At 33.9% G+C, this 144,179-nt stretch overlaps 3 protein-coding genes and 2 long non-coding RNA genes across 7 annotated transcripts; all 5 read right to left on the bottom strand.

Annotated features, from left to right (window-relative positions):
- Positions 1 to 39,683: 39,683 nt before the first annotated feature.
- Positions 39,684 to 48,578, bottom strand: LOC128239229 (uncharacterized). Of its 3 annotated transcripts, none has more exons than XR_008261853.1 (6): positions 48,536 to 48,578; positions 44,579 to 44,665; positions 43,332 to 43,442; positions 42,649 to 42,726; positions 40,624 to 40,730; positions 39,684 to 39,780 (listed from the first exon to the last, which is right to left on the bottom strand). It is a non-coding gene; the product is annotated as an uncharacterized LOC128239229 (long non-coding RNA). The 3 variants fall into 3 exon arrangements; XR_008261851.1 differs by lacking the exon at positions 48,536 to 48,578 and adding an exon at positions 48,301 to 48,421; XR_008261852.1 differs by lacking the exons at positions 44,579 to 44,665; positions 48,536 to 48,578 and adding an exon at positions 43,689 to 43,719.
- Positions 48,579 to 50,080: 1,502 nt separating this feature from the next.
- LOC128239055 (uncharacterized) lies at positions 50,081 to 51,840 on the bottom strand. Its single transcript, XR_008261812.1, has 4 exons — positions 51,722 to 51,840; positions 51,086 to 51,246; positions 50,683 to 50,826; positions 50,081 to 50,236 (listed from the first exon to the last, which is right to left on the bottom strand). It is a non-coding gene; the product is annotated as an uncharacterized LOC128239055 (long non-coding RNA).
- A 3,490-nt stretch (positions 51,841 to 55,330) lies between these two features.
- Positions 55,331 to 120,522, bottom strand: LOC128237666 (copine-3-like). The gene is made up of 15 exons (XM_052953258.1): positions 120,321 to 120,522; positions 119,577 to 119,658; positions 117,792 to 117,904; positions 117,331 to 117,455; positions 116,837 to 116,931; positions 116,319 to 116,402; positions 103,697 to 103,765; positions 101,664 to 101,768; positions 101,326 to 101,404; positions 100,832 to 100,888; positions 99,552 to 99,701; positions 99,011 to 99,121; positions 98,252 to 98,393; positions 55,781 to 55,948; positions 55,331 to 55,473 (listed from the first exon to the last, which is right to left on the bottom strand). The coding sequence occupies exons 1-15, from the start codon at positions 120,520 to 120,522 to the stop codon at positions 55,331 to 55,333; spliced, it is 1,725 nt and encodes a 574-aa protein (XP_052809218.1).
- A 3,146-nt stretch (positions 120,523 to 123,668) lies between these two features.
- Positions 123,669 to 124,196, bottom strand: LOC128237665 (uncharacterized). Its single transcript, XM_052953256.1, has one exon. The coding sequence runs from the start codon at positions 124,194 to 124,196 to the stop codon at positions 123,669 to 123,671; it is 528 nt and encodes a 175-aa protein (XP_052809216.1).
- On the bottom strand, positions 123,960 to 138,507 carry LOC128237664 (uncharacterized). The gene is made up of 4 exons (XM_052953255.1): positions 138,463 to 138,507; positions 124,821 to 125,013; positions 124,557 to 124,688; positions 123,960 to 124,327 (listed from the first exon to the last, which is right to left on the bottom strand). Exons 1-4 carry the CDS (start codon positions 138,505 to 138,507, stop codon positions 124,239 to 124,241), a joined length of 459 nt encoding a protein of 152 aa, XP_052809215.1. The 3' UTR covers positions 123,960 to 124,238.
- Positions 138,508 to 144,179: the final 5,672 nt, after the last annotated feature.

Raw genomic sequence — 144,179 nt, 5'->3', positions numbered from 1 at the left:
AGGTTAAACACGCTATGATTGTTTGTAAAAAAATTATACATATTTCTGGTACTTCATACTAATTTAAGGGAATTATCAAGCAAACAAACACAAAAATGATACTGAAAATTACTGGGACAAGTCAAGTAATAAAACATTCATATATAAACCCTATTTAAAGGCACAAGGTAATGACCCATACATCAGTGAATAACAGACACAAGCGTACAAACACCACATACGCACCAGAATAGCTCTATCAATAATTGATTGGATCAACGCCTTTGAACGTCGCATAAAACAGGCGTTCGCTGGAACACGTGTTAAACAACAGCATAATAGTCGGTGGTTGGAAGTGGGCACTGATCTTTAGCATCCGTGTGTCTGCCTATATGTTAATATGCAAGAGTGCAAAGAGTACATATAATTCAAACATTGCATAAAACAGGAGTTCGCTAGAACACGTGTTAAACAACAGCATAATAGTCGGTGGTTGGAAGTGGGCACTGATCTTTATCATCCGTGTGTCTGCCTATATGTTAATATGCAAGAGTGCAAAGAGTACATATAATTTAAATATTGCACACGGCATACACTCTACAATGCCCCTTTAATATGCAATTTAACATATCAATTGTACATATTGTAAAGCAGGAGATCACTTTTAAATCTAAATATACACGAACACATCATAAAAACGATGTCCGATTAATAAAGTTACTAAGCAGTAATACAATAACAATTAAAAATAACATAGAAATTTATATAGAATAATACAATTTGGAATGAGTATGTATTGCACAACTCACAAACCATAGCCTAAGCAGGTTATGAAAACAAAAAATGATAATTGTACGTTTGGTAACTAACTTTCTTGTTAGTCTCATTAAAGGGGCTGTCTCACAGATGATAAAATAGCGAGAAAAAAATGTCGAAAAATGACATAAACTTGGCATCGATGTGTACAATGCATTGAAACTTACTTACTAAAGTACCACATAGTTTACAATTTATTTAAGTTTAGCAGTTAATTCGTATTTTTCCATTAAAAAAGATTACTGGGTATGTATACCAGGTAGAATTTATTCCTTATGCGTGATTGGCTAGTCGGTGTTATCACGTGATATTACCGAGGTAGGTGTATAGATTAATTATGTCACCCGATTAGAATAAGCCGTAATAGCTCAGTCAGTCAGACGCTGGACTTCAATTTTGGCGACGCGGGTTCGAACCCGGTCTCCGACACATTTTTTTTTTACATTTTCGTACTTTTTATACAATTATGATATCAAAGCGTAACACATTCTATTAGATAATTGTCCAGAGATTCGTTACAGAAAAAAATATTTTTGGTGCCAATCTGTGACACAGTCCCTTTAGTGCATTTATTAGATATGCATGACATTTTCAAATAAGTGCACGTGTGTTGCATTTATCATATTATTTAATTTAAATAATTATATTAATAAGTTTAAATATATGCACTGACATAAATAAAAATGCGTACATAATTGATAAATGCATCACACGTACACTAATTTGATAATATCGTGCATATCTAATAAATGCATTAATGAGACTGACAAGAAAGCTAGTAAATAAACGTTTTTTAAAAACAAAGAGATGCACCTATGATGTATGATAAGTAGAGTTATAAACATCCCAGTTCATCGAAAGTATGCGTTGAAACAAATGCTCAATAACTTGTTCGTATGGACATATTGAAATATCATATGGCCTCAGTGGGATCCATATCAGGTGGCTATAACTAAAACTATTAGACACGGCTCCAACCTATAATTTTATAGGTTAATGATGTAAGGTGATGACACTTGTTTGAAAATAATGTAATTACATGTCTTTGAATGGCCTTTCTTGGTCAGTAGGGTGTAAGTCTCTTTCGATGTTACACTAGTAAAAACATGGTTTTTGCTTTTATATTTAGGTGAAATTATGGTATGGTGATGACCTTGATAGTTATGTAGCTTTATGTTAAGACATTATTTTTGAGTTGTGAGTTTTGGAGTAGCATTTGCTTCAAATCGGGAATATATATTACTCAATAGATTTAGTTAGATTGGATGGGTAGTGATTTACAAAAGCTTACATAAAGACATATATTGCGATTGAATTGTGCTCAGTAAGATAAAAGTCAAGGACGCTGTAACCAAAACTAAAACAATGCTTTCTGTTTGCAGTAAATAATAGAAATTAAATGTTGTATACCACAATTTTATATGAAGTTGTTCTATGGTTTGCGTTTTGAATTATTGGGGTTAAGGTCAATATCCTTTCTTATAAAAACGATTAAAAGGATATATTCAACTTCATATACGGAAGGTCGACGCAATACATCAGGAAATGGATTTAGGTCAATTTAGAGAAAGTTGGACGTGAACTAATGCGAAGAAAAATGTGCAGGGATTATACTTGAAACAAATAAAGCTAAATATATAGTATTTGCGGCTCGCACAAACATCTTGAAAGTCGCCGCTTGCATGTAGATTCTTGCCAATTTTCCTGCTTGCCAAGTTAAAATTTGGATTTGTCGCATCTCGGGGTGTCTTTTATAATTTATAATCGATATGTTTTGATAATAATTGCGACCACATATAAGTGTATTGTAGTATAGTAAGTTTTGATAGGTATGTGAAATGAAAGCAATAATATATATTTCGTATGTAAACATGACTCCCTAATACCATCTACTGATAATGGAATACATTATTGAATGTCCATGGATATTGAATTTTATTTTAATACAATAAGGTTAACATAATTCATTTGTGTAAATAGCTGAATCATGAGTATATAAATGTGCAATATATACATGTAATTATTTAATATTTATGTTAACCGGATAAGTACTAGACTAATAAGAGTTCATTTTATAAAGACGGTTTAGGTTAAACATTGACCTATGTATTAGAAGTTATCATTTTAATAAATAGTCTTATTAGGTGGATCTATTAGGCAATTACAAAAGTTAATATCCAACTGCTGTTTCATAATAAGTAGTACTTATTGCGAATCTATGTCGGTACTTAAAAGCTTTTATATAAAAATCATCTTAGAAAAGACCTCTTCACTTCTTTTATTTTTACCAGGCTCATTTATGTCGTGTTCATATGTACATTGTTCAAATCAGAAAATATTATGTAGTTTAATATACATGTACCTTCCGTATTAAATAACATTTACCTAAATTATAAACGTAACTTTTTCGAATTGAATTATAGCTACTGCCGATCATTTAAACTATATTATCCCTCGCATCAATTAGCATTTGTAAGGTACAAGGCTGGAGAATTTATTTTATTTATTTATTTATTGCCAAACTAGAACGATTATATTTTTATATAGATTTTAACCCGGTACTGTATTCGTATTGCCACGCATGTACATCGCAATAACTTTTATAATCGAACTTTTTGTTATTGAGACATTTCCAGGTGGTGAATAAGTGAATAACCTATTCCAACAGTAATTATTGTGATACGATGGATTGACTGGAAAGATAGGTATCAATTTTTAAAAGCATATGTATTCTTTGTATCGTGAAAATGTAATAAGTTTATTATTAAGTTGTTATTTTTAAACATTTAAAATTTTAAACAATCTGTCGTACTCATTATACTATATCATTGTTTGTATGGCTTCATTAACATTTTATTGTGTTTGCTTTATTTATTCTTTTTACGCAAATATTTGTGGTTAATAAAGGCAATATGCTTTAAACTTGGTAAAAGTATTCACGTTCAGCTTTAGACTTCCATGGTCGGTTTTTATAATAGATATAATGTCATTTCCTACCTTAATTCATTGTCCTAAGTATGGTTATATTATAGAACAGCTTAAACTTTCCAAATATACTGTATTGTCATTAATTGTATGTCATAAACACACTTAAATCATGTGTACTGTTTTTGAAATATGACAATGAACTTTTAGAAAATCGACTTAAATAAGAAAATGAATGACTTAAGATAATTCATATAAGACGGTCCATGTATACGTTTCAATAAAGAAACAGTCGTAAATTAAAATGATGTTAATGTCACAAATTTTATAATCTCTCTTCTTAAAATTTATTTTAGAAACATTACTTTTTTTTCTCACGTAACGGATTTTTTCGAAAATGACCATGTTCTGTGAAAACTGTTATCCAACTCGGGAATAAATGAAACATATGTTTTGGAATTTACTGTCACAATAGACAGGTCTTGCAATCGGTGAATACGTAACAGTCCTACAGTATTTATTTGTGACACAAGTTAGATTAACTGGAAGGATAGGTATCAATTATTAAAGGTGTGTTTATTAATTATCATCAAGGCATATTCAGTAATGTTATTTTTCAGTCTTAAGAACATACAAACTGTCGCGATCGCTACATGCCATCATCATTGTAGTGGCTTCGTCAACATTTTATCAACGTGTTATCGCTATTATTTTCATTTCACGTAGATCTTTTTTTTCATTTAATTTGTTGCTTTTTTATGAAATGTAATATGCTAGTGACTTAAGTGCGAAATAATATTCAGTTTCAGACTTCCGTGGTCGGTATTCAAAAAAACATCTGAAGTCATTTCCTTACTAAGCGAACGCATCTCACTGGTTTTATTATATAATACCTTTAACTGTCTAACATATTTTTCATTAAATAACTAAATGTTATGTCATAAACACATTTAATTTAACAGTGTTACTTTCTAAGCAAACAACACAAGTCAGGAAATAACTTATTTTATTATATGAATACCGGCCAAGGGACACGTTTTAATAAAAACAAGAGGCACATCAGTGCCTGTGCTCCACTGGCCAAAAGGTTCAAGCAAAGACCACCTAACGAACATTTTCGTCAAGTTTCATAGAAATACAATCATCAATTTTTGAGGAGAAGTTATTTAAAAAATTTTTTTACTTTAATAGCTCTGGCTGCCATGTTGTGCAGTGGACCGAAATGATTTGGGCAATTTGAGTAAAGGAGCACCAAACAAACATTTCTGTCAAGTTTTATCGAAAAAAGGTCATCGGTTTCGACGACAAGTCGTATAAAGTTTTTTTTATTTTTTAGCTCTGGCAGCCATGGTGTGCAGTGGACTGGAACCATTTAACAAATTTTGGTTAATGACCACCCAAGGAACATTTCTGTCAAGTTTCATCAAAATCTGATCATCGGTTTCTGAGAAGATGTTCTTTAAAGGTTTTTCTATTTTTTTGCCCTGGCAGCCATGTTGTGCAGCGGACCGGAACCATTTGAGCAATTTTGGTTAAGGACCACCCAAGGAACAATTCTGTCAAGTTTCATCAAAATCTGCCTATCCGTTTCAGAGGAGATGTCGTTTAAAGATTTTGCTATTTTTAGCTGTGGCGGCCATATTGTGCAATGGACCAGAACCATTTGAGCAATTTTAATAAAGGACCACCCAAGGAACATTACTGTCAAGTTTCATTGCAATACGATCATCGGTTTCTGAGGAGAAGTCGTTTAAAGGTTTTTCTATTTTTACCTCTGGGGGCCATCTTGTGCAGTGGACCGAAACCATTGAAGCAAATTTGATAAAGGACCATCCAAGGAACATTTCTATTAAGTTTCATCAAAATCTGATCATCGGTTTCTGAGAAGATGTTCTTTAAAGGTTTTTCTATTTTTTTGCCCTGGCAGCCATGTTGTGCAGCGGACCGGAACCATTTGAGCAATTTTGGTTAAGGACCACCCAAGAAACAATTCTGTCAAGTTTCATCAAAATCTGCCTATCCGTTTCAGAGGAGATGTCGTTTAAAGATTTTGCTATTTTTAGCTGTGGCGGCCATATTGTGTAATGGACCAGAACCATTTGAGCAATTTTAATAAAGGACCACCCAAGGAACATTACTGTCAAGTTTCATCAAATCTGCCGAACCGTTTCAGAGGAGATGTCGTTTAAAGATTTTGCTATTTTTAGCTCTGGCGGCCATATTGTGCATGGACCGGAACCATTTGAGCAATTTTGGTAAAGGACCACCAAAGGAACATTCCTGTGAAGTTTTGTCAAAATCCGCTTATCAGTTTCAGAGGAGATGTCGTTTAAAGTAAAAGTTTACGCACGCACGCACGCACGCACTCACGACGGACAATCTGTGACGACATAAGCTCCATGGCCTTCGGCCAGTGGAGCTAAAAACAGTCATACATTCAAAATATCAAAACTCAACAAGAAGTATACGCACTTAACGACAAGGTGTTGTCAATGGCAGCGGAGGCAACGTACACACATGACACCCTTTCATAAGCCCATTGGAAAAGAGACCTTTCATTTTCAAGTTTGTCCTAGACTGTCAGGTCGAAAGAAATACATAAATGCAAAATAACTAGTAAACCCTCTGTGTTTGTATGTTCAAATAAAGTCCAATTCAAAATTCACGTTAATCGAGCTAATGATGAAAATAAAATCAAGGCTATATGATTTGAAAACAGCAACAATAGTAACAACATAGTTTTAAGAATAACAGGACACGATACATTTGCTTTAAAGAGACTAAAGGTTACAGTCTAGTGTAGTACGTACCTTAAAATTACGGTTATAAACACAACGATTATTAAGCGGGTGTGGAATCAGATTATGTTTGTTGGTGAAATTTGCATGTGAATAGTAAAGGTATCCACGCTAGATCATTTGAGTTTCACTTTGTGATCTATAAGGAAACGACAAAAAGCCAGCTTAAAATGGTTTATCGTGATTACCGGACAGTTTTATTATTTAAGGTATTGGATGAAAGTCGAATTTTGACCTAACATACGGCCGTTGCCACTTAGCAGACCGCACTATTTACATTGTCCAATGTATGTGAAATAAAATTTAATCTACAAATAACCCCACAACCCGTTTAAAATCTTGAAATTTCGTTTTGCTCTTTTCGTATGAATATGAATTTTCAATATCTTCCTTATCTAAACAGCTATCAGAATTCAAGTCAAACTTTGTTTATTAAATGGTCTGATATGTTTTGGAACACAAACGTATTCATATGATTGAAGAACATTTTCGTTTGGGTACAACCGAAGTTTCAAGGAAACTAATAAAACAGCTTCCATTTGTCTTATAGTACAATCTTGATGTCACCCCATTACATGATTAAACTGTGACTATACTCCTTGCTGAGTTATGTCATAGGAGGGACGAAACTTAATCTTTTTGCTGCCATAGACTTAACGGTATGTAAATGTTCCTGGTTCCGCCTTCTTTCTATATGTGTGTAGTCTTCAAATCATTGTTTCATGGACACTATATTGCAACTAATTTTTTAAAACATGGTTCCCGTTATTTTTACAATAGTCCAAATTCATTTAAGTACAAAACCCTTCGGTAAAACTATTAAATGGATTTTAAAAGTCATTTCCACAATTTCTGGTCTCTTTAAACCATGTGGAATCCAGTCATGCCGTATTTATCATCATCTTTATCGTGCAATGTTTGTTATTTTACTTTTGCTTCTCGGACACTTTACGTTTGATAATATTCTTTTTCATTAAATATCCTCAAGAAAATTTTAGAATTTTCCTAAAGTATTATTTAGTTCAAATACCTTAAAACACTATAATAGCAAATATATGTCCGAAGGCCCAAAATCACGCGATGCGGCTCATATTATAACGTTTCTGTGCGTCAGCCTGAAGAATAAGGTTCTGTAAAATATCTCTGCAGGAATGTACGGTCTAAACCAAAGCAGACGGATAACTACCGCAAAAGCTAGCGCCACAATAACAATCAAAGCACTGAAAGTGCTGATGGACGGTGACATTGTTCGGTCTGCTGCAAGTATAGAACTAAGTCCTTTCTCTTATAAACACAGAAAATCATCGGAACCTAATCTTGAATATAGGAGCATAATTTGAACACACAGCTGAGGACAATTAGACAATGCTTCAAACCAAATATCTAAGCTTGATAGATATTTTCCAAACATAATTATTCATCTTAATGCTGTAGCTTTGAAAAGTTGATGAAAAGGTCACCTGGCTATATCATCGTTAATGTTTGTTTGCAGAACTACATCATGGTCAAATTTTCATTCCAGTTGCATAACAAATACGCCAAAAGGACACAATCAAGATAACTGAAGCATATCATTAACAGATGGGTTTTTTTTAAAACAGCACACATGGTCCAAAGTTCAATGTTGTACTCAAAATTAAAAACGTAGGCCTTAGTTGAAGCAATTGTGCACAAGATGATCAATTTGCAAGAATTTATTTTTCGAACACTTGGTATTAATGAGTACAATGCATTAATCTCTACTAACTGAAGTACCACATAGTTTACAATTAATTTTAGTTAAGCATTGATTTCGTATTTTTCCATTTAAACTATTACTGGGTATGTCTACCAAGGTATACAGCTTAAATATACCACCCGTTTGGAGTAAGCCTTCGTAGCACAGTGGATACAACACTGGACTGCTATTTTTTTACATTTTGGTATATAATTATGGTTCAAAGCTTAACACATTCTATTAAATAATTGTCCTGAGTTGCGTTACAGGAAAGAAAATGGTGCCAATCTGGTGTACAGTCCCTTTAAAGTAACCCGAGAACAACAATGATGAATTGTTTTCCAAACATAGCAACATTTTATTGCAGAGACCACAAAAATGAAAAAGTTAGTGAAAATGTCACAATCATTGTTAGCCAAACACAACATTTATAATTATTCTTAAAGCAGTACATTTTGTCCAATCTGTAAACATATGAAAGAGGGTCAAAAGGTCACAGTAAAGGAGATCAGAGGACAACATTGATAATTGTTTTGCAAAACTTACTGAACTTTCGTTGCAGTACCTTAGAATAGAAAAGATGGTCAAACGGTAATTAACAAGGTTATCCAAGTACAATATTGATATTTGTTTTAAAAGTTATACACATGGTCTAAATTTCTTTGCTGTTGCTTCAAAAATAGAATGTATGTCAAAAAATCATATTCTATGTCATCAAAGCACAACATTGCTTTTTGTTATGAAAACTATACTAAAAAACTTTCATTGAAGTAGCTTAAAAATAGGAAAGTATGTCGAAAGGACAACGTTATCCAAGCACAATTTTGATTTTTGATTTCGAATAAATGGTCTTAAATTCATGGCTGAAGCTTCAAATTTAAATGTGTGTCAAAAGCCACAATCTAGGTTATCAAAAGACAACATTAAACATTGTTTTCAAAACTGTCTAAAATGCTATAGCTCTAAAAAATAATTAGGTCAAAAAGGTCCCAGTCAGGGTCATCCGAGAACGACATATATAAATATATGTTTGTTTTCAAAACAGTACAGATGTCAAGTTTTCATTGATGTAGCTTTAAAAAACATATTCAACAACTTCAGGAAATGTGTAAATAACTTAGCCTTTGTCGATCTTAATAACATATTTCCTTGACGAGTTGTACAGTCTATTATATGATGACGAGTCTTCGTATCTTTTTATCAAAATATTCTTTAAGTAAAGACAGCAAAAACTACTCACATGTTCTACTTCTCTAGTAAACAAGAGCTGTCAAAGAGACTGCGCGCTCGACTATTACGCCACTGTTCAGTGTAAGGATTGAAAAGTTTTGGCGAAACATGGATCACTGTAATATTAGATTAGATCTCAATGCAATACATTATGTATGTGTTGAGATATTAACATGAATGTGGTTACATGGAAAATTTAAAGCAGAATTTCTAAGTCCAATAATAATGGGCCGTTATTTGCAAAATACAGTTATCTAACTTGGTTATACAAGTAGGTTGGGTGGTTGAGTTCCATTGTCTAAAGTCTCAATGCAATACATGCGTAGTTGCTGAGATATTAACCATGTGTGCTAACATGCAAAACCTTAACCAGTATTTCTAAATTGCATAATAAAGAGGCAAAAATGATAAAATATAAAAGATGATTAATTAAGAAGGTTGAATAGTTGGGAGCCTGTGTATAAAGACTCAATGCAATACATGATGTATTTGTATTTATATGTCAAATAATAAAGCAAAACCTTAACCAGAATTTTTAAGTCAAATAATAAAGGGTCATTATTTGCATTAAATTCAAATAAGTGTTATCTAACTTCATTAATTTAGTAGATTAGATAGTTGGGAATACATATCTAAAGTTTCAATGCAATACATGATATATTTGCTGAGATAATGACTTAAAGGTGCTTACATGCAAAACCTGAACCAAGGTGTGACGCCGACGCCGACGCTTGGGTGAGTAGTATAGTTCTCCATATTCTTCGAATAGTCGAGCTAAACACAGGATACCATTAAAGCGATGCTATTCTCTGCACTACAAGCATGCATTGCAAAAATTTTGTATTAGGAAAAATTTCAAACCATTACCAAAGAATCATGCGATCATTCTCACACTGTTTGTAAGAAGAATACATATAAAGGTGATATCAAGTACAGCAGAAAGGAATAACAACAAAAAACTAAACTCTTTTTAATTGTGACATCATAATGGTCACCGGTAAGATGAAGTCATGACATCATCTCCTATTTAAACCAATATAGTACCCCATGCAGTACCCAACGTGATTGAAAGTTTTTATCAGGAGATAAGATAAATATCACATTTACCTCTTAAGAATTGGTTGGAAATTTAATTTTACATTTTTTCATCACAATGAATACAAAATGACAAATTGTCATTTGAAAAAACTATTCTTGTCAATGACTTTGTTTAAAAACATGTGGAAGGATACTAAAAGTTCCATGGTCAGTAGGTAACCCGATATGGGATATTCAATGTAAAGGAAACCATATTGCGGTGGAGTGAAGCTCGAACCTAAATATAGATTCTTGCCCCCCCCCCCATATTTCCAATACTATGTCACCTACTAACCCTGTAATGTAAGTATAACGTTGACAACCTGTTACCCTGTTTAAATGTTTTATTTATTCATGGAAATATTCATCAAATCCGAATAAAGACGCCATTTTGGTGTAATTTAAATTTGGAAAATGGAAAAATGTGGGGTCACTGCATGACCTGTCCTTAACCAACAGCAGTGTTTCATAAACATCGGAGTTGTGATATTTTTTTGACCAATAAAAATAGACCAATGCTATATTGATATCCCATGTGTATTTAGGAGAGAAAAAATGTGTGATGGCTGTATTTAATAGGATATAAAGTATTCAAGTAAATAAAAAAAACACGAACAAAAATCTTTATAATTTTATATTTATTTAATATGTTATTAAGAATGGGTGGAGTGATTGCTGATAATGAGCCCTTCTTAATCATTAAGCTAGTTACTTTAGGTCATTTAATTGACTTAGAATACAACCTCATTGTCTAATTCATTGTCGACGTAAAATCTTATGCAGGGATTGTGCATCAGGTGAGTGACAGTAGGCTGAGGAAAAACCAAACTTGAAGAATGAAATTGTTAATGATTAAGGATAGCACTTCATTTATGCCTATCTGAAATTTCATTTGCTTAATTGTAGAATTATTCTATTTTTGTTGTTAAAGCTGCACTCTCACAGATTGAAAGTATTGACAACTTCTTTATTTTTTGTATTGGAACGAGCCATTTTTTTGCGAAAATCCATGGAAACCAGTAATATAAGACTGCTGACAAAAAATCAGATCATAGATTCTTATACTTAAGTTCAAAAATTGATGTTTTATGCATTTTTTCTTTAACCGTTAGTATCAGTTTAAGCCATTAAGCATCATTTTTTGAACATAAATATGAAAATCTAAGATCTGATATTTTGTCAGATATCTTATTATTGGTTTGCACATATTTACGCAATAATTTGGTCTTTCCAAAACTAAAAATAAAAGAAGCTGTTAAAATAGTCAATCTGTGGGAGTGCAGCTTTAAGGGCTCATTATTTCTTAGTCTTAACAAGTTGATGTTCAAATTAAGAGTCTTCTTATCCATAAACATCTATAAAAGCAAGTTTCTAAAAAGAGGGTGTTTTGAAAATATCAAAATTGAATTAAGGAAAAGAATTTCATATTTGTCAGGTTTGAACTGACATTTCCAAATTCTTTACCCTTTGTAACAGGCCATGCGGTAACTAAGAAATATATCAAGTCCAAGATATACGCATTAGCACAAAATTAACCAAGCACAATTTTGATCACAATTCACACACTGTGCAAGCATGTCAAAACATGGCTATGTTAAAATTGCAAAATTTCCGTCTGATTGAAAAAAAATATCACAGGCTGTCAGACTAAATTACCGACACTCCTTTTCTATAAAAGTTCATACTGTCTTCAGAAAGAAATTGAAATAACGAATAAGGGTAATGTAACATTCTGCCAAAGGGGGAAGTGCATTCATAGTATGTGGATGTCCTGGATTATATATGCAAATTAACATACCAGGTCTCTGTTTGGAATGAGAATAAATGTATATAAAAGGGTTATGCATGATTTTCTCTGAAGGGATCTGTTGGCCTTGAACATTTCAGTAATATGGCTTGTTTTTATTGATCTTTTTTAGACATACATGTTTGATGCTCGATAGGCATACCAATGAGAATGATTTGCCCAAAGTTGTAACAGAACAATTTCAGGGGCGTAACCAGCGTTACACACTTACGCACATGCGTACAATCAATTTGAAAAATGAAAATAATGGCCAAACATGGCATCTAAGTCGAGGGTTAAGCTATGTTTTGACATCAAAATAAAACCTTAAAGGGAAGATCAGCTATAAAGCATTGTTTCTCTGTGCTAGATAGCTAACACAGCCTTAAAATCACTTGGTAACTACAGTCGTCGGCCTCGAACCTATAACTCCCGACAAATACAAATCAATGCTAAACATGTTAGTTCCATTTTTCCGTGGGGAGCCGCCCCCCCCCCCTTAACCTCATACGGTTACAGGGATTCCCCATCCCATAGCCTCTCACATTTAGTACAGCCTGGCTACGCCCTTGAATTTAATTAATTGCCAAAAAATGTCAAAATCATGTCTACATTCTAGTATTTTGATTTTTTTTTTCATTGAGTAAGACCCTTTTGGGCTATTTAAACACTGTAAATATCCGTAAAGCTATATACATGTATACAATATTGATATCCCCAGCATTCACAATAAAGTTATGCATTATCTTTCACCATTGTTAATTTTAACATACAAGAAAATACTGTAATTTACACTAACCTGAAAAATGTATAGTCAATGATAGAGAATAATAATTGGCAGATTTCAAATCAAGGCATTTAAGGCTCACCAGGGACTTAGCACCGTCCAGATAATACAGACAGGCTAGCTCCGTGTCCTAATGCCAGGATCATTTATAGTAACTTTATCTTGTTGAAAAGTTTAATACTTGACTAGTCCAAATAAACAGCAACTTCAGAGTCTTTGGCAAGTTTTGTTTTGGCGAGTCTTCATGTCCACATCCAACTTTTTCTCCTAACCAAGAATGACATTTCAAGCACCATGTTTATTTAGTTCAAATAATTGTACATTGAATGATTTTTTACCATTTTTGATATGGCACGTCACGTAGTGAACACATCTATAATTTTCGACTTGATGTATATTGAGCTTCAAGATGACGCGCATCAGCTAGATAGTTCCAAAATGGCAATGCTATGTTGACAGAAGCTGATCGGAATTTAAGTGTTTAATGAAACACTTGTGTAATTATACACACTTGTGTGATTAAACAATGATATTGGCTCAAGATAAATTATGTGAAACTTTCGTGTTTCTATTTTGCAATGCAGTGTTTAATATTGAAGTGTTAGAAACACTTTAAGAAAATATTTTACTATGGTATGAATCAGATCAACATGGCATAAAGGGAACCAAATTATGCACTGGTCATTCAATTGTAACCACGCCCCCCCCCCCACCCCAGATCTTGGGAATAGCGGGGACTTTCATTTTTAGTGCAGCCAACACCGGCTAAATTCCATGCCATTCGGGGACGAACAGTTGGTAAAATCCCCACCAAAGTCCCTTGACCCCGGAGACTCTAGGTAAGGCCAATTACCCGCTATATTTTAAGCAGACAAAACCACCGTATTCACCCTGCAATGCGGGGCCACCTGAAAAGCATCAACACGACCCATGTCACCGGCTATTCCCCATATATCCCCTGACTGGGGTGGCCGTGGTTACAATTGACTGGTGCATAAATATCACAATTTGAAAGAAAATCTGAAATACCCTACTGTACTTTAATATATGTTTTATACAGAAAGATGACAACTGTGAAGCAGATGCAAGTTGTTTCGAGTTATTATCATTATTTTTCACCTCAATATTTGTAACAGTTATTAACATCTACTAATGTCACGAAGCAAAACGACGTCATTGTTGTTGTTTTTTTTTTATTTTCACTAAGTTTGTATTTCCGTGTTTTACTGCAGCTTACTTTTAGTAGTGGGTGACCTTTCACCAGATGTATTTCAGTCATTAATTGTATTGCGTTAAATTCTGCCAATTTGACCACAAGGTGATGATGTTATTCAATTAATTATTTTTAATTCTCCTTTTTAGCACTAACAATCCATTGTTAAACTCTAGTGTGATGCCTTAAATCCACTTTGACATCGGAAATTCCACGGACATGTGTTGATTCGTCCGCCATCTTGGATAAACCGGATCATTTTGGGTCATGCCATTAACACATCATATTTTGATGATTCTACTTAAAGAGTCTACAGTATGATATATATTTTAAAATATTTCGATAGTTAAAAATATTGAATTAATTATGTTTAGCAACAATGTACTTCAGTATTCAGTTCGAAACATTTACGGATTTATTTTTATCGATACAGTAAAATGGCCGAGGAGTTCCGAATGCAATTTTGTAGTGGAACTATTTCCATGTAGTTGTCGATATTGGCGAAATGATTTATCGATATGAATATTTGATTTGAGTACCAATTGTCAATAAACAGCTAATTTAAATCAGTTGTTTATTCAAAATAATGATACGAACTATTTACTGAGCGCACTGGCGTGCTTTGGCTGGTAGTTGGATCGGCTGATGTGCCTACTAAGGACAGGCCCTGAGGGGCACCGTCCAAAAACTGCAAGTATCGTCCAAACATAAACCATTGTCTCAGTGTGTGGCTTTACAGTATCCGTTGCCTCAGATGCGTGTACATCGTCCATACAAATGAATGAATTTTCATTTCAACAATTTTCTGTGTCTAGATAAACAGTTCCATCATACTCATCCTCATCTTATTTGAATTATTATTACATGGATGCTTAATAGTCGTAAATAGTGTATCTTCCAATATTTACAAAGGGCTTTCATTAAAAAAAAACGTTGGCTTTGCCCGACATTGATCAAAATAATTATTTTGTCAAGCTCGTTGTAAGCATATAAAATTACATTTGGTGTTGTTTTAGAAAAGAAATGCTTTGTAAATATTTCTGGGGAAACGTACAGACAGGGTGATATTCTGATATTAAAAAGTATTTTACCACTTGTTTCAACTTTCAACTTAGTATAAGGAAATATATTTCTGAAACCAAACGTCTGCGGTATATAGAAACAAGTCGGTTCCATTCACAAAATAAATAATGTTTCCAGTATCTATATCAAACAATAGGGGGCATAGCCACTAAGACTACACAGACGAAACTAATACATAACCAGGGAAGTAATCGTCCTATTGTATATTAGTAGATAAACTTCTCAAGCGCTGGAAGATGACACACGTTGTAGCTTGATCTTCTTACTTGTTCGAGGAATAAAATATATAAAATAGTAACAAGATGTGTTTACGTTTTAATATTATTATAACATTATGCATTTTCACACTTATCAAATAAGTGTAACATCTTAATGTGAAATGAATTTGAAAACACTGTCGGAGGTCCATTGTCAAGCATCAAACAACAGGTCGGACATTTGATATGCGTAGCGTTATTCTTAGAATTCCGAATTATTATAATGGTTCAAGAATTCTACTGAGTCCTCTCATCTTGGTCTGGCTTGTCTTGGTCAATAAAAAGCACCACAAACTGCTGTTGGTAAACTGATTAAACTTGGCTGGTTTGGCAGTATATCATTCTGCCGCATGCAATATGTGATTTGCGATGAAATAACTTCTAGTATTTCACTGGCCTAAAATTGTTTAAACAAATATAGTATAATGTATTGATGCAATTCAGTTGACCTGCATGTGTTTGTGAAAAAGAACTTCCACGATTAAATATTTTGTAAACTGTTAAAAGTCTATCTAGATCCATGGTACCTTCGTGTTCCCTCAAGAAAGAGATGCAATGTGTATGTTATATGACCTAGTGTGTTTGTTTCCTTATCCAGAAATATGAGTGGCAGAGCTCTTTCCTATGCACCTTCTGATAATTTGTCATTAAACTAAATTGAACTTTTGCCAATAAACTAAACCGAAACACCCAACAAAGATTTTAATTGTTTCTGTCGCTTGTATACTTGGTAATGTATCTCATAGTTTTTAAGAACATTGAAAAAGTACGAAGCTGTGTTCTACTAACCATTTGCGTAAGATCAACTGGACCCTTCCCGGCAAACACAACCGTTAAGAGCAAGGGGCTGATGGAGGTCAGGCGTTCAAGAACATTATCTATGTCGTACAAAATGCCATCTTAAATTTATAGAAGGAATTGTGGGACTAGTAAAAGATTGTTCCTGAATTATTTGTTTACATAGTCCACCGCCTGTAAAAGTTCTAAAGATGGAACTTATAAAACGAAGGAGAGGTTGAATTGCTTTGATTGTAAAGGCGAGACTTTTGATGATGACCCAAATGCTAACAAATATTTTAAACTTTGCCTTCAGTCTGTGCTGCTTATTTTCAATGATCGTAACTATCAAATGCCTTTGTTTTAAAATAGGATATTGCTTTGTAGGAGCAGCACCTTAATATAGAACATTGAAACATAGAAATACATATGTTAAAACACAAGTTAAATGTTTCAACGGTCGTCTCTCAAATGTGTTTGAAATTCAACATATTCCTATTTATATGAACATTAAATAACCGTATATGTTTCAAAACCTTCTTGTTCCAGCTGATGTCGCTCTGTTGTAATAAAATAAAATGTCTATAAAAATAAATTAATTTAATGTTAGGTATGACTATAAGTCAGTTATATTGCTTGAAAATGTAGGTCATTTTAAATGATCGCAACTCGAAGTGCAATTGACAAACTATTTTTGAATACTACAAAATGTCTATTGCGTGCAAAAAACCAATTGCGAAATGTATAGTGTGAATATCTAACAAAAGGATACTTAAAAGTAAAGCGGAGTGTCTGACGCTTATGATAATGTTTTATTTTTATGTTTTCTGGTGGTGAATAGAGATTTATTAGTCAAATTGATTACACTGTTACAAACAATGAAAAATTCAATTGATTTTTTTTCACTGTTTTGAAATTTTAGCCCGCTCTCATTTCCAAATAAAGCATCAGCGTGCACAGGTCTGGGACACGATTTCATCGACGTCATTTCCGAGATGACGTTTCGTGCGCATACAAATTGGCGCGTTCAGTAGTAGGAATCTGCAATCATCACTTTTGCTAGGATTTTCTCATTACGCGCAATTATACTCTTTTAGCGAGATTTTGTCTGTTGAGACGGGCATGACTCATTTTGTATGATTTTTTGAGCCCTTTGCGAGATATAGGATAATTAATTATAAAGATGTTTTGGATCTTTATTAGTTTTAAATAAATAATAACAAATCATTTCTGTATAACAATGTTGCCCTTAGCAACGTAAGGAAGTACAACTGCTGCATAACGCGACGTGGAGTACCGTGAAGAGTTATTCATTTTAAGCATGTTTGATAGTCATAATTTTTAAACAATAGCTCGCTGTGTTAGCAGTTTGGTGATGTCAATGATAGCGTTTAAACGTGACCAAATGTTATTACCTAAATGTGTACAATTTATAATCATTAGTTTGATGTTGTTAAATTCTAATGATTGGCTTTTAAAGGTGGTATTATAAAGACACTTTTCACCCTAAAATGATAATTGAATGATATACCAGTACGCTAATAATTCATTGATATAAAAGGGAACGAGGAAATTTTAGAGCGAAACTATTTTGAAGAGAAACACCTAGCTGCTTTCGCGTGTGCGCGGAAACGTTTTCGTGTTCTTAAAACCAATTATTGTAACACCCTCTTATACTGTAGACATAATTTGATCTCTGGCAAAAATTATGAATATATTAAAGGTCACTATGTATATATAATTTGCACGAGGATGCAACGGCATAATTAGGCATTGGAATTTTGGTACATATGTTTAAATCTTTGTTAGCAACACAACTATGATGATATCTCAACGTTAGATGAAAGCAGATGACAAGGGTTATTTGCACAACATAATGGGACGTGGTCTGCCCAACGATCTTATGTCATTATAAAATGTTTCTGTGCAACCTGATGTGACCGTGAAGTATACTTAAAATAGTTTTGAGATGATTTATTCATATCAACCAACATTCTCACCCATTACAGCGTGATCTGAAGTTCATTATATATGTATCGTAGGAATATACGAATCAAATGTTACTAAAACATAATCATGATTACTACTGCTATGTAAATGTGTTGTTTGTTTTAATTGTAATGTTTTTGATACCATGCTTATACACCGATCAATGAGATGGTGTAAGAGCGTGATTAATAACATTGTTTTTTCATTTTTTTCAACAGTTGACTTTCCAGTTCTAAAAGTCAACAACAGGAGGTTAACCGTCCCAAATTATGATTTTCATTCTGTGATCAACAATAACATGGCTCCATCATTATTACAAAGTGATGACCGCTGATCCTAAATTGTTTTGATATTGTTGAAATGGATATTTATTGCTTATAACGAATTTATGAAACTAAAATGAATTCATTTTGCATGAATGACAACATTATTGCTTTATTAATTAAAGCGGAATTGAAAAACAAAAAAGTGACATTAACAATCTTATCAGACCGAACAAGGAATGTAGGTATTATTTGTTTTAGCATATTAATATATCATAAAGTCATCATAAATCCGAAATTAATTTATGGATGGAGTCCTTTTCATCGTTACTACGTGTATCATTAGGTGAGCAATTCAAGCCAAAGGGAATTCCTTGTTAAAAGGAAGCTCGTCTGCTCAAAACTTCAAGGTCAAAACTTCAACTATCTAGTTATCCGCAATGTTCCTAGTGTGAACTCATACAACCTTAAATACTAAACATCTATTGGAGCATTGAAATTAGTACTTGACCATCATTTTGGAATTACGGTGACTAGATGTATATAAATTTTACTGAATGATTCATGTGTCGCAAAAGGAGGATAGTCGACATCAACGGTGTCCAAAGTGCCTTGCGATTCAAAATACTCAGACAAGTTTTATTACATAAAGGATAATTTTTGTTTCAGACTGAGATGTTTATATATTTCAACGAGTGAGCACCAAGATACATACTTAACGAGTGGTGTATAATCTCTTTTGGTTTTCACGAGGTTAAATATATTGATAAATATCATTGAAACAAACACTTTTTGTATGGTTTATATCTTTGTCATTCAAAGTAAGATTTTGCAATTACCTGACAAATATGATCACCATAGCATGAAGAAGAGTCGCAAACAAGACATGTTCCTACCTGTAAGGTCAAGGACACAACAAACTCCACTTTATATGTTTTGCTATATAAGCCTTACTGACAATAAATTGTGTCTGGTCCATTTTTTCATTTATCGTCGATTTTTAAAATACTTTGGCAAACATGACCACCAAAGTATTTAGACGTGTCTCCCGTAAGACGGGTGTCCATTTTGTCTAGGTCAATGTCACAGCAACCTTCTGAGTTTTTGTATTTTATGCTAAACAAACCTTCCTGATGATACTTAATGTCTACTCAATATCTTGGTCAGTCCTTGTTTGACTGTACAATACATGCCAGACGTTACCAGCAAATCATGAGAATATGTCGCTCACAAGTGTGCGCTTACATTTAAGGTCTAGGTTACAGCAACCCACTGTCAGTTTTGCTGTTTTATCCTTACTACTGTGAGTTTGTGTCTGTTCCATGTACTTTTTAATCAGGGTTGAATTTCAAAATGATGGCTGACGTTACATACATGGGATAAGAGGATGTTAGCCTGTTTGTCCTTCATGTCAAGGTCACAACAACCTTCCGAGGTAAGTATGGTTTGGTATATAAGCCGTTCTGACGATATATCATGTCCGATCCATAACTCTTTATCATTCATGGTTTGATTTTAAAATAAATGGCCAGAAGTTACCAACACTACCAATACTTTACAATTACGCTTTTGTGTCTAAATCAATATTGACAATATTGTCTACCTCATTAAAACAAGTTCAATTTGATTTATTTAATTGTTCTATCCAGGTAGTAATTTGGCGTGCGGGGAGTATTAATTACATGTAGTGATGTATAGAAAATGGATTGCCTTAAGCACTGCATGCATGCAATGCCTTTATTTGTGTCCTTTATGAATGACGTTTCTTGTCGAGTTTGGAGTTTTGCCAAAAGGAATATTACTGTTGTCTGTCGCCAAAACCGTAAGAAAGGAAACCCGACCGAGAACGAGAATTTCACTTATTGTTCGAGAAGATCATCATTTTTATGTTCAGAAAGTCAACTATTGAGTGTTTATTCATTTTTGCGAAATGAGACAAAGAATATTTAAACAACTTAACAATTGCAAAAGTGAGCTGTCATAATCTCGGAGGTCTTATTTGCTTGAAATTGTTTTATGCGGTAAATTAATCAACAACACATGTGCACTTGGTATAAACTTGGTGTTTAAGGAAGGGAATTCAACAAGGGTACAAGGGTAAGCTCAAACTGAACCCTTTCTAATTCTCCATACTTGTATGAGGTTTAGCAACCAGGATAGAACCCTGTTTTTAAGACAAATGCCATTTTTTATTCCGACTTCCTTTACGAATGCAGCATATTCTGTGATGATATTTTACTTCCAATTCGACATCAAGGGACTCACAAAGATTCGTTCTTCTGCATGTATGATTCATTTAGAGTTCCGCATAAACAGGAATGTCTCTGAAAATTATTTTCAGATTTATCAGAAACCGGTGGTTTGATATCAAATGACAATCAGCAAATTTCTTTTCTTCTTTTTGAAATCTCGAGGACCCATTTTATTTGCCGCGTCATAGGAACCATTGTGTCGGGGCAATCCCCATGGCCCTTACAACATTTAAAAACAGTAATATTCAGAGTACATGCAGTTATCAAGTTATAGTTTTGACAACATGATTAGATATTTAGAATAGCAGTACTATATATTGCATGTGTTTAATATCTGAGTTTGAAATAGTTTTACCTTCGAAAGCAAAAGAGGTAAAAGCATAGCAGCAAATACCATGCACTTCAAAAGTGCCTTTTTAATGATTGAGATCATTATAAAAAATTGCATTGTACTCGTATACTTTGTTTTCAGCAAATTTCAACTGCCTTGCTGCTTCGTTTCATGAAAGTGGGGAAACTACTATAACACTAATTGTGCGTCCTCGTTAAATGGCATATGCAATACCACTTGTTTTACTAGGCTAGAAGAAGTTTGTTTAAACATTATTTTTCCTTGATCATTCCCGAAAATGTTTGTTTAACAATGGAACCCTTATGCCGTTTATATCAGGCATAACAGATTCATTTGTCAGTACTTCTTGACAGTTTCCAAACTTTCAAGGCTATAGAGGATTATGGCGAAACAATGGAAATGTTAATTGGTCATGTTTATCAATTACACAATACAATAAAAACCATTTATCTGCGGCCAGGTAACTGTTTGCAAATATCTTCATTTGTATGGATGATATATAGTAGAACCATCCCACAAAGAAGAATCTGAGACAACGCATGGTGCAAAAAACACACTGTGCCCGATATGAAACATATTTTTCTCTTGATATCAGTATATACTATTTTTGCTTTTGTTATTGGTATTTTTGTTTGGTGGAAGTACCGACGTCCGTGTAAAGACAATTATTCTTTGCAAAAAGATACATCACTACATCTAAATGAGTATGAAGATAGATCCTCTCAGGTTGAGATGGTTTAATAAGAAGAGGAAACTCTACTCATGTTTGTCATCTCCAACGACTAAGATGATAAATGCAGTGAACAAGAATATCGGGTGTAATTCACAAAGTCTTGCTAGTAGAAAAAAAAGAAATATCTACGTGATGCTGAGAGTGTAAATACAAATAAGAATATAGGTAAATATTATGTCTGAATAATGCAAATAGTTAATAGTTACCTCTTCAAATGCATGCAATCAGAAAGAAAAAAATAGATTAAAATCTCGGTGTTTATTATAGTTTCATCGAAATACGAACTTTGCTACTGAGCTATTGCAAATGAAAAACTATAGAAAATAACAGTGCTTACGTTTCACATTAATGTATTTTCCTATCTTAATGATCCTATGCCTACCTAATTAAATCACATCATAGTATTTAATCATTCTAACAGTTAGTTTGTCACATTTAAATCCGTTTGTTTTTTCGTGTAAACATATGAACATTATTGGATTTTGAAATGGTCGGTATTAACAATGGGGGGGGGGTGAATCTTGAATAATGTATAGTAAATTAGGGTCATCTTATGACATTGTTAAAACTTGTATCGTTTAATATTTAAATTCGGGTCAAACAGATACTTCAAGGTGACGTGCAAATTTTTATAAAAAAAATCACAATATTACTCCAATTCACAATTATTGATGTGAGGGAAGTTATTTGCAAAGACATCTCAGATCTTCAATTTTAGAACATTAACTTTGTTTTCCTTGGTAATGATAACATATATATCTAAAGGTGTTTCATAAAAAGGGTTACCTTTTTAAAACTGGTCGATACAACTGTTAATTGCTCTATCTCCATCAAACTTATACAGCAATTAGATATGCATGAGAGTTCGGTTCCTTTCGAAAAACCAGCCTGATCCGATGACTTGATAAAGGCCCTTGAACTTACCAAATTTGCTATTGAAGTCAAGTCCCAAACTTCTGTCGAAAAGAGACTACCTGATTTTAGAGTACTAGTTGTTTTTGTTACTCTGTTAAAGAGGTGAAAATTATGTTTAAGACGGTCGTTATTTTAAGAATAATGGCCAAAGGACAAGAAAACATATGATATTGAACGGTGTCTGTCTTTCGTGCGTCCGTCTGTACACAAATGCTTGTGAACATTTGTACAAATTCTGTCCCTAAGGTCAAAATTGGCCACAAACAGGGGTTCACAAGTTTTCCTATAGGCTAATCTAGGGAAAAACCGCTAAGCATAGACCCGTGATATTATCACTGTATTATCATGCAGTGGTTCTCCACTAATATTTATATAATTATACCCCTGGGGTTAAAACTTGCCATGCTCCAAAGGTCACAAGCTTCATGGAGACTTATTTAAGAAAACCTCATAATCTAAAAATACAAGGCCCTGACCTTTGATTTGTGTTATGTAGTTTCCTAGAATGGACCTCTACCAAGTTCGAAATATTCAGACCCTTTGACATACTTTTTTTATTTTTGAAGCTACAGCTACAGAAAGTAAATATCATTTATGTTCTTAAAAGACCTTTATTGTGACCTTTTTACCTTCATTGTAATATTTGAAGCTAATGCAATGGCATTTGAAAAGTTTGGAAAACCAATACCATTAATGACATTGACAGGTTGCCTTTTTGACCAACTTTCTTATGCTCTGAGCTACTGCAATAAACCATGTGTACAAATTTGAGAACAAATGATAAAACCTAGGCATTTGTGTTTAGCATTGTCTAATGGTCATCTATCCAGATTGTTCAAGTTATGCCCCTGGGATAAATATTGGTCCAATCCCGAGGGTCACCTGTGTAACATAGAAACTTATAGGGAAACACACTTAGAATGTTCTTGTCTGAAACCGGGAAGTTCATATTTAAGATATTTGACATTTTAGTGTTAACGAAACCTTTACTCAGATGAGCGGTTTAGGGCCATAAACCTCTTGTTAGTGTATTGTTTCAAGTATATACAGAAGTTCGATATCAATCAAAATTTGGGGGCAATCACAATACTCTAAGGAATACATATTTTACAAAAAGCGTATTGCCGTGTTTGTCTCCCTTTGTACTTTGAAATATATGAAGAACGTTGAAATCTTGGCTCAGTATATTGCCTGCTTCTAGTACGTACATACTTTGGAATTGGAATCCTGTCACTGACACATATTAAAATACGTCATCAAAATTATCTGCTTAAGCAGGGCCATGTAATTACAGCATATACCCACATTGGCCAATTGTTTTACTTACAACATGCACAGAAATTCCATTTGCCGTGAAAATACAATTGTGGATAAAATCAACACGTTCATTTGTAAAACTTGCATCTTAATCCACAATCATGATATTTGACTAAGTTGTCGATCGAAGAATATTTGGCTTTTCGCCACATGCTGGATGCATATATTTTTTACAATATTCTTATAAATACACCATTATTTTTACAAACAAGCTTTTGTTCTCTGAATTATTGCATCAAAGTAAATTACGTTCTGCCCACTGATAACCGTAAACACTTATGAATTTCAACCCGATGTCATTGTTGTAATAAAATTTGCGCAGTTAAAACATTTAGTGTTTGTTGTTTTTGGAAATCACACTGGATTGCGTCCATAACTGTATTTCTTTAATCATGGGATTCGTAAATATTTGCTCTAAATGATTATATTTTTTTGCTTACTTGGTAATTCCATATTCCATCTCATAAAAAGTCATAATTATGCAAAACTATTCAAATATTTAAAACTGTCCGATATACAATGATTTACTAAATATACTTTTATTCGAAGTTTAATTTTTCTTGTTTTCTTGATTTAAACAAGGATGTAACTGTTAGCAAAAATATGCCAGCAACCACTAATCTATGATATTTTATAAGGGCACAAGGACACAGCACAACACAACTCATGAACATTCAACTATGCTAGAAGTTCATGTTTTCGTTTAATGAAAACAAATGTAACTTGACCTTGCATTTCTGTATTCAAAACTTCTAATTAGAAGAAACCGATACACGACAAAGAACTTTTTCTTTTGTTAGAATATTAAAGGTTTGCCACACAATTTACTTTTATATAACTAAAGCATCAAAACGAGTTGTTTTTCATTTCACGAAACATGTTAGATTTTTCAATGACTTAAAGGCCTATTTTAAGCCTCGTATAACATATCTAGCATAATAATGATGTCAGACGATATTCAATAATGTTTCGACAACATTCCAACAACGTTTTGAAAATCTTATCATAGCGTAGAGTTAAAACTTTCCACAACTTCATTATTAGACTGCATTCCATTAAGTTGTAACAAAATTCTCACAATCTTGAAACGAACAGGTTGAGACTTCGTTAATATAACATTGAGTTCAATGTTGTTTAGATTAAAGTTCATGGTTTTCTTATAATTGTAACAACGGCATTTATTCATCTTCAACACAACCACTGGATAATATTTTCAGAACTACATTTGTGTACGAATATGAAATACCAGGTTGTTTTTATTTGTTACTGAGAGAACAGTTACGTTACCATTAGTCTCTCACCGATAATTGTACTAGTATTTCCTTCCGGTGAATATTTTCAAAGTACATAATGATATCCTTTATATTTTCATAAACACTGGATATCATATAACGTGCGACTCTTTTAAATTAGTGCATATATGCTTGTTAATACCCGACGTTATCAAATTGTATCGTTATCTTTCGCTATTATGAATTACGTTATCATACTTGGATCTAACACTGTCAAAATAATCGTATTATATTTGAAATTTGTTTTTCAATAGTTTCAAAATAATATATTTATCATATATTAACATCAATGTACATTCTAGCTGAAACATAGTTTCGTGACATTAGCACGTCATCGAAGTAAATATACGCAACACGCCCCTCATTTTGTCATCCGCACTCCCCTCTTTGTATAATGGTCATTAAAAACAACTTGGTCATCTCCGACAGTCTTCAGGATATAATCTCGTATAATGATTCAAAATATACAAGAATATGATTGGTTAACTACCGGGGGTTAAAACAGTTATCCTTTATCTGTGTAGACCTATTCGATAACGTACACAATGTACTGAAATGAATGGTTGTGATTCGTGTTAGAATAACAACGGTTAATCACATAGAGTACGTCTTATATGGGCGCTGCCATGATGTACTTTTTTAAGACTCTTATTATTTCCGATGTCATATTTGTTGGATAATCGCCGAGTTGTTCCGATCGGTATAATCGCCTATTAGCAGCTGGTATTCACCTTTCCCTGGTTGCTAGCCAACCAGCCTCGATCGTATCCACCTGTTGTATATTAAGTTTAGTTCCTGGCGTACCACGAGAACTTCCGATTTCATTGATCGTTTGGTTGTCTTCGTCGTTACAATACATTGCTATTTATTATCAGTTTGTCATCGTTTATGATTGTATAGTTTAACGAGCCCGTTTACTAAATAATAGCTTGCCAAATGTACGCCGTTTAATGTCATGAAACGTTCAGGGAAATCCTCATAGTGTGAATATATAGTGCTTTCAAGCTGTCGTTTAGCAGATGACATAATAGCATCTACATCCTTATATGTAAAACAACCTTACAATTGCACAAACATTCACATGTTATCATTATGGTAATATTATGTTATGACAGACATGCACAAACATTAATACAAGCAATATGACATTCAACTTGAAAACAATAGGTTCAGTAAGATACTAGCAATACCAAAATGACATAATTTGATATTAAAAAATTCTGTAAGATTAGATTAAACAACAAAAAATAAATAAATATAATACCACGTATATTGTAGATCAAGATAAACATATGTGTTTACCGTCTTATTGGTTAAAATTCATTGTTCTGATAAATAAAAAATAAAAAAAATATTTTTGACCTATATTTGTCATCGTGTTATCAGATGATTAGAAAAGCATTCCATTGTTTTGTGGAAATTTACGCATGCGCAGGTGTGTGAACGGCTGCATTTAAATACCATTATATTGAATTATGTATGGGCAAGAGGTAGACGCATGTGTTAGGAATATTTTCGAAAGGTATGAATATTTGTCTATAGATTAGAATGTAACTTGATTCATTAATATCGCGAATAATTAGACAGATTACCATAACTTTGTATAACGTGCATTGAATAATTCAGTAAACAGAATCATATTTGGATGCTGCTAACAATATCGTGGAATGATTTTTTTTCTCCCTGATTTTGGAAATTTCGGCATGTTAATATGTAATGATAACTATCGCAATTGCCTGACTTGCAGAGCGGACAACGTCTTTGATCGCTCTCTTATTCTTCCAATGCTAGTATCTTAATTGGGGTTATAAAGTAACTGCTTCTTTTTTGTAAACCTAGTTCAATGATAAATGATGAAATAATGCTATTAAAACTTTCGTAAAATCTTCCTTAATGTGACAAATTTATGTTTATCTACCAGAGTTGGAAATTCTGTATTGCAGAGTTTTTAATATACATCGACTTGCATTCATAAATATTGAATTAATTTTCAAACAAATATAAATAGCTAGTTGAATCTTATATAAATAAATATGAGTTTGATATAAATACGCCATTTGAAATAAAGGCTACTTTGCAGCAGTGAACGCTTAAATGGGAAATACGAGTATCCACAAAGTACCAATTTACTGCTATAGGCAACCATATTTTGTGAAGTTCCCTATTAAACCACTTATTCACAGGAATATGTCGGTGTAGGAACAATAGTATAATCTAAAAAGGGTTCGAAGTGTTCTGTAGAGGAATGAATAGTTTTTCGTGCTTGCTTGGCTAAATGTTCTTTACTCGACTTTCTTAAATATACCGGTTACTCAATGTTAAGAGTAAATCACCTTATGTCTTCATGATCTCTTGATTGCTCTTACTAACATGACTTTTGTTTTATTCACATTTACCTGAAGTTCCCAGTTGTGATAATAGTCATTTGGATCATTTTTCTGGTATTTTCAGTAGGTATCCTGGCTAGGTTTCATTTATCATCAGCGTACAACAAAACTAAGCCTTTTAGGTAATTAGTTAAATTGTCCTCGAACTATTCAACAGTTACGCAGTCATAATGCAAAGCATATATATGAAGTTCGAACAAACATTGATAAAGAAGGGGAAAACAATCGATGAAAGATTTTCACCTTTGCGAAGACCTGCATTACAAGCAAGGGTCACGGAATTGTTTCCCTTGATGAGGATATATGAGTTTATGGTATAATACATATAACACACAGTTCTGGATATCTCGCCGTCTATTCCTAGTGAATTAAGTTTCCGGAATAAAGCGATCTTAATAATTAAGTCAAAGACAACATTTGAAATCAATGTACCCATAGTTTATGGTTTTTTTGTAATGTTCATTGTTCAGTCAAAAGGTGCAGAGATAAATTATGATCAGATGGTGGTGTTAGTGGTGGTGGTAGCAGTAGTAGTTGTTGTAGTAATAGTAATGGTAGTATTAGTAGTAGTAGTAGGAGTAGTAGTAGAAGTAGTAGGAGTAATAGTAACAGCAGCAGCAGCTGCAGTAGTAGTGGTAGTAGTAGTAGTTGTAGTAGTAGTAGTAGTAGTGGTATTAGTAGTAGTAGTTGTAGAACGGTTACAGCCCTTTTTAATTGGCCATTTTATACAACGTTACATGTCTGGCGAAGTTTTTCAAAGGTTAGTTTTTTATAACAAATTTATTTCGTGCAATATTTTATTAGCGACAAAAATAACTAAAGGAATCATGAACCGGGATTTGTTTTCAAAAATAGTTTATTAAGTAAAAAAGAGCTGTCTTCCTACAAGTTTTCGATGGTTGGAATGTACACATATTACCCATATCAATAATGAATTCGCCCGCAGATGAAATTGCCCGAGTGCGAGTATAAATAAGCTTCGAACACACTGGAAATTTCATTCTGCGTCTGACCGTCGTCGAGGTTACGTCGTTTGAAGGCTATTTGGTACCTCTTCACTTGAAGTAATACCAAACGGTTATTTTCTTTTTCGTACAAAAAGCACATTTAACAAGAGCTGTTTGTCAAACATTATGCCCCAGAGCACCATGTTGTCAGGATTATAAAAACTACCTCCAACACATCCAATTTCAATGACAAATCAGCTGTCATTTCCGTCCATGCATATTTCATTCAATTGTCCAAATTATCCTGACAACATGGCGCTCAGGGGGGCATAATGTTTGACAAACAGCTCTTGTTGCAAGTGCTTTAAAATATAGTCGCCGTCACTGATGGTTTATGTATGCTCAATCCAAGCCCTGTGTAGCAGGAGTACATGACATATCTCCCCGAAACATGTACCGGCATTGATCTGGTGAGGCATGTAGCTTAAAAATCCATTCTCATTGTAGAGCGTATAGCCCAGTCTGATGACACTCGCGTTAAGCGAATGTGAAAAGCTGTGAGAAGTACCAACAAACTTACTTATCCTTACTAATTGTCAGAGTTAATCAGGAACATGGCACAGAATTGGTCATGTAATGACCTTAAGCAGTCTAAGAGAAAGATTGTGAAGTTCTTGAAAATTATAACTCAATCTTTAATATCTCATGAACATGCACATAGCAAAGGCAATTAGGTTGCAGAAAAATAAGCAGATTAAGCCATTCTGGAAGCTGACCAAATTTTAAAATGATACTTCAATCATAACTGTCAATGATGTAGTGAAGAAAAATGCTAACACATATGAACCAATTTTGACTCATGAGACCTACTATGTTGGGTTTTGGTTCTATTTATTGAAGCCAAACGTTGGTTGACTGCTCTGACATACAATTGAGAAACAAAATGTTAAAGTTCTGGCTAGGGTTCGGTTACCACGATGACTATATATCGGGTTATCAGAAATGAAGAGCTACGGACCAACAAAATGTCTAAAGGACGCATCAGTAACCTGAACAAAACAACATTCCACTAAAGAACTTTTGAGTCAGTATACATTTTAAGGAAGATATCCAAAAACAGGGTGTAATAATGTTTATTTGTAAACATTACTGCATAAACGGCTGTATACAAGTGATACAGGTAATACCATATAGGGAATTGATATTAATTTATAGGTCCTATAGGAACTATAAAATTGATTGAACGTAACTATTGCCTATTCGATAAAGGTACGCAATCCCTCATAGGTGTACAAATAATGCGGTGGAATTGTAAACAAAACAGTAGATTAACAAGATCTGACATGTTAAACAAGTGTTTTTAAATTACAAACCATTCGGCCTCTAAAACTAGAAATAGTTAGACATTGGTCTGATACGATATAACCATGCTCAGATTCACGTTTATGTGTTAATAAAAAGAAAGAAAAAAAAAACACATGTGCACTCTGTCACTTGCTAATTATATTAATTGTCCCTGCCGAGTGACAGCGGAAGCTTGGGTCACGAGGCCAACAAAATGGCAGACGTCGGTTTGCCGGAAATTGAATTGTCTTTTCTAACGTGATTCTTAATTTCATGTATTTCCGTTTTTGCAGTCATTCATACGAGGAAATTATGTTGTAGCAGCATTCATCTTTATTTTATTCGAATGGGATTGGAATGTTATCTTTCCTCAGTTTAACTGATTTAACATGGCGTCGGAGAAAAATACATTGACAATGTATACATTTCAAGTTATAACCATATTGTTTTTGGTGCCAAGTACCGTCAACAACAGTACACATGGTCCGTTCTACTACTTAGCCAGCTCAAACTGTTTCTAGCACGGAGAACTGGCGAATTATGTAATGAAAACGTCTCTACTGACGGATTTCTTAGTAAGCAACTCTAGTCTCGTGAACTATTTAGGACTCAACGATGGATACACGATTGTTCCACAGCATAACCACAGGGCTTTAATCTGAATTTAACAGGATAACAATCCTTTGTTTTCAATGTACGGAAGTGCCTCATGGACCCATGAACTACATTATTTTCCCTAATGCCCAATGTAATTGCATATATGATGATCACTTGGACTGAAAGTATTCCGGATCAAGTTTTTCTGTCGTTTATCGTAAATTTTAGTTTGGTGTAAAAGAATGAACACACAGCTGTATTGTTACTGAACTGAATAAGGTTTCCGGACAAATCGGCACCCAACTAATTCGGCATACGCTTCTTTCGACACCAAGTCTATTTGGCACCGTCATATCTGATACCATGATAACTCTGCACGGGTTCATTTCTTTGCTCATGTATTCAATCATTATGGGTAATTTCGGTGAAGAAAAATCATAATTCCCCCCAAAAATATAGAACTACTTTAATTTTGTTGTTTTAATTATTATTTTTTATTCATCGTAATTGGTGTATTGAAATTTCTAAGTCCTGGTACAAAGATTTCAAAACATTTAGATCATTTTAAATTGTTTTATTGTAATACTGTCTTCAAGAGGAAGGTTCGAGATAATAAACGATATACGTGACATAATAAAAATGTTCACACTTTACAAACTTACTTTACTTTTTAAAACTTTACACTGAAACTTTCGTGGTTAAAGTAATCACGGACCTATAAACCAGATTTGTAGGTCCGTGAAAAAATGAAACAATTATAAAAGTATTTTGTAAAAATGAAATAAAGTTGCTTTGGTATAATACACTGTAATGTGTATTGTTATTTAAGAGGATGAACTCGTTTAAATTGATTTTTAACGTATGTTTTTATAATTAAACCTTAAATGTTTATTGACAAATTCCTTTCTAATTCTGTATGCATAAATACTTAAATCGAATGTCTTCATAAACTACTGCCAAAAGAATTATTAAAATAAACAGACGACTTTCTATTTATTACAAAGTTATTTGTTGATTGATGAGATTATTATCTATAGAAACACATGTCATATAAAGTTAGCATGAGTCTCGTTAATCAACCAAAGCCGTTCTATCCCTGGCTGAAAAAAAGTCTTTAATATACCATTGTTTTATGATAACCATATGGTTTAATTGAGTACACGGGTCGCATGGCAACTTTCTGAATGATATTTGTGTACGTAATATTATATACAGTCAGACTGATTTTCAGTTATAGTTGTAGAATTGTTTCTATGATACTGTAAATGTACCGATTAGCTGTAAAACTGTATTTGATAAAATAATGATCGACGATGTGTGTATAAAGTGTCGCTGTCTTGTGGGGCAGGACATGTTTATCAGGTGGAAAAATAGCAACATGAACAGTGCCTTGAAGGAAAAATCTTTCTTTTTATACGTAAAATGAAAGTAAGAGTTTTTTTGTATTATCATAGTGTTGCATAAAAACTTCTGATTGGTATTTTGGTAATATAATAAGTGAGTGTTTTAAACAATTGTAATTCATAAGTTTTATTTTCTGCATACAAATATGTATTAATATATAGCAATACATACAATATTTATGGGTTTTTTTGTTTTTTTTTTAAGGCAAAAGCTATATATTAAATAAATTTGTTTTAAAATAAGAAAATATGCCCTCCTTTTGAATACTAGAAATAGCTTTTCAGTATACCTCTTAGGTTTTTAACTGCCAAATGTTCGCTTACATCTGTTCTAATTCACTCGGAATCAATGTTAGATATCGAAATGGAGAAAGTATGTTTCACATTGTTTTATGTTTTTATACCCATTCATTTCAGATCAATTCGGTGTTACGTTTCAGCTACAAGAAGAAAGTTACGCCTCGAGGGAAGATCAACTCAAGATCCAGTCTTTGCAAACGTTCATGTTAATTCAATTGTTAACTCAAAATTGTATTTGCAAATAACTATTTTTGATTATGAATTGATTTTAAATATTGAATTTAATATTTGATAATGAACGTGTCTTGTAATCATTACAAAGCCCACAGCGTACGCGTTTTACTGACACGAATTTAAGTTTAAAAATTAAGAAGCAAAATATCCTCAAATGAACAAAAGTATATGTTTAATGTGTTTAAAATCAAGTGCTGAACTAAGTTTAAACGTAAAGATAAGATCTAGAGAAAACAAACAAAATAATTTGTATGGATAAAAAAGACCAGGGGTGGTATTCAATATAAACCTTAAGTCGATCTTAATCTAAGGATAATGTAAGATTTCCTTAAATGGCAAGATCACTTTTAACTTAAGATGCAAGGACATACTTAAGTCGTTCTTAAATACGGCCTTAACCTTAGATTCGTCCTTATAAATTAAGGAAGCATACAACCTACCTTACAACAAATCTTAACTTAAGAACGAGCACATTTTAATCAGTTTTGCTTGTTTTGTTACGCGTTGTATTCGACGCGTGCGGTACGGACCATTTAACTTCAACCAACAACGCTTCAGCCAGTACAGGTACGCTTAATTTACGGTATTTATTGATAAACTCCATATGTTTCGTACCTCCAACGATCGTCCCCGTCAAAGGTTGTATTGCTCTGTTTATATTGTTTTTACTTCTTCTAGTGTCTGTCTGCCCTATTGAATGTATCATTCAGTATATCTTTTAACAGTGATTCAAATATTTTGATCACTTATTGATATGTGACCTTTTGTTTAGATGAAACTGTAGAGTAACATGTTTTCGCGATCTATAAAAAAACGATTAAATACACTCATCCTTGAACATCTCTAATAATTTGTTCAGTACTAGCTATATAATCATACTTTATTGCAGATATTTTTCTTATTATTTATTAGCTTTTTCTGAACTTGTAAAATATACAATGCACAGGCAATTAATTTATGAACTCCAGAGTAATTCAGTACAATAACATTGTTAATGCATTAAATGGTTTATTCCTAACCCTTACAGAAAAAATGCATTAAATGTGAACAGTTATTGTGAATAATATGAAAATATTTTGCGAACTATCTGCGAACATGTATCTTCTTATAAGAATTCATTCGCACAATGTTCACAGAATGTTCCTTTTCACATGCAAATTAGATTATCTGCGAACTCAAATTGCGAACAAATTGTGAACAAATTGTATAAATGGAGATCATTAAATGTTAACAATTTGCGAATATTAAATGTTAACAATTTGCGAATATTAAATGGTAACAATTTGCGAATATTAAATGTTAACAATTCGCGAATATTAAATGGTAACAACTTGCGAATATTAAATGTAAACAATTTGCGAACAGTACATGTAAACAATTTGCGAATAGTACATGTGAACCATTCGCGAACTATGAACCAATAAATGTTAACAATATGCGAACAATAAATGTGAACTATTGGAGATCAGTAGATGTGAATAACCTGTGATATATATATATATATATATATATATATATATATATATATATATATATATATATATATATATATATCTACTTAGGGCATTAAGGAGACCGTATATATTTTACGGCACTAAGGAGACAATTTGTATATTTTTTGTTTTATACTTTATTTTGCTTTTTTGTTGATAATTTAGTATTGAAATGATCGTTTATTATGTGTACAAGATTTAGGCTTCTTATATTAATTAACAAAAAATATACGTAATTTGCGGTCTCCTTAATAATTTGTAAGTATGTTGCAGGTTTTAAGGAGACAGGTATATATGTCGAAGGGTTTATGGAGACCAGTGTATATATTATATTATTTTTGAGGCATTAAGGGGCCATCCATATTTTATGGCATTAGGGGGACAAATTATATATATCTTACTTTTGACAGTGAAGGCTCCCGTAACCTTAAGAGACAACTTTGTAATAGTATTTTTTTATAATTGTGTGTAATAAATCCACAAACAATGACCAGTCGAAACGGAAGGGCTGCACATTTCTTTGGATATTAATCGAAAATCGTTTACAGACCATCTCATTCATTAAATGAAATTCAGCTTCAGTCACTTGGTATGTGTACCGTTTGATAAACAAAATATATAATGGCCAGGGGCGGTTCCAGGAATTGTCGTTAGAAGGGGGCGTTACTTAGGGGCGTTTGCAGGAGGATTGAGGGTTACTCAATGAAGACCATCCATGTTTTAACAATTTGTAGTCGGAAATGATGCATTATGTGCGTATTTTATTATTTTATTCTCATATATTGACACAAAAAGTAAACTTGGACGATTTTAAAGGGAGCGCACGCCGACTGCGCCCCCTTCTCAATCCGCTAGTGAATGGTGACTTAATATTTGATATATTATGGTTAAATAGAACTTTCAGTTGAATTATATAGAAACTGTAAATGCTAAATACAAGTTCTGTGCTTGTAAAAACAATAAAAGTTTAGTTTGCACACGAATGTGTCTGTTTACGCTTGAACAGTTAGCTCATGATTAAAGAACATTGTTCATTGGGTTCATTGTGACCCATGGAAGTTTTTTTTATTAAAATCCCAACTTCTTTTCCCTTAAATTTTACTTGCCAAAAACTTTAACCTAAGTCAATCAGGGGCCATAACTTGTATTAAGGATATGGAGTTATGTAACCTCATTGGCTGATGGTCCTGAACAAATGTGTGAAGTATTAAGTCCATTGAATGAAGGGTATAGAACGCCTTAACCAATAGGCTACGGAGACGGTTTTAATGCATGTACTCAATTGCAGATTAAGGGGGGTTGGGGGGGGGGGGTCGGTTCCAGCACGCGCGCTGTCCCCCCCCCTTTGAATCGTCCGTTTATAATACGTTCTCAGTCAATATCGGGAAAAAAATACAATATTAAGATAAAAATGCACTTTTTCGGACTATAAATTAGGGGAGTCTAACCCCCACTCCGGTCCAACATTTTAAGCCATTCAGTTTATGTTCTGAGGGAGGGGCGGGTGTGGAAAGATTAAGCCCATGAGTTTCACGTACCCCTTCTTAAGTCAATTCCTGGATCTGCCACTGATATCTGTAATCAGATTTGTTGTTTCATAATGTTATAGTTCCTTTAAACAGTTTAAACCTTTTATGACATCGAAATAAACAGACGCATGTTCAGTAAAAAGACTAAAAACATACTTTGTATACAACGTTCTCGTACCCCAGAGCGATGATGCTATGTATCATATTTATCATCATCTGACTGACTGAGTAACTGCCAAAACTTTTCCGTTTAAAGAGACTCTCTCATGTTTTGGCACCAAACATATTTTTTTGTAAAGCATCTGAAAACACTTACATGTATATTTATTTTACTCCTTGGTACTGAAATTGCAGAAATAATAGTAACCAGGTTGATTTTCTTTTATACTTCAATTGCATTTTTAAAAAACGATTAAAGTATTAAAAATTAATCTTGTTAAAGTTGGGAGCAAGCACATGGGGGTGCAGATAACACATAGAATAAAAAAACGGATCGATTATCCACTCGCCCACAGGGACTCACACTAAGGTGTCGAATAACTGATTGTGCAACAGCCTTTTGTTGAATCGGGTTAGTAACTCATTTCAAAATTTTGGACTTCAGATTATATTTTAGCACATTTCAACATTTATTGAAGGGTTTCAGCCATCAAAAGCTTAGCTTTAACACTTCGTTTGATTCGCCATACTTTATTTCGTAATAACAATCTATAAAATCCAAGTAAAAATGCATTTTCAAAAAACCCTTAACGCTTCGCTTATATTCACTCAAAAACTCATGTTCGAAAGATTTAAAAAAAAAAAAGAATGTCATAATCATATCCTCTTTAGCGGCTGGGTTTCTTTATATATAAATCTCTTATACATTTGCCAAATAAAATTCAACATGGTTAAACAATTATAACAAATAACGTATTTTATGTATTGCAACATATTTATAAAAAGATAAAGTCAATTGAATCAAATGAACATTTTCAATGTACTTTCTTTCTCGCGTAAAGTGGACATTTCATCTTGCTCCAACAAGTGTAGGGTATGGTTGTTTCTCTTCGTGACTGAAATCAACTTTTTTAAACACTTGGTGCATTTCAAATCTAGTCCATATAAACAGCCCCTTCAGATTATTTGACGATTGCATTTCCATGGGAGATCACTGCGTAGGATAAACATACAAGTGTTGTTTAGCCACACTGTGGTTTCAATAATGTCAGGGGCGTAGCTACCCCTCTATTCATGTGGATTCATAAATGTGCTGGGGGTTCAGGGGCATGCCCCCTCTTTTTTTTGAAAACCATGGTGCACTCTAGTGCATTCTGGGCGTTCCGATGTGCATGATTTAGTACTGGAAAATAACCAGTTTTAGATTCATGTAGTCAAGTTCGTATACTGCAACTTTGGTTGATTTTTTTTCAGAATCATGAGGATTCAGCCGCGTATTCACGTATAGGCGGCTACACGCCTGTATGATGTGCATATGAATGTAAAATTTGGTTTAAATGATGCATCCTTAATGTAACACCTCCTTGCTGCTACTCCAATAGAAACTTAATGGGATGTTAATAGTAAAAGAACTAGCACTGACGTTCCCATTTTTGTCTGGGTCATTTAAATAATAGAAAACAAATTACAAGATAAACAAATTTGTTTTGACTTCTTTAATGAATTATATAAAAACATTGTACAAAGTTATCATGACACTTTTAAAACAGTATGCTAGCTTTAAAGATTAAGGCAAACCATTGGACAGCGGTCTTAAAAGGTGTATTTAAAGCTGCAATCTCACCGATTGATCGTTTTGACTTCCGGTACTCTTTTATTGTTTGTCTATAAATGGACTAGTTTTTTTGCAGAAATGTCTAGACCCAATTTTAAGTGATATAAGACTGTGAAAAAAGATCAGATCGCAGTTTATTATATTTATGTTAAAAAAAAATTGATGTTTTATGGCTAAAAGCTTTACGAACAATTTAATGTAAATGAAATTTTCGGCAGTTTTACCAAACATTTTTGATTGGTTCTATTGTGAATTATCTAATATGACTGAATTAAAGGAATGATAACCAAATCAGCAGATTTTGAGACAATTTTGTGTCTAAACTGACAATCTGTAAGAGTGCAGCTTTAAGTGTTGATCTGAAGCTTCATATACACATTGTTATATTGTCAATAACTGTTTAAAAGGTCTCATGTACTAAATAATATAATTTTCATACAATATCTAAAATTGATTAAAATAAATAAAGTATCATTATACCTATTTTTTAATAGTGCTGTTTCTCATCTGACAATACCATTCAAAGCCATCATTTCAACTATGAATTTATTTTTAACTTTCAACTTTTCTATAGCATATGCAATAAAATATACCAAAAATACAAGCCATGAACAATATGATTGTTCAGCTTGCATTATCTTTGACCTTTTGATATGACCATTTTCCAGTTTTGTCTATTTGTAAGTTGTGCCCTGAGGACTGAAGTAAGACTGTATGAATCATTAAAAGCAATAAAACCACTAAAAATATGCCCCACCCCCTGTAATTTCTAATACAGTAGTAAAATCAAGCAATTAAACATTTAGAGCTGCACTCCCACAGATATACCGTTTTCACAACTTTTTTGTTGTCTTGGAATGAGCAAATGGTTGCGTAATTATCTGCAAACTTATGATAATGATAAAAGATTGCTGACAAAAGATCAGATCGCAGATTTCATATTTCCGTTCGAAAATTAATGTTACTAACGGTTTAAGAAAAGTGTATAAAACATCAATGTTTTCTTGATAAACATACCAATTATTTATATATATATTGTTCAATATATATATAGTATTTATGCACTGTGCTGTTTGTAGAGCTGTGTGCTGTTTTATGTTTCTTGTCTGTGAATTTGTGTTCTATGTCTTTGGCGTTGCCCATTGCCACTAAACTGGGTTTATGTTTAAACTTTTTTCGACTGAGCATGTTTCTGTAGCTTTTTGCATATATATTAAATAGAAAAATCTGCCATTTAATTTTTCGCAAAAATTGGATGGTTCTAATCCAAGACATAAAATGAGAGAAGTTGTCAAAACGTCCAAAATGTGAGAGTGCAGCTTTAACGTTTGAAAGTAACTATGTTTGCCTCATGCCCCTAAACAGGATTTAATTATATTATATTCCCAGTGGGCTTGTCCCTGTATATTTGATTGTATGATTGCAGTAATGGATACTGGTCTAATTATCTTCTGACAATTTTTCACCAATTTTAAAGAAACAGAAAACACATATTAAGCTCATATAACGTTGGAACAATTTAATCTCATTCATTAGGTTGAGAAAAATTCCCTAAAAATATTAATTGTGGAAAAATATCTTATTTAAATACATACAGGAAATGGCAACATCATTTACCCTTTAGTATGAAAAATGCAGTTTCCTGATATTTGAATAGCGGTTCTTTATTTAAGCATCTCAATTCATTCAACATACACATAGTATGTATCAAGTTTCAAAGGAAACCAAATCATTGTAACGATTGTTTTCAAAGCAAATAGATTCACACGTTTGACAAACTTCTTTTCCTAGTTTCAACTTTTGAGACTTTTTAATGAGCCTGCACCTTCCCCCTCTTATGCAGTGGCTTCAAGCAATAAAGCTACCAGCTCAAGTTGCACAGCTGGTGAACAAGACTGCTGATAGTCGACAAACTGCACACTTGATGCCATGATAAATCATGTCCATCGAAACTGCACACTTGATGCCATGATAAATCATGTCCATCGACTTCCAGAAGAAGAAATGACGCAGCACAGAATTGATTTCAATTGGACCTCTCTGTACTTTCATCCCCTTGTTGTAGTCAAAGACTATATCTAAGTGTGCAGTGCGGGATCTTGAGAAGCATTCTGCTCCTCTGATGAAGTAAGTTTGGCAGAGTGTGAAACTCCAGTCTACTCATATGCCTGGACACCTGTGATCTATGTCTTCTTGTGTGTGCCCAACCATCACCTGAAATTTTTTTAGAGGAAGTTAGTGCTTGATTACAAGTCAATGTGACAAAAGAAGGTCTTTCATTTATGCCACCAAGAACTAGTATTCCAAGTTTCATAACTCGTATGTTAACTCAAAGCAAATGAGCAAAAACTGTTTGGTAATTAATTTTAAGTCACTGCTTCCACTTATACTATCAGTAATATTGAACGTGAACCGACTGACCCAAATGCTATTCTAAATAAATTTTATGTGCAGAAACCTTAATCCTATTGACACAAAAGTTATCCAATTGTATGTCTTCACAAAACATTCTACAACAATATTTGTCATTTTAACTCAAAGATTGATTATTGTTTTTTTTGTCAAACAAACACAGAGATGGCCCTATATTGCTCACCTGATTTGAGAAAGGATTCTAACTTAGTTATTGTTTGGACACTAACTGGACACTTTTGGTCTGACTTTATAATGCAGCTGGTGAAAATATATAAAAATTACAAAGGGCCATAACTCTTACAATATTTAAGTTTGTATTGAGCAGAATAAAAGGCTTTGCCTAAAATACAAACTTAAAACTATATTTACAAGTAAAACAAAAAAATCTACAAATATGTTTTTTGTATCTGGTTTTTGAGAGAGAATGATCAGAAGAAAACATCACACATTCACAATCATATTAATTTTTTTTTTTTTTTTTTTTTTAAATTATATTCTATTTCAAAAACACTGCAAAAGACAAGACACTTATGTTTCAATTTCTTGATTTAATACATTGATGATTATCAATTCTTATGAAGCAAGATGGGTCTTACACTCTAACCAGTGCAACTTGCATGTTCTTAGCTGCTCAGTTATTACCTTTCTTAAAATTCTCCTCTTGATCTGAGCCACGCCAAAATGATGGGAGATGCTTTTGTTGTCTTTTCCATCGGAATGTATAGCACCTCTGTGTTTCTGTTTGTCTCCTGAAATAGTAAAAGTTTATTAATAATAATCACAATAATAACAAGAGATGTTTGTCAAACATTATGCCCCCACCTGAGCGCCATGTTGTCAGGATTATATGAACAATTGAATGAAATAAGCATGGACCGAAATGACAGCTGATTAGTCACTGACATTGGATGCCGTTGGGGCAGTTTTAAGATTATGACCATTCAAAGTGTGAGGATAGAGTGTGTTATGACCATGACCTTTGACCCTATGACCTCAAAATCCATATGAGTCATCAGCTGGTCTACAAAAATCTAAATGTCAAGTTTGAGGGACATGGGTTCAGGCATTGACATGTTATCACACAGACAAACATTTTCGCATTCAAGGTCACTGTGAACTTGACGTTTGACCCAATGACTCCTAAAATCAATAATCGTCATCTCCTTGTCAACCCCAACTTCCATGTCAAGTTTGATGATAATAGGTTCAGGCATTGTTGAGATATCCCTAGGAGAGAATTTGTTATCTTTTTTGCATTAAAGGTTATTGTGATCTTGACCTTGGCTTGATGACCCTCAAAGTCAAAAGGGGTCATCTACTGGTCAGGCCCAACCTTTATGTCAAGTTTGATGACCATTCAGACTGAATTGCATGATTGGTCCAGGAATTGTCGAGTTTGCTTTCAAGATCACTTTGACATTGACCTTTGACCCCTAAAATGAATAGGGGTCATCTACTGGTAAGGCCCAACCTCCACGTCAAGTTTGAGGGCCATGGGTGCAGGCATTGTTGATTTATCACTTGGACAACCTTTTACCATTCAAGGTCACTGTGACCTTGATCTTTGGCTCAATGATCCCTAAAAACTTTAGGGGTCATCTACTGGTGAGGCCCAACTTCCATATCAAGTTTGATGACCAAAGGTCTAGACATTGTTGAGTTATCACTCGGACAAGCTTTAAAATTAATTTACCATTCAAGGTCACTGTGACCTTGACCTTTGACCCGATGAGCCCTAAAATCATCTACTGGTCAGGCCCAACCTTCATGTCAAGTTTGAAGACCATACGTCCAGGAATTGTTGAGTTATCACTCAGATAAGCTTTGGTCTACAGACGGTAGACGGTACCGACCTACCGACCGATATGTGCAAAGCAATATACCCCTCTTCTTCGAAGGGGGGGGGGGGCCATAATGGTCAGTGACTTTTACTGAAATTATTTTCACCGATTGTGCCTTGCACATTGGCAACAAAGTTGACTTCTGAGGAGAAGATTTTTCCATATAGACATATAGCAAAAAGTAGCTCTGCACCCTGGAGCAATGTTTTTTATGAATCAATATCCGGTGAAGAAAATTCATACAGGATATTGAAACATGTTTTGCTTCAAATGAAGACTTTTAACAAAGATAACTTAACTAGCTCTTCATCATATTAAATAAAAATTAGCAGTCTATGCCGCACACGGAGCCCCGCATTTGATCTTTTACCATAGTTTGATTGAGAGTTAAGTTTCACATGGAAACCTGTGATATAAGACTGCTGACAAAAAATGTCTTTGAATTCCCGTCAAACATGTCCGAACCAAATTCAAACTTTGGATAATCACTGTCATTGACGATGAAATTCAGCACTTTTGCCCAGTATATATACGTTTACTTTAAGCGGAAGGCAAATTAAAACAAACACATTTGTCCGAAAATTAATCAAACTTTAAATGGTAGTAGAATTGTCATTTGTTCACGTAATATATTTTCAAGAATCAGGAAATGAAATAAATGTTCTCATGTTGCCAATTTAGTCTCGATCATCTAGACGCTTGTATCCGGATCTATATCGTTCATTGACTCTAATTAGAGCGGCTGCATGATTGAGACTAGCCGGTTCGTTGATAATTGTTACGATTGAACAGTGGTTGAAAATGTAAAGTGAGACCAGTTTTTTACCTGTTATTGAACAAACTGTTATGTTGGCAGGACTGTCCTCCTCAGCACTGCAAAGAACAGCAATGACTGGCTGGCACTCTGTAAAATGGCGATTAAAACATTATGTCGAATTAAAACTGTCCCATTCTAAACAATCCATCAGCAATATATATAAATGAGCTGCACCATGTGGAAATGTGTCTTGGGAAGTTGACATCATTCCATGTAATGATGTCGTAAAGATGAGCAGAAGACATTACTTACTATGCAGTAAAAGTTTCTTTTTTTGAGAAAATTAATCAAAGTGAGCTCTTTTATGTCATGTTTCTAAAGTACCGTAAGTCTTGTACACATCTATGTTACATATATAAATAATAAACAGGAATAAAATGAGGAGTTGTGTACACACTAATTCCTCCTTATGTACTGTGTAACTCAAGAAAAACAATCCATAATTCTAGTAAACCTCTAGAATTCCCTTACTTTTCTCGCTGTACAAAACTGAATGAGGAGTTGCAAACAAGCAGGGCCATAAACCTTTGCTATTTAAACTGTACCACAACAGCAATTTAAAGACAGTGATACTCATTGATGGAATAGGCACTTAGACAGCTACATTTTCTGAGAAAAATGACGAAAGGAAAGCTTAAACGCAGAAGTCTGGACGGGTATACGAGCCTGGAAATAAATACACAAAAGCTCACCATGCTGCTAAGGATTCTTATATAATTCCCGGCCCCAGTTCAGCTGGAGATGTTGATTCCACACGGCTGGATAACCGGCCCAGTGCACCCAAGCTTCACCATCGGCAGTATCTGCAAGAGGAGGGTGTATATCTGGGAAAATGCCTTTATAATCAATTTGCGAAAGTTCTTATCCGCCATAAGTAGCGAACATGTATGTGGCTTATAGATCATCTGAAATGAAGTTTAATGAAGGAGACAAGGTTCGGTCTGGGATCTAAACCTGGATTTTGATGCTGAAATTGTAAGTTTTGTTCAAATGAAGTATAAACTTAAAGTGAGTACAGAGATATCTTGAAGCCCAGATTTATCACTTACCTGAAGTTTGTAGGGCTACAATTGAGAGCTTGGCTGTAAACTGCAGGAACTGTCCCCATGAGCCTTTTGTCTGTAAGGGGAATGGTGGCTTAGGTGATTGGTGGTACCACTCTGCATTTCTTATCCACACACAACACAGTGTATCTGAAAATGACAGAGAATGGCCATGCACTTATGAAAGCTATGCTAGAAATACGCCGTTATGAGTGTATCAGATGACATTTCCACACAGAAATTGTGAGGCCTCCAATACAGCAGTACTGACATCAATGACAAAAACATATATATCTGTCATGGAGCTGTGCTGGTTCTGTGGCGTCAAAACCACTGCAACTGGGCAATTCACTAGAAACATCTTTTCAGAATAAAGAAACAACCAATACTGGGTAGCCTTTGTCACCCAGTGAACACCCAGAGCATCTTGTTACTTTGAGCATCTATTTACTTAGAAGTACAATGTAGCCTCATTAAGATCTCAAATTAACAAAAAAGTGTATCCGAAAGCTTTAAATACTGAACGAAGTGTAACTTTGAGGCGGGCTGCGAGCAAATACTTTCAAGGGCAGAAATCTCCCAGAAGTTTCAAAAAGATTATGCAAAGCTCTAGCTTGATGATTTTGGCCCAATTTCAAATTGTTACTCAGTAACACGGCGGCGTAAATTTAATAAAAAATCAATATAGTTACACAGGAAAATAAGAAATAGCTTTAAACTCTTTCACATTCATGGCAGAGTGTCTGATGACGATCCAGTGTGCCAACCAGGATGGCAAATATGTGAAGCATGCACATACTCACACACCTTTACAGCCCAACATTTGGTTATGGTTTCACAGTTATTCATTTACACAAACTCACAATCAATCAATCAAGCAATCAATGCACACCCACCTGGAAAGGTACGACATCCTTTGGAAGAGATGAATCTTGCAGTCTGGTAGACGGTTGCTGACTTAACTTAATTGTCCCAAGCAGCAACTGCAATTAGATAAACATGATGTTCGCAATAAAACAAAGCTTAGTATTGAGTAAAATTACACATTCAGCCTGGTGGCTGGGGTAACATATCTAAATCCCTAAATGGATGATCTGATCCCAGCCAACAGATCAGCGAAACACGAATTGTATTGCGTGTCGGGGGGGGGGGGGGCCAAGGATATCTTGACGCAACTTACCATAGCCGCCTTGCGTTTTTGTTCACAAAGCCGGCACACACAGTTCATTCTCAGTTTGCATGTTGTGTACTGAAAAGTTCCAGCTTACCATGACACTCGCAATAAACCTATCCATGAATTAAAACAAATTAACAAATAACTACCAGGTAATTATGGAAATATAAATGTCATTTTTTACTTAAATTATTGATAAATACAACTTATATTGCAGTCAAACTGGATAAAATATCAGGAAAATGTGTCCTGTTCCAAAAAGTGTGTTTTGAAGTTGCAGACAATAGTCCAAAGACCAAGAATTTAAGTGTTCTGACAGGGGCAGGCAAATCTTAAAAAAAAATGTCAAAATTTTAAGACTTAAATAAAACTAAAATTATACCAACCTGATATAAATCATGTGTAAACTTGAAAATACATACAATAATACAATGTACACATAATCAAATGCTACCTGAGAGAATCATTTTTTTCAAGAACTACTTGAAGGGGTACTGCATCCCGCAAGCCTTTCGCTGTGGGCCAACACCTTTAAACCTCTTTCCCGCACATTAATTAAACACGTCTTATGTTTTGTCAGTGCCGGTTTTGATGACCAGTATAAATCCAAAAGCAGTTTTTCTGCCAAAATTTACCCAAATGATTTGGATGAATGCTTAACAAGAAAGTGCAGTGTACACAATCAAATAAATTATTTAGTGTTCCAGAAATAATGAGCAATCTGAAATCTGACCCCTTACATTCCTTAAATATTCACAAAGTGTTAAGTTCTTGTGTTTGTTATCTTTTTATGATTCAAATGGTAAAAAAAGAAATAGTGATGAAATAACTGACATTATGTTTACTCAGCAACTAAAGCAACAGACCAACCAGACCTATCTGTGGCGCAGTTGTTTACATTGTGTGATTTAAATGCATATATTTTTGTTGGTGATTAGTTTAAATCCAACTGAAGCAATCTCTTATCAATATAAACCTTAGTTCATCCAACAAATTAAATATTTGAATGCTAGAAAATTTGTTTTCAGAAGATCAGCAATAATGTATTTTCTTTAATTGTCTCAATGAAAAATATAATGTTCAAGTTTATAGGCACTGTTTTATCTGAGAATTTCCCTGGGTGTGAACCGCTTACTGTGTCCAAGTTATCCAAGCTGGATCTAAGACATTACTACAATATGGGCAATTTGCTCTGCCATTTTTATAGATAATTGTGTATTCCAAAGGTATTCTTTTGGTACATTGAACTCACAACAATATTTGAACTCCTGACGTCCAGCACCACTGTCAGATTATCTAATCCAACCACTATGCCATTGCATGCTCTTTACTGAACAAAAGATAAATGAATACTCACAATTTTGAACAGTATTTTTTTGGTCACAGATAGCAACCTTTTAATCCCACTTAAACCTGTCTTCCCTATTTGGAAAACAGAGAATTTTTAGAAAATTTGTTACCAGATGATCCTGTAAATTTTGTGTGGATAGACTAAATACTGTTCGAATTTAGCAAATCAAAACTAACATTTTGGGTTTATTCAGTGTAGACCCTAAAATATCAATTTTGATTTATAAGTATGTAGGTTTGTTCAAAAGCTCAGTACAGTTTACTTTACTTGTTAAGTTATCCAATTTCTGTAAATAAATATTACTTAACTTGACTATAAAATACTGTAGGGGGGCGTGTCGTAAAGTTAAGAAAAAATCCAAATAATGCAACAGTCAATTGCAGCATGGGCCCCCAAGGTCCTGCTAATAGCGGGGACTTTGACTTTCGGTCCAGCCAATCCCAGGTAAAATTCCCGCTCTGCACAGACAAACAGTTGGTAAAAGCCCTGTCAAATGAATTATGGTCATTTCGTAACGCTCATTGTTGGTAATTTCGTAACCATTGTGTTAGTCAATTCGTAACCGTTAAGAAATCAAATGGTCATATCTTAACCGTTAACTCCTATAATTATGCGGAATTAATTTAATACCATTTGAATTTACAAAATAAGTTTACTGTAAGTATAAAACATAAAAATAACAACATACCCCGGTAAACAAAGTTAAATCTAGTAGTTGTATTCCTTCTTTATTCCTACGTAATAGTGTAGTGCGATTTGCCAATAAACTCTGAAACTATGACAAATAGAAACATTCACACTAGCTATTTTTTATGTTGCGAAGGAAATATTATTAGTAGGCTGAATATTAAATGTAATATTTTTTTTAATTCATAGATGTTCTACCATTGAGAGGAATTGTGACCTTAAGCCAATATTTTTTAAATATATAGACCATATAACTTTAGAATTTCATTTTTTTTTTTAAATTGCATAGAAGTTCTGTAAAATGTAGTGAGTTTGCCGAATGAGAGTATGCGCTTTTTATATGCTTATTGTATTAAAAATGTGCCGATATGTTTAATTTTGTATCTTGTTATTGGAAATTAATACCATAACTAATAATTTTAGGCTGTTTTTTTGTCAGTTTCAGATATAAAGTATGCAGAATATGGATCAATTGAGAAAAGAACAGAACAAAATTTTGTTCGTTTTAAACAATTCAAACAAATATAGTCAATGAAATAGGTCAAGAATGATCATTTATGTAAACATAATTTTACTCAAAAATACATCGCAATCAGTCTTAAATTATTGTTTATAAGTAAGCAAAATGTAAGAAAATAATTAACATATTTTGGTAGTATAACAAATCATTTCTAATTTAGCATGATATATATATATAAATCTAATAACTATTGAGTAACATAAATTATTGGCTTGTTACTAGTGAGAATTTGAGTAAATTTATTGTCTCCCAATTGGTGTCTTGGTTGCTGTGCCATATACATCCAGGTTCGAACAATACACTTAACGAGGTGCTAAGTGTACTATTTATCACGTTGTTAAATGGTGGTTACCATATGAGCAATTGATTTCTTGACAGTTACGAATTGACTAACAGAATGGTTACGAAATAACCAAGATTCAGCAGTTACGAAATGGTAAGGTTACGAAATAACCAGATCCCCGTCAAATGCCCCTGGGGACATCCTAGGTTAGGCCCATTCCCTGTTTTCAGCGCAAAAACAATAACACCGCATTCACTCAGCACTGCCGGTCCACCTGGAAGGTAAAAACATGGCCCATTTCCCCTGCTATCCCCGGTATAAACAAGACCTGGGGCCATGGTTACAATTGACTGGTGCATAACTGTGGCAGAATAAGGGAAATATTTTATTGTTCCATTTATTATCAAATATGAGAATTTAAGACACATGCAAAAAGCCACAATACGAATTGGTGTTTGTTCTGTTCTGCTATTCAAAGGTGATGAGAATGACTAATGACATGACATTGACAAACAAAATGTAAGGCATTTGTATCCTTTCGTCTTTTATTTATTAAAATCTGAGATGTTAAGGGAGCAAATCCCTTTTTAGATTGGAACATACCAAATAATAATAAGCGACGATGTAGTGGTAAACCAAGTTTGCTAGAAATCAATCGAGTTTCTCCAAAATACAAGCAAAAATTACACCGGATGTTGATACTAGTGATTTAGTTTCGGATGAACAAAATCCGGATAAATCATTTGCTTTTTATCCAAAGGGTGGACGATTTATACTACTGTACAAAAGTCATAAAAATAAACGCAAAAAACGTTGAATATATATTTTAAACACTTACCAAGTTACCATTCTCTTTCCGTAAGAGATGAACGCCATACTGCATAATTGCACGGAGATGGTACCACGGAGATACCCGAAAATTTCCGTTATATTCCGGAAAGTTAGATTTCTGTATACTTGAAAATTTGGATGCTGATGGTACACGAAATATCGAATTTCCTTATTTCTGTTTTTTTTGGAATGAAACTTCGGGATAATATACAATAGGCTTTAAATAAAGTAAAACAAATAAAAAATGCTTAGTATATAGCTATTTTTGACCAAAATTAAGATTTTTTCCCTGGTCGCCTTAATAGCTATTTTTATGGATACACAAATATACGCACACAAAAGTTTAAGAATATTTTTTTTAATATTAAAAGAGAATAAGATTTAAAACAATGAAATGATCTCGTAAATAAACATTCAAGCTTATCAACTTACTGTCAATGGACATTTTTATTGACATTTGATACATCAAATCTGGACTGAAAATATTAAGGAGACCAATTTTTGTCGCCTTAATCCAGCGGTCCCCATAATGCCTAGATTAATATATATATGGTCACCTTAATATCTGTAGTAGATATATATATATATAATATATATAATATATATATATATATATATATATATATATATATATAATTGTGATACTGTGTGCAAAACTTTTGGAGTCAAATCCTAAATTGCCATTTTGGAGTATATATCAAATGTAAGAAGTGAAAACAATTATTATACAGTTTATTCAAACACAAAGTAATTATTCATTTTGTTTTTGTCTGCATACATGCATAATACCTTTTAACAAACAGTTTTTTCTTATTTTTTCCAATAATTTTGTTCCATTTAAGTCACTTACAGGTAACCATACTTATTGTTATAACATACAGTTTCAGTCATAATATTGCAGAAATGAGCTGCAGTAAGATTAGATTACCATATCAAAGTTAACAAAGTTAAATTGAAATTTTATCAGTTTTTTTTAGTGCTATAAGGGCCTGCAAACCCCTGGCCACAGTTATGAAAAAGGTAGAACTAAGAAATAGATTGGCAACCTCCTGCCTTCATAGAATTAAAAGCTTAAGACAGTCAAATATTGATTTTGTTTTGATAACAACTTTATATTAACATGATTATAAATACACACAGGCTTTACATATTTGGCACTTGAAACCTAATAGTACTTCAATTAAACATTATACAATGTTCCTTACATTTTCTGTAACATTCAAAATGTTAAAATTCTTCACAGCTAAATGAAGGGTGTTCTATTGACACATGGAAACCTGTCTCTTTTCTGTGGCTCCCTGTCTTTCTTTAACCTGGCTAAACCCCTAAGAGGTTTGTTTACATAGTTATAGTAAATATCAGTAAGTTTCTAATTCCTGGAGTTTTCTCATACTGAGAAATAATGTTAATACTTATTTCTGAATGACAAACACTAGTCCAAACAAACAGCTCTAAAAGTTAATTAACAGGTTGTACAGTTTGTTCAATGCTTTGGTTGAGACTGTCAAGGGCACACTGTCTTTTTAAATGTCAAATCTGCTGTGTTATCTGATCTTTTCATGTTAATACCACTGCCATTCAAGATCCATCCCCTTGATGCAGATTTCGGAAAGGAGTTCAGGTAACACAACTACTCTGGTTTTCATCAAGGTAAACTACACCATATCCGATGCAACACACCTGCACTGAAAAAAGCCAGGCCTGTTTGCTGAAAGTATGAATTGATAGAAATTATGTCTAGTTCAGTCATATTTTGACATCACAATAAAGTACACAAAAAACAAGCTTATATAAAGATTTAGATATCATACTAGTGTTTTGACAAAGTGAGGAGTTTCTTGACTAGTTAAAACAGCATTTATTTTTGTTGATCATTGTTGAAAATTTGAAATGTAATATAGCAATAACATACTTATGAAAGTTCACATATACATTCGTCCTCTGGCAATAGGTATGCAAAGTTGCATTTTATCAATTTCAACAGTTATTGAGTTATGGTCAAGGTTATTTTTTTGACATGTAACTGACAACAATTAAAATGCTAACATCTTAAGTGAATACTCTTGAAAATCTAGGGCTCAATTCTGTTAGGTAAGTATTTTCAAAATTAAAGTACTCTACTATAGGGATAAATGTGCAAAATTTATTATCTACCTGCTTTTCCAAAGACCAAAGTGCCAATTTCGGCTTTTCTTCTCCAAACCATGGTACTTGAAGTAGTGATCATCATGCTCACAGCAGTGTCTGCTCCCTTCCCCGGCAAATCAGTCTCATCAAGCAAATAAACTGCTTGTTATCCTGCAACATTTGATACATGTACATCTTTATTTTATACATGCTATTTTGTTAATCTATAAACTATTGCATGATTTCAAAATAAAATATGGAAACCAGTTAATTATTCGGTATTACACAATATGCCTTCTGATTACGCATCACAAGATTGTCATGTGTGCATCCACAAATATTCTCCTTACTTGAAAAAAAACTGTCAGTTAATAATTTAATTAGCCGTTTATTAATTTGTGAACTTAAGTTATAAATAACTAAAATGTACCTGAGTGCTCTGCACATACTCCAAACTACGATGACGAGGCATTTCCATATAGTTTTGAACAATATTGGACCAGTCAGTTGGGCATGATGGGGGAAGAAGACTGGCAGGGAAATGTTAACTGCAACATGGGAGGGTGTCGGACAGGGAGCATGGATACTGTCCTGAAATAAGATAGCAATATGATGCATATAAATACAGTTATGTAGTGCACTGTGATCTTTTGTCATTTCATCATTGTTGTTATCAAAACTCATAAACAGATCACAATTATCTACAGTGTTGTCATGGTCAGGATGAGTGTTTCTAGTAAATGAAGGTCAATCATAAGTTATAATACACAAATCATGATGAAAATGTCATATCAGTGTCGTTGACAAGTCCACCAGGAACACAGTACTCCCCTGACTACATAAACAATTGACTCGATCATGATGAGAAAGTTATATCATTATACAAATTACCTCATTATTATGGACAATGGTGTATGAAAATTAAATAAAAGCACCATGCAGTTCAAGTCCTTTGTTTACTAATCCGGGTTTATGACTATATTAACGAATATTTTAGTCTTTTTTCTATATCATTTAAACCTTACAAAGCTTAATATTAAATTTATACAACTGCAATGATATTTACCTGTCATAACTCAACAGAAGCATCCTCAAACAGCAGTAAATGTAGACAAAAAACGTAATTGTTTCAAAATTTCTCGTTTTTCAATTACAAACCGGAAATTACGTATATGGTGAAGGGAGATAACTAGGTTGTTATTATTTCTCGTCGCTATCGGTAACATCGTTGTCGGAGAATATGGATATTTTATGGATGCGATTCAACCATGTGTTTTACGTTAATTAAATAAATCTAACAAGAAGAAATGGTGACTTATAACAATTTAAGTCAGTGAAATAAATTAACAAAACTTTAAACACGTTTTTCTCGATATTGAAATTGCCGACTTGGTACTGAATGTATATGAATGTTTTTGACATATTGTTGAATATTTGATTTGATTCTGAATTGTTAACATGCTTAAAAAATAAAGTAAACAAAACGTTTGATATTCTTCAATTCTACATACTGGTAGTTAATATTCCTTTGAAAGGATTTGTCTGAAGGTCATCATCAATAGGTACATGTATGTTCACTTTTTAACCAAGGATAAATTAACACCCTCGATCAGTATAAAAACCCATTTAAAGTGGAATCCATATACTGTTTAACTTAATTTGTTAATCTTTGTGGGACTGATTAGTGGAATTTTACAAGTCACAATTGTGAACATATTGTAAACAGGGAAAATTAACAGAGTGTTTTCCACAAATGTTATTCCTTGTCAGTAACAAAGTTCTTTATGTGAACATTCTGCGACTTAAATGTGAACATTCTGCGAATTGAAACCCTTTCGTTTGATAAACTGACATTTTATATGTTCTAATTGTGAACATTATGTTAACTTTAACATTTTTAAAGTTATAACCGTAAACATTCTGCGAACTATTATTTTATTGTGAACTTATTGCGAATAGCAGTCCTAGGTGTGCGCAGATTATTCGCATAAGCTGCGAACATTCTGCGAATGATACCTGCGAATACTGGTGTTCACAATATATTCACAAATTGTTCGCGAGTTGTTCACAAAAAGGCATTCATTCTGTAAGGGAACCAAATTTTGGACCATTATTTAGTGATATCTATAAGCCATCACTGACGACAAGATGATTTGTTTCTATTTCAGGCCATGGATCGTGCTCCAAATTTGAATGATTTGACAGAAATGGAAATTATTCAGCGGTACAGATTTGACATGAATGGCATCTTATATCTTGAACAGTTAATCGGGAATGGAATCACACCAAAACTGAATAGAAATAATGCCATAAGTGCCCGGCAGAAAATATTAATCACATTAAGCAACTGGGCCTATACAATTAAATGACAGTGACTTACACAAAGTAAGCCAACCTACTGTTTCTAGAGTTTTAACTAGAGTCATTGATGTCTTATCAACGCCAGATATTGTGAGACAATTTATTAGATTCCCAACAATGGATGATCAGTTCAGGCGAAACTCATTTCAGTTTCAGAGAATCGCCCGATTCCCAAATGTTATTGGAGTGATCGATGGGACCCATATTGGAATTAAGGCTCCTCATGAACATGAAGCAGTGTTTGTGAACAGAAAGAGTGTTCATATCATAAATGTTCAAGTAGTGTTCGATCCTTTTCATAGAATTATAGATGTAGTTGCGAGATGGCCAGGATCGGTCCATGATAGCAGGGTGCTCCGTGAAAGCGGTTTATTTGACTTGTTTGAAGGGGAGCATGCAAATGGATACTACTTGTTGGGAGATAGTGGATATCCAGCTAAGAGATGGCTGCTAACCGCCTACCTGTCACCACAGAATGCAGCAGAAGAAGGCTACAACCGGTATGATTTCAGGGTATTATTCCCAAAGTAACATTTCATCCCTCTTGTGTTATATGTAACATGTGGGTTATAAATATGATTTTTAATGCTAATTTGCAATATATGCTTAGTAGCTAAACAATGGTGAAATCAGCCACATGTATGCATTTAATGTTATTTTAATTGTAGACAAGCATATAGAAACTTCCTTGGAATAAATGTATGTTTATAAATATGCATCATATCTTCAGTGTATTTCTTACTTTCAGTATACAGTATTTCCAATATATTGCATGCATGCGGTAACAGGATTGTATATGAAGATTTTGTGAGCTGAAATATTTCCGCAATTGATAAGTGTATGTAAAGAACAATGATACATAGATGCAACTTATGTCATAGATTTGATGTGTACATTTTTTATATTGCAGAAGTCACAAAATCACACGAGCTCTTGTGGAGAGATCTATTTGACAACTTAAGAAAAGGTTTGGTGTTCTCCATGGAGAAATAAATTTGGAGCCACAAAAAGTTTGCAAGTAAGTTTCTAGGGGAAACAAGGGCATGGAGAAAACCTACTTGTCCTATTTGGTGACTACAAACCAAACTTGCATATACCCAGGCTGGGAATCAAACCAGGGCTGCCTTAGCAGACATATAAAGAGATAGTTGTCAAAAAGCCCATGCCCTATTTAATGATAAGATGATAGCACAATAATGAAAAACAAGTCACCTGAAGTACATTATATTTCATTAGACTAGAAATATATGTAAGCATATGTCACTCTTTACCATAATATATTCACTATCATTTTATTGAGTTTCTTGTCATTGTCTTTTGTCAACTCTCCGTATGTCAGTGGGAACACATTATAATGCATTCAATTTCATTGTAAAAATGTTAAACATATAAAACTATACTGCAGTAAGAAACCATATACAAGACTTGCTAATTGCAATATATTCTTTCAGGGTTATTGTAGCATGTTGTGTTCTGCACAACATCTGCAAAGAGAGAGCAATCTCTATTAACGGTGATGATGATTCTGATGATGAGGATGATAATGCAGATAATCAACTGGCACAGGGAGTGCAGCAACCTCCAAATGTGGCGGAGAATAGTTTTCGGGATCATGTTGCAGCAACATATTTCAGTAATGATTCTTGTTTTTGCTGTTGTTGAAAGAACCTAGTTATTTTAAAAGCCTTGCCTTGATTATGTCATAGGCTGTGTCATTGAAATGCAACACCTTGGAAATTTCTAACACCTTGTAAAATATACTTCAATACAATTTGGTACACACTTTACACAGCAGATATTAATATCTACTTAAGGGTTCATAACTCTTGCTCTTTTATTTCAAAATCATACTCGTGTCTTATTACACAAAACCAGGTATGTGTGTGTGATTTTTGTTTCCTCTGTGGCAGTCATGCATACCTTCTTTCGAAAGTTAAAATATACATATATATGAATTTAATGTTTAAAATATTTAAATGTATACTACATTTTCTAAAGACTTATATTTTAGCAAACAACCGTGGTCAGTTTCTCATCTGTTTATATCCAATCAATATTTAAACTACAAGAAGTATTGGTCAAAGTATAATGCATATATTTCATTTAAATCCAGTAAGCTTAGTTTAGGAAAGTTGAACCATTATGAAGTCATTGTGTAAATCAGAAATGGTGAACTTGCTCAAAAAATTTAAGGCCAAGTTAAAAGTTTACTCAGACAATTAGTAGTACTAAGGGATAACTGAAAACAAGTGTTTTAAATACAATTCATTCAATTCAATTTTAAACAGTCTGTAGATAAAAGAATGGTTTACATTTAGTAAATGAAATACCTTTGCATTTGAAGTATGGTGCTGTCCAGCCCACTGCCTAATCCTACAATGTTGGGTGAATTTTCCCCAACAACTGCCATAACTCGTTCTGTCACCTCGGACAGTTTCACAGGATTTGTTCCAGAACCTGAATAATAATGGTGTAAAAACTCTATTAAATTGATTATATGCAATTATTTAGCTTGTAACTATATTTATATAATCGCTAGTACCAAAAGATTAATCTAATTTTGAATATTCACAGAAGTGTTCGAGTTGTTAAAAACAATTGTTTGTTAAAACTGCATCTACATATGTGTGTGATCATTGCGGTTATAAACTTAAAACATAATTGTTGCTTCACGTTTTTTAAAGCAAAAGCATTTGGCTAAAGATACATTTTTTACCAATTAGAATCAGTATACTGTTATATTTTTATTTTAAGATATATATACCAGTTCTACCCAATTCTCTCTTATATTGGGAATACTTTGCCCGGTGGGTTTGAACAAGGTTGTCCCACTTCTTTGTTAGTTCAGCCGCTGTTCTGGGGTGCTGTGAATCCTCATTGAAGGCATCATTGATCTTGATCCACAAATCCTTCTTTGTTTCTGAGGTAATTCCTGGAAAAGTTCAAAACTACATGCACTTGCATGTAAATGGCGTTTATGTCAGCAGTGCTACATGTACACATATGTTTCATAAGTGTTTGTCTGAAATTAAAAACACCATGTTATCTAATTTTAAGCCAATGCTGCATGTACACGTGCACACACAAAGCACATGTACGTTTTATATATGAACACGTGCATTCTTAATATAGCTTAATACAGACGTTTTCTTACTTGAAGTGTACTTGTGTTTCTACAAATCGTGGTTTGTTTTGCCTGGGTCAAAAGCTGACACATCCCCCATAACTCTAGCTAATAAAATGCAATCTTGCTGCGTAAAATTAGGACTTCTTGTTTTATTTTCCGCCATGATGTATGCTGTCTATAACGTTCGCGCACTCGACTTCCGTTACTATATTAAGAATTTGGATACTACCGAACGTTCCATAAATAGAAATACTCAGCCAGCCGTGCTTGATAACCGATTTAAGGTCAACCTTATAATAAATCTTAAGGATAAGTTATTCTTACAAAAGGTAAGGATAAGGAACATCTTAAGTTTACTTCAACCTTAAGATTTGATCTTAAATTCGCCATTTAAGGATTAGGCCAATTTTAAGTTTAATCTTAAAGATTTTTATTGAATACCACCCCAGATATACATATGGCAGTAATCTTGGGCCATTTGTTATTACTGAAAAAATGATATATGATTCCCAAATACGATGATCGAATCATTTGTGAAAGGTAGTTTTTTGAATATATATTTACGCATATTTTTCACATAACGACTGAAAGTGAGAAAAGTTGAGTTTAAGATCATTTAAATTATGTGCCGAATTGACTAAGCTTTATGGTGCCGAGCAAACTAGGTGCCGAAGGTGTTGGTGCCGAATTAACTAGGCCGAATTATCTTGGTGCCGAATTGTCCAGTTACCCTGAATAAGACCCAATTAAGTTACAACTGTAAATGTTCTGACAGACAACGACGAATATGTTTTGATCGAAAACCAGAAACAAAGCTCCAAAGAAACTGCATTAGTTAATATAGTACATTTATCGGAAATCTGACGATATGTTTGTGTGTCACAATAAATATAGGGCTAAAAGGAAATTGATCAAAGGTATTCAGACTACAACGGAAAGGTGACCCGATACCTACATCTAGGTCTCAACCATTATCTTGACGACGGGCTGTACATTCCTGACGTTTGATCTACATACTGATGAAGAGTATTCCGTGCCGGAAAAAATGTTCTAGCATGCTTTTCATTGACATAGCATGGCTGCATGCTCATACTGGACACAGACAACGGTGACAAGGTTAACAGATATCTTTCCGAAGCTGTAATTCAAAGCTGTAATTCAAAGCTGTAATTCAAAGCAAGCAGATTGAAAATGAAAAACTACACATATACATAAATACCTCATTCGCTAAACCATTTGTCTTTTTTTAATATCTTTTCCCTCCATATATATTCTCTGATATTCACTCTAATGAAACGGAAAGTCCTTCGTTGCACACGACGTATTTGTTATAACATTAAACGCTAGAAACATAACTTTGAAATGTATGTTTGTAAGGGATACCTCTCAATATAAGTTTGTTTTAAAATCTAAAAACAAGTATAATATGATACAAAACAATTATGAAAAAATGACATGTTCATTTTCATATGAGCTGCAGCATATCTATTGTTTATATTGCATATTAAACAAAAAGATTCTGGGCTTCAGTCTCATTGTTCAGGGGAATGTACCCTTGTCCTTGCAAAAACATCAGTACCTAACATACCAACGTAACAAATTGCGTGTTGATATATGCTGCTGTTGCCACCTGGCATGGTCAGTGTTACTACCCGATGTGTTTTTTTAGGGTACAAAATCTGACAATATATCTGTAACAGCTAGAGTTTCGTAAGGTTCTATTCTAGGTCCGCTCCCTACTTTAGTACATATAAACGACATTGCGTGTGAAATTAGGCTTCCTTTTCGTCTAATGCAGATTATACAGCCTTATACATTATACCGATGACCCTATTGCTGCAGCAAGGCTACTTAATGACGGCTTTGTCAAAGGTTCATACCTTAACACATACCGTTAAATATTTTCCTTTTAGCCAGTGAAAACAGAGGCTTTTGTTTTCTTTCGACAGATAAACAAACCATCACATCCACCAGTTGTTATGAATAATTCACAGATGAAGAAAGTTACCTCACAAACACACTTGGGTGCCACACTTTCAAGTTCCTGCTACTGCACTGGCATGAAAATATCCAATCTGTCAAACATACGCCTGGAAACGAATACATAATATGAAGTCTCAAAAATTCCTTCTCGATCTAAAATCATTAGAAATACATTATATAACCTTTATCAGATCCTAACTCGAGTACGCGGATGTCGCCTGGAACAATATGACGCAAGCAACGCCCAACATGTCTTGTGTCCTTAAACAACCTATACATCAAAACAGCCATAGAACCACTAAAGGACAGACTACGAAACAACAAGCTCATCCGATTTTACAAGATGTTTAATTCAATGACTCAGCCCTTTTTGTCGTCCACGATACACTCCTGTGTTTGAGATACAACACCCTTTTATCTGCGCAAGTCGGGAAATATCCGCAACATTTCATGAAGATTTAAGCTGTTGTCCAACTCATTTCTTCCTTAAATTACCTTCGTGGAATACCCTTCGCGACGAAACTCGAACAGCCACATTCCTCTAGCTTTCCACATTCCTCTAGCTTTCAAACGCAATTTGAACAAAACCTACAAAACTGTTCCTCGGTTTTATTACGATGGTAATCGGAAGTCAAGTGTGCACCACGCAAGGCAACGCATTCATTGCAGCTCTCTTTACGAGCAAATATTCTCTAAAATTATTGTATATAGTCCATGTTGCCATTGCGGGAAATTGAAGGCACAAACCACTTTTTCTTTCTCTGCCCACTTTTCTGGGATTCAAGCAGACCAAGATATATTAACTTATCATCAACATAATTTAAACAAAGCTGACTTTACCATCCACTAATTTACACGTCATTCTTTACTTTCCAAGTCACTCGTACTTTTCTTTTTACTTGATTACATACCCCGTAAAACATCTATTTTCTGTTATTTACGCAAATACATACCTCATTACAATTTGCAATACTATTCATAATAATGTATATTTTTCAATATTGTAACTTCTTTACACTTAAATACATATAGTTTACACAAACCATATCACATTTTAAAGCAGCATGTTAGAAAAACAAAAACGATGCATTGTATAAGATTTAAGCTTTTTTATCAATTCTGTCTAAACATTTAGACGAACATGATGCATTTTTCATGTACTTTGGATTGCATTTTCACTTGTACCTGTTTGATTTTGCTTAATGTTTGTATTCTTCATTTTGTAATGTTTATCTAAATAATTGTTGCTTAAACCAATATGAATTGGTTAAAAGTTTACGATATTTTTGATTGTTGACTCAAGCTGGATGATGTAAAACGTTTGGAAGACCTCTGTGTTTTAGTATCGAAAGTCAGCTAGTTGTCTAGCATTCACGCAATGTTAAACGAGCCAAAGTGGTTTTACAGTAAAGGTGAATGATTATCACCCTTTGCTTTAAATACATGTGCAAATGAAAAAATAATCGTTGTTTGGAGTAGATGAATACATTTGGCTTTAAACTTTTTCGAGCTATCAAGTTGTCTTTTTTATATTATATAAAACGTTTTGATGCTTTAAGTAAAAAGGTACCGAATGGGTGTGTCCTGAAATATACTTTTAACCTAATCTCCTTTTAAACGGAATGCAAATAGAAACATACTTTACAAAATATTTGTGTAAGGTTTTGTACTTACAAATGTAGAGATCAGTTTCAATATGATAGCTTAAATTAAAGCATGCTTTCTTTTTGCACTTTAGTTACCATTGTCATGTTTTGTCGAGCAATCGTCCGTGTATTGGCAATTGTTTACAAACTAGACGGAAATGTTTTAGTTGGCTTCAGTTGATTTGATATCCAATGATGAATAGGACCACCTCGATATGTCTTCTAAAGCTTGACGGTTACGATTGTTGGACAGCCAAAATTTATTTTTCAATTTAAAGCTGGATGATCAATATATTTCGTCCATCAGTCGGTAAACTGTGTATGTGTGTTTGTATGATACTTATCACACTGCATACATTGTTCTTAGGTATTTCTTGTTTTTGTATTGCGTACAAACGTTTTTTTCAAATGAGGTGCTCCTATTGACTAGTATGGAAATGAGAGTTATTGTGTACAAAGCTGATGTGAAGATCGATATTTGTTGGAGTAAATGTAGAAAAGGTCAAAGAGGCGGTTACTGAAATAGAAAAAAAATATTTCTTCTCAATAACTTCAGATAATTGATGGATAATAATGATGCTTGATGTTTATAAAGCTTATGTCAACAAATACTTGATGATAGCATTTAGGATCAGCAGGTCAATGTGAAGGGTGCTGGTACTTAAATAGAAGAATGGCTCCTGTAATCGGATTTAGGAGCCAATGTGATCAGGGCAAAGGAAGCTTTGCAACTTAAAATATAGAAAGCTAATGTTAAGATTTTCCCTAGGATTGCTTTACGTCACTGTTAATGAAACAATTAATCTGAGTTAAGATCAATACCCTGAATTTTGAATGACGTATCAACTTAGTGAACTCGTGTTGGGACATCAGCTCTGGTCGTATAAGGGGTTAGAACGGCCACGGTCGTTATTGCTAAAGTTATTGTAAGTCAGTTTCTTCTCAATAATTTGAGTTGGGAATTATGAATTGTGCTATATCTAAGAGTATAGACGTACCTTCTTGTTGCTTGTAAGGCTAGTTGGTTCAATTTGACTATGAAAGTTATAAACTGTTTTGTAATATGAAGTGATTAAACGGTATATAAGGTATATCAAAATATCATATAAATAGGCTTTGGGGTCGGTTGGATGATGGTAACTGCATGTATTTTGTTTATGATAACACCATTGTTCAATATTCATTAAGATAATTAATTTAAGAGCTAATGGTGTACTTGATTCATAACTCAAATCAAAAATAGATCAATTGTTTGATAAATATTAACATGAACATATACATATTTTAATAATGATGTGAAATAACCAGTATTTATTTCCCTTCCTTTCAATTAAATAGAATACTAATATAATGTTCTCAGTTGAGACATAACTTAACATAGATATTTGTGTTATATTGGCACCTTTAATTAAAATCACGGTTTTCTGGCATTGCGGCGTTTCTAGTTACATTTAAAATAGTAATATTTACAACCAACCAGTTTTAATGGTAATGGAATGCGTATTAATATATAAAAATTAAAAAAAACACACATCCATATATGGGGATAAACGTACACAAGAGAGACATGTTATATATCCAAGCAAAGAAGTCACATGACGATTATTAAAAAAAAAAAATAGGAAACACAATTGCGCATTTCCAAATAAGGAAGATATAGGCTGAATGATAGCCTACAACAACACTACAGCACACGTATTTCAAGTTTGAAGTCATGAATCTAAGAAGCTTGATAATAGTTAAGCTAATAATTACTTGCTTTTATACTGCAGAAGCACAAAATGCAACCCATGGGAACTTTGCGTATGCCTTGGAAACATGTAGAAAGTCTGGTGGATTCGCTCCTCGGGATATTATCAATTCATTTCCGTTTGGACAGCATCAAGTAGAAAATTGTGCTGTTGCTAAAAGCTTGGTGCTTGATGATGGCGAATCACTATGGACACATTTCAGAGCGGAGTTTGGAGCTTATATTGCCCCATTTGGCTGTTCTACGAAACTACCTTCACAATTTAAAGAAAGCGTGAATAGCACTAACATGCTTTTCGAATGCTCCAATTTGTGTGCAAGAAACAACCTAAGATAACTTATGTAGGGATACAGAATGAAGAGTGCTATTGTCTGGAATATGAAGCCCCGGTAACAATTACAAAATGCCAAAACGAAACAAACATGAATAGTGCTACTGTTGCATACGTTTATGAACTAATTGATATAACTGTTGAGGGGGAAGTATATGCATGTATAAAATCAGTCCTCCGAAACAATTCAAGAATTTATGTCACCGCGAAATGTTCCGAAAAAAACAAAGGATTGTGTACTAGTGACATAAAGCATGGTTTCGAAGCAGTTCAGCAGCAAATTGTATGAATTATAAAGACACTTTTGATTCAATTGGACAAAATCTTTGCATGCTTGACAAAAATATGTTAAAAGACGATATTTACCAGACATGCTCAGCATAATCTGCGAAAATGTCACCTAAATTTACCAAGGCATGGATAAGTATTTAGCTTTCTTTGAAAATTTCTATTTGAGCAGCGTGAGAACATTCAGAATTGTCGACAATACCAGGTTAACATTTGACAATTCAACACTGACTTGCGTATCTCTTTACAAACGTGGATGCACAATTATTCTTGAACCTGACTGATGTCAAAATGTTAACAGATTTCGATGTCCGTATCCGAGTATTTCAAGAGAGCAAAATGAACAAAATAAGAAGAACGATACAGTCATGCTAATCGCAATACTTATTCCATCGGCGTTGCTGCTTATATTGGCGATATGCTTATTTGTTCGATTCAACTATGTGAAACGCACCCGCAAATCGGCAGATGAATATACACAAAGTCTGAACCCTGAGACTCTCGAGCAGGAGCATGTCAGTCTTTGCATCTATGACTATGCAACCACTTCAGCTGTTAACGATCGTCATACAAGGCGACAAAATATTTACTCCGTAAGTGAAGACATTATATTAAATGAGACAATTAATACATTTCATTCTCCTGAGAAAGGCAATACCATATGCCCGATAGAGAATAAGGAATATGACGTGACAACCACCAGTGGTAGGGGAACACTGCAACCAAACATGACTAAAGTATATACATGTAATTACGTATATCTTGGAATAGATGCGGGAGAGTATGACCATATAAGGCCACATGTCGAACCCACAGTCTCTAGGAAATAACTGGAACTTTTCCTTTTTTCTCGATGTTGTACTTATCAGTTCATATGCTTGTTATTGTAAATTATGTCAACACCATTTAGAAAAAAAACATAATAAAGTAAATTATTCAAATTGACGGTTATATTGCATTGTTCTGTTTGTAAATAACAGTGAATTTATTGTTTATGATATAAAATGTGATAGGGGAGGGCCGTTTTCTAATGTTGTAAAAACTTGTGGCCCAACCCTTTTGCTTTTGACAAAGTAAAATATGTCATGCTTTTAATGTTACTTAGATTTATTATTTATCTGTTTTCTTTTGCATGCATTGTCAAAAAGTGTACAATTATGAAGCAATAAAATACGATTAAATCATAAAATGTGATTCGTCTTTGTAGTTCGTTCTCGTTTATAAGCCGCATTGTCGATTATGTGTGCTTTTACAGGGGTAATAACAGCAGATATTTTTCAATCCTGAAAAATTGCCGGTCTGCAAAAAGATAGATAAAGGGGGATACCTGTTAATTCATTTTAATGTTCTTGTTCTCATGAAAATGACAGAGCCAAACACCAATCTTTACAAATGTATACACAGAAGTTTCAAATTCTGAATTGATTGTGGTTTTCATTATTAATACGTATATGCATTTAATTTAGAATGAAAGAATTTCGTTGTTGTTGTTTTTTTGACAGGATAATGATCTGTTTTTGTACATGACCAATAATTTAAACGTAAATATTATAAGGAAACAAAATCTGAATTCAAAAGTCTAACATAAAAAGAATAATTCCGGTTTCAATTAAAAAATCATTCAATCTCAAACAATAGAAGAATAGCCACTTAGACAATCAAAACGAAACCTAGACATGATCAGGGAAGTAAACGCCCTATTGTTAAATTGTGGTATGTTTTATACGGGCCTGAAGTCAAGTACACACTTAGAGTCAGTCATTCATCACTAGGATGCATTTAAAATATTTAAATCGAGACTATTTGGTCAATATTGATCATATTATATCATTTTTGCTTGGTAAACATTTTGAAAAGTATCATTATGACGCTTCTATTATGATTTTAAACATTTAAGGAAAGTAATGAGTTCAAACTTTACTCTGGACATATAGACATAATTTGGTCACTTTCTTCCTTAAAAAATATCTTTGTAAATAAAGCTTTCATGAAAGCTTTAAAACTTAAGCTTTGGGAAACTAAAACTATGATCATATTTTTTTAATTGTTCATTTGATATCCTTTATAATTTATTCCACTACCTCGAGTTGTAAACGCAAAACGTTTTGATTGATATTCAAAACAGAAACCGAGAGAACAATCAATATTCACTCAAATCATTTGAACGTTACTTTAAGACAATAACTAGCCAAAAAATACAGCGTACGCCTGTTTTGTATATTTATTACAAAGTCACTAGAGGAGTAAATGTTTCTATACTTTCATTAAACTACAATGCAACAATACAATATTCGTTTATCTATAGTATATGGTCTCCAGACCAAAGTACAAACATAACATGCATTATGGATAAAAGTAATGCTAATTGTTATGTTTGCATTTAGCATGGATGTATACAAAACCAACTTAGTAAATGTTTGGCACAACATACAGAAATAATGTTTAATGTATATCATTAGCAAAAGGAGAAAATATAAATATAAATTCGGCATTTATATCAATAACTCTTAAAAAGGCTTCTAGTCCATACCTCCGTCAGCATAGTTAGCCTTATAGTTTAACATCTGCGGAAGATTGTATAGTAACTGACGAAGAACAATTGTCAAGCGCCGAGCCACAAGCAGGGCATTTGGGATCCGTGGCGTTACTTATAGAGTTTCGACTTATTAAGCTAGTTCTAGAAGCCGACCTTCTACTAAGTCCTCTACCCTCGGTCTGGCTTATATTGATCAACAAACTCTAGAGTTTGACCTTGGTAAACTGGTTACGCTTGGCTTGTTTGGTGTGATATCCTTCCGTCGCATGTATTCTATGATCTGCGATAAAATGACTGCTAGTGTTTCACAAGCCTACAATTGTATAAATTAAAAATAGTATGGTGTAATATGTTATTTCCATTGACCTTCATATGGCTGAAAAAGACCTTTCACAATAAAGAAGTGCACAAAATGTAATATGAGCCGAAACATACAAATCGGTCGAGATCAATGGTTTGTCCGTTTTCCCGTGAAAATGAGACGAAATGTGTATGCTTGCGGATGAGTGACGTCGTTCTGTTTTTTAGGCCGACAAAACCTGTGCTATCTTGACTGAAACATTCCTGATTAAAATATAAAATTGAAATACAGGTATTAAATTTTCTTTGACTTCTTTACATAGAGTTACCGGTGTTATACCCTTTATATTGTCTACCGATATTATACCTTTTATGTTGTCTACCGGTAGAGTACCCTTCTTGTTTTATACTGGAATTATACTTATGTTGTCTAACGATATTATACCCTTCATGTTGTCTACCGGTGTCATGCCCTTCATGTTGTCTACCGATAATTTTACCCGTCATGTTGTCTACCGGTCTTGTATTATACCCTTCATGTTGTTAACCGTTATAATACCCTTCATGATGAAAGAACAAAAATATATATTCGCCAATATTTACTAAAAAATTACTCAGGATAATTACATGAAACTTTGTACACATATCAGCATAGATAATATGCACAAGTAAGGACCATAACCCATATCTCTGGGTTTATCAAAAGCATTTAAATCAACCTAATAGATCGTCTATTTCTGGTGCTTTCCTTAGAAGATGGTTAATACATATCGTTAACACATGTTTAACATTCATAAGAGCTGAAGTGAATCTAGTGCGGTAATCAATATTGCACTTATTTGTTATGATAAAATAAATATTTGCTTCCTTGAAGGTAACAATGTTAAATCATCTGTCGGCAGTGTTCCCTTAGATGACAAAATACATTTCCTGAAGTTACTATGTGGATAATGTGTCCATCTAGCTAACATCTTTCTCTTTTCACATAAAGAAGTGCACAAAATGTAATATGAGCCGAAACATACCAATCGGTCGAGATCAATGGTTTGTCCGTTTTCCCGTGAAAATGAGACGAAAGGTGTATGCTTGCGGATGAGTGACGTCGTTCTGTTTTTTAGGCCGACAAAACCTGTGCTGTCTTGACTGAAACATTCCTGATTAAAATATAAAGTTGAAATACAGGTATTAAATTGTCTTTGACTTTTTTACATAGAGTTACCGGTGTTATACCCTTTATATTGTCTACCGATATTATACCTTTTATGTTGTCTACCGGTAGAGTACCCTTCTTGTTTTATACTGGAATTATACTTATGTTGTCTAACGATATTATACCCTTCATGTTGTCTACCGGTGTCATGCCCTTCATGTTGTCTACCGATAATTTTACCCGTCATGTTGTCTACCGGTCTTGTATTATACCCTTCATGTTGTTAACCGTTATAATACCCTTCATGATGAAAGAACAAAAATATATATTCGCCAATATTTACTAAAAAATTACTCAGGATAATTACATGAAACTTTGTACACATATCAGCATAGATAATATGCACAAGTAAGGACCATAACCCATATCTCTGGGTTTATCAAAAGCATCTAAATCAACCTAATAGATCGTCTATTTCTGGTGCTTTCCTTAGAAGATGGTTAATACATATGGTAAACACATGTTTAACATTCATAAGAGCTGATGTGAATCTAGTGCGGTAATCAATATTGCACTTATTTGTTATGATAAAATAAATATTTGCTTCCTTGAAGGTAACAATGTTAAATCATCTGTCGGCAGTGTTCCCTTAGATGACAAAATACATTCCCTGAAGTTACTGTGTGTATAATGTATCCATCTAGCTAACATCTTTCTCTTTTCACTTTTTTCAAAAGATATCAACATATGTATAAATTGGGGTCACCAGGAAAATATATTTTTACTTAATTCGCATTTTTGTTTGATTGTTGATAGTGAACCAAACAATGTAGACGCATAACATGCTGTGTCTCCATGAACAAGACAAGTTGTATTGTCAAACAAGTAGAAATACAACCATTTGTAATATTTAGAGCTTGACTATTTTTAATGTTATGCAACGGAAAAAATATGGCTATGATGCTGTTGAAACAAGGATATTTGTTCTACGCTAGAAATTAAAACAACGATTCTTTTATTTAAACTTATTGGGAGGTTCATAATGATAGACAGACAATTAGAAGAGAACCAGATAGTGCTATTGATCGAATCCTCAAATCTTTCCTAATATGTAAAAACATGTTCCCCCTCTTATCACATTGCAGTGCTTCGAGAATGTTACATTACTGTCAAACCTCATGCAGGCCAATCCCGAAATCTCTCGCAGTCAAAAATGTGGCCCGGACGGACTGACTTGCAGAAACTGATGAAAGATCGATGAAACACTGTTCAAATAAAAGATGCATTGTTGAAGGTTAAACAAAACTTTAAAAAGATCAGTGAATGTAGTTGTCAGTGATTGGTCAGGGTCGATTGTAAAAATATTTGAATATACAAAGTCATCAAAGGAACAAATGGATATTTACAATTAATAATGAGAACACCAGCAACTCCACTTGCATCTTCATTTATCACGACAATATTCTGTTTTAGACAGACCATGGTAAATGTGTTGCAAGCAGTATCAGTGGGATTCAGATTCGAATAATATTGATGACCGTTCAAGCCAAAAGCAATCGGTAAAAGATCTTCACTATGAGTTAAATAAAAGGCTGTAAAACAACATGACCACTATATTCCATTATGACATTGAAGTGGCAGAACTAAACTCGGAAATAAAAAAGAAGGTCCCGTAAAGGTTATTCTAAAGCCAGGTATTTGCAACAGGAAGACCTGGGTACAAAAGTGAAATAATACATTATTGCATGTGCTCAAAAAATAAAGTTGCCTTCACTGATGCTCATGTATGCCCAATCCAAGTCTTGTGGAGTATGAGAGCGTGATATAACTTCCCGATAAATGTGACGGCATTGCTCTAATGAGGCCTGTATCTTCAATAGCCATCCTCATTGTAGATCTTGTAGCTTTTCGGATGACACTTGAGTTGTGTATATGTAAAAACACTATTGGAAGTACGAACAGACGTACTCATCCTAACTGATTGTCATAGTTCACCAGGAACCGGGCAAGGAATTTGACATGCACGTTCTTAGAATACCTTAATTATTATAACTGCATCTACAATATCTTATGAATTTGCACATAATAATCAAAGGCAATAAGGTTGCAGACAAATAAGCAAACGAAGTAGGTCTGGAAACTGCTCAAATGGTAAATGACACACCAATCATAACTGCCAATGATGTTCAAAAAGCAGAGAAAAATTACTGAAGAAAGAGGCTTACACGTTGAGACCTATCTAGTTTTGGCGCTGGTTCTATTAATTGTCAAACGTAGCTTGACCATATCATCGTAACTACTCTGACAAACAATTGGGAAACATAATTTTAAGCTCTGGCTAGGATTCAGTTACCATAATGATTATAAATCAAAGCTAAATCTGAACCAAAGAAAAATCTGCTCTTATAGAGTCAGAGATACGATTACTCACTATATGTCGGACTAACAATAACATGAAGGGGAAAAAATAATTGCAAAATGACTTGAGAGCAGCATTGCTTTCTATGGACGTTTATTGCCATCACTATCATGAAGAAAACAAAAAGATGAATAACTGGCTGGATATTGTCATTGAAGAACTTGGGATCTACATAATGTCTTCATAACGAGTCAGTTGGCCAGAGTTTTAACCTGTTTTAAACCATTTTCCACTCACAAATTACATTTGAGTTAATCAACATTTGAGGCGGATGTCTTAAAATAAGTGTGAAATTCAGTTCATGTGTGAACATTACTGCTTAAACGACTGGTTGCAATTGATGCAGGTGATACTATGTAAGAAATCGGCTGAAATATACTCAAAAACTAATTCCTAGTGTAATATATGAACTGTATAATTGGTTGAAGGTAACCACTACGCACTCGATACAGTTACGCAATCCCTCGTAGGTGTTATAACAATGAATAAATCTGTAGATCAGGTATATCTAGAATGTTGAAAACGAGTTCTTAAATTACAAACCATTCGGCTTCTAAACATAGATAAAAAGTAGACAATGGTGTGATACGTTATAACAATGCTTTGATTCATTTATTACACTTATTTATATAATTGACTATGTAGTGATGTAACGGCAGACAGGTCAATAGGCGAACAAAATGGTGGCCAAAAATGGAATTGTCTATTCTCATTGTGTTTCTTATGTAACTATTTCCATTTCTGCATTAAGTCATACATGTATGTTGAATATGGTGTAACAGCTTTGATCTTTTTTTGTCGTTTGCTCCAGGCAAACGAATGGGATCGGAATGCTGTCTTACATGAGTTTAACTGATTTAACGTTGCGTTCGAGAGCAATACATTGACTATGTATTCATTTCAACTTACCACCATATTTTAAATGCCAACTACCGCCAACAACATTTCACATGTTACTTTTATTATGCCAGCACAAACTGTTCCCAGCACGGAGAACTGACGTTTGGTATGACAAAGTCTCTATTGACGGACTATATGGCAAAGGCGAGATGGAAACAAATGTTCAGACTACAACGGCAGATGCCACCATACCAATATCTAGGTATCAACCAATATCTTGAAGACGGGGTTTACATACAGGACATATTCCTTACGATTGATCCACAAACTGATGGAGAATTGTCCGTGCCGGAAACTGTTCTAGCATTCCAGTCAATCACAAAACAGGGTTGCATACTTATACTTGAAACAGACAATTGTTACAAGGTGAACATGATATATTTGCGATGATGTGAGTTAAAGCAAGCAGACGGGAGAAGCAACTTGACTTGTTTCTAAATAACTTGTACTATTTAAGTACTTTTAAATACATGTGCACTTCTTTTGGCGTAGCTGTAAATCAGCTTTCGTTTACATGTTTGACTAATCAAAATGTTTATACCAAACGCGGTGTTTGTATGCAAATAGAACAAAACGTTCTTATTATTTTATGTTTTTGGTAAAATGGTACCAAACTTGTGTGTCTTAAATACTTCATCAACTCTTTTCCAAGTAACCATAAATACTTAATGCCAATAGAAAGATACTGAACAAAATATCTGTGTAAAAACATGGTTTAAAATAAAGCATGTTTGCTTTACACATTTCCTTCCTTGGTTACCATTTTCAAAGTTTGTCTTTCAGTCTAGTGTATTTGCAGTCATATGCAAACTAGGCGTAAAAAGAGATTTGTTTTAAATGGGTTCAGTTGAGTTGATATCGAATAATGAATAGGACCACCGCAGCATATTTTCTAAGACTCGACGGTGACGATTGTTGGACACAAATGCACTATTTCTCAATTAATTCTAAGTAGGTGGCATTTGACACTGTTTATTTAATTAATAAAACAAACTGCATAAAAAGAGTATAAATTTTGTTTTTAATATAAACTTTTCTTTTGTCAATCGGTAAGCTATTTGATCTTTATGTTACTAATCATACTGCAAACATCATTACATCTACTTTTTTATTTTGTTTCAAAGATATTACTTTTTGTCATGCGTACATGATTATCAAATAAACTGCCCCCATTTACTATTGTCTAATTCCACTATTGATATTTATTTAATAAAAACACATTGATTTTTTTTGCAATTGAAATTAAGATAAAAGACAGATTAAAGAGTTAACAGGAAACGCCGAAATGCGACGAAACCAGGTTGTAAATGATTGACAGAGGAACTTCAGCCTTCGTTGTGAGGTAAAGTTTTAACTGTTTTTCTATTTTTATTAATAGTGACGTTGACCTTGACCCCAGGGGCTAAATGCAACCCCATGGAAGTCCTCCTTAAAATCTTCCTACGTACTAAAATTGGTCACAATATGTCAACCCTAGCTAAAGATTCTCAGTTCCGAACGGTTATGAAACAGTGACCTTGACTTTGATCCAAGGGGCCCAACACGCAATTCAATGAAAGGTCTCCATAAACTCTATATAACAAGTTGGGTCGCAATATGTCGACACTAACTTAAGTTATTCAGTGTCAAACGTTTTTCTTTTTAGAAACTGTGACCTTGACCCTAGGGGCACCAAACGCAATCCAATAAAAGGTCTCCATAAATTATTCCCATATACAATGTTTGGTCACAATATGTCATTCCATACTCAAGTTATTTAGTACTTTTTTAAGTAACAATGGACTTGACATTGACCATGACTCCCAAAACCCAAAACACAATCCCATGAAAGGTCTCCTAAATATCAAGATTGGGTGCAATATGTCAACCCATCCAGCAATTATTCAATATCAATCACTTTTCTATTTGTAACAGTGATCTTGACCTTGACCCTAGGGGCCCCATACGCCATCACATGAACGGTCTTTATGAACTCTTCCTATATATTTGTTTGGATCACATTCATACTATAGGAGAGTGACTTCGCCCTCATACCGGCCCGCCCCAACAACGACGTACATTATTATAATAACTAAGTCTCAATTTAGGGTATATATGGAGTTATGTAACCTTATTGTTATAAAGTCGTCAATATTTGTGTGAAATATAAAGTCCTTTGAATGAAGGGTATGAAAGTTCTTCGTAAAAATCCCAACTTGCCTTAAAACTTAAACTTAACACAATGTACCCTAAATGTTCAACCTTAGTTCTTGAGTCAATCAGGGGCAATAATTTGTATTTATGTGGAGTTATGTAACCTCATTGTGTGATTGTCCTGAATGATCGTGTGAAGTATTTAGTGAATTAGATGAAAAGTTTTGGAGGTATAAGCGACAAACGCCAACTTGCCCTAAATTTTTACCGGACGCCGACGCAGACGCCGAAGCCGAATCCGACGTAGACACCGACGCTTGGGCGAGTAGTAAAGACTCCTTAGTCTTCCAATAGTCGAGCTTACAACAGACCTTGTTATTCGATTTGGTTAAGTCGTCGGTCGGTCGGACGGGCAAGCTTTTGGCATGACGTCAAAAGGTGGCTTTTGTTCTAATACTTTATTTCAAAATGATGAAAAGTGATGACATTTGGTGTGTAGGTGGCTTATGTGAAGACATGTTTTTTATGGATTTAAGGGTTGGTGGGGTAAAGGCCGAATTTGTTTGTTATTCTTAACACTGAAACATTGTTTCCGCTCAATTACTTAAGATAGAAATAAAAAGTTAGTTATATAACTTGTTGAGTGTAAAACCTATTTGAAGTATTTGTATTTGTTTGAGCTGGTGTGGTTAAGGTCAATTAAGCTGTTATTCGAGTAGAAATAAATATTTCTCCTCAAACACTTCAGATACATAATGGATTATAAAACTTACGTGAAGACATATTTAATAATTGCTTTTTTTACCGTATATCAAGGTCAATGTCGCTAATATTAATATTAAAAAAATGGTTTCTGCTTAGTTACGTTAATAATTTGCAATATATGTAAGCGATTGTTTGTTAAAAAGTAAATGTGAACTTTTGCAATGGAGTCAATGTCAATGTCATTGATAATAATAAGTCAATATACTTAGTTTAAGATTAATGTGTGGTGATAAAACTTTGTATATTGGAGGCTTATTTGAACATGTACCTTATGATTTGATTTAGGAGACAGTGTGGTCTGCCTCAAGGAAGGTATTTTTTTATTATCAAATATTCCGCATTACACAACAGAATTAATCACATACACACGTAATGTAAAACTTATGGTGTTTATCATGTAGTGCTTATTTTAGTAGTGAGAGTGGTGCTCATACAGAAAAGAATAGACATTTTTATATTGTTCAACAAACTAATAAAAATAAGAAAAGGCAATACAAAAAGGAGATATCAATTTTAACTAACTAACTAAATAAATAGATATTAACAAGTAAATAAAGCATTCATAAACTACGAAAATGTAGAAAGTAAAAAAGAATGTACTAGAGGGTGTTTCCTTATTTATGTTTTCTTTTAAAACATGCAATATTTGCTCGTGGACTGTTTGTTTGTCATTCATGAATGCAATTTCATGTTCGATTTTGTATCTCAAAGAAGGTATTAAAAATTAAATATAGCCAGCTCATTTACCCATTTCCCTTAGGATTGGTCAAGGTTACGTGGTACTGAATTAATTAAAAATGAATTAAAACCAATGCTAGTATCTTAAATCAGGACTGACGTAAAAAGGGTAAGTGTTTTACTTAGCGCGCTCATTTTTGGACATCAGCTCAGATCATATAGAGGGTAAGAAGTGTAATATCACTGTTATCGAAGATGTGTGTTAGTATTGTCAACGCCAACGTCATTTTTAATGAAAATGTAGACTTATGTACAGTCATTAAACGGTTTATATCGGAAGGTAATATAAGTAGGATTCGGGGTCGGTTGGGACAAGATGAAGGCCACTGCTTTATTGAGTTACCAACAGCTAATGCCTAATTTTCTGAATGCATGCCCCAGTATTACTTAAATACTTAAATATGTCAGATCTAAATCACAACCTAATTTAGTGCAAATAAATGTATGACTCAATTTAAAATCATATATGTTTTACGTGTTTTAAATTTTTCCCATTTAAGATCTTTATTAACATAAATGCTCGTAACTCTATTAGATAATTAATCTTAGAGCAAAATGAGTATTTCAGTCATAACCAAATAATTATGAATTTGACTCAATTGTTTGATTCATATTTGATGGAGTTATAAAGATAACTAGTTTCGGCTTTAGAGTGCAAATAGTCACAAATTTGAATAACAATTTAAATCAACCAGTATTCATTTCCTTTCCAATTCCATTATATACAATAAATTAATCATGTTTTCAGTTGCGACATAACTTTATTTTTTGCGTGAAAGTAGGACAAGGAATTAAAATCCCGGTGTTATCCCATTGCGGCGTTTCTATTTACATTTGAAATAACATTTTGCAATCAGTTTGATTTCTTTTATGGAATTGCGTGTATATAAATTTAAAATAAATGTAAACACACACCAACGTATGGAAATAGAGAACACTATGTATATATTTTACCAATCCAAACAAGGCAAACGAAGGATAACTGACAGTCAACAGCATCACTTGAGCACATGCTTAAACGCCATGTTCAAGTTTGAAGTCATGAATCTAAGTAGCTTGATAATAGTCAAGCTAATATTTAATTGTATTTATACTGGAGAAGCACAGAATGCAACCCATTGAAACTTTTCGCATGCCTTGGAAACATGTAGAAAGTCTGGTGGATTTGCTCCTTGGGATATTATCAATTCATTGCCGTCTGGAAGTCATCAAATAGAAAATTGTGCTTTTGCTAAAAGCTTGGAGCTTGATGATGGCGAATCACTATGGACACATTACAGAGCGGAACTCGGCGCTTATATTGCCCCATTTGGCTGTGCTAAGAAACTACCTTCACATTTTAAAGAAAGCGTGAACAGTACTAATATGCTTTTCGAATGCTCAAAAGTATGTTCAAGAAAAGAATCTACTAGTAAGATAACTCATGTTGGAATACAGAATGAGGAGCGCTACTGTATGGACGATGAAGGCTTGCCAACAGTAACAAGCTGCCAAATCGAATCAAAATTGAATAGTTCTACTATTGCATTCGTCTATAAATTAACTGATATAACTGTTCAGAGGGAAACATATGCATGTATAACATCATTCATCCAGAATAATTCGATGATTTATAAAACCGCCAAATGTTCAGGGAAACATAAAGGATTGTGTACTTGTGATATAAAACATTGTTTCGACGTAGTACAAGCGAATTGTTTAAATAATTATGACACATTGGATTCTATTGGACTAAACCTTTGCATTCTAAACAGAACTATGTTCAAAGACGATATTGATGAGAAATGCCGAGCATATTCTGCGCAAATGCCACCCGTAATTTACCATGGCATGGATAAGTATTTAACAAATTACTCTGACAGGTTCTATTTGAGCAGCGTGAGAACATTTAAATTAGTCGACAATGCAAGTTTTTGACAATTTAACAATGTCTCGTGTTTCTCTCTACAAACGTGGATGTACAGTTATGCTTGAACCTGACCGATGCCAAAATATTAACAAATTTCGTTGTCAGAATACGAGTTTAAGAGAACAAAATGAACTGAATGTGGAACACGATACTGTCACTCTAATAACAACACTTATACCATCGACGGCGTTGATTATACTGGTAATATGCTTCGTTTTTATATTCAACTATGTGAAACGCACCCGTACCACTGCAGAAGTTTGTTCACAAAATATGAACCTTGAGACTATCGAGCACGAGCATGTCTATACTGGCTTGTATGACTATGCAATCGCTTCAAGTGATGCCGATGGGCCTACATGGATACAAAATGTTAACTACTTAAGTCGAGACATGATATTAGGCGAGCCCGACCATTCCGATCGTTCTCCTGAAAATATTATGTGACCACCACCATCGGGAGGGGGGAAACAACTAAACGAAGCTAAAATAGATATAATCTCACATACATCTCGGACGAATTGTGGGAGGGAATGACCATATAAGGCCAGATGCTGAACACTCGATCACTCAGAAGTAACTTTGTTAATGGAACTTTCTCTTTCTTCAAGTTTGTACTTAACGGTTCATATGCTTATTGTTTTTCTACAGTATGTCAAAAATAATAAAAAAACAATATGATTATAACGAGCATATACCGCATTGTTTTGTAAATGCGATGTCATGAATTTCTATTTGCTGTGTATATACTATAGTGATTGTATTGTTATTGCTGTAAACTGATACTTGTTTTTGTAGTTCGTTCTTAGTTATTCGTCCTATTGTCGTTTAAAGGGTCCTATCAGCTGAATTTTGTCATTTTTAATATCAGGGAGTCTGTTTGAGTATGGGGATTAATGCCCAAAGAAGAATAATGCGGCTTCGAAATCGTTCCTTAAGTTATTTTATTTCAATTCAATGTACGTCCTACTGTTTTTGATGCAAATGTCTCAGCAAACATGCAAATGTGACATCTTTACAACTCCACTTTAGTCCTAAGTTAAAATGACGCTCTTATTCAAAATCAATACATTCACATGTATAACAAACACAAATTTTGAGTAATAAACCGTAAACTACTTACTAACTAATGCAATTATGGAAACTATTGATTACTGAAAACAAGATTGTAACCGTCTATTTAATAGCTGAAAACACAAAAATATTAAATGATTGGTGAATGCTCAAAGACTTACTGTGATTAACTACCGTCTCATAAGGTAAAAATACCGTGTTATCTGCAGCTTTCTTTCAAATTAAACTCCGTATCCTTTATAAGAATGTATTAATTGTGGTCAATCTTATTTGGGAGTACGAGTGCATCTTTAAAAGCTCTCAATTATCTCAGTATTAATCCTGAACTTTAGAACCCTTGCTTCAAACAAGATCAGTAGGTAAGGGGCTATTTTCTATGTGCTTTTTTCTATGCATGTATGTGATACAAGATACAAGTGTTGATTGGTGCCTTAATACAAGAGCATAAAAGGTTTAGGGCTAGTGTGTATCTGTGTCTTTAAAACATTTCAGTGTAGGGCTCGGTCTACGTTTATGTGTGCCTTTATACGATATCTTAGCAGGTTTAGGGCTATTTATTTAGCCTTTATACACGAACATAGAAGGTTTATGGCTTTTTTATGTGTGTCCTTATACCACATAAAATCAGGTTTATGGCTATTTGGGTTGATCGTGTAGTTCAAATAATTTATATCATGATTGCCTGTATGTTTCATTAAATGTGAACGTCATGGTTCGAAATGCCCGTCACATTTTAGCACAAAGCAAACAATGAATAATATGATGTCAATTGGTTATTATCAATGCGGCTAAAAATTATACCCCAAAAAATCAATAAAGTTATACCCCTGTAGTTTTCCGGGTGAGGAATAGATCCTTTCATATGAAGTGGCACTATATAACTTGGTCATGTTTATCAATCACAAAATACACTGAAACCGTTTATCTGGAAACAGAAAACTGTTCGAATGAAAATGCATTCATTTGTACAAATGATATAGACGACAGATATAACTTATCATTATTTGAGACAATAGATGGTTCAAACACAAACATTAGGCGTCCTTTTCTCATGATATGTTTAATTTCGGTACCTGTTGGTATTGTGTTAGCACTGCTTATGGTCTGGTTAATATGCATACGTCATTTACAAAACCGACCAGCGGGACTTCACGTAATGATATGTACATCACAGCCATAACAGACGAGCGAGTTCGGAATGACGCAACGCAGGTTGAGGGATCTGCAGCCTACGATGAAATAGTTGAAGTTAGCAGGGTTCAAAATACAGCTTCGAAAAACTTGGTGCTGCCTTCAACAAAATAAAAAGGCACCTTCTAGACAGAACATGGACGGTTAATATGTTGGAATAGTGTAACCGATCATCAATTTCCAAAGTGTTTCAGTTTGATTTTTTTTTAAATTTTTATCATACAAAAGCCGAAACGCCGTCTTTGTTATCGGAGCTCTGTCACAAAAGAGGGGGAACGTCATCAATGAAAAAGAAGACGGAGTGGAAACGCCTTATTCAATCACTTCAGCAAGCAGAATGTTATAAGGCTGATATTAAACACCCCCCCCCCCCAAAAAAAAAAAAAAAAAAAAAAAAAACAGCAACAAAAAACAACAACAACCAACAAAATTTGATGGCACTGCTGTACTGGTCATGAATGTGGATCTAACATAATACACTGGTACCCGCCATTTCCTTCTCTGCCCCCGGGTACCCGACCATACACTTCTACTCTGAAATAACACTGTATAATCAGCAACCAACAAACAAAACGATGACCACGATATGGATGATAAGTTTATAACGTAGCTCTTCTTCCTTTTCCGATTAAGGAAAGAGGAAAACATTTATTGACCATGATAACGATACGACTGGAACGTTCAACATTTTAAGACGGCAGCGAGATTATGTTTGATAAAAGAAAAACGAGTCACCATAAATCTCCTTTAACAATTATTTTGAACATTTTTGAAGGTAAAAACAAAATTGTAAGTGTATGTACTGATGTGTAAAACCCATGTATGTTTTTTTTTTTTTTTTTTTTTTTTGGGGGGGGGGGTTATACTAATTTATTTTAGCTCGATTGTGACGAAAGCTGATAGCTTATAGAATCACTCTCGAGTCCGTTTCCTGGGCAGAAATCAGTACTTTGTCCATTTTGAGAGGCTATGAGAATGTAACCCTGGTGGGGATCGAACCCACAACCTCTTGGGTGAGAGGCAAACACCTATACCACTAGGCCACTCTCACCTCATATGTTTATGTTCTGATGTGTACTGCAAATGAATGTATTTTTTTTGAAATAATGTGTAAAACACCCTGGATGTGTATAGCATGTGAAAATGTATTCACTTATGAGTTTAACATATGGCTGTGTTAGTATTAATGTGTATAAAATATGGACGTCTATAAACTAATATAAATAACTCAATACAGTATTTTCTGTGCATTTGCAATAAATAGTATTTTTCTGAAATTTTAGATCACTAATACGTGATAATTTCTGTTGCATTATTGCATCATGTGCACCAGTTTAAAATATCAGTATTACGTTGCCTTGAGTGCAAAAATATATACTTTGTTTCTTTGTTGTTGATTTTTCCCTTATTGTGTTATTGTTATTGTATTGCAACGGATAATATTTGATATATAACAATTCTATTTGTGTATTTCACATACGATGTAACTAGGGTTTCGGTTGATAGAATTGCTGTTTGTACAAATTATATAAAAATTGGATGAATTAACGTCTATAATGCTTGTAAATCCAATTTACTTTCGCAGAGTGAAAGCGAAACATCTCATTTTCTCAATTTGTAATGTACATTTGCATTAGATTAAATGCTAACATTAACAATTAAACCATTTAAGTTGTATCACAACATGCTAACTTCTGAAATACTGACAGGATATCTAAATTGTACAAAATAACTTAATCTTTTTGAACGTAGAACGTAAAAACTACAATTGTTTACTCGATATAAGAGAGCACTTAACTGTGTAATAACCTAGGTAAATAGATGAAAGCCATCAGAGTTGGTTTGTTGGTATTTCTACCTACTTTTGAATAACATCCAATTACTTATAATTCATACAATAGAGGTGTTGTTGCAGGATAAGGAAATGAAGGTTACCACCTTTTGTTCCATACTGTCGACATATAACACTCTCAACTATGTATTACGATATAACTATGACGATGAAGTAGAGTTTCTGTTAGTGCCAAGTGCACTTAATAGCAATTATCAAACGTTGGTTTCGTTTACGCATTTGCAAAAATATTGACCACGTGCGTATTTAATTACATTACTCGGAAGTGTTGCCATATTATGACTATGTACTTTGAACAGAACCAATTAAGCGTCTTGACAGGACTATGACTTGGTTTGAAGAAGTGAATGACCATAGATTTGTATTCTTAAACTAACAAGAAAAATATTACTGCCGCAATAGTCAACATGGGAACTTCTGATTTCATTCAATGAATGTCGATTGTAAATAAATTCCAATCAATGGCAAGACAATGAAGGCGAAATCGAGACACGACCGGGAAGTAAACGCGCTATTGTTTAATAGTCATATTTTCCTCTCTTAAACCTGCCATATTCCCATACAATAGCATGGTCAACCAGGGTTTCGAATAGCTGATGATTTTAAATTGAAAGAAAAGTCGAGAGTCTGCGTGATAATAAATTATTCATGCACACAGCAAAGTTAAAAATATCTTTTGAAATTTCATTTATATTTATTTCAACATAGTCCTACTGTTTAAGTGCTAATGTCCGAACATAAAGTAATAATTACAGCACTAAACAAACCTGATGTTAAAAACTTGAATAAATCTGAAAACTACCCGTGTATCCTCTAAATACCGATTATCAGGTTATCCGGAATATTCGGAGCCCAGATCTAACAACTTACCAGAGGAGTAAAAACGAAAGCTCCTTTAAGCATGTTTCATTTTCATAGCGTTTTTGAGATACCGAACACAAGTTTTACTGATCAATACAATCATAAATACGGATCCCTCCTTTTCAATTGTATAGAATAATACTATACTATACATTTCTCCGATGAGACATGACTATTGTATGTTCATAACAAAGGGAATTAAAGTCCTGGTGATCTGACATCGCGGCGACAGTTTACACTCAGTTTTAATATTATGGAATCGCTTGCTAATATCTTATAATAAACCCTAACCCACCGTAGATAGTTATGTACACATGAGATTCATCCAAATAAAATTGACATAGGATGAATTATCAACACATGACATATTTCATTTTTACAGTCATAAATCTTAGTACATGTTGTAATTTTATAATCGTTAAGCTCTTAATTTATTGCATTAACAATGCAGGGGCACAGAATGCAGCTGATGGAAAAATGTATTATACATTTGATAAATGTAGAAAATTGCCGTTTGGAAATCATCAAGTAAAAAATTGAACTATTGCTAATAGCTTGGTACTTGATGATGGCGAATCTTTATGGACACATTACAGAGTCGAATATAGGAGCTTATATTGCTTAATTTGGCTGTTCTTAGAAATCACTTTCACGTTTAAAAGAAAGCGTGAATAGTACCAATAGCTTTTCGAATGCACCAATGTGTGTTCAAGAAAGCTGACTAAGATAACTTATTTTGGAATATAGAATGAGGAGTTCTTCTGTTAGGATCAAGGCTCGTTTACAGTAACAAGCTGCCATACAGATTCAAACATAAAGAGTTCTATTGATGCATATGTTTATGCACTTATTTACGCATGTAAAACATCCTCCGAAATAATTCAAGGATTGATGACGTCAACAAATGCTCAGATCACCAAGGATTATGTACTGATATTAATAAACATTGTTTCTAAGCAGAACAACGGCATTGTTTTAATGTGAAAGATTTCTTTCCTACAGGACGAAACTGTTGCATTCTAAACAGACACGTGTTTTAAGACTATATTGACTAGAAATACTCAGCATATTCTGCACAAATGCCACCAATAATACTATTGCATGGATAAGTATTTCACGACAATGACAAGTTCTATTTGAGCAGCATGAGAACATACAACATTGTCGACAATGTAACGTTTACGTTTGAGAATTCAAGAATGACTTGTGTATCTCTTTCCAAACGTGGTGTACAATTATGCTTGAACCTGACCAATGTCAAAATAATAACAAATTTCGTTTAAAAAAACAGAATACGAGTTTAAAACAACAAAATGAACTGAATGTGAAGAACGAAACTGTCACGCTAATAATAATATTTATTTCATCAACATCGTTGCTTATACTTGTGATTAGTTTAGGATACTGATAAATACAAATTTAATAAGGATTTGAAACCACCAGTATGAATATTTCACTTCCTTTTCCATTACAAACATTACTTTCATGAAGATTTCAGTTTAAATATAACATTAGCATTTGCATGATATTGGGACCAGGAATTACAAATCCCGGTTTCATCGCCTCGCTGCTTTTATAATTACGTTTATATGAACTATTTACAATCAGTTTAAAAATTAAGGAAATCGCTCGATTATAGATTGAAAATAAAACAAAGAAAACGCAGAAATGAATGGAGACATACGTACACTAGAGGTACATGTAACATATCACAAGAAGGAAGACATGTGACACAGACAAATAAGGAACACATGTGTCACATGTATAAATACGCTCGACAAACAAACTATAACAGTTAACAGCACCAGGCTTAAACGACTTATCTTGAAGTCATGAATCTAAGTGGCTTTATAATAGTCAAGTTAATGATTAATTTTATTCATACTGGAGAAGCACAGAATGAAACCCATGGAAACTTTTCGTATGCCTTTGATACATGTAGAAAGACTGGTGGATTTGCTCCTCGGGATATTATGAAATCAATGCCGTTCGGACGTCATCAAGTAGAAAATTGTTCTTTGGCTAAAAGCTTGGAACTTGATGATGGCGAATCACTATGGACACATTACAAAGCGGAATTTGGCGCTTATATTGCTCCATTTGGCTGTGCTAAGAAACTACCTAAACATTTTAAAGAAATGGTGAAGAGTACTAATATGCTTTACGAATGCTCCAAAGTATGTTCAAGAAAAGAATCTACTAGTAAGATAACTTATGTTGGAATACAGAATGAGGAGTGCTACTGTATGGACGATGAAGGCTTGCCAACAGTAACAAGCTGCCAAATCGAATCAAAATTGAATAGTTCTACTATTGCATTCGTCTATAAATTAACTGATATAACTGTTCAGAGGAAAGCATATGCATGTATAACATCATTCTTCCAGAATAATTCGAGGATTTATGGAACCGCCAAATGTTCAGGAAAACATAAAGGATTGTGTACTTGTGATAAAAAATATTGTTTCGAAGTAACACAAGCGAATTGTTTGAATTATAATGACGCATTTGATGTCATTGGAATAAACCTTTGTATTCTAAACAGAACTATGTTCAAAAACGATATTGACGAGACATGCTCATCATTTTCTGCGAAAATGCCGCCCGTAATTTACCATGGCATGGATAAGTATTTAACAAATTACTATGATAGTTTTTATTTGAGCAGCGTGAGAACATTCAAATTAGTCGACAATGCAAAGTTTACATTTGACAATCTAACAATGTCTCGTGTTTCTCTTTACAAACGTGGATGTACAGTTATGCTTGAACCTGACCGATGCCAAAATATTAACAAATTTCGATGTCAGCATACAAGTATTTCAAGAGAACAAAATGAACTGAAGTTGAATAACGATACCATCACGCTTATAACAATACTTATTCCCTCGGCGTCATTGCTAATACTTGTGATATGCTTCATTGTTCGATTCAACTATGTGAAACGCACCCGGCCAACTGCAGAAGCTTGTTCACAAAATATGAACCTTGAGACTCTCAAGCACGAGCATGTCTATACTGGCTTGTATGACTATGCAATCACTTCAAGTGATGCCGATGGGCCTACATGGACACAAAATGTTAACTACGTAAGTTGAGACATGATATTAAGCGCGCCCAGCCATACAGATCATCCTCCTGAAAATATCATGTGACCACGACCAGCAGGAGGGAAAACGTTAACTAAACGAGGCTAAAGTATACATACTTTACATACAGCTTGGACAAAATGCGGGAGAGTATGACCATATAAGGTTACATGCCTAACCCTCGATCACTCGGAAATAACTTTGATAATGGAACTTCCCTTTTCGACGCGTTTGTACTTATTCGTTCATATGCTAATTGTAAATGAACAATATGTCAAAATAAGACAAAATAATTAAATTTATATATGTCATAATATATAGAATGAATCGTTTACATTATAATGGAAAATAAGACTATAACGAGCAAAGACCGAATTGTTTTGTAAATGAATTATCATGAATTTATATGTTCTGTGTGTATATATGGTGAATGTTTTGTATTGCTGTAAACTGTTGTTTGTTTTGTAGTTCGTTCTTATTTTTTGTTCTTTTGTCGTTTATATGTGCCTTTACAGTGGTTTTATGATTTTTTTCAATTATACTTAAAAAAAGCCAAGGTGTGTATGAAAATGAGAAAATAATGCAGAAAGTAGGGTATAGGGGCTTCGAAATCGTTCCCAAAGACATTTATATTTCAATTCAAGGTACTTCCTATTGTTTTTGATGCAACTGTCTGAGCAAGAAATGCAAATGTCAAATATTTACAAGTGTACAATAGTCCGAAGTTAAAAGCTCTCAATACTGTTTTCAATTTTAATCCAGATTTTGAGAACTCCAGCTTTATACACTTTATTCGGTTTCGGGGATTTTTTTTTATTGTGCCTTTATTCCAGATCATAGTAGGTCGAGATCTATTGTTTATGTGTGTCTTTATTCAAGGTCATAGTAGGCTTACGACTATTGCTTATGTGTGCCTTTATTCAATGTCCTAGTAGGCTTAGGGCTAGTGTTTATGTGTGACTTTTAACAATGCCCTAGTCGGCTTAGGGCTACTGTTTATGTGTTTCTTTATACAAAGTCATAGTAGAATCGGGCCATTGATTATTTTGTGTCTTTACTCAAGGTCATAGTAGTCATGCGGCTAGTGTTTTTGTGTTCCCTAATACAATGGCACAGTATTTTTAGAGCAATTGTTTATGTGTGCCTTTATATGAGATTATAGTAGAAAAGGGCCATTGCTTAAATGTACCTTTATACAAATACATAGTAGGTAAGGGGCTAGTTATTGGTATGCCTTTAAACCCGACAAGTAGGTTTATGGCTTTGTGTAAATGTGCTTCTTCAAAAGGTCATAGGAGGTATTAGCTATCGTTTATGTGTGCCTTTATACAGTATTATAGTAAACTTGCGGGAAATGTCATGTGTCCCTTTAAAATATCAAAGTAGATCTAGGAATATTGTTTATTTATGCCTTTATACAAGATCATAATAGGTTTTAGAGCAATTGTTTATGTGCGACTTTATGTAAGATCAAAGTAGGTTTAGGATTCTTATTTATGTATGTTAAATACAAAATAAAAGGATGTTGAGATATATTGTTTATGTGCGTTCTATACAGAGTCATAAAAGATTTAGAGCTTTCGTTCAAATGTGCCTTTATACAAGATCCTAGTAGGTTTAGGGTCTTTATACTAGGTAAGAATAAGATCTTGTTTATTGTTTATGTGTGCCTTTTGGTGGATTCTAGTAGATTTAAAGCATTTGTTTATGTGTACCGTTATGCAAGGTCATAGCGGTTTTAGAGCGCTTGTTTATGTATACCTTCTAACAGATCATATAAGGTTGGGTACTATTGAAGATGTGCGCCTTTATTCAAGAGTATAGTAGGTTTTGGGCTAGTGTTGATTTGTGACAGTGTTTGGATAAGACTGTTGTTGATGTATATCTTTTTAAAAACTTATAGCAGGTTAAGTTGTATTTATGTGTGCTTAAAAAAAGCATATTAAAGTTATATGGCTATTGTTTAGATGTGCCTTTATACAAAATAAAAGGCAGTTTAGGGTTTTTTGGCGTGTACATGTAGTTTTAAATTATTGGTTCCATACTTGCCTCTATGATCAATAAGAACATCATGGTTCGAAATGTCCGTTACAATTAAGCGCAAAGCAATGAACATTTTAAACGTTGGTGTTGTGAGGTATTAGCCAAAACAATTGGTCACGTTCGAACCATAAAACGGATCGATAAACATTATACTAATATGTATTTATTACAGTATAAAAACTGAGTTGTTAACTTAAATGGGCAAACCTTATTTATAGGATAATAGTCTGGTGTAAAAAAGGTTATGACCGTTAATTTGAACTTTCAACATTATCAGGAAATATATTTCTGAAACCAAATATTCTATGGCTCATAGTAACATGCCGGTTTCAGTTGAAAATAAAGAATTTCTCCATTTATTGAATCTCGAACAATTGATACAATAGCTACTGAGACAAACAAGAGAAAACCAAGTGATGAACGAGGAAGATAAGGGACTTTTGTTGTTTTAGTTCAATATGCTCTTGTAGCTATAACTTGTTCACCTTGCTCGCTCGAGGGCTGAACACGAAACATTACGAGGGACATCAAAATAAAAGCCGATAGAACATTTAATATTCGCTTCAACCTTTTGAACTTTGCCTTTAAATATTACTAGCAAAGTACACACACGGACAGTATCATTCGTATATTTTGTAAGACAGTGACTAGAACTGCATCCGTTTCAATATTATTTTTATAATGTATCTTAACAGTTACCTAACAAGTATAACATCTGGAGATTATTGTGCAAAAACGACAAAGAACATTTGTCAAGCACCAAGTTACAGGTTGGGCATTGGGTATCAGTGGTGATTTATTTTGCAGATTTTCGATTATTAACCTTGTTCTAGACTTAAATTTTCTACTAAGTCCGCTACCCTCGGTCTGGCTTGCATTGGTCAATGATGCGCAAAATATGTTCTTGGAAAACTGGTTTAACTTGGCTTTTTTGTATACTAACATTTCGCTGCATGTTCAGTTGTGATTTTATACAAATAATATTAATTGTTTTTTACTGAAACAAAATAAAAAAAAACAAATAAGCATACAATCGTTTTAATGCAATTTCTATTTCGAATTCTAGCAATATCAATAAAAAAATAATCATTAAAAACAACAATCAACACCTTAGAATTTATAAAGGTTTACCCCATGGGCTGCACCTCTGTGACACGATCGCAGCTTGAAAATATTTCCCCTTTAGCTTTTCATAACTGCTTTTGGCGTTGGAGAAAATCAAGCAGGGTGAAGATCATGAACAAGTTTTAATAATACGTATTAAAGCATTTGGCATCGCTATGCACTTTGGGCACCGGTAAGTCGGACAATCCTCTATTTGCGACACATGAACCATTGAGTAAGATACCTAAACGTTCACATATAGCTCTGGTCACCAGAATTATATAATGATGATCAAGTACTTGTACCTTTAATAGAATATTGTCCCTAAATTACGACGTAGGTGTCATTGAGCAAGACTCATCTATCATGATCCAGGTCGGTAATAACCTAAATGAGGATGGTAGAAATACGTTTTGGTATCTGATGGTTTTGAGTTGGGAATAGTAAAATATAGTAATGCACAAAGTCGATTCGTATTGTATGGTTATGACGAATTTTAAGAAATGAGAAAAAGGCTGTGGTTTGGAAAGTTTTAAAAATAGTGTTTGATCAGTGGACAAGATTGATATTTAGAATACAGTTGTTAGAATCATTATGAAATCCTCTTAATGAAGTCCCCGAACAGATTACTGGAGTATAATTTATTTAACTATCAAGCAAGGCAGCTTTGTTATTATTCATTATAAAAGATGGAGATATTTTGTGTTTCAATGCATAATGTTTCCTATCTACATACATTTTGAATATTTCCGAGTCAAGGTTGCAGGTAATGCATGGAAGGCAACATTCTTGGGTTTTATCAAGTACTGAGTTCTTCAAATGACCAAGTACTACCTTTTTTCAGCCAATTGCCAGGCAAATGCAACATTGTTCTGTATTGTTTGAACCCGGGAGAAGCGGATGCCCGACCATTGAGCTATCGCGTTATGCTTTAAAATTAAACTCTTGGATCATGGTCGCGGATTAAAAGGATTTAATATAAATACAATTTCCGAAACTGATGACCCGATTGTAAATTATATATCGCAGTAATGTTCATTTATTGTATGACTCACAATCACATGATAGAAGTGAAAACATTCGTCAAAACTATCGCAGCTACTTGGGATTGAGATTTAACATGGCCATAAGGCCTAAAAAAAAATTTGTCTGTTTCCTGTAACCCGACCGACCGTAATTTTTTACCGCCGACCGCAATTTTTTTATGCCCCAAAATTCGAAAAGTCAGATTTTTAGCGATCTCTGGCCTATGATGACAACGAAAATTTAAATATTTTGGTAGTGTCCGAATCGTTGCATAGTTACAAACGTTTCCGGTTTGGCAAGTTGAAACAATGACAATAACCTTAATGGCTGTGACATTAAACTGCAGGGCTTTCAATTGACCCGAGCTCCCGGGTTTTGACGCACAGGAATCGTAAATGACCCGAAATCAACGCATCATCCATTTGTAATATGCATCAGTTTTGACACGGGATATTTCGGTGTGAGAGTCGGTATCATCTCAAAGGAGCCTCAATGCATGATTTGAATGTTTGTTTAACCCGCAAGAGCAATTTACACCCGAAGTGACAAGTGATTATCGATCTGGAATCTGATCGGTAACCTTGTCAATTAGCAGCACTCAAACTCAATGACGTAATATTAACTCCGCCCATTATGCAAATTAACGGATACCTTCCGCTTTTTCGCTAAGTGCAATGGTTTTGAACAACAACAATGCTAGGATATATTTTGTTCATTTATTTTAGGTTTTTTTTTATTATATCTCCAGTTAATTAAAAAATATTCTTATAAGTTTTTAATGAGTTAACAGAAAAATAAACATTTTTCATACCACATGGTCTAAAAAGCACGGATAAACAGGTGCACGCTAACTTCCTGTCAATTTTAATGAAAGTGAAAGGAGAACTACGTAGATCGTTGTCAGTGTTATAGTTTAGTTCTATCACGGACCTGATTTATAGGTCCGTGGTTCTATAACAAAACTGTTATGTTATTGCCATTTATGAAAAATACGATGTTGCAATACTGGCAATAGGAACGTTAAATGTTTTTGTTTACTTCCGGAAAAAGATAAACCTGAAAGTGAAAGTTAAAGTAAAAAAGTTGTCGTTGCAACTAAACAATCGCTGGTGCATATTGGAATTTGACAAGGATGCACTGGATTACATAACGAAGATGCATTAACTAAATAATATGTTCGTCAGAGTCAGAACATATTTTACCAAGTTTTGACTCTGGGAATGTTTTAACCCCCGTAGTCCAGAAAAGGAAAAAACAACAAGGTATTCTATTGAAAGTTAAAAACATTGATTATCGTGCTTGAGATTTTTACAGAATGAACAGTGGATCTAATACAGCAGATCTTTTTAAAACACTGAAAATTGTTAAAAAAAAATAAGTTGTGGAAACTATTTAAGGTACTGTACGTGCACTAGTTTTGCTGTTTTACTGTTTAAAAAAGAAAATGGTATTACTTTTTATTAGTCAGTCTAAGCTTTTTTGATACTGATTCTAGTCTATTTAAACATATTCCAGTCCAATCTGTTATTTTACACTGTTCGCTGTCGAGTCAGCAGGTAAGGTTTAAGTGTCCAAGCAGTGAACAGCGTAGACCATGGGTCTACACTGGTCCCAAAGATCTGTACAATTCTGACAGCCTCTAAGAGTTAAATGGTTTAGTCATTGATTCTAGTCATTTATCAATCAAAGTATTGATTTATATATGTTTTGTGGAGATTCTTGCCTGTTCTTGTTGAAACAGCATTTTATTTTATAATAGTTGTCATGTACATTTAATTGTAATACAACTTGATATTATTACACAGTCTATCTTAAAATAGTGTGCAATAATATCATGTTTTATTATTAGAAAATGTATGCATTTTGAAAGTTTTGTTTAAAACATTTGCCAAAACTAAATTGTCTAAATGTTCTTTGATTCACTCTTTCACTGGGTTATATTTGCAAAGTCTAAAGATGAACTGCTTCCCTGGTGAACATACTGACAATGCTCAAAATTGCACATAATGTTGCCACCGCTGGGAGTCGAACCCATGGCTTGCCCTTCAACAGGATGCATTCTAAAACTGAAATACATGTACCATGGCTAAAAATAACTGATAAACAATGCTGTTTCTTTGTCAAGCTTCACCTATATATATAGATGTGAAAAAATCACTTAGTCTTGATTTATTACAATGATGATGTATTTTATGTTTTGATGGCTGTCAAGCTAGCAGTTTTAGCTTATAAGTGGCAGAAAGATTGAATCTATATATCACACTGAATTCTTATTAAAATAATTCACCTGAAATAAACTTGAATATTGGATCATTCTGACATTTAAAAAAAAAAAAAAAAAAAATCCCTACCTACCGACCCATCTTTTTTTCAGCATGTTACAGGAAACAGACATATTTTTTTTTTAGGCCTAACCAACATTTGTCAGAAACCGATGTTCCAAGTTAAAAATATCACCCTTGCGTAATCCACAACTACAAGACTTTTACAGTACAAAAATGGGATTGAAGAATAACAACAACACACTAAACTTGAAATGAATCTCCGCGCAATTAGTCAAAACGACTCAGCTTCGTCATTTCTTATTCATTTATATCTTCCAATAAACTGATAAAAATACTAAGAACATCCTAGCTGTATCACGGAAGAGCACATTTGAAACAGTTTGTTTTTTAATATTGTAGGGGGCTGGCCCTAGCTTTACGCTAGTGAAATGTTTTGACACAAATATTATTATGATATGTGGACACTAGCTATAACAAATTGATATAGATTCCACTTCTTGTGAGCTCCGCTAACAAGTTAAGTTTGGATCTCAGGTGACCGACTATACTCTGATATTAACTAGACAATCACGTAGTCTGTATCAATTCCAACCCTGTATTGTTAACAGCTTGTAAGTTTAACAGTTTAATTATAGTATGCGAAGAAGCACTCGAACTGAATACAATGGTCAAACAGTATAAATATGCATTGAAATCATAATATGTATTAAGCGTCACTAACAACTGCGTTATTCGCTGGTGCGCACGTTCCGTAAAGAACTTATTATATTAAATATCACATAATATATTTGTTCTATTAAGAATGAATCTCGCGATGTTATTGTATGCAGTATAACGCAATTCTAATATTGTTCTGTTATATAAATATAAGCGAGATCACTCACACAAGTCACCCCCTGTCCTTGGTATCTTCAATACATATATTCTGTAAATGCTATCTATCAATTTTATCAAAATGTAACGTTTGTGAAAATACGAAAGAATTAATAATTTATACAAGCTTACGTAGATTATATGCATACTGATAATGTATTGTGTCAAGCTCTCCTATAATGTAACGATCGTTATCTTTTCAAATAAAACTCAGCTTTATTACTTTATCGAACTTCATATTTGGTTCTGGTTATTAACAAATGCTTGACTTAGACGTGGCGCTTTTGCACTTGCACAGCAACCATAGGTTGGTGGAACGCTACGGCTAGAAAAAAAATCACGGCAAGCCACCCATAACGTTTGCCAACCAAAATAATGGCAGTGCCCAAAATGAATAGCAATAATGTGACCGCCACAAAAAAGAAAGTCTTAAAAGATTAATGGAAGCCATCTTGAAAAGGTACGTTTCTGGTGTTCGATTTTTTTTTAATAATAACACGTATTCTCAGTAGAGCTAAATCGATGGGCTTTCATAACCGAACAAATTGCATTAATTGTGAAATGCATACACCTTACCAGACATCTTATAAACAGTATCATGACAACTAAACCTTATTTAACATAAGTGTATGTGAGAAGGATCTTAGAAGTAATTCAAGTAAAGTATCTTATCTTAAAAGCCTTAATCATACACAACGCTGTTCTGATAAAAAAAGACATCGCAAACATTTTCATCATTATATTATTAAGCAATCTGCAATCTGTTACGTTTTAACTGGTAGTTTCAATTTGAACAAAACATCCAATTTTAACATGCCATTGCATGATCAAAACAATAAAAAAATGACTATTTTTTAAATACATTTTATTTCTCTGTTAGAGTTTTTGTGGTTTGCCAACTTAATGCAAAATAACAAAGCAAAAAAACAAGAGATGATCTTGTAGAAACTTGCAACACAGGATGAACCTCATGTCCATTACGAAATTACTTCGAGAAGAACGAGTAAAAGCCCCAGAAACAATGAAATAAATCGCACCGATATAAAGAATGACAATTTTTAACGGTTTAAAATGTGTGCATTTTAAAAAATGTATATTGCATTTAATAAACTCATTCCAATTAAAAATAAACTCAATGCATTTGAGTGTTTATTTAATTATAGTCAGAACAGTTTTCAGAGCCTACATTGAACTTAAAACATAAGACATGACCATATTCCAATGACTTGAAATGAATTAAGGACAACCTTTTTTGTTCTATTTTGAATAATACTTAAACTACTAGGTTTTATAACTCTTCTAGATTTTCCAAACAAAGTAACACACCGTCAATTTGAAAAATATATCACTTCATTCAAATCAGTTAAAGCTCATTAGAAAACATAGAAAAAAGGAAATCAAAAATGAGTTTTTCATGGGAGAGCAATGTTTTATTTTACTAGTTTGACAATCGGTAAGAGTTAAACCTGATAAAAAAAGGACTCGGGACAAAAACATTTATGTTTTTGATAACCGATTTATGCAACATATGCGACATATCTTCGATTTAAACAATATTTCATAATTTGAAAAATCTTTATTTTATACGTTCAAGTGGTGTATAGAGTATTATCAGTACAATAAAGTTGACTATCATATCGATAGTTTTCACTGTTTTGAAGTGTTAACCCGCTCGCCGTTCCGAATTAAACGTCAGCGCACACAGGGCTGGAACACAATTTCAACGACGTCATTTCGAACATGACGTTACGCGCGTATAAAAAATGTCCTTTTTCGTTTCAAATCAGGAATAAGTACTCTTCAATAGAATATAAGAACACATCAAAGTGCATAACGATTTGTGGCCAATATTTTGCAAGACGACACAAAGGCGTTGACCATACTTCGAACCCTTCTTCCAGAAGAAAGAATCTAAGGCAAACCAAATGAAAAGAAGAGTACCTTTTTGCAAATGATTTCAACTTTGTGTTGGGTTCGTGTGCACCAACATGCAACACTCTGTCTCAGACGTAATGCTGATAACCCGCGACCTCGTGATCTACCTGAAAAAGCAATTGAAGTCGGTCTACTCAATATTGACATATCATAGATAACCACGATTTATTATATTATTAAATGAACTTCAGTTTTAATTCCGTCGTCAGTGTATATACCATGCATTCAAGATATATATTTGGTTATTGGCACGTTCAAGATATATCATTTTTTCGCAAATAAATTTAAACTCGGTTTCAAGCAAATAAAGAAATATTCACTATCATGTCTTTAATGTTCTTACGTATATTACCAATCAAGAGGCGTTGATACCTGCTCATAAACAGTATACGTATGAAAATATCATAAATATTTAAATTCAATGGAATCCAACTTTAAAACCTGGTATACGGAGAAATTAAGCAGCGAGTACATATATCAACTACTCGATCATCAATATTCAGGGTCGTGATGATGGAGGCTCGGGGCTCTGTCAGTGAAGATAAGTAAGAGAAGAGAGTTAAATCATAAGTTTTTTGTCACAGTTTTAGGCGCACCCGACGGGCTCCACTTCCGCCGAAATTCATGTTTTGAATAAAATGTTACACAACTGATACAACCTGAATTAGATTCCAGTTTTTTCTCAACACTTAAAACATGATTATACTAAATTCAATATATCGTGAACCAAACCAAATTAAACAGACAGTCAAAACATCGCTGAACTGTTATGTTTATTTTATTATAAATATACTTTATCTATCTACGCACGTAACCACTTTTGCTGTTAAGCTAAATAAACATTCTTCACTTGTCTGTCTAATATTAAAAATGTTCTGATTTATTTAAACAAGTGGTTTATTTCTTTTCATTGAAATTATTGTTATTGAACGGTTGCCATTGAACAAAATATTGTAGCCGTAAATTGTCTCATGAATAATTAGTGATACATTACGGATTGGGTACAAGCGTATGTATGTCAATTTAGCTCTCGTTTTCAAAAAGAAAGATACCGAAACTCTATATGCTTGTTTTTTTGCAGATGATGTTCATAATGATTTTATACAAAATTGATTTTTAGAAGCAGAAAATATGTTATACCATTACTTGTATTAACCGCAGACAAAATATTTTTGACAATGTAATCATACAATATAGTCAATGTTCGTGATACACGTTTGAATAAATATCTGTTAGATTGTGTTAAAAACACCACAACCTTGTTGTTCGATTTTGGTAAGTCGTTGGTCGGACGGGCATTTGTTGTGTAGGTGGCTTATGTGAATAGATTGTTTTAGATTTCTTTTAGTGTTGGTAAGATCAACCTCGATGTAATATTACTAAAACAACTAGTTTTGATCAATAACTTAAGACAACAATGATGAATGGTGATGAGAGTCATTGTGTACGAAGCTTATCTGAAGTTCGATAGTAGTTGAAGTAAATGTGGATAAGGTTAAAAAAAGGCTGTTACTGAAATAATAAAATACTTCTTCTCAATAATTCAAGATAATGGATGGAAAGTTATGAAACTTGATGTGAATAAAACTTATGTAAACACATACTTGATGATTGCTTTTGGGGTCAGCAGGTCAAGGTGAAGGCTGCTGGTACTAAAACAGAAGAATGGTTCCTGTGATTGGATTTAGGAGTCAATGTGGTCAGGGCCATTGACGCTTTGTAATTTCAAATATAAAAAGCTAAAGTTCCCTTAGGATTGCTGAACGTCACAATAACTGAAACAATGAGACTAATTTAAGATTTATATCTTGAATCAGGAATGACGTATCAACTTAGTGAGCTAATGTTGGGACATCAGCTCTAGTCTTATATGGCGTTGGAAGGGTCACGATCATTGCTGCTAAAATTAATGTAAGTCAGTTTCTTCTCAATAACTGGAGTTGGGAATTATTTATTGTGATATACCTAAGGGTATAGACGTACTTTCTGATTGCTTGTAATGCAAGTTGGGTCAATTTGTAAAAAAAAAAACTGTTTTGTTATATGCAGTGATTAAACGGTATATCGAAATCTCATATAGGTACGATTTGGGGCTGGTTGGATGAAGGTCACGGCATGTATATTATTCATGTTAAAATAAAAGCTCACTATTATTCAAGATTATTACTTTTAGGGCAAATTGTGTTCTTAAGTCATAAATCAAAAGAACAATTGGACTCTATTGTTTGATTCATGTTTCATGGCGTTATTAAGACATCGAACTCGAACTTTTACTGTAGAGTACTGATAAATACAGTTTCAAATAAGGATGTTAAAGAACCCGTTTTTACTTTCCTTCCTTTCAATTATATACAATTATAATATAATATTCTCAACTGAGAGATAACTTAACATAAATATATGTGTGGTATTGGGACCCGGAATTAAAATCACAGTTTTATGGCATTGCGGCGTTTCTAGTTACATTTACAATAGCAATATTTACAGCTACTTTTAATGGTAATTGATTCGCGTATGAATATATTTAAATTAAAAGAAACACATCCATATATGGGGATATACGTACACTAGAGAGACATGGTATATACAAAGAAGTCACATGACTATGTTTAAAAAACAACAACAGAAAACACAATTGCGCATTTCCAAATATTGAAGATATAGAATAAATGAGAGCCAACAGCAACACTTGAGCACATGTTTAAACGAAGTATTACAAGTTTGAAGTCATGAATCTTAGTAGCTTGATAATATCCAAGCTAATACTTAATTGCATATATACTGCAGGAGCCCAGAATGCAACCCATGGAAACTTTGCGCATGCCTTGGAAACATGTAGAATGTCAGGTGGATTTGCTCCTCGGGAAATTATCAATTCATTGCCGCTTGGACAACATCAAGTAGAAAATTGTGCTGTTGCTAAAAGCTTGGCGCTTGATGATGGCGAATCACTATGGACACATTACAAAGCGAAATTTGGAGCATATGTTGCTCCATTCGGCTGTGCTAAGACACTTCCTACACGATTTAAAGAAAGTGTGAACAGTACTAACATGCTATTCGAATGCGCCAATTTGTGTTCAAGAAAACAAACTATTAAGATAATATATATAGGGATACAGAATGAAGAGTGCTATTGTATGGCAGATCAAGGATCGTTTACAATTACGAAATGCCAAAGAGGATCAAACATGAATAGTGCTACTGTTGCATACGTCTACGAACTAATTGATATAACTGTTGAGAGAGAAGTATATGCATGTATAACATCAGTCCTGTTAAATAATAATTCAAGGATTTATAATGCCGCCAAATGTTCAGGGAAACAGCAAGGAATATGTACTAGTAAAAAAAGGGATGACTTCGAAGTGGTACAACAAAATTGCTTGAATTATAAAGACACGTTCGGTTCAATTGGACGAAATATTTGCATTCTTAACAGAAATATGTTCAAAGACGATATTGACGAGACATGCTCTGCATATTCTGCGAAAATGCCACCCATAATTTACCAAGGCATGGATAAGTATTTAACCAATTACTCTGAAAGTTTCTTTTTGAGCAGTGTTAGGGCGTTTAGAATTGTCGAGAATGCCCTGTTTACATTTGACAATTCAACACTGACTTGCGCTTCTCTTTACAAACGTGGATGTAAAATTTTGATTGAACCTGACCATTGCCACAATATTAACAGATTTCGTTGTCAGTATACGACTATTTCAAGAGAACAAACTGAAATAAATATGCAGAACGATACTACGACGCTAATCGCAATACTTATTCCAACTGCGCCGTTGCTAATACTGGCGATATGTGTCTTTGCTCGATTCAACTATGTGAAACGCATCCGCAAATCGGCAGTGGGATGTTTACGAAGTCTGAACCCTGAGACTCTCGAGCAGGAGCATGTCAGTCTTTGCATCTATGACTATGCAACCACTTCGGCTGTTTACGATCGTCCTATAAGGCGACAAAACATTTACTCCGTAAGTGAAGACATTATATTAAACGAGACAATCAAAACATATCATTCTCCTGAGAAAGGCAATACCATATGCCCGACAGAGAATAAGAAATATGACGTGACAACCACCAGTGGCAGGGAACACTGAAACCAAACATGACTAAAGAATATACATGTAATTACGCACATCTTGGAATAAGTATGACCATATAAGGCCACATGCCGAACCCACAGTCTCTAGGAAATAATTGGAACTTTTCTATTTTTTTCGATGTTGTACTTATCAGTTCATATGCTAATTGTTATTGTACATTATGTCAGCACCATTTAGAAAAAAAACATAATAAAGTAAATATTCTAATTGACGGTTACATTGCTTTGTTCTGTTTGTAAATAACGGTAAATTTATTGTTTATGATAAAAAATGTGATTCGTCTTTGTAGTTCGTTCTCGTTTATAAGCAGTATTGTCGATTACGTGTGCTTTTACAGGGGTAATAACAGCAGATATTTTTCAATCCTGAAAAATTGCCGGTCTACAAAAAAGATAGATAAAGGGGGATACCTGTAAATTCATTTTCTTGTTCTCATGAATATGACAGAGCCAAACAACAATATTTATAAATGTACAATACACAGAAGTTTCAAATTCTGAATTGATTGTGGTTTTTATTCTTATTACGTATATGCATATAGTTAAGAATGAAATAATTTCGTTGTTGATGTTTTTTTTGACAGGATAATGATCTGGTTTTATACATGACCAATAATTTAAACTTAAATATTATAAGGAAACAAAATATGAAACCAAAAGTCTCACATAAAAACAAATCCGGTTTCAATTAAAAAATCATTCAATCTCAAACAATAGAAGAATAGCCACTGAGACAATCAAAACGAAACCTAGACATGATCGGGGAAATAAACGCCCTATTGGTAAATTGATATGTTTTATATGTCTCTTAAAGTCAAGTACACACTTAAGGTCAGCCATTCATCATTATGATGCAAGTGTGTTTGTGCTCTTAAAATATTTAAATCGAGACTATTTGGTCAATATTGATTATATTATATTATTTTTGCGTGGATAACATTTTAAAAAACACCATAATGACGCTTCTTTTATGATAGTTTATACATTTAAGGAAAGTAATGAGTTCAAACTTTACTCCGGACATGTTGACATAATTTGATCACTTTCTTCCTTAAATTTATCGTTATCAGTAAAGCTTTCATGAAAGAGCTTTAAAACTTTAGCTTTGGGACACAACAATCATGAAACATTTTTATTTTTGCATTTGATCATTGAATATCCTTAATAACTCATTCCACTACCTCGAAGTGCAAACGCCAAACGTTCTGAGTGACATTCAAAACAGAAACCGAGAGAACAATCAATATTCACTCAAATCCTTTGAACGTAACTTTTAGACAATAACTAGCCAAATAATACAGCGTACGCATTATTTTGTTATTTATTACAAAGTGACTAGATGAGTAAATGTTTCTATATTTTTATTGAACTACAATGCAACAATTCAATATTCGTTTATCTATAGTATATGGCCACCAGCCAAAAGTACAAACATAACATGCAGTATGGATACAAGTAACGCTATTTGTTAAGTTTACATTTAACATGGATGTATACAAAACCAAAAATAGTAAATGTTTGGCACAACATACAGAAATAATGTTTAGTGTTTATCATTATCAATAGGAGTAAAGATAAATATAAATTCGGCATTTATATCAATAACACTTAAGTAGGCTTATTATTCCATACCTCCGTCGGCATAGTTACCCTTATAGTTTAACATCTGCGGATGATTGAATAGTAACTGACGAAGAACAATTGTCAAGCACCGAGCCACAAGTAGGGCATTTGGGATCCGTGGCGTTACTCATAGAGTTTCGACTTATTAGGCTGGTTCTAGAAGCCGACCTTCTACTAAGTCCTCTACTCTCGGTCTGGCTTGTATTGATCAACGAAGCACTAGAGTGTGACCGTGGTAAACTGGTTGCACTTGGCTTGTTTGGTATGATATCCTTCCGTCGCATGTATTCTGTGATCTGCGATGAAATAACCGCTAGTGTTTCACGGGCCTACAATTGTGTAAATTAAAAAATAGTATAGTGTTATTGGTTATTTTCATGACCTTCATATGTCTGTTAAAGACCGTTCACGATAAACAAATGCACAACATGTAATATGAGCTGATACATACCAGTCGGTCGAGATCAATATTTTGTCCATTTTCCCGTGAAAATGAGACGAAATGTGTATGCTTGCGGTTGAGTGACGTCTTTCTGTCTTTTAGGCCGACAAAACCTGTGCTATCTTGACTGAAACATTCATGATCAAAATATAAAGTTGAAACACAGGCTTTCAGGGTTTTTTTTACCGTTTACAGAGAGTTTGGTAAATATAAATCATTTCAATCGGATAGAGTTGTTAAGCATTAAATTCGACATTAACAAGCAAAACAATAACGCAGACTAAAACCTTTGAAATATATTTAAAAAGAAAAGCAATTTAATAAGACCCAACGTTTTGTTTATTTTTCCCGGAAAACGAATGACACAGTTCTTTCATATATACCTTCAGCCAATTTTACATTAAACTTAACTGAAATTTTGCCGTTTAACTAAATCCAAACACCACACAACGGTGTCATATTGTTTTAGTACATTAAAAACCTACGACGCTATAAAATACTTACCATGAGCTTAAAGTCTACTTGACCGACCCCGGCAAACACAACCATTAAGGGCAAGTGGCTTATAGAGGTCAGGCGTTCAAGAACGTCATATATGTTGTTCAAAATACCATCCTGAAATAATAGAACACTTTTTTGGAATCGTTTAAGACTGTCCCTGATTTATAAAATGCCTCCCCCCCCCACAAAACGTTCAAGAGATGGAACGTTTAAAGGAAGTGTGAGTTTGAATTCCTTTCATTGTACCGGCGAGATTTCTGATGATAGGCCAAAATTAACCAAACATTTTGGACTCTGAATTAAGTCTGGTGGGCTGAATGTTTAAGGACTCAGCCTCATTTTTAGAGAATTTGTATTAATGTATTATATTGTTTTGTTGGAGCAGCAATATGTCAAATGAAACATTCGAAAAATAGAATAGTATGTGCTAACACCAGTAACAAATTTTAACGGATGTCTCTGAAAAGTGTTTAGAATTTAAAGTTTACACATTGACATGAATAGAAAATTATCGCAACAATTTGACAAACTCTCTTTATCTTACCGTAATGATAAGCAGGACATGATAGACCTGGCTGTCCTGTGTGGGCTCGCGCACAGCCAGAGACTCAGCAAAGGAGATCACTGGCCTTAGTCGCGTGGGACCCGACATTCGTAAATGCTTCACAGCCGTTTTGTACCGGCTGATGGCGCTCTAGTGTAATTAAATAAAAGATATAACCGTAAGTCAGATATTTTGCTTGACAATTAAGGTCACTTTTAGTCTTTATCCGGGAACGACAACACATTAGCTAATGCTCCTTAATAATTTAACTGACATGCCCCTCACTAATACGCATTCCGCAAACTACCCACTTGCGTATGTCGGTTTTAATATCTAGATAAAAGTAATTAGCAATTCTTGAAATACATCCGGTTTTAAAATAATATTGACCTTGTTTAATCCTCTTCTTAGGAACGTTCACAGTTCAAACATGGGCTTGAAAGAACACATTCAAAATTCATTGAAATGACTGTCCTAGTTATCTACGATCAAAATTGTGCGTGAGGGGCGATGCACGGATACATGGATAGCAAAGGGGTGTTAAAAAAGAGGTATTTATCAAAATAAATCAAAATTTAAAAAAACATTTATTGATTCTGCGATACTTAAAAAAGAAACCGATTTACGATGCGGCGTACGAATAACTGTGTACGTCAACGTCTATCAAAACTGTTTAGTTGGAGCGTCTAAGAGAAGCTTCGTAGCAAAGGGCAATGCAAAAAATAGTGTTCTGAAAAAGATGAATTGAAACACCAATACTCTCAAAAATATATAAAAGAAACGGAAGATGTGTTGATTTCAGTTTAAGATCGCTCGACTGTGTCCGTGATCACAGAACAACTATATTTTGACATTCGTGACATATATAATTACCTCAATTCTATATTCGTGAAATCTGTTCCAATCGTTCGAAAGTGGAAAACAGTGATTAATAACAGACGACTTTTTCATCTTGGCGCCAAATCCCATCATACCTATTTTCTCTTCTGTGCACTAACGGCAAATAACTCCTCCTAACGCCTCTATAACTTCCATGTAAGGTGTTTTCTATGGGACAAAAATGTAAAAATACGGTATGAATGTGTTGCGGAACGTTATTTACAATATGCTTTTGAAATATGTATACATATATCGGGATGGTTAAGCATTGCTTAAAACTGTATCGAAAACTCATGTGTTAGAATTTCTTCCGCTATTTTCATGATTTTGTCCCTAAACTTTGTTCTTAAATATTTTTCTTATCAATACAATTTTAAAAAGACATTTGATAACTCGTAAACCTTATTTTCGGAGACGTCGTGAAGACTCATCGTCTGTTCAGGTGTTCCGTTCGATGCCTGAAACAGAACAATACTTTATATCTTCAAATTTAACAAGAATGTCACAGGGACATTGAAACTTGAAATATATACACATTTTTATAATAAAACTGGCTGTAAATAACAGTATTGGAAAAGTAAAGAATGAAAGCACATAATAAAATAACGGCACATTGTGATACATAAATATAATTAAATTATGTCGGACAATACAATATCAATTGCATTTTATATATATAAAACGATGGAAAGCCTGATGTATATCAATTCATTTCAATATATATATATACATGTCCACGCATCTTTTACAAAATTATATTTAAACAGAACGTTAGAAGGTCGTTATGAATTCCAATATTGTGGTCATAATTGCAATAGTTCCCATGCTATATTGTGTTTGCCTTTCTTCGAGGAATAAACATTTTGGTCGAAGACAGAAGCGGACACTTATATACCGTAAAGTCTATTTCGACGTAAAGGTTTAGTTCCATCCCTCCTGTGACATAATCCAATAACGAGTAGTCACAATCTACCCTGTAACAAGGATGAAGAAGCGATATAAAAAAACAAAAGGTAGCTGCTGAAATTGAAGAAAATATAAACAATTGCAATTACAAGCATGTTGACATATACGTTACAACTTAGGTTTTACTAAAGCCTTTACTTACTATGCGTTTCTTTCGTGGATACTGGCAATGAAAACAATGTGTTTGAAAGAGTGTTGCCCTATATTCAAGGGAGGCCAATCGCTCTATATTATCATTAAAGGGCATATCTCTTTACGTTGTCTTACCTAATTTGAAAGAAGCGCAAGTATCCGTTATTTGTGATTTTAATACGTTTTGTCATTTTTCCTTCTTTCTTCGGCGCAAGGGGTAGTTCTTTGTAATGGCCTTCCCTAAAGTAAAAATAATGATCGAAACCATTTATTCTTCTTTTAAGTTTTTCATATGTTTGGATCCTAATATAATACTAACAAAAACGATGGAAAGCCTGATGTATATCAATTCATTTCAATGAAACATTTTTAAATCATCACGAAATGAAACATTGAATTTTAAGATATGCAATAGGTCACACGTATGATATAAAGTGTACTGTGTCTATGTGAGTCGTAACCTCTTTAAACATAATACATTCACAATAGAAAAAGGTACAGGAATTAAAATAGTTAGAAGCACATGAAAGTCGGTATGTATTTCTTCGAAAGTAAACTGGCTTTTAACAAAGCAAGGTGATTCTTTCATGATTCCAATATTTATTTTTGTGAGTAATATACATGATCTGTGATTGTTTGCGAATGTTAAATAGTGCTAAGCTTATTTCTGTAGGAACGTATTGCTGTAAGTTAAGTTCCTTCTTTTCCAAATATGGTCTGTTTAACGAGCATGTTGATGGTGACTTGCATTTTACCAAATTGATGAAAGAAGTGCAAGAGTTTTCGAGTCGAGGCAACACATTGTTTTCTAAAAAAGTATAGAAACAGTAGTAAGTATAGAAAACATTGTTGTACATCCTAAAGTATAAGTACCGTCATTTGTATTCATTTACCACAAGTTTGTGAAAAAAAACTTTATATATATTTTTGCTGCCGATTTAATTACAGTTAATATAACTATTTGGAAATTTAGTTGCATTTGTTAGCTACTATTCCACAGTATAATATATCTGCCTCACTTATGTAATTTGCAAGGTACGCATCCAAGATATTTAAGCATGATATTTGTCCTTGTATAAAAAATATGATTGCGAATAAGCGTATGCCTCGAATTGATTGCAGGTTCATAGGATGCAGGTATCAACTTCAAACTGCTCATTCCAAGTACACAAATGACTTTTTCCATCCAACGTAACATTCACTTATCAGGCTTTTCTTTCATGTACTGCGAACATCGGGTAAATACACCTTTTTGGGGATTTTACCATATGCAAAAGCCCATAATAGCCCGAGTGCCAAGTATAACTTTGCAGAGGGTAACGACCGAAAAAAGGTGGAGTATCGCGATGATTGCATAAAAAACACGATCAGTTACTTTTGTGAATCAAAAAGATGTCAAAAGTCATGAAATTAGAAAACAAACTAGTTTTAGTTCAAAATAACCTACTTGTGCGACGTTTTAAGCGATGTTTTTGAAAAAAAATCAAAACGCTTTATCAAGGCCAAATCAATTAACGATATGTGAATTGCTGCTACAACACCATTTGTTCAGTGTTCAGTCGATAGGAAAATATGTTTTGTAGAGACTATACCTGATAACTTGAGTTTTTTACAATTAATATCTATTATTATCACCGATATGTATCTTCTTTTAACGTATGTGTACATATGTTTTGGCAACTAATTCAAACCTGAAAAGTATGTGAAAATGGCCTAGCTGAAACGCTTTGTTGAATTCAGGCATAAAATGACAACTTCAATCTGTTCACATTCAGTATCAGAGAAAGGAAATGTTGACAATTTATTTGTACATTGCATACGACGTAATGGAATCATGTCCATATTAGGCTTTTGTTCTGAATCAAATCGACAGAAATAACATCAGTTGGGAGGAGTTGGGAATGACAACAGAAAACATAGGTGAATTTACTGAATAGTTCACATTTTCTACCGATATATTTTTATTGTTAACACACGCCGGTAACGGACGGAAAACACAAATATTATGTAATAATGGAAAATAATGTCTTTCCATATATTGGCCCTATCATCGAGTAAAGAGCGGCATATCCAGTAACATGCATTCATAATAATAATACGTTTCCGTAGTAGTTGCACCAAATACAAAAGGGTTTACATAGTTTGCTTAAATTATTTATCTAACCTACTTTTGTATAGAGTTTATATCTCTTAGCGTTGCTACCCGTCGGCCCAGCATTTTATAATCACCGGTTCCACTGAAATGATAAAAATACCGCCGCTACATTTATTCAACGAATTATTTCACCCGGAAGTGCTGAATGGATAATAAGAAAAGAAGATAACACATCACTACGGACTTTTAACGAGAGCATATAGAGCTCATGTTAGTAAACATAACATATACGTACTTGTATGAAATAAAATATTAACATGTTTCATATATATCATTGAGTGATGCTATCTAAGGTAGCAGAAATGCTACTATCGCCCTTCCATGAATATTATCACTCAAAGGTACCACCCCTTACACATACGACATAATTACAAACTAAAGTAACTGTAAACAGTAATGCATGTGAGAATGTGTTATGAGGTAATCTGATATATTAAACTATCTTATCTTGTATTGATAAAAAAATGCATTGATAAAAAAACACACGAAAAAATGCCGTTGCAGTCTAATTAAGCATATCGAAGCTATGTCAATTCGGTTACTTTTGTACTTATTTTATTGTAGTTTAAGACCTAGGATCAGATTTAGACGCAAATATATGTTTAATGCAACACTTTATTGACTCACTGTTCAATACTTGCCTTTCTTTTCCTTGTTTTGTGGTAAACCAACAAAATGCAAAACAATGGCCAGGAAGTTTATAGCCAATATGCTGATAACGTTGGGTCAGTTTATCAATTTTTAAGGCTTTATTCAAAATATAAATTTAAATTGTTTTAAGCATAGCAGTGTTGTTATCATTTTCTTGTATATAGTGTAACATGGTCGGTGACCAATCGTGAAAAAAATACGATCTCTATTTCATTTAGGTAATAGTTTAATGATGGTTATAACAGTTCTCAAAGGCTACAGTTAATGTTAAACAACATACAACACATTAAGTGAGTGTTATCCAACGACTTGTATCGTATAAGGGGGCATACGTTTTCCTCTTAATATAGAATAATGAAATTAAACTTCAAGGTTTGATGACTCTAAGATTGCCATCCAAAACGCCATAGAGTCACTTAGAAAATTATAACCTCCTAGAACTAAAGTGTAAGGAATAAAAATCAAAATAAAACCAATGTGCATTGATCAGGGGAGAGCAATGCTATATTTTACGTTTTCTTTACCTGACGATGGTTAAGAGTTTTACATCATGGACTTGAATCTTGCAAAATCGTTTATGCAACCGATTTATTAAACTATAGTTATAAGTTAAACGTATTATCTATTTAGATAGTATGTCCTGATATATGTCCCTTAACTAAATCTCTCACCAAAAACGAAAGAAAGCCGTTAAGACCATTCGATAATCAAAGGACTGAAGGTCCTGAGAGTTGCCAAGAGAAGTTTCTTGCAGATGCATTGCTAAATGAAGCTTATATGAGTAAACAAAAGTTTTGTAAATATTTGACGAAAGGTTCTAGATTTTTAGCAGACATGAGACATGTAATATTGTCATGGTTTGAAAGAACTATACACAGTTGTTCAGCACATGAAGATGATGTGACATATACAAGATCCAGGTCCCTACCTATAAGGTCAAGGTCACACTTGGAGGGAGACAAACAGCTGTATACAATTGTCGGATGTAAAATCACTTGCAGTTACAAGTCTTGCATAAAACAGTTGAAATCAGTGTGACCTTGACGTTGATGAAGTGGTTATAGTGACAAAAAAAAAATGTGGACTTTTCTTTTATTTTTATCAAGAAAATAGATACATTGCACATTAAGTATGATTTGGTAAAAAATCAGAGGTAACAAAATAGTGAATATTTAACCTGTTTACTGGCCTAAATGGCACACAGTAGCTCAGGGGCCGTATTCATAAAGCTCCTAAGGAAAATCTTAAACTTAAGTGAACATTTCAGATGCGGATTTCCAATTTATTTTTAAGCAAACGTCAAAGAAACTTTTCATGCTTATGAAAAACATAGTTTTGCATATGAATGCAAAGTTTCATTGAAGTATTATGGGTAAAAAAGTGAGAAATCTGCAATGGAAATGTTCACTTAAGTTTAAGATTTTCCTTAGGAGCTTTATGAATATGGCTTGAGCCTGTACAAGACACTTAGTAACTAAAGTTTCATCTAGATCCAAACTGTTTGAAATTCAATCCATAGATTTTATTACCAAAGGTTGGGGAAGTGTTTTAAGTTGGAAGTAAATATAATAGTTTTCATGTGCACACTTGGCCTGGGAGTGAAGGGGTTATTTTTTCTAAGCCTTTGAAGATATGAGATGAAGAAACAAGAGGCACATCAGTGCCTGTGCTCCACTGGCCAAAAGGTTCAAGCAAAGACCACCTAACGAACATTTTCGTCAAGTTTCATAGAAATACAATCATCAATTTTTGAGGAGAAGTTATTTGATTTTTTTTTACTTTAATAGCTCTGGCTGCCATGTTGTGCAGTGGACCGAAATGATTTGGGCAATTTGAGTAAAGGAGCACCAAACAAACATTTCTGTCAAGTTTTATCGAAAAAAGGTCATCGGTTTCGACGACAAGTCGTATAAAGTTTTTTTTATTTTTTAGCTCTCGCAGCCATGGTGTGCAGTGGACTGGAACCATTTAACAAATTTTGGTTAATGACCACCCAAGGAACATTTCTGTCAAGTTTCATCAAAATCTGATCATCGGTTAACATTTAATCTGAATAGATTATGAAGCAAATATCTAACCTGAACAAGAACTGACGAGATAGAATCGACTTGGTGTTTCACTTACACTTTTCGGCCATTTAAGTTACTAAAAATAACTGTTTCATAAACTTTCAGAATGTCACTTAAACGAAAATTAATGTTCAGTCTATATATACTTTCCTATGTATAAATGTAAGGTTTTTAAATTGATCTTTTTGTGAGAACTTTATGCTTATATGTTTACTCATAAATTATTATTGTTTAAAAATTATTTAAAGATGCTATACGTGAAAAATTAAGACATTATTTTTTTTTCTATTAAAGGGAGGTAATTCAGTAGTAAAATGTAATCAAAGCTATTAAAGCATGGCATTTCTTTTCTAACCATGTTGATATTATTACAGTCTGTTCAAGCAAGATGCCTTTTGTTTTTACATAGTACCCATAGGTTCTGAAAAACAAGGAGCACTATTCCCAACAGAAGGATGTCACTCCCTATCACTGCATGAGCATCATAATAAAGAAATGTTTACTCAAACTGCAAGCTGCTCAATTGAAATAGGTATTTACCTCAAGCATACAGTTTTATAATGTGGCAAAATAGTCGGACTACTAGATTGTCATTCGGACTAGTAAAATATGCCATTATGCTAGTCCAACTGGCTAGTAGGTTAAAATGTTTTTCGTGAAGACTGCGGACGAGAAGTCCTTAAAGGTTTTTTCTATTTTTAACTCTCGCAGCCATGTTGTGCAGCGGACCGGAACCATTTGGGCAATTTTGGTTAAAGGGCATCCCGATGAACATTTATGTAAAGTTTCATCAAAATCTGATAATCGGTTTCTGAGAAGATGTAGTTTAACGTTTTTTTTTCTATTCTTAGCTCTGGTGCCCATGTTGTGCAGCAGACCAGAACTGTTTGGGCTATTTTGGTTAAGGACTACCCAAGTAACATTTCTGTCAAGTTTCATTGCAATACGATCATCGGTTTCTGAGGAGAAGTCGTTTAAAGGTTTTTCTATTTTTACCTCTGGGGGCCATCTTGTGCAGTGGACCGAAACCATTGAAGCAAATTTGATAAAGGACCATCCAAGGAACATTTCTGTTAAGTTTCATCAAAATCTGATCATCGGTTTCTGAGAAGATGTTCTTTAAAGGTTTTTCTATTTTTTTGCCCTGGCAGCCATGTTGTGCAGCGGACCGGAACCATTTGAGCAATTTTGGTTAAGGACCACCCAAGGAACAATTCTGTCAAGTTTCATCAAAATCTGCCTATCCGTTTCAGAGGAGATGTTGTTTAAAGATTTTGCTATTTTTAGCTGTGGCGGCCATATTGTGCAATGGACCAGAACCATTTGAGCAATTTTAATAAAGAACCACCCAAGGAACATTACTGTCAAGTTTCATCAAAATCTGCCTAACCGTTTCAGAGGAGATGTCGTTTAAAGATTTTGCTATTTTTAGCTCTGGCGGCCATATTGTGCAATGGACCGGAACCATTTGAGCAATTTTGGTAAAGGACCACCAAAGGAACATTCCTGTGAAGTTTTGTCAAAATCCGCTTATCAGTTTCAGAGGAGATGTCGTTTAAAGTAAAAGTTTACGCACGCACGCACTCACGACGGACAATCTGTGACGACATAAGCTCCATGGCCTTCGGCCAGTGGAGCTAAAAGAACAATGACTAGATTGGCATAGAATCTGCTTGAAATACTGGTTAGAATGAGATTGTACATACAAGATGGTGTAAAAGTAATACAAGTACAAGGTTTATGTTGTACATTATCAGTTTTGTAAAATAGTATGTCTCGTGTTTCACATAAAACACTGTTTGTAAAACAATTTGCTGCCTGTATGCAATATGGCCTATTAACCTTAAATTTGACCTTTGACTTTGAAGGATGATCTTGGCTTTGATATGTTGCCATTAATTATGTGTACTAACACTAACCCGCGACACTATTAACCCATTATCTGATAAGACACATTTTGATGCATCCGAGAAATGTTAAAAATGGAGCATGTTCTTCTTAAGGAGCAAATGCTCACTTTTTTAAAAAGGTTTTCAAAACTGTTAGAAATTCAATTTTTCTTTTGCAAAGCATTTCAAAAATTTATAACCAAGTGTAAAAAATAATGTCATCATCCAAATATAGCATATCGGGTAATGGGTAAATGATGTACTATGAAAGCAGTTGTATTCCTGTTATATTAATTTAAGGTTAGCAAAAAAAAATGGCTTGAAAAAATATCTAAGTTGAATGAAACAAAGATAAACAGACAACGATATGTACAGTATAGTAAAAGTTTAGTCATAACATAGAAAGAAATCATAGGCAACATAATAAGCAAATGACATATCAATAGTTTGTAAGATATGTGAAATGACATACACTAAGTCAAAGTTCTAACCGATCACTTCTTAAACTGGATTTTTTTTTAAAACTATATTTCTGTCCTGTCTGAAAAATTAGTAATTGTCTCAGCTGATGTAAACTTGGCAAAACTCCTAATCGGTCACTTAGTAAAGTAACTTTCCTGAAAAATGCATAAAGTGTCAACAATATACAGTTCAGTATTCTATTTTCCCCATCTCGTGGCAATATTCTTAGAAAATTTCAGCTAAATCGAAGCTTAAACGGCAGAGAAAACACAGTTCATATGTGATTACTCCTAATCCAAAAGTCACAAGGAAAAGAAATTACAATGCAAATTCCATAGGGAATCACATTTTTCATTGATTTTGTATTTTTAAAATCTTTTGACACAGTCTCTGTTTCACATAGAAGGTAATGTTAAAGTTGAACATTTTTTTTAACTTATTAAGCCATTGGTGACTGTGTATCAGTCTCACATGTCATGTAATATCATTTTAAAGTGACAAAGGGTGGTATTTTTATTTTTCTTCCTTTATACGCTATGTTAGATTTTGTGACTTTTATTATTGATAGTGTTGTCATTTGAGACACTGTATCTTTTTGATGAAGCGTAGTACGTGAACCAAGTTTTCACAGCATGTGTACGAGATAATGGTCTTTTCATAAATCTAATTTGTAATTAAGCTTATTGTACAGGGAAGGGAATATTAGAAGATTACCTAGGTGACCGATTAGGAGTTTTGTTGAGTGTATTCAGCAAAACAACTCTTTAATACAACTACCTGTCTTAGATAGGTAGTGGTCAATTAGGGAAGGTGTCACCAAGAGCATGTAAAAAGAATGCAGACAGCTGTAGCTGGAATTTGGCAAAAGCAAATTCAATTTTTAAAGCCTGGTATAATAAAATGCGAGTATTCCTGTACTCCTTGTATTTAACTAAAGTATATTTAAAACTTAACTACTAGTAGACATGCATATATGGTACATGGACGCCTCCACTCAATTGGTGTGTGAAAATCAAGGTAGAATGTGAATGTCAAGGTCAGAATGATAGTGATACATGACACTTCACAATCCAAAAATGCAACCACAAGCCAAGTTTGGTGATCGTAGGCCATATAGTATAGGAGATATGCGCTGACAAAGATTTAAAAGTAATTCTGCTGATGAATATTCAATCTTTCAAACACGAAAAAAAAACTATATCGTCTGGTAAAAGTAATGACCAAAAACGTTATAGATGAAATCATTTTTAGTAAAAGAGGTAGATTTTTTCCTACAATATGTAATTGAACTAGAACTCTGACCAAGTGAGCTCTACCATTGTATGAAGTAAATATGAAATTCCATCCAGTAGTTTTCAAGTTATGCTCCAGACAAGTAAAAGTACCAAAGGACAATAGCTTCATAATTAGCAAATTAAGAGTTATGGTTCTTGTACACTGCACTTCATCTCATTGAGTTTTAACATTGTATGAAGTATTATGAAATTCCATCCAGTAGTTTCCAAGTTTTGCTCTGGAGAAGAAAAAGTAACAAAGGGCAATAACTCTGTAATTAAGCAAATTACTGCACTTCCTATCATTGAACTTTACCATTGTATGATGTTTTATGAAATTCCATACAGTAGTTTTCAAGTTATGTTCCGGACAAGACAAAGTAACAAAGGTCAATAACTCCATAATTAGGTAAATTAGAGCTATGGTTCTTGTACACTGCATTTCTTCCCATTGAGCTTTACTATTGTATGAAGTTTTATCAAATTCCATTAACTCATTATCTCCTAGAGACACATTATTGCACAATTATTGTGGCTGATGTTTGAAGAAATTGTGAGAAATAGAGCATTTGCTCCTTAGGAGCAAATGCTCTATATCCTATAATGCCTTTAAAACCATTGAGATAAACCGATACTTTAAGCCTTCAAGATTATTTTTGGTTAGCTAAAAATATAAAAATGACGTCGGAATCTAAATATAGCATAGGGGATAATGTGTTAAGAAATACTGAAGTTATGGAAGAAAAACAAAAAACGAATGGACGGACAGACAAACAGGGTGATTACTATAGGGCTCCCACATTGATGTGTGGGGGTCCCTAATTACACCAAAATGAATAAAGTGTGAGGATTTTAATGCCTCATGATTCCCACCCCAGATTGTAAATTAGTTTACGAACCGTTGAGTGCTTTACAATTGGCCAATTAAAAAGTACACAAGAGGTCGATTGGCACATTGCTGCTCTTGTTTCATACTGGTACCTTTAAAGTAAAATTGTGAAACGCGGCTGGTGGTTCACATAATGATTGACAGTTGTGGGCAGGAACTATGAGAAATAAAATTCTCAAATTGAATTCAAATGACTTTTATAATAGGTAAAATACGCCACTTTCACATCAAATAATGCATCAATCTGTCACATCAATGACAGATAGGTAATGTCCTCTAACAGACAAAGATAGATTTTTGTGTGTTTTAAAGTGAATTTTCATCAAGAATATTACTCTAAATAATGAAGATCAAATGTAAAGGTCAACGTCAGAAGGACATGAAACTGATGAAAGTGGAACGCTGCATTCAATATATGCATCTTCACACTAAGTTTGGTAATCCTAGGTGATAACTAGATCCTCGTTCGATTTAGTGAAGATTCCATCCTGTTCTGTGACTAAGCTTGATTCCACACCACCCAGGTCAAGAGCTAGCAAGTTTGGTAATTCTTGGTGATGGAATGATATAACAGGCAACACTATGAATGCTCCAGTGTATGAAAAGTAAACATCTCTAAACTATAAACTATAAACATGATTTTTCACTCATTAAAGGTGACCACAGACTGTCATGCTCCAGTGTATGAAAAGTAAACATCTCTAAACTATAAACTTTGAACATGATTTTCACTCATTAAAGGTGACCACAGACTGTCCTTTGGCTATGAAATTCAGTGTTTTTGGTAGTTTGGCTGTAATGTCTTCCAACTGACACTGAAAGGCTGCAACTAGCACTTCGTTTGATACATTGAAGATTCCATCCTGTTCTGTGAGTAACTGGGATTCCACATCACCCAGGTCAAGTCCTAGAATGGTGGCCGTCATCTCGGTGTTTGGCATGTCAGTAACCTATATAAATAAAGTAGGGAATAACTCCGTTATTAAGCATAAAGGGGTTATGGTTCTTGTATACTGCACTTCCTTTCATTGAGCTCTACCATTGTATGCAGTATATGAAATTCCATCCGGTAGTTTTCAAGTTATGCACTGGACAAGAAAAAGTAACAAAGGGAAATAACTCTGTCATTAAGCAAACATGGGTTATGGTATTTGTAAACTGTACTTCCTCTAATTGAGCTCTACCATTGTTTAAAACTTTATCAAATATAATCTAGTAGTTGTCATAGTATGCTCTGGACAAAGTTTACACTATTAAACTATGGAACAAGGGGAGATAACTCTGCAACAAATTGACCAAGCGTTATAACCCTTGCAAAGTGCACAACTTCACATTGCTATCTATCTAAGTTGCAAGTTTCAATCAAATTCCTTCAATTACTTTAATTCTTTCAAGTAGTTTTTAAGTTAGAGTATGGGACAAATACACTATCGAAATAGTTTGCATGCGTAATTGCCAGGGGTAGTATAAACATTTCATAAATGAAACGCTTGATGTTGATGGGACATCTTTACCTTAACATGGCCGCTAAAAAATGAGCGGCTTCCTGAGATGCAATATCATGTTAATATGAAGTTTGTCAAATGGATGAAAAGTTAATGGCAATTTTAAATCTTGAATGTGACCTTGACAAGTGGACCCTCAAAATGTGTGGGTCATTGAGATGCACCTTCATGCTAAAATTCAAGTCTGTGCATTGCAAATAGTTTAGGTAGATCAGAGGATTTGGAAAGGAACTTTTGCTCGAGTACATGTATGTTTGTATGTTCCAAGATATAGCATTTACCTCTATCTTTGTAAATTGTGTTAACGACAGGGATTCCTCATTGTTATATCTCTTGCTGTTGACAACAATATTGGTGATGGCAACAACATCCCCCAACACCACAGGCTCTGCTGCAATGTTGCGCCACAGGCTGACTTTCACCTTCCCAGTACGGTCCTCCACCGTAATGGTCCGCACATTCACCTCTTTGTCATTCACCATTACTGTAGTGGCAACGCTGTCCTGCAAGGAGAAATAACATCGACATCTTTGATGTGGCATAAAGAAGTTTTTGATTGCTTATTTTCAATCATCATCTTTTATGTATGCCAACATTTGTCTGCCTGTAAAGGGGCATTAAATTTGCACACAAAAAAAACGTTAGTTATTACCCTGTCAAATTGTAACCCTTGCGATGGTAAATAAAAGTGTATAGTTGAAACACCAATGCGCCCAAAGGGTCTTGTCACAAATAAATTTGACATTTGACCTTGAAGGATGACCTTGACTGTGTTATGTTACAAATGAATATCTGCAACTTAATGAGATACACATGCATGTCAAGTATCAATTCTGTATCTGCAATAGTTCAAAAGTTGACCTTTGACATTGAAGGATGACCTTGACCTTCAAATGTTACCACTGAAAATTGGTGGCTCCATCAGGTACACCTACATGCCAAATATGAAGTCACTAGCTGTATTAGTAGAATATATGACAATTAAGCTTTGTGACATTGAACTTTGACCTGCAACACATAATCTTGGATGTGGTTCCAATAAGCTCTATGTATGGGTGATGGTATACTTTGTATAACAATTACGCAATCAATTTTTAAGTGTTCACTTTTATATATATACACTTTGAGAAAACACTTAGAATACACATTGTGCTCAATACAGTCCAAAGGACTTAGAATCAAAGAAGCTCGACCAATAAAAATGAAAAAGTTAAAATCAAACTATTGATCAAACACACACTTAACAATTAAAATCTCGTTTCCAATATTCAAACACGTGTGATGTAAACACTTGATGAAAAAAGTCACAAGTGCTTCTCAAATACTTGCTTTACAATATTTTAACAATGTATCCAATATTCCAAACACCTCAAACTATTGATTATCAAACTCTTGATGTAAACAAAATGTTAATTGATTTTTAACCAGTCTTTAATATGTCAATTCAATACATGTCTGTGAGTGTGAACATCAATAAAAAAATCCCAAATGTACGTGTTTGATAATGGTGGTGGGGGCGAATAGCGCAGTAAAATGATAACCTAAATTTAGCATGCGCACTCGAGTAACGTTAAGTAGAAATGCACGGAATACAACATACATATATAACCCGAGATAAACATAAGGCTTGGTTACGAAATTATTCCATGCATGCTAAAATGAACGAAGACGGATCGTTTTTCCGAAGTCGAATTCACGTAATTTGTGCAAAAATGGTTTGTTTAAAAATGCACAGAGAACATCAAACATAAATAACCTACGATAAAAAGAAAACTCAAGTGAATGACAATATATTCAAGTGCATGCAAACGGAACTGCTGATTGTCGATTCGTTGTTGTTGAACGAGGGCCGAGATTTTACAAAATGGCAGGCTCCGGTGTTGTTGAACGATGCCCAGAGTTTTTGAAAAATGACTGACTTCGGACGCTTTGTAAATTGTGCAGATATGTCACAAGACAAAAATAACAATGCACTGCTATGATTGTAAAATACTCAACACATACAATAAGAAATTGAAGGAAAAACAATTTGTTATAGTTGGCTACTTACCAGATATAGTTTGTGGTTTGTAGAAGAGTTAGCCCGGATTGAAGCTGGCGACGATTCCTCCGCGATATTTTAGTCGAACATTCAAAATGAATTGTATATAAATCACTTATGATAACAAACGTTTCTCGACGTTAATTTTTTTTAATTTCCATACGTTTATTTTAATGAAATAACAAAATAGCACGCCCGACACTTCACATTCATGGACTACTTTTAGCCGAAGTACCACAGAATTGGGCGGGTTTTGACAAGCTGGCGGGAAATTCAATGGACTACTTTTATTACCCGGTACTGCACAATTTGACAGAGGGGTGAGCGCAAGACTGTGCTAAGTGCATTCTTTATTGCTTTACACTTAACACAGTCTTGCGCTCACCCCTCTGACAATATGTAAAAGCATAAATTACTACGAGACAGGATAAATCATTTTTAATACCTTCATTTGACCAAAATGCAAATAATCGAGTTTCAGACACGCACAATAAATGATTTATTAAGACACATCACACATAATAATTGAACTATGCATGTGGAAAACATGATAGATATGGAACTTCTTTCAGCGCGGCATTCTACCTGAATCAAGGGGTCCGCGAAAAATAGTGTAACTCTGAAATATGGTATCAAACATGACTCCAGAGAGTTTGCCTAAAGGCAACTCAATAAAAAATCTGATGGGGCCTTAACGTACTCAGTCAAATTTCTTTAGGTTTTATAAAAAGTATTTTGCTGTACAATAGGTAGCCCTGAAAACTTGTTTGTGTGGGTAAAGAAGTAAAGCTAATTGAATGAAGAAAAACTGTATCAGACTTTTGTTGAAATATTTGTGGAATCTAAATGCAAATGTGTTTTGACAATATTTGTTAACTCAAAAATACTAAAGCAATATAATAAACCTATTATTGCCGTACTTTTCATATCTTTTAAAATAAGATAGATAATCATACAGTAGCGAATTAATTTTTTCCTGGTAAGCAAATACAAAAGACTTTACACAGGAGCAATCATAACAAAGCACAAGCCATTCCATATAAATATCAAGACTTATTTAGATGCTAAGCATCAAAGACGTCGCGAATGATTTTGAAACATGACTTAAAGGAAGCATATTTCAGTGGCATATAAATGCCGTAAGAAAACCTTCTAACGTTCGCGCATTGTTTTGTGTTAACCACTTAATTTGCGCGATAACTATCTAGCTAACAAGTTAATTTTCGTGGTAAGATAAATATCATAAGGCTAAAAACAGGCTTGAAAGTGCCCAGTAGTGCCACATATTACATTTTAACTGTACAAAATAAACAGTTTATGTAGTTATGGTTTGCGAATTCCACTTAATAAGTAATAAACTAAATGGTTAACGTAATAAGATTCGTGTTACCACTTAGCTGTAAATGCATTTTTGGCTCCAAGCAGTAACTGGTTAACTAGTTATGGTTTGCGAATTTCTGGACGAGTTATTAAAAACCCATTACATGTGCCCAAATGTATGTTATAACGGTACAAGATATACGTTGTTTATGGTATCTTGATGTTTCCTATTTCTTTTATAAGTGTATACGATTGTTTGGTTATAAAGTTTTGTTTTTATTAAACATATATCATAGCTTTATTTTACAATAATAATGTTGCTGGTTCATTTTGATCACGTGACCCTCCATGGTTCAACGTTGAGACCTATCGCGTTTCCACGCGACGTCAATGATAGTTTGAATCATTTGGATACTTTAGACCAATTCTTTTCTTAAAGCAAATTAACGATCTAGATCATTGTTCAACTAAATTCACCAACGGGATGAAACCGGTCTGACTGTTTCAATAATGACTTATAGATTGTGTCTGTTACCTCTGGTGCCAAACTGTAAACTCGAGCTGTCGATCCCAATCTCCAATACACAAACGCTGTAAACCAAGCTCGAAAGGACGCCATTTGACGTGGAACATACACTATCCGGTAAGTGACATACACAAATAAATGAGTTCAAAGACCCTATGCCATGTCAGGAATTAAGCATTTCATGTTTGATACCGGTATCACAAAAAATAATGAGCCAATAAACGACCTTACACTCTACTGTTATTTATGGGTCTGTGCTCATAAAACATCTAACTTACTTTCCTAAGGTACGTTTCTCACTGACAAAATGCAAAAAACTTATTCATATCTAAACTACTTGACTTTTATGTTGCAAACACTTGTTCTTTTTGACAAACGCTAAGCTTTTTTTCGATTGGTTATTGAATACCATCACAGCACAAAATATGCGTTAGTACACCCACCAATTCTCTATAGTATTACTCTTAAATACAAAGATTGCCTCAACGTGCAATTGATTTTTGGACAAATTTAACTTAAGAGGAAACCTGGGATGTTGTGTATTCTTGTCCGTCTCCGTGCGATAAATTGGATGGAACGTCACATTGTCGATACTGCGAGATATCTCAGGGTACACGTCAGGCTGTAAGACGAGGGAAAAGACTTGAAATAATTCATTTTCGTCAATAACGAAAAAAAAGCACCGAACAATGACATTTACTTTTTTGCAAGTCATATAACCTCATAAACAAACAGTCATAGCTATTTTTGAATGTGTTTTTATAGTTTCTGAATTTCAATGTTATGTTATACACGTCAATGTCGTTTTAACGTGTACGTGAGTAGTTTTACAGGGTTCATTTAAGCAGCCGATGTCACATATGTATCGTCAATATCAACACAATTGCAAGACGATGAAAGGAGGTTGACATTACTTTCCCTCTAGTATTCCAAGGATGAGCAGTTTAAAACATCATTTTGATATTGAAAAACATACTCAAAGGCACATAACATAAAGCAAACGAAAGTGTTGTGGGGATACCTTTTTGCCTATCAGCTTGTCTTTCTTGTTTAATTTGTGTGCACCGACATGGAACGACACATTATCTCGACATTCACGAATGCACACAGACGTAATGCTGATAAGCCCACGACATCGCGCGCTACCTTAAAAAGAACATAAAATCGATCTACTCATTTCCAACGTATCATACATCCACAATATCATCAAATAAGCTTTGTTTTTCATTTGTCGTCAATGTGAATAATGCAATGAATATAAATATCAGGTCATTGTCACGCTAAAGAATAAGCCGTTTTTTTTCTTTTAATAACATGTAACTCATGTTAAGATTATTGTTAAATGAAACAATTTTCTTTACAAATATTTCGTCAATCTTATGACGTGTTTTGTCAACTGATTGTTCTAGGTTTCATTTGAAAAACAGCATAGGTGAATAAATATGGTAAATGTTTCAATTGAATGCAATCAATTTGTTAAACCTAGTACTCGGAGCGTTTTATAGCGCGTGCAGATATCCACTTCCGGGTCGACGAGATCAAGGGACGATAACTCCACCGAACCAACAATGTCGTGAGGATGGAGCTCCGGGGACCTGTCAGGGAAGATAGTTAAGGCATACTTTATGACATATAAGGGGCGTTTATCCTTCCTCCACGCAATCATTAACAGCCTGGGGATAAATCGTACCTTATCGTCACAGTTTTAGGCTCGCCCGAACCGCCCCTCCTTTGCCAAGGTTCGTGTACACATAGACAGTAATGATCGTAGTGACCAACTTTTTAATGGTTTTTAAAAACAATGTCCTAACGATCATTTAACATACAGAACATTCAACCAATCCCGAATTTACCAAACCAAACATAATCTATTAAGTTAGTTCAGAAATCTGTCGTGTTTTTGTTTATTATATCATGAAAAAACATATTATCCGTCTCAATGCACGTCAGCAAATAGTCGGGATAAACTCGTTCAAAGAAATTCATGCGACAACGTCTTACAACGCCTTTAAAGAGAAATATTTATCAGTCACAAGTGTTATTATATTTGGTAAATGCGTGACCGTAAAGTGTGAAAAAAGAGTCAGTTATTTAGGTGACAAACGTATGATTTATGAATTGTTAGTTCAGTTATATTGTGTTGTAAGCAACAAAAGGATCAAGTCAATCGAAACCTATATGGCGGCTTAAAATGGTTCAATGTCAATGTCTAAATAACCTCCTGTAAGCCATTGACGCTAAGAGCATGCAATACCACCCCAACATTATGAACAACGATCAACCATTATCAACTGGCTTTGCGTCGTGTCATTCAAAGTTAAGTAAAATTCTAATGATACGCATTTTGTATCAACATGGCTGATTGCCGACAGATAAGTGTTTTCAACGTCGTAAAATATTTGCTTTGTTAATAACCGTAATTTGTTATAGGCTACTTGCCTCACATTATATAAATGATACTGCCAAACGTTGACGTCAAACTTTAACATGATGAATGTAATGTATGCAGTCCTTTTATTCTTTATATTATGATATTGTCAAATCATTAAGCTGTGACCTAATTTTTGTCACGAAATCGATTTACGCTTACTCTAAACTCATAGTTGTTATAACATATACACAGAGAGGGATTAATTGTGACTTTTTATGTCCTAGCCATACGTGCAAAAATGAGTTGATTGTTCTCATTTACATACAATCATTTCCAATGGGTAGCAGAGAAACTGGCTAAGAATCTTCTTTTATGAGACATAGAAAAAGAATATCGAACGTAAAAAACAGGACATATTTATTAGTCATATACCATGTTGCAAGATTGTTTTTGTCGAGTGTAAATAAGCTGACCAAACGTTGATGTTTTTAAAGAAAGACAGTAGTGATCAAGTATTACACAGTCAGAATACATAATAGGAATATAAAACAATATGAAACGGACCGTGTCAATTCTCAAATATCACAAATATTTCAACATTGCATATTATGTAAATCAAGTTTTCTTAAGTTTAGAATAACAAATATACGAGTTTAATACTGTGTATATAAGAGTAAATATTTGTTTATCTGTGATCAATGTCGTACCGTAATGACCAATTATTGAAAGTAAGACTTAATTATAGGAAAAGAAACTAATATGAAAGGGACTCTGTCAATTTTCAATTTGAACAATATTTCAATATTTAATGTGAATCATGTTTTCTCAAGTGAGGAATAAAAATATACGAATATAGGAAATATTTACGGTGTTAATAAGAGTAAACGTTTGTTTACCTGTGATCCATGTCGTAAACAGAAAACATGAAATTCTGCAGCACGCTCGGATCGAAGTCCAAAACAAAGGACCCAACGAACTAAAATATGAATGTAGAGTAGAATGGAAATGGACAGTATGTGCATGTCATTGTAGATCGATATTTCTAATAACTTAATAATAAAAGTTTAACCTCTAAAATAACTTCATTTGAACAGCTTTTGGTATTATGAAGTAACAAATTATTGGTTGAAATATTATTTTTTTGCTGATATATTGTACGCAATTTAGAACATGTTAAATATTAAGACAGCATCGTAATCTGTTCATTTAGGTTAGGGTTTATAACACCTGCGAATAGGTTTTAGTAATTGTGGTTTTCCGGATGACCGATGTTATATACAGCGTTAAAGCTCATTTGTGAAACAAGTTATTACAGTTATCCCAATGGCTGTCGTTGAAACACTGTTTCATGATAATGTCCTTATGCTGAAGGGGCGACCGAAATTCTCAACGAAAAAGAATGATCGAGCTTAGTAACCATTAACCAAACCCATATTTGGAAGTCCACTGTGTCCCCCGGTGGCAAGGTTGTTGGCTAAGATTGGTCTTGTGGTAAGGCGTTCGATTCACGAAAAATACGCCTTGTGTTCGAGCTCAATCTGGCATGTAAGACTCATTTTCGTTCCTACCGACAAAACCAACTTGTACACTTTCCAATTGAGCAAAAATTAAACCTGTAAAGTTCAACTAAATATGTAAAGTGCATTTTAGCGTATTCTTGATGGCTTCAGTCCGCCCGACCTCGCGCCACTGTCCGAAGTGTTTATAGAAGAACACACACATTGGGTCGCTCTTTGTTAGGGTATCCAGGTCCGTAAGCCCCGTGCAATTCACCAGAATCTCGTAGCGCGTACCTGCTAGTGCACTTCCGGTACGCGTAAGGCTACCCTCCTCCGCCTCCATATAAGATCTGACAGAAAATATACTTTGTCAGATCCGTCTTTTTTACACTTTGAGAGCAGTGGGTGTTTTAACCTTAAGCACATACCGTAGCAAGAGCTACGTCCTCGTATATCAATGTTCAAATGTTTCTATAGTATATCATGGGTAATAACTAGACAAACATGTTTACCGTAGTTACTGGGACTTACTTTACTTGAACGTATTGTCATAGTGAACATGTGGACGAACTATCATGTATTTCAGGTTATGGCTGACTTAAAGCTAGTGGGATGTAAATATGTTTGAGTCTCTAGTTCATTATCGATTGGGCCCATGCCTTGTGCTCCTAAACGGGGTTTAATTTCGACAACCGGGCGTGTACCTATATTTTTTATTTTATTATTACTAAAGATTGAAATATTTGCACGTCCCCGCCGCAATCATTGACAATACATCGTTGTTGATTCTATTCTAATAACAATGAAGAGCTAACATTAAACATGCTTCAGAGCGAATGTCTTTTACAAGATTGAGCTTAGGAAGTACCCTAAAAAGAATCCGTGATCCATTCTTTTTAAGTATATAAGTCGTAACTTTAAAATCCTTAAATCTCTAGAAACATTAGAAATGACAACAAATATATTTATTTCATTTTTTCTCAACTTTTTATTTATCGCTTATACTTGCCAAAGTTCAATTAACGCAGTTATATAGAAAATAACAAAAATGAGACACTAAAATCATTTTTATTTACAACTATTTATTAATTAAAACGGGTTCCACGGCCGTTATTCAACAAACTACTTAAGTCACTTCATAATTTAAGTCGATTTCCTCAAATCAGTCCGATTAAAACGAAGTAAAAGTGTTTTAAGTATATACATGATATACGATTGATAAACATCAAGTATTTTAGATAGTGTATATTAAGTTATAAAATGATATAATCAAGGAGATAATACCTTCACTTTGGAAAATACCTTATTTACCAATTTCAAATGCTCTCTTGAATAACGATCAGGCAAACTTGAAACTGAATTTTATTTAATCCGTTTCAAAACTGCTAGCTTATCACGATTTATTAAAGGATACACAGTTTGAAATGATCAATTTAGGCTATCACAATTAAATATTTATGAAGCCATAATAATGCTCGTATAGTGAGACAGTTTGTATAATTCAAAGACTGATTAGTAACATACAGTTCACAAAATAAAACAAACCTTTAATGAGTGATATCTATCCTTCCAGTGAATCCAGCATGTGTCAACTCTAAAGCAAAATTTATTGTTCGATATCTAATAACGCCATGAAGTATGCTACAAACAATTTAGTCCATTAAGTGATTTATTCTTAAATTATGACTTAAGTACACTTTTTGCTCATTAATTAATTATTTAAAAGAATAATGAGCATTGATGTTTATTAACAAAATGCATGAGATAATGTGCTTTTAAAATGCATAAATCACATATAATTTTGTATCGTGCCATGCCTTCATTTGAACAAATATGGGTTGAGATTGAGATTGAGAAATGAGAAAATAAGTGCGTGATACTGAGGCCTGCATGAGAAAATTAGGCACTAGGTTTGGCTATCTAAATACAATCAGTGACCTTCATCCAACCGACCCCAAATTCTACCTTTATGAAATTTCGATATACCACGTTTAATCACTGCACATCACAAAACTGTTTATAATTGTCTTTACAAATTGACATTGACGGTGAACCTTAAAATTAATCCTAAGGTACGTCTTTACCCTTAAGGTAATACTCACTTTTTTAAAAGCAAAAACCATCAACATAGTTACAATCATGGTACACTATGGGACTTATATCCAAATTTTGAAGAATTTTTCACCATGAATTAAAAGGTTATTTGTGTTTTTTTGTGTCCACCCCCTAAACTTCATAACAACACAGAACGACATGTACATTTTTTGACTTTATTTTAATTTTTATCTCAAAATCAGGGATTGAGACATAAAAACAGTATTGCCTGGTGATATAAACATTAGCTAACAGGAAAAGAATGTTTCAATGACAAATGTATTGAAAAATATGAAAAAAATAACTTTTACTGATCTTTGCGCTATTCATAAAATAGCTTTTTCTGATTTAAAAAAAATACAGCAATTTTACTAAATTCATAAAAAAATAGTATAATATAAGAACAGCTGGTGAAAATATTCTAAATATTTTCTATGATGTCTATAGAACAATTCAAAAGACATTTTTTGATAGTTTACCATGTACTTTACAAGCAAATATACAACATGTCAAGTAACCATACTTTTTGCAGCAAATTAAAATGCTAAAAAATCAGCTTAAATCTAGTGTAAATCTTAATTTACTATAAATGTTATGTGTTTTATTCCAATTAATGTATTTTACCCAAGAAATTAAATCAGATTACATTCTTTAAACAGAACTGGTGGAATAAAAACCAGAATATGTTTGAAAAAAATATTTAAATAAAAATATATTACAATGAATATGATAGTTTCATGCAATCATGTTTTAAACAGTTGTTATCATGCTAAAATATTTAGCATTAAAGGGACTGTACTCCGTATGATAAAACAGCGGGAAAAAAAGAAAATTGTTGAAAACTGACATAAACTTGGTATTGGTGTGTACAATGCATTGGAACTTACTAACTGAAGTACCAACAATAAATTTATTTTTCGCAGTTTTTTCGTATTTTTCCATTAAACATTCTTACTAGGTATGTCTACCTAGAAGAATCCATTCCTTATGTGTGATTGACTAGTCGATGTTATCATCTGATATGACCATGTTAGGTATATAGCTTATTTATTGCAACTGCTTTTAAGCCTTCGTAGCACAGTTAGATACAACACTTAGGACTGCAATTTCGACGACACCGGTTCAGACCCAGTTTCTGACTCGATATTTTTTTTTACATTTTGGTAGGGTTTTTTTTACAATTAGATATCAAAGAGTAAAACATTTTATTAAATTATTGACCTGAGATTCGTTACAGAAAAAAAATAATGTTGGTGCCAATCTGGTGTAAAGTCCCTTTAACTATGCATATATTTGTTCTTTTGGTATTTGTAACACATGGTTGTCCTTCTTCATTTTTCATTGTAAATATGCTTATAAGTCCATCTTCACCAGATGTAGAACATTTAGACCAGATCAAGCTATATTTTCAGCAGTTGCTGATTTCATTACACCAAATGCTACCAATCTTGATAAACTTGGCATGTTCTTGGCACGTTCTTTACCAGACAAAAAACTTAAGTGTGCAGCTTTTGCTGGAAAACTATTTTCCTGTACACTTTTATCCCCATGATCATTAACGACTTTAGAAACTAGGCTGGCTGAACTTTTTACATCTTCTTCCTCATTGTGTGCCTTGTATTCAATACCGAGAATATCGTGGACAATATCCTCTTGTTTATAGGAGGATCTCTTCGGAAACACTTTCCTGAATAAGGGCAATGAATCAAGCATTCCTTGTGTATGTTCCAGCAAACAATCACACTGATGAACATTAGTATAGGCAGAAATTATGACTGGAAAATCAAAACGCCTCTCATTGTTAGCAACAAGAAATGCGTTTTCATGCTTCTTGAGCCAGTTAAGGAAGTTGATGGAGGCTGATTTCCATGAACTTGGGGTCACAGGTCTACCATCCACCATCATTTCCCTGTCAGTGACCATGGTTGTGCCTGTCACCTGCTGTACATTGTCCGAGTTGGGAATCTACGGGCGGATGTAGCAGTTGAAGGTTTGGCCAGAGGACAGTTCAATGGCTGCCAGTTGAGTGATGTGAGGCATTTGTCCCCCACGTACTGAAATGTAAGGTTGCGCATTTTGGTAATTTTCATTACTCATTGGATAAAGGCGTTTAATGATAGGTTTTTTTTTTTTAATTTATATACATGATGAAATATGTTGAACATGGACACACAAGGAAACAATAAAAGATGAGATAAAGATGTAGATGGAATCGACACAATACACAAGGCTATGACAATGGCATGCCTAATTTGGTTCGATCACAATATTATAAAAACATACTGAGATCAGTTGTTTCTAGGTCAAAGATGACATAGGAGGGTGACCCTGATGGCACTGTCACTGGATTAAACACTCCCCGTGGATCAGGATTGGGCAGCTTTTCCATGTCAACATGGTCCTCGTGTCCAATGCCTGCACACAAAAAAAATGCTTAACACAAAAATATGACTATGCATAAACTGTAAACAAAACCCTATTACTTTTTAAAATGAAATGAAAAATTATTTACTTTTGTTTTTGTTTAAAATATAAGACAAGGCTTACCTGACTGATATGATGCACCTTCGAGTGCTTCATGAGCTGCCTGTGTTACACATCGATCTTGCTTCAAAAACAGACGCCTTCTCTTTGTTGATGGCAGCTGGGACCTGTCTTGGCAATGCTTTCTTTTCAGCGCGCACTTTTTGGCATATTGCACTGTGTGTTCCTCTGGTGACAGACCGGCCTCCACATTCACCTGAGTTTTTATACAACCTCATAATGTAGATTAAATAAGAGCTGTCACAGTACGTGACGAATGCCCCCGATTGTGACATTGACCTATGAACAAGGTCAGTACATGAAAAGTTGATCTTGCCTTTACATGTCGAATACATATGGCAAGTTATTTTAAATTGCCTCTAAACATACAAAAATACCACCCATAGTTGACAACCCACACTGTTATGTCCTTATATATGCAGCATTCCATTGTGAATAAACACCCAAGTGTGACCTTGACCTTAGAGGTAGGGACACGGGTCTTGCACGCGACACGTCATCTTGGTATGTGGAACACATGCGGCAAGTTATTTTAAAATCTGTCCATACATGGGAAAGTTACAGCCCGGAAACGACAACCTATACTCTATGTACTATATGCAGCACTCCATTGTGAATAAACACTAAGTGTGACCTTGACCTTTGAGGTAGGGGCACGGGTCTTGCACGCGACACGTCGTCTTGGTATGTGGAACACATGTGGCAAGTTATTTTAAAATCTGTCCATACAAGGGAAAGTTACAGCCCGGACACGACAACCTATACTCTATGTCCTATATGCAGCACTCCATTGTGATTAAAGACTAAGTGTGACCTTGACCTTTGAGTTAGGGACACGGGTCTTGCACGCGACACGTCGTCTTGGTATGTGGAACACATGTGGTAAGTTATTTTAAAATCTGTCTATACAAGGGAAAGTTACAGCCCGGACACGACAACCTATTCTCTTTGTCCTAAATGCGGCACTCCATTGTGAAAAAGACTAAGTGTGACCTTGACTTTTGAGGTAGGGGCACGGGTCTTGCACGCGACACGTCGTCTTGGTATGTGGAACACATGTGGCAAGTTATTTTAAAATCTGTCCATACAAGGGAAAGTTACAGCCCGGACACGAGTTATTGAGCCGGACACACGGACGGACGGAAGAACGGACGGACGGACGGTGCGATTTTAATATGCCCAAGGGAAAGTTACAGCCCGGACACGACAACCTATACTCTATGTCCTTATATGCAGCACTCCATTGTGAATAAACACTAAGTGTGACCTTGACCTTAGAGGTAGGGACACGGGTCGTTCATGCGACACGTTGTTTTGGTATGTGGAACACATGTGGCAAGTTATTTTAAAATCTGTCCATACATGGGAAAGTTACAGCCCGGACACGACAACCTATACTCTATGTACTATATGCAGCACTCCATTGTGAATAAACACTAAGTGTGACCTTGACCTTTGAGGTAGGGGCACGGGTCTTGCACGCGACACGTCGTCTTGGTATGTGGAACACATGTGGCAAGTTATTTTAAAATCTGTCCATAAAAGGGAAAGTTACAGCCTGGACACGACAACCTATACTCTATGTCCTATATGCAGCACTCCATTGTGAATAAAGACTAAGTGTGACCTTGACCTTTGTGTTAGGGACACGGGTCTTGTACTCGACACGTCGTCTTGGTATGTGGAACACATGTGGCAAGTTATTTTAAAATCTGTCCATACAAGGGAAAGTTACAGCCCGGACACGAGTTATTGAGCCGGACACACGGACGGACGGAAGGAAGGACGGACAGACAGACGGACGGACGGTGCGATTTTAATATGCCCACCTTCGGGGGCATAAAAATTGTTTTAATTTTTTTCAACTTTAGTTAAAAAAAAATATAAACCATATATTAGGAAGAAGCAATATAACAAGAGCCGTTGTAAGATGCCGCTTTGAAATTAGAATACAATAACGATGTAATAATACCAAGTTTGGTCTGTTTTTGTCAAACCTAATTAAAATACTTTCAATACATAAGGTGACTTTGGTGCTGCCCTCCAACCAGCCCGCCCAAACAATGACGCAAGTCATTCAAATAACTTTATTTCCCATTATGAAAATGTGGTTAAGAAAATACAAATATGCCTTTCAAAAGAAATAAAAAGAAATTCAAGGGCCATAATTTTATTTAGGCTTAAAACGGAGTTATGTTTCTTGTTGTAAGATGGTCGGAAATAATTTTGAATTTTATTAAGTGCATTAAATGAACGGTAAAGAAGTTTTTTTATTAAAATCCCAACTTGCCCTTAACTTTTACTTGCCTAAAACTTTAACCTAAGTCAAGCAGGGGCCATAACTTGTATTAAGGATATAGAGTTATGTAACCTCATTGGGTGATGGTCCTGGACAATTGTTTGAAGTATTAAGTCAATTGAATGAAGGGTATAGAAGTTATTAAACAATATCCCAACCTGTCCTTAAACTTTAACCTAAGTTCCATAGTCAATCAGGGGTCATAATTTGTATAAAAGATAATATGGAGTTATCTAACCTCATTATGTGATGGCTCTGAACATCTGTGTGAAGTATTAAGTCAATTGAATGAATGGTATTGGAGTTTTAAGTGAAAATCCCAACTTGCCCTAAAACTTTAACCTGCCCTAAAACTTTAACCTAAGTCAATCCCTAAAACTTTAACCTAAGTCAATCAGGGACCATAACTTGTATTTATGATAATATGGAGTTATGTAACCTCATTGTGTAATGGTCCTGAACAACTGTGTGAAGTATTAAGTCAATTGAACAAAGGATATAGAAGTTATTAATAAATATTCCAACTTGCCCTAAAACTTTAACCTAAGTTCCATAGTCAATCATGGGCCATAATCTGTGTAAAGAATAATATGGAGTAATCTAACCTCATCATGTGATGGCCCTGAACAACTGCGTGACGAATTAGGTCAATTGAATGTAGGGTATTGGACTTATAAGTGAAAATCCCAACTTGCCCTAAAACTTCAACTGGACGCCGACGTCGACGCTGGGGCAAGTAGAATAGCCCACCTATTTTTCGAATAGTCAAGCTAAAAATGATAGTGAAAGGATTTTTTATGAGTATTTCTAACTTATTTACATTAAGATTTATAAATAATATTATATTAACCATATGAATTCATTGCAAGAGGTTGTTCTGCATGCTTTTGTTGTTATAAAGAGCGAAATAATCCATACTTACTCAAGATTCTTCTATCCTTACAGGATATATTGATGGCTGATGTCAACTATAGGAATAGAACAAACTTCAACTGAAAACAAAGGGATGAACATGAAACACTAACAAATCTGAAACAAAGTATTTAGTTTAAAAAGTTGGGTATGACTGGATAAGAAATTCTTATTAATAAACCACTGCACATGATACATTTGAATATGCATGAATGTGGTCAATTTTCCCAACAAATTAAAGAAAATACTTCAAAGGTGCAATCTGATATAATAAATAAACTGTATAAACAAAAATAAAAACATGTGCATCAACATATAAAACTCAAGCAATAACAAACTTCAAGAAGCAACTTTCAAAAACAAAACCTTTTTCCTGGGGAATATATGCCCTCCCCTCATTAATAAAAGCTGCTGTGACTGCGAGAACTTGAAATGTGTGCAAAGATGTGTAGAACTGCCCCATTTGATGCTTAGAATGCCATTTGAGTCAAGGTTCAGTTGAAAAACCTCAAAGAATGGCATTTTGGGCCAAAACGCCTTAGAAAATACAGACGCACAGGCACTTGGGTGACAGGCATTGAAACTGGAAAACCTGACACAGACTATCAGATTGAGCTAGCTTTGGGTGTATTTATGTATGAAGGACTAACCGAAAGTGTTTTTCATAAAAAATGCCGGGACGGGTTTAGTTATAGGAATGACGTCACCATTACGTCATATGTACTTCCGTTGTGTGGAAAATTCTCAATAAAAAAAAAAGTTCTTATGATTGATATACATGTTTTCACATGCTCAATACACTGTAAATCAAAAGTATCATTATTCCTGAAACTTGTATACCTTAAGTATCTATTCTTGCTTGATTTATTATTTAGAGTAGAGATTAAAGCATAAACCGCTGCCCTATAGTTGAAAGGTCATTTTGGAAGATCTGTCATGGCGGACAGTGCAATTTTTAGAGTTTGTTTTTCAAGTGGAGTGATTTTTCTTAGGAATAACTTGACCCCCCCTTTTTTATTGGCTTAAAGGGTAATTTAAAGCTTGTACTTTAAGAATATATGTGGTTATCATAGCCTGCATTCGCTCGAAATGCCTTTAAATGATGTCTAAAAATTATAATTTTACATTGAATTATATAGGGAATAACAATGGTGGTGTGTAACCTAAAAGGGACCAAACTGCTTTGTTTAAAAAGTGTTATTTTTGGTAAGAAATGTATTGCATTTCACTATTTCTGGCAATTTTTCACAATTAAATGCATTTATCTTGTCCGGTTGATCAAAATATGCTATTTTCCTGGTTTTCACAACTTTCGCCTATTTTTTTTTTTAAAAATGAGTCGTCTGCAATCTTACGAGCACTGAAAATGTCCAAATTTGGTGAAAATTTGACTGCGAGAACTTGAAATGTGTGCAAAGATGTGTAAGAACTGCCCCCATTTGATGCTTAGAATGCCATTTGAGTCAAGGTTCAGTTGAAAAACCTCAAAGAATGGCATTTTGGGCCAAAACGCCTTAGAAAATACAGACGCACAGGCACTTGGGTGACAGGCATTGAAACTGGAAAACCTGACACAGACTATCAGATTGAGCTAGCTTTGGGTGTATTTATGTATGAAGGACTAATCGAAAGTGTTTTTCATAAAAAATGCAGGGACGGGTTTAGTTATAAGGGACCAAACTGCTTTGTTTAAAAAGTGTTATTCTTGGTAAGAAATGTATTGCATTTCACTATTTCTGGCAATTTTCACAATTAAATGCATTTATCTTGTCCGGTTGATCAAAATATGCTATTTCCTGGTTTTCACAACTTTCGCCTATTTTTTTTTTTTTAAAAATGAGTCGTCTGCAATCTTACGAGCACTGAAAATGTCCAAATTTGGTGAAAATTTGACTGCGAGAACTTGAAATGTGTGCAAAGATGTGTAGAACTGCCCCATTTGATGCTTAGAATGCCATTTGAGTGCAAGGTTCAGTTGAAAAACCTCAAAGAATGGCATTTTGGGCCAAAACGCCTTAGAAAATACAGACGCACAGGCACTTGGGTGACAGGCATTGAAACTGGAAAACCTGACACAGACTATCAGATTGAGCTAGCTTTGGGTGTATTTATGTATGAAGGAATAATCGAAAGTGTTTTTCATAAAAAATGCAGGGACGGGTTTAGTTATAGGAATGACGTCACCATTACGTCATATGTACTTCCGTTGTGTGGAAAATTCTCAATAAAAAAAAATGTTCTTATGATTGATATACATGTTTTCACATGCTCAATACACTGTAAATCAAAAGTATCATTATTCCTGAAACTTGTATACCTTAAGTATCTATTCTTGCTTGATTTATTATTTAGAGTAGAGATTAAAGCATAAACCGCTGCCCTATAGTTGAAAGGTCATTTTGGAAGATCTGTCATGGCGGACAGTGCAATTTTTAGAGTTTGTTTTTCAAGTGGAGTGATTTTTCTTAGGAATAACTTGACCCCCCTTTTTTATTGGCTTAAAAGGTAATTTAAAGCTTGTACTTTAAGAATATATGTGGTTATCATAGCCTGCATTCGCTCGAAATGCCTTTAAATGATGTCTAAAAAGTATAATTTTACATTGAATTATATAGGGAATAACAATGGTGGTGTGTAACCTAAAAGGGACCAAACTGCTTTGTTTAAAAAGTGTTATTTTTGGTAAGAAATGTATTGCATTTCACTATTTCTGGCAATTTTTCACAATTAAATGCATTTATCTTGTCCGGTTGATCAAAATATGCTATTTTCTGGTTTTCACAACTTTCGCCTATTTTTTTTTTTTTAAAAATGAGTCGTCTGCAATCTTACGAGCACTGAAAATGTCCAAATTTGGTGAAAATTTGACTGCGAGAACTTGAAATGTGTGCAAAGATGTGTAGAACTGCCCCCATTTGATGCTTAGAATGCCATTTGAGTCAAGGTTCAGTTGAAAAACCTCAAAGAATGGCATATTGGGCCAAAACGCCTTAGAAAATACAGACGCACAGGCACTTGGGTGACAGGCATTGAAACTGGAAAAACTGACACAGACTATCAGATTGAGCTAGCTTTGGGTGTATTTATGTATGAAGGACTAATCGAAAGTGTTTTTCATAAAAAATGCCGGGACGGTTTAGCGGCCACGATTGTCTCGTTCCGCGATCTTGGAAATTCCAATAACATTATTATTAAAGCGAGGAAATACCTTCCGTTACTAAAAATAGTAACATCCGGTATGGGCCGAGTACGTACGATGTTCGGCACGATTTGTAACGGTATGACTAAAATACGAAAATAACCTATTTTCGCGAAAATAGGTTATTTTCGCGAAAATAGCTTTTTGACTAAAATACGAAAATAAGTTTATTTTTGATGAAAATAAAGTTATTTTCGCGAAAATAACATTGTAAAAGAAATATAAAAATTAGAGTTAGTTTTGGCGAAAATAACATTTTTGACCAAAATATAGTATGTTTTGGTCAAAAGTAAAGTTATTTTGGCGAAAATAAGATTTTGAAAGAAATATGAAAATAGTTAGTTTTGGCGAAAATAACATTTTTGACCAAAATATAGTAAGTTTTGGTCAAAAGTAAAGTTTTTATCGCGAAAATAAGATTTTGAAAGAAATATGAAAATAGAGTTAGTTTTGGCGAAAATAAGATTCTGATATAAATATGAAAATAGAGTTAGTTTTGGCGAAAATAACATTTTTGACCAAAATATAGTATTTTTTTGCAAAAATAAAGTTATTTTCGCGAAAATAAGATTCTGATATAAATATGAAAATAGAGTTAGTTTTGGCGAAAATAACCTTTTGACAATAATGTATTTAGTTATTACCAAAATAAAGTTATTTTCGCGAAAAAAAGTTTCTGATATAATATAAAAATAGGGTTAGTTTTGGCGAAAATAACCTTTTTTGACAATAATGTATTAAGTTTTTACTAAAATCAAGTTATTTTTTGCGAAAATCAGATTTTGATATAAATATGAAAATAGGGTTAGTGTTGGCGAAAATAACACTTTTTGACAATAATGTATTTAGTTTTGACTAAAATAAAGTTATTTTTGCGAAAATCAGATTTTGATAAAAATCTTAAGTAGGGTTAGCTTTGGTGAAAATATCATTTTTGACAAATATATGGTTAGTTTTTGGATAAAAATAAAGTTATTTTCGCGAAAATAAGATTTTTAAAAACATGGGAAAAATACCTTCTTCTGTTGCCGAAAATGGCAATTTTTAATCCAGAATATTAAAAAAAAAATTGGTCTACATAACACAGGACAGGTGCATTAGTGTTTCGAAACAATTGTGTTTTTAAGAAAATAAAATTTTGACATGTTCTGTTGATCACACCTCCATCCGATGTGCAACATCAAAGCGGTTATACACACTTGTTTGTCATTAAGCGGATTAAGTTGATGGCAATGATCCATAATTATAGACCGTTTTTGCTACTACAGCAGGTACACGATAAAACTAAAGTGAACACTCAAAGATATGTCCTACAACTTAAAGATGCCGACATGTATGCCTATGACAGGCTGAGCCTAAATTGTAAATCGTGGTGTGCTCGCCGAATGAGTATAACTCGTAACTAGTGAAACCCGATGGCGAGGGTTAGAAAGCTCACCCAACAACCCATGCCAATGGGTCGAGTAGAAGAAAGTTCTGTGTTTGGATAGTTTTTCCCCCAAAATACCCAATTTTTTATCAAAATCTTATTTTCACGAAAATAATTTTATTTTAGCCAAAAAATAACTACATTTTTGTAAAAAAATATATTTTCGCCAAAATTAACCCTATTTTCAGATTTTTATCAAAATGTTATTCTCGCAAAAACAACTTTATTTTATTCAAAACTAACTACATTTTTGTCAAAAATGTTATTTTCGCCAACACTCCAGATTTTTACCAAAATCTTATTTTCGCGAAAATACCTTTATTTTAGCCATAAACTTACTACATATTTGTCAAAAATGTTATTTTCGCCAAAACTAACCCTATTTTCAGATTTTTACCAAAACTTATTTCCGCGAAAATAACTTTATTTTATCCAAAAACTAAGTACATTTTTGTCGAAAATGTTATTTTCGCCAAAACTTACCCTATTTTCAGATTTTTACCAAAACTTATTTCAAAAAAAATATTTCATCCCAAAAATAACTACTTTTTTGTCAAAAATGTTATTTTCGACAAAATTTACCAGATTTTTATCAAAATCTTATTTTCGCCAAAATATCTTTAATTTAGCCCAAACTAAGTACATAATTGTCAAAAAAAGTTATTTTCGCGCAAACTAACCTTATTTTCAGATTTTTATCAATTCTTACTTTCGCCAAAATAACTTTATTTTCATAAAAAATAACCTTATTTTCGTATTCTAGTCAAAAAAGCTATTTTCGCGAAAATAGCCTATTTTCGTATTTTAGTCATACCCATTTGCAACGGAGAGTGGCGATATGTGTCGTTGTTATCCGATGTTTCCCGAGTTTTATTAATCAACTATTACGTATTTGGCAAAATACAGAGACAATTGCGGTACAAATACCAGACAATTGAAGACAATATATGCCAATATCAACAAAACTCGTCTAATATGAGTTTCCTCCATTTTGATTGGCTTAAAAACTCGCCTAATATAGGATTTGAGAAATGGGCCATTTTCATTGGCTGTCGAAACTCGCCTAATATGAGAAATATGCCGGAAATTATTTTTAAAGGTAGCCATTTTGTTTTTAGTTTTCCGACTGTTTTGAAAAGTTTGTGCTTCTTATAAACCTATTTGGAATACTTGAACCTATTGAATGATTGAACCAAAGGTGCTCGTCACATTGCCTGGATACAGTTTTTTATAAAAAAAAGACAAGTTGATGCTCAACAGGAGTAGGCAGTTGATACCACTAATCTGATAGCACCTGCTATATCAGTGGTTTTACAAGATATTTTTGTTCAAAACACAAGAGACTGGATTCGGTTCAAGAACAGAGATGAAGTAAATGAAGTGTGTCAATATGCAAGGACTAAAGAAATGCACACAAGTGACATAGATTTAAATGTTTGATACAAAAAGTAGACGTTTAGAACTTAAAATTATGACACAGGATGTGAAACAACACTTCATAGCCGATAACAGTCGAACAAGAGATTTTTTAAAAAGAAGAAAGATGGGGTTTTTAACCATTGGCAAATGAACCTTTAAAGGAACTATTGCATACCAAGGACAATTTATTGTTTTTGAATTATATAATGTTTAATGTTATTATTAAATTGTATAAAAAAACGTTTTTATTAATATGATTGTCTATGATCTTCTTATTCCAATGACTGTTTAACTCCCATGGTTAATATTATGGTGATAATTAAAGAAGTCCAACTTCAACACAAATTATGGTTAATATTAAAAAGACATAAAATCGAGTTAACGTTTGTGGGCAATAACTAGCCACCCGGTAGGAGCGCCGTGCTAGTATACCGGCAGCCCTTGGTTCGAGCTTTTTCCTATCATGTTACTTTAGTATTTTTATAGTCAATAAGCCCAGGTGTCGTTAGCGTACAGTAGGCCGAATATTTTCTTGACCCCAATTCAAACAGCCTTGAGATTTAAATGAAACTTGGTACACATGCAAATTTTCAGAAACAGTAGGCTCATGTCCAGCAAGATCATACATAATATTTCAACACTTGAATGATTAAATACATCTGCTGCTATGTATTCAGATTTCCATAACTAAGATTGTTCATTATTGTGAATATAGTGCTCAAGTTTAAAGCTGCATTCTCACAGACTGTCCGTTTTGACAAAAAAAAATGTCTGAAAACCAGTGATACAAGATTGCTGATAGAAGATCAGGAAACATTCTTACATATCTTGACTGTTTTGACAAAAAAAATGTCTGAAAACCAGTGATATAAGCTTGCTGATAGAAGATCAGATAACATTTTTTACATATCTTTGTTTGAAAATTGATATTTATGGTTAGAAGCGTTACTAACGCTTTAAGAAAATGGAGTCTTTTGACAGTGTTTCAAACAACTGTGATCTGTTCTATTGTGAATCATTTTATATGATTGACTGAATTGAAAGCAATGATACCAAAATCAGTTAATCTGTGAGATTGCAGTTTTAAAGGTGCAGGTCCCTTAAGATCAGTTGGCAGGAGATCTCATCATATTTAATGAAGAATCATACATTCAATGATGCAATTCAACTTATTCATTTTGATTAGAATCATCATATTAATAATTTATGAACACCATGAGCTCTGATTTTTTTGATTTTTCATGACAAATTGATCATATCTGTATAAAATGTCTGATACTATCATACAAATTATAGCAAAACAAACAAAAAATGGTTGTACAGAATTAATATTTATTTAAATATCTATAAAAAGAGTTGCTCATATAATAAAACATTATGATGCACATTTTAAATGTAAGTACAAGGACATAAAAAATATTTAATTTATATGATTATTGAATAATAATATCTCTTATGATAATAAAAATAGTTATAAGTGTTAAATATTAAGCACTTAACATATTATACATGTATGATAACAGTCAAAAACCAACAGTTCAACCAACAAAAGAGATCCAACAAGTACTAGCAATGGGATTCCAACCAATATGACCTGACAACCTACAGTAGCGGTTCAATCATCACTTCATTGCGTTCAAATCAGGCTCAACTAGATATCCATCCATTAAATACAGTCCAATCAACACTTCTGGTCAAACGAACACTTCTTGTCCATCCATTAAAAGTTGTTCAACCAAAACATGTAAATCAACTGAGTATAGCTATCCGATAAACAATAGCTGTATATCCAACGGTGATTCAAATAACACTAGTTGTCCATCACACATTCTGTCCAACAAGCAGTCCAAACAACACTGATGGTCCAACCAACACTTCCGGTCCAACCATTTATAATTGTTCAACCAACACGTATGGCCCATCCAATATAGTGTCCAGTAAGCAATAGATGCCCAACCAACAATAGTGTTTCAACAGGCACTAGCTGTCCATCACGTTGCTACAAATCTAGCAGCCCAACCAATTGTAGTGAGGTTCTTCATTGATAGTAATGATCTCAGAAGATAACATCCGCATATTTGAATCATATCTGTAAAGAAAGGAATGGAACATAAAAAGTATATTTTTATAAAAAAAGGTAAGTTACTCTCAGACTTATTTATGGATGGGTTTATGCGACTATTTGGGTGGCCATCATAATATTTAAACATAACTAACTAGTAACAAATCATTCAGAAGACTACAAAGGTGACAGCATGACATAATTACTCTTTCTACGTAAAATGTTTATTACATAGTAATAAAATACACCGAGCAGTATAAATACCATAATCTATATTGATGATGATTTATATATCTTCATTCATAAGACTATTACACAGTAGTTATACCTGGTAATGTATAGATTCCTCATTATAGATCATGACAGTCAGATAGTAAAACAGACTAATATATTATTTGTGTTAATTTTCAAAACAAATGTTTAAGAATAGATGATAATTATTTGTTGTTAATAATACTCCAATAAGAATAGTAACCGCAGTATTTTCTGAAAACCATCTACCCCACCCACCAGAACTAACTGTCCAGGTAAACAGTCAAGCGATTTATAACTCATGACATTCAAATAATATCACAAAAATGCAATATAAACTCATTAAAATGACAAATCTAATCAAAATAAATAAATTATAACAAACCTGGAATGATAATTAGTCCGTATTTATCGCTGTTATTATACTTCGATATAACCCGGAAATAAACCGGAAGTCACCCGGCCGCAAAGGATTATGGTCTATTGGAAAGTCGAGACGCGGTGTTTTGCCAACTAGTTGTATTCGAGGCTGGCCAGCAGGTGCGTGTGACGTCACGCTTCAATGTGCGCGTTTTCCCTATTTGGCAATCGTTACAACTCGGCCATCTCCGGCAAGCTTCGAGATAGGCCATATCTTGATCCTAGCCGAGGAGTTCCGATTGCCTATTTGGGTGAATAAATAATATTAGATTATGTTCATATTTCCTTGCGGCATTTTCTTAGTGATTATTGCAAGTAGATCACCATGGTGACGTTCGTAAAACAAAGAAAATGTTTGTTTTGGTGTTATACCAGTGTTGTTTATTCATATTTGCTAAAGGGGACATTTTAAGCAACTATACAAGTGCGAAAGCAAGCTGCCACAATCGCGGGGGTCTTATTGCACATAAATTGCTTAGTTTCGATGGATTACTCAATATCACATGTAAACTTAGTGAAGTTAACTTTTTGTTTAAGGATGTGGAATCTGTGTGGGTACAAGGGCAGGCTCAATCTGGACCCTATATAGCTCTCCATACGTGCATGAAGTTTAGAAACCAGGATATACTCCAGTTTGCAAGAAACGCGACATTTAATTCCAACATCCTTTACGAGTGCAGCGTATTCTGTGATAAAAATTTACACTCGAATGGATTTCTAGGGATTTACAAAGATTCGTGTTTCTGCATATCGGCTTCATTCAGATTTCCACATACACCGGAATGTCTAGATATTGATTTTTTGGACATAAACACGGGGATATTCGTATTCAAGTTGTTTGCAAGCGTATTGAATGGTATTCAGTCATCATCAGCAGATTTCAATTGCCTTGTGGCTTCGATTCAGGAAAGTGGAAAAACATCGTACTATAGCACTAAATGTGCATCTACGTTATATAGCATATGCCAACAACGTGTTGATAGTGATCTTAGTAACAAATGTCAACCTAGGCAAGGTGGATTTTGCTTCAACGAAGAAAATAGTACATTACTTGAGCATTACCGAAAATGTTGGCGCCACAATGGAACGATTATGCCTATGAATTCAGGCATAACAGAACATTTTTCAGCAATGTTTGGCAGTTTTCGAGCTTTCAAATCTATTGAGGAAGAAAACCATGATAATGATTCTTGGTCATGTTTATCAATCACACCGTTCAATGGAACCATTTATCTGGAGGCAGAAAATTGTTCTAATGAAAATGCATTAAGGTGTATGGATGATATACAAGATGCATCTAATAAAGACGAATCTGCGTCAACATATGGCGTGAGATCATATGCTATCATTATCATAATTGTTTCTATTCTATCGGTAATACTTTTTGCTTCTGTTCTTGTTGTTTTTGTATTTAAGAGTATGTTTAAATGCATACGTACTTTACACACACCAATGAATTTAAATGAGCATGAACCTGAAGAGAGATCCTCTCAGGCTAGGGTGGAAGAAGAAGCGGTAACTCCATTCATTGATGAGACCATAAATCCAGAAGCAGGATATAACCCATCACCGAGAGTCCCTGAAGACCAACAGTCCAAAAATACTTACAATCATTTACCAACCGGGCACGACAAAGATGATGATAACACTTACGATATGACTAGATTCCACAAGGTTTAAAGACACCAGCGTGGTCATGATTTTGGGAAAAGAGCATAATTTTCGAACCTTGTGGAAATTATAGACGGCAAATAAACTGATCTTCTTCTAACTTGATAGATTTTTGGAATAATACTTGGATGATTTCTAGAAACATAGAATCAGACTTTATTATATGCGTTAAAATAGTATGCGTTAAAATAGTATGAAATTTATATTGTTATAAAATGTCGATATTATTTTTTCACGAACACCAGTGTTTGCGCCAATGGATCTCATTATAATACGTGCATGCATTTTTAAAACATAATATTAATATAATCAAGACATTATGATTTGGGATTTTATTTCAAATCAACATTATCATAAACTGAAATTTGAATTTACATGCAAATTAATCCAAGCTGAAAAAATATTGCAAAATATGTCGTAGATGCAATTGCAAGACTTATTTGCGCCAAATGTTTCAAAAAAATCATTGTTCTTTTTTTTCAACCACACAAATATTTTCAAATCGAATACTCACAGGAATTTTGTATTTGAAAAAAAGTGAGATACATGAGTGTTTGCCTCAATTTGACGAAATGCACTAATGACAAAAGTACATCATTTTTTTGTGTTATTTAAGTGCCTTTTCATGCCGAAATGCGTTTAGTAAAACATGAAAGGATGTGTTCTATTCAAGATTTTAATAGGCATATTACCTGAGTAATGCATTCGGTGTGAAATAGTGCCTTTCAGATAACATTGAATTTTACCTGTCGGATGTTTTAAGCTCTCTACCCCTTAGTAAAATGGTATAACGAATTAAGTATCATCATATTTTGTGGCATAATTGTTCATTCTGAAATTGTGTTGATGACTTTGAGTTATGTGAAGTTGTTTATTTTAAGTGTGTTCATAATGTTATTTTGTTGTGTGTTGTATGTATTTGACTGACCTAAAAGCATTTTTCAATTTAAAACAAAACGTATTATTGTTCATCAATATAAATACCAATGTTTATATTAATTAAATTTATTATAATATATCAATGTGACGATCAATGCTGATTCCCATATATGTTTATCGCGATTCTGTACTGAAATCTGTTCCAATCGTTCGAAAATGGAAAACAGTGATTAATATCCACTGGTGTTTTATACTGTTGTTCGAATTACATAGTTGATGCCAGTTGATATTGCTCTATGTTGTAAACGGCATAAAACGACGGAAGACTTGCTTAGCTTGTATACACTTACATGTATAGATGGTTATTATTTTACGTACTAACGCTTATGATCTCTGCATACTGTCCAAAAACTGTACCCGATTACCAATAATTAACTTTAACATTAATCAGATGACTTTTATTTGAGTGCAAAAACCTCAGCTTGCAAATTTTCTCTTCTGTGCAATAACCCATCCTATATAAATATGTTGCAAAATGTTATTTACAATATGTTTTTGATTACCAGGAAGGTTTAGCATTGTTGAGAAGTGTAAATGTGATTTAAGGGCTTTCTACAGTGCATACGTGTTTGAGGAAGGCCAACAAATTAAAAAGTTTCAAAATTGCATGTTTAATTTAGTTTTGAGGAGTAAAATATGCATTCCTTGCAAAATATTTTGATGTAATGTTAATACGGAGCTACGAAAATGTTTTTTTCAGTTTTGGGCTGAAAAAGTCTGCCAACAATATATATATATATATACATATTGTGTAAAAAAGCTCCAGACTACCCAATCAAACATTAAAATTGTGGTTTCTTCATAAAATATTTTTAAATGAAAAAGATTTTCAATATAACAGTGAAAAGTATTGCAAATATCTTTCTTAAAACTGAAGCAACCACTACTAAACCACAATACATTGTTTTTGGGGTAGTCTTGAATGTTTTAACGCAAACACAAATGTGTTGCACTGTGGAAGGCCCTTAAATAGTTTCAAGTGTTTTGTCTTTTTTACTTTGCTCTTGAAATAATAAATAGCAGTGAATCTCCTTTTGAAACAATCGTTTGTTTTTTGTTGTTGTTGTTTTTTTTGTCAATGTAATACGAATTCAACAAGGCATTTGACAACAGTTTAAACCTTAATGTTCGAAGATGACATGAAGACTCATCGTCTGAAACAGAACTTGCCAATTAACAAGAATGTCACAGGGAAATACACACACACACACACATATATATATATACTCTGTGGTCGTCTCAATTTGATCTCTTCAAAACAAGACCATTGCCTCATTGTTCAATACATTTTTTTTATTGAAGTGACATTGTGGCTAGTCAACTAAATGCTAAACAATGGCCCGGAAGAGCATACTCAAGTGATGTTAACGTGATTGTTTATCATATTTTGCAGCCCGGATTCGTTGAAAATATTAATTTAAATCTTAAAGATATCTCTTGAAATTGATTAACAGCATATAAAAAATCAACTTCAATATCAATTTGTTTGAAAAAAGGAAACCGAAACTATCTTGTAAATGAATGTCCATGACTTAATGACAACTAAGGAAAAACAAACAAAAAATGAAATAAATTTCATATGTAAGATGAAGCACAATTGTGAACGTATAAAAGGGTATGCATTTAAATAAAGTTACGTACAAATGCATAAATAACATTCCAATTTCAAATGAGACATTTTATTTAATTTTAATTATTAAAATATTTAGTCATGGCCGGAACATATTCCAATGATTCATTTTAAAACACTATAAGGCAAACGCTTTCCTCTGTACTATAATAGAAAAAAATCAAGGTATAACAACTCTTCCTAGTTTTTTTTTCCAAATAAACTTACACAACGTCAATTCACAAAATGATAACTTCTTACAAAATAGTTATGGGATGCGATTTTCAGGGGAGAGCAATGTTTTATTTTAGTTGTCAGACAATTGGTAAGAATTTTACCTCTTAGACTGGATTTTTGCCGAAACCAGTGTTACCGATTTATTTCAAATTACTTTCTACGTGTGAACAATATTTTCGATATAAGAACTATGATATAATATGAACATTCTATAACTAAATCACTAAATAACCAAAATCAACACACACCTAATGAGTCTCTTTCACAAACTAAAGTGTTGAGGCCGTAAAATATTTAGTCAACTTTTGAAAACGTATTTTTGTTTGAACAAAATCTGTTCTATTGTCTTCCGTTTACTCACACCACTGAATCAACCATACTTTCAGTGTGAACTCTGTGTGAACAGACTGACATCAAACAGACAGACAGACATCAGAAGTACATCAAACAGACAGGCATTCAACAGACATATTTCAGGCAGACATAAGACAGACACGCAGACATAAGACAGACAGGCAAACATCGGACAGACATCAGACAGACAGTGACTAGACACAGGCAGGCAGACAGACATAAGACAGGCATCAGACTCAGGCAGGCAGACAGGCAGGCAAACATCAGACAGACAGTCAGGCAGACATTTCAAATGTCCTTTACACTGTATCCATTCAAAATAGTATGCAACTAAATGTTTTTACATCAATATCAAAGTCAATCTGAGTTAGTAAATTTGATAATATTGTGCAAGATCTATGCAGAAAACCTCATAGTCATTGCATGATAATCATATAAACAATAATTCAATTGAACAAACAAGACACTTAATGAATTGTAGTTAATAAAAGTCTTTAAAATTGATTCAAAGATTTCCTACAAAAGAGCATTATGTGTGGCATGCTACTGTACAATAAAAGTGGTAATGGAAGATCCTATTTCTCATTTATATTACATATTTAAAAGGCATCATTTATAATATACTCTTAGAATAATACTTCATACAATGTTTTGCCAAAGTAATAAAAAAATAGTCGGCTATTTGTTCAGAACTTTGTTGATTTTAACAACTTTGTTAACATCATCTTGTTAGCTGTCTAATCTTAACAGCTCTGTAAATTTCATGGATATACCTTTCATCTGCAGTATTTTTAACAAGATTCGCAACATCTGTTTCAGGTGTACTTATTTCATTTAAATTTATGAGCGTAATATCAATTACTTCACCTTTAACAACAAAGGCATTTACCACATTGTTAACTTTAACAAAGTTAAAAAAGTGGCTCAATATCTCCTTAAAATTGTAAATTTCAAGAATAATGACAATATAACACACCAAATAAGGAGATTCAGTCTCAAAAGAGGGAACCATACTCTAGACACATGTTCAGCATTGTACAGAAACATCAAAGCAATGAAAATATTATCAAAATAATTACCCCAAAATAATTTATAATAACAATTTTAACAAGAAGCAGTGACGCGAGGCAAACGCAAATGTTTGTCTGTTGTTGATTTTCAGACAAACAAGGGGCATAACTCAACAATTACTAAAGCCAGAATTATGGGCCTTTCTATACATGTAAAAAGACTTTTGATGGTCTTCAATGGGTTGAGAATTATGGCTTAGGGTAAAGTTTCTTAACGGCTGACAACAACACCAAGGCGATGACAAAACCTTAACTGTTTTAGGCTAAAACCGATGACCTAAAAATAGGGATGAGACGATACAGTGAATATCGATACTGTATCGATATATGCTGTTGCCGATACGTATCGATACACAAGCCCGTCGTATCGATACGACTTGGTCGAATTTCCGTGACGAAACTGTTTTATACCGTTCCTTAATCGGTACAATTTGTATTATTCGGTGTAAATTTTATCCTTTTGTAATACGCCGTCTCATTGGTTGATTGGTTAGGAGTAGCCAATAGTATGCGTTGTTAGGGAAGCGCTCGGCATAATCATCAGTATGGCGGACGAAGGAGATTTTGTAGAATTGAGCAAGCCGAAAAATACCTCATCCCGCATCTGGGATTTCTTTGGGAACCCAGTGTATCTAAGAGATGGTAAGAGGGTAGTCGAGCGTGAGAATGCAGTATGTAGGTTGTGCAACAAACTCGTAAAAAACTGCAAAGGAACCAAAAACATGTGGTTTCACTTTGAGCGGGGTCGGTGGAATTACCGAAAATCCGAAAATCCCCGTAAATACCGAAAATCCCTTCCATTCTCTGAGGTATATAGCGTTTTCTTTAATACGCCCGGATTTACTACTTTATTGTGTTCGAATGTTGTATGCCGTAATTGTTGGAGGTTGGAGAGGGGTGGGGAAGCCTGGGGAGGGTGGGGGTGGGGGTCGTGGTGACTAAAACCCGGGACCCACTTTCATTTTCAAAAGTTCGTACAAAAGAAGAGTATGCGAGGAGGTTTTTACGCCGTTCCTTCAAAACTGCATTGTGTTTTAGTGGGTTGTATGCTGTATATCTTGGTGGTTGGAGAGGGGTGGGGGAGTCGGAGTTGTTGGGGTGGGGCAGGGAGTGATTAAACCCCGGGAACCCCATTCATATTTCTAAGTACATACACAAGAGTATGCAGTATGGTTTAAAACTGTATTGTGTTTAAGTGGGTTGTATGTCGTGGTTGAGGTTGGTTGGAGAGTGGTGGGGGAGTCGGAGGAGGGGGTGGTGGCTACGAAGAAGTCTCAAATACTACTTTCACATATCTCATTTCAAATTGTAGAGGTAAGTGAGGGTAGGGTCGTACCTTACTGGCCAGTACCGTATACAAAAAAAGTATGCGAGGGTGTGTACGCCGATATTTAATACTTCATTTTGGTCGTCCTGTATGCCAAAGTTGTTGGTGGGTGGAGGGGGGTGTGGAAGTCGGACGAGGGGGATGGCTAAATCCCGGGAAGTCC

This window comes from Mya arenaria, chromosome 6, assembly GCF_026914265.1.
Source record: "Mya arenaria isolate MELC-2E11 chromosome 6, ASM2691426v1".
NCBI classification, from domain to species: domain Eukaryota; kingdom Metazoa; phylum Mollusca; class Bivalvia; order Myida; family Myidae; genus Mya; species Mya arenaria.
This window is presented reverse-complemented; position numbering and strand designations above follow the sequence as displayed.

What these genes read in the sequence shown, in the direction of transcription:
- LOC128237666 (XM_052953258.1), bottom strand. Translation starts at nt 120,522, where the DNA reads ATGGAGGCGGAGGAGGGTAGCCTTACGCGTACCGGAAGTGCACTAGCA. An exon ending in ATGTCCTGCTTATCATTACG is followed by an intron (nt 99,122 to 99,551) that starts GTAAGATAAAGA and finishes CTATTATTTCAG; the next exon opens with GATGGTATTTTGAACAACAT. An exon ending in GAGAGAATTGGGTAGAACTG is followed by an intron (nt 55,474 to 55,780) that starts GTATATATATCT and finishes ATTATTATTCAG; the next exon opens with GTTCTGGAACAAATCCTGTG.
- LOC128237665 (XM_052953256.1), bottom strand. Translation starts at nt 124,196, where the DNA reads ATGGTCACTGACAGGGAAATGATGGTGGATGGTAGACCTGTGACCCCA.
- LOC128237664 (XM_052953255.1), bottom strand. Translation starts at nt 138,507, where the DNA reads ATGACCACGCTGGTGTCTTTAAACCTTGTGGAATCTAGTCATATC. An exon ending in TTGTGGAATCTAGTCATATC is followed by an intron (nt 125,014 to 138,462) that starts GTAAGTGTTATC and finishes ATAAAAACTCAG; the next exon opens with GTGAATGTGGAGGCCGGTCT. An exon ending in CCTAGAAACAACTGATCTCA is followed by an intron (nt 124,328 to 124,556) that starts GTATGTTTTTAT and finishes CTTACATTTCAG; the next exon opens with TACGTGGGGGACAAATGCCT.